Source organism: Melospiza melodia, chromosome 18 (assembly GCF_035770615.1).
Source record: "Melospiza melodia melodia isolate bMelMel2 chromosome 18, bMelMel2.pri, whole genome shotgun sequence".
Lineage (NCBI taxonomy): Eukaryota > Metazoa > Chordata > Aves > Passeriformes > Passerellidae > Melospiza > Melospiza melodia.
This window is the reverse complement of record NC_086211.1, coordinates 4920854-5042749: the sequence shown is the minus strand read 5'-3', so window position 1 is coordinate 5042749 and position 121896 is coordinate 4920854. Positions and strand designations below refer to the sequence as shown.

Here is a 121896-nt window from a genome sequence, read left to right as displayed (position 1 = left end):
CAGGTTTCAGGAATGCCAATGTTTTCATCATGTAATGTTTTAATTAATGACCTTGGTATAAAAATTAGTCTTATGCTAATGAGACGCTCTAGAGATGCAATGCTGTGAAATATCCTCAATAGAGAGGCACATAATGTCATAGCAGAAGACCTGGGTGATCTCAACATGAGTAGAAGTGATTAAATCTGAGAGTGCCAACAGTGCAAGGTCGCTCACATAAGGGCAGATGAGGAGAACTTGTGCTACCAGCTGGGAACTGAGCAGCAGCTTGGGAAAAATGCCTGAGTCACATAGTTAATGGTGGGTGACCACACTGCAGAGATGGAGCCCAGCCCCAGGAGTGGCCTGGTGTGTCCATCTCAGCATCTCAGCACAATGCGGGTGTAAGCCAAACAAAGGAAGGACATTCCCAGGTGGTGTGAGACCCCCATGGCACACAGGGGCACCAGCAGGGGCTGTGCCAGGCTCTGTGCATCCACTGGCATCACAATTCATGGTGACAGTGATGGAAGGATCTGTGTTCCCATTACTGACTGATAATTTTTCACCCATTTTCATTTTGATTCCAGGATAATTTGTATCAGTTTATGAAAAGTGGCCTTTCTTTCATTGCAGAGGAACACAAACACAACTGTGTTGTTAGATATTATTGACTTAAGGTGTATATAGGCGTGTGTTTTTATTCAATCACCTTCATTTTTCTAATTTTCCCCTTCCCATATTCTTTTTCATTTTTATTACATTGCTGACTGTTGGAGGCCCTTAAATAGAAATAAACTTTCTAGCTAATATTTCTTAATAAAACCCATCATTTATTATTGTTATTCCCTACCAGTAAACGCTCAGCTCCCTCTCTCATTTGTTATAAGTCTAGATTAAAATATTTTGTGGCAAGGCTGGAATAGATACCTGAATATGACTTCAGCAGTAGGTGTGCTAACAGAGGTCAGGTCTCAGCCACTGGCAGTGTGTCACATGTGGCAGTTCCTTGCTGCCACAGCTGGACACTGAGTATGGAAGAGATCTTGTTTCAGGCTCCTGCATTTACCCTGTAGTGCAGAGAGGTGAGAGGCTCCTGACACCAGTGCCTGATCCTGCACCACTTGTTGTCCTCCAGTCAAGGTGCTGCTCATTGAATCTCAGCTCAGATCCTTCCCCTCCTGTTTGCTTCAACAGGAAGTAGGGGTAGACATGTCTCTGGAATTCACCTGAGCTGTTGTTTACTGTATTGCCATTTCAAGGAAAATCCTTCTGAGTAAAAGACACAAAAATAACTAATGGCATTAATATAAACATGTACTTTAACTACCGTTTAAAGCTGTCACTGGGTTAAAATAATCCCTGGCGCTGCATCCCAAGTGCACAGTAATTATGTGGCAAATCTCTTTATTACAGGGTGTCAGTCAAGCAACAACGTAGCTGTGAGTGAAATCTCTTTGTGTCTGCACTGATATTCCCAGCACGGGGCTGCATGCTCCACGATGCTCCTGGAGCCCTGCGTGCCTGTGCCCAGGATGTCTCATTAAAACATGGCTGCAGGAAGGCGAACTGGGCACAGCAACTCTGCTTGGCTTTTGGGAAGGAAATGCTTCAGCAAGGTTCTGTCCAGCTCCCTGTGTCAAAGGAAAGCAAACAGAAATATTTGTTCCGGCTGTGTGCATCTCCAGGTGATGCTCACGGGGTGATGCACTGCATTCCCCAACGTGGATGGCCAGGTGGCTGGGCAGAAGCTGGTCCTGATTTTGCTGGTCCTGGCAAGCACTGAGCTGTACATGCAGCCACCCTCACCACAGCCCTGGCTGGAGCCTCAGTGCTGCTCCAGGACACTGCCTGCACCACGGGCTGGGGTGTGCAGCCTATTCCGGGATCATTCTGGGACCATCCCTTGCCATTCCTCCTGCTGGGACGAATGCATGGTGCCCAGGGACAGTGGCATGGAGCTCAAAGGCTGCCAGACCTTGAGTGCAGCTGGCCAGTGGCTCCTGGCATCCCCACACAGAGGCCAGGGCAGAGGGCAGGGCAGGCAGGTTAGTCCTGCAGCCAGGGTCTCTGGAGCCCAGCAGGTGGGGTGGATTATTTGGTTTTGGCCTGTAGGATGTTCTCAGCCGTTGGGATCTCATCTGCAACTTCTATAGAGACACAAGTCCCTGGGGAGAGACACAGCATGCATCCTGTGTCCAGCACAGCACCAGGGACTGCGCGGCTGCAATGAGTCCTTCCCTCTCCCACCCTGCCTGGCCATTGCTCATTGAGGATAAATATTCCTTTTGCTTTTCCACTTCCAGCTGCACTCCTTATCTCCTCCCACTCCCCTGCCCCTCCACCTTTCATTTCTCCCCTTTTCTTTCTAACACTGCCTTCCCCTTGTCCATGCTCTAATATTGGTGGGTCAGACAGTTTTTGAGCAGAGGTTACAGAAATAATCCCAGGTTTTGCTCTGTGAGGATCTATCCAAAAGGAGGGCAGAGAAATGCATTTCCCTGTGTTCTTGACTGAGGAGCAGGGATGGTGGCTCAGGCCTGGCAGCTGATGTGAACACAGACTGGACTGTTTAGTACACAGGTCTTTTGGGTAGGACCATAAACCCCACACCCCTGCTGGTTTGTGAGGGTCTGAGGAACCATGGATGTGGTTTTCTTGGTCCAAATTCCCCCTTCCTCTCCCCTAAAAGCAGGATGGTGACTGCTTTGCTGCTGTTGCATCCCACCAGGGCCTGTGCTTCAGCAGCTTTCAGAGGACATGGTAGCAAATCACTCTGGGGACTGTTTATGATAAAAAGTGCAATACCAACAGATAATATCATCATACTCCACTATTAACAGGCTTAAATCCCAAGGATGGGGAGAAGTTCCTGTGGAGAGCAGAGCTATCTCTCAAACACTTCTGCTGCAATTTAAAAGCACTCCCTAGTGTGGCAAGGCTAATTTCACATTTTTTTCCTCCAGGGAGTATATTTGGGGCTCTCCCTTGAGAGAGAGCTTGAGGCAGGAGCCCTCCATGCTGATTGGATTCAGACTGTGGTTTTGGTGATTGCCCTCCTTGAGTTCTGATGGAACACGATGGAGAAGAACATGTTACATGGTTGTCACCCCCAGTGAGGCCAAATCAGCTGTGAGCTGGGCAGGACATGCTTACTGAGTTGTGTCCCAGTGAATGTGCCACCTGGGGTGGGCAATGGGGACAGCTGGCCAAATTTCCTCTTTTGTTATTTCTGCCACCGTGGTCCTTGGCTGGTCTGTGTGGGATACTCTCAGAGGTGAGGCAGGAGAGTCAGTAAAAATATAATAGAAAAGAAGAGCATGAAAGGCAAAAATCCTTTTCAAAATCAGGGCAGATGGTCCACCCTTTTAGTTTGTACTGAGGGATGGAAATTGATTTTTCAGATCATTTCTTTGTCTGGAAAGATATTTTATCCAAACATTGGTGGTGTGGTTGGTGTCTTCACTGGGCCTTTTCATTTCAGTGGCCCTTCTGGAAGAGCCATGTTTTCATGCATTAAATTTGGTTTCTGCTTTGAGCAGTGACTCACTGAGCCTTAACCTGGGTCATCCCTGGTGATGCACACGAAGGCAGTGGGAATGCCAGGGATGAGGAGTGGGTGGAGGGATGTGTGACAGTGTTCACAGGGGTTTTCAGGTGAGGGAAGAGATGAGAATGTTGACTCCATGTTCGGAAGGCTTGATTTATTATTTTATGATATACATTACATTAAAACTATACTAAAAAGAATAGAAGAAAAGCTCTCATCAGAAGGCTAGGCTAAGAATAGAAAAGAAAAGAATGATAACAAGGCAGCTGCCTCAGACTCTCTGTCCACTGTGGTTGGCCATTAATTACAAACAAGCACATGAGACCAATCACAGAGGCACCTGTTGCATTCCACAGCAGCAGATAACCATTGTTTCCATTTTGTTCCTGAAGCCTCCCAGCTTCTCAGGAAGAAAAAATCCCAAGAAAAGGATTTTCATAAAAAGATGTCTGCCACAGGGATGTCCTCAACAGGAGGAAAAGGGATTGTAAAGACTGAGTTGTGCTACAGCTACAGCCCCATAGTGCCTTCAGAGAGCATCTTCAGTTCCTGCAGTCACCTCCTGCTCAGTGCACGGCTGGGCTTCAGCTCAGACGCCTCTTAGTTCTGACTGGTTTTAAATCACTGCATTTCCCTTCTCGATTTCTTTTGCACTGGGGGCTTTACCCCACTCAGCATCATTTCCCTGCTCATCTCCGGCTCAGACAAGGCAGGAAACATATTTTCAATGTATTAATTAAAATGTCTTTGCAGCAGAACATCTGCATGGAGAGCGATAGATCACCGAAGTGTGCGTGTGCCTGCGCGTTGCAGCCCTCCAGATAACGCATTGCTTTGCATAATTTATTCCAGCCAGCACAGCAATAATTTTCATAGCCTGTGATCTTCAAGTATGCGATTATCAACCTGCAACCTGGCTCCATGTGGCCCAGATTATTCCCAGATAAAGGAGAGGCAGGACATTTGGTGCTCCATCACCTCTGGCCAAATGGTTGTATGGGATAAGATCGAGCATTGCTTTGTTAGATCCCACCTTGCTGAAGCAATGGATCTTCTCAGGTATTCATCACTGTCAGCTATTTTGGGAGAGGATGGTCTTTGCCAATGATGCTATTCAATTTCCTGATTGTTCAGCTCATATCAGTTTAGCTTGAAAGATAATAAGATAGAAACCAGAGACTTCCCAGTCAATAAAAGGAAACCTCAGAGGCTTTTTCAGTCTTGCATCTGTCATACTTTGTTGATATTTTAGCTGACGAGCATTTGACAGCTGGTTGTAAAACTCTTATTTCCTCCTTTGAGAGAATTAAATGAAGAAGATTTAATTTATTCCATGGAGGTTTCCCCAAATGACCCAGTCTCTCTCTGGCAGCTGGACCAAATCTGGAGGGATTTGGAGCTTTCTTCACTCAAGGGAGAAAAAAACTGATTTCATTACCTTTGCCCTTCCTTTTTACATCATCAAACCAATTCTGTGTTTTCCAGCATTGGTCCTACTTCCCATGAGTACCACAAACCATCACTGGCATCTGTGGTGCCAGCCTGGCCCTGCCAGTGGCACCCAGCATCTCCTGAATGGAGATCTTGATGTAGAATTGCACTGGTGGAACTGGGAATGGCAACCTCCGGGCACTGGTGGAACTGGGAATGGCAACTGGGAGCATTTCTCCTGCATCAGACACACAGGTGGGCACCCAGCACCATCCCTGGGAACATCCCAGCCCCTTCAGCAGGTCAGGACTTTAATGGGCTCATGGTTAATGTCACTAATCAGTATCAGGGGAAGGCTCCCTTTGCCGTGCCAAGGGCAGGCAGCTGCTCAAAGCAGCACAATAATTATGTATAGCCTGAGTAATTATTTTTGTCACATCTTCCTGGCAGGAGAAGACCATTTGTGGGCTGGGTTTAGCTACCTTCCACAACACGCCTGTGTCTTATTTATCCAGAACAATACTCTCAGTGTGATTTTGCTGTCGTCTCTTTCCTTTTAACGTCGTTTCCAGCCCACACTGCTTTTAATTTGGTGAGGTAAATTGAGACTGGGAGGGGAAGCTGCAGAAAACCTCCAAACTCCCATTCTCTGAGCAAAACATTCCCCTGGGAGCTGACGGCACTGCTGAATAGCTGGTCCCTTCCCTTCCCAAGGGGCTTGTGAGTCTCAGTGGAGACAAATGCTATTTTGGATGGCTGTAGTCACTGCACGGCCAGGGCTCGTCGTGGGATCTGCTCACAGCTTTGGATCCTTCCCAGCTGCTCCTTCCTTACCTGGGGACCCTCTGAGTCAGCAGCCCCAGCTGCCCTATTTTGGTTGTGGTGTCAATAAAAGGGACATTAGCAGAGCTCTGCCTTCAGAGTCCTGTGCTGGGTTGGTGTGGAGGGAGGAGAATTGCTCCCCACACTCTTGTTTCAAGGATGCGCTCAGCCTGCCTGGGCCCAGCTGAAGAAGGTGATGGATGTGAAGGTCTCTGCTCCTGGAATCCTGGGGAAAGGAGATGCACCACAAGACTCATTCTGAGCCCAGTTCCATTCCCTTCCTGAAAGCACTCGTTCTCCTGGGTCTCCAGTCAGCCTTAAAATAGGAGAAGAAGCTGAGATGGTGTCATTAATCCCAGATTTGGTGGATTGAGTAGCTGGATTCCCATCTGAATTTCTAATTTGTTCACTGCTTTCAGCCATCTTAAATTTTTTTCTACTTTTCAGAGCAAAAGAGTTTAAATGTCCACAGCTGAGCCATAACCAGCCCTGTCTTGTAGCTTCACCTACACATCTCAACTATTCTCTCCTTTCTCCCCAAAATACAAATGACCCTTAAATAGTGCAGGTGGCCACGAACAGGAACGAGCAGCCAGCCTCCAATGTGACAGTCAGACAGGGTACTGCCATTTCCCCTTGTCATGGACATGTTGAAAATGCAGCCTAAAGGTCCTAACAAGGATTCCCTGTCTGGATTTTGCACCCCTCACCTGTTGTATCTGCTGTGGAGTCACACAGCTTTGAAAGGCACATTCTGTTTTGCATGGGGACAGCCTCCAAGTCTGCTTAATACATGAGTGCTCACTCAGAGGTGTCCTTTCATTTACTGCTTTCACCATCAGCAATCTACAGAAGTTTAGGGAGCCTTAGGGAATTCCTGGCTTTAGCATCTTTTGCTTGGTAACAGCACAGCTGCTCCTGGTGCAAATGGGTTTCTCCTGGCCCCCTCCCCACCACGTTGCAGCATCCCCCATCCTCTCTTTCTTGGCTTTCTCCCTCCTCCTTCCTCTTCCTCTGGGTGTACTTGCAAAGTGTCTGCTATAACTATTGAAATGGATATAGTGGCAATTTGGGGAGAAGATGCTGTTTAAAGCTCTTTAATTTAAAGGATGCTAATTCACTCCACTCCATCCTCGGGCGAGTTATCCAGCTTCGTGCAAACCTCCTTTTCTGCGGGTGTCAAATAGGAGGATGATTTTCTTCAGTCTATATTTAGAGATTTTGCTGAGCCCAGGGCCCACAGGGCATCCTGCAAGGACAGCTGGGGGAGCAGGGAGAGATGCTTTGGGAGAGAGATGCTTTGGGACACCATCCCCATGGAGCTGGGATGCTGCTGGGATGATGTTGGGATGCTGTAGCCTGTGCTGGGGTTCCCTGGGCTCTGCTTTGTCTCTCCTGCTTGGGACCACAGGAAGGGGGGAACCTGAGGCAGGCTGTGGTTGGCAGCCAGGGATCAGGGTGAAGGCAGTTGCTGGGAATAATAATCAGAAACTTGGCTACAGATCTCCATCCCAGGTCGAGCGCTCCTAGGGCTGTAGTTAACCCATGTGAAAAATTGGCTGGAGACCTCCCTGCAAACCAGGTTCTGCCTGCAAGGCAAGCTGGATAAATAGCTCTTCAAGCCATGGGGGCAGCTCCAAAGAGAAGGCACAGGGCGATTCCCTGTGTTTAAAAGACCCCTGCAGTTACCATCCCAATTGATTCCTGTCCTGGAATCCATTATCTCCCAGGCTGATCTGTGTCCCCTCACAACTGCTCTGCAATCTCCCCCCGTGTGATATTGCAGGATATTCCACTGCATTAGCAAGTTGAACATGTTTTTACTGCCCACTGTCTCTCCATGCAATATTTCACTGTCTCCCTGGCTATTATCCTGGCGGCACAAAGTCCCATTGAAATTCATGGTGCAAGTCGCCCATTTGTTTCCTTTGAGCTTTGCAGGGTTGTTCTATGCAGCTTTATGCATATCATTTTTTGCTATGCAAAGTGAGGGTAATGACTTTACCTGCTCTCTTTCAAAGCACTGAACAAAGCCTGTCCCCATGCCGTAGACTGATTTTGGAATATTTGTTCTAGGGTTTGAGAGGGATGAATCAGAGCTCTTAGGGAATGTGCAATCTGATGCTCTGTAAATAAAAAGAAAGTCTTGCTGCATCTACATGTCTCCAAGGCAGGCGTGTGCTCCCTGTCAACCTTTCTTGCTGGAATCAGCTTCAGGGATGGCTTTGGCAAAAGTGAATAGCTTCATTTTAATGACAGCCCTGAACAGCATCACTTGGTTTGGCCAATGCCACTGACAGGCCTTGAACTGGCTCTGCCTTTTGAGGAACAGATGATGCATGACAAGGTGAGACTCTTCAAGCAAAGGGTCACTGGAGGTATCCTCATGGACATCAGGAGAGTGGGAGAACCAAATGAACAGCAGCCAAGGAAGGGTTTTGCTGTGAAGGCCTTCAGGGTCAGGCTGACTTTCCTCCATCACCACCCCAAAGGAGACTGAACCTTGGGTACCCACGGTGTGGCTTTGATGTCTTGAATGAAGCCCCCAAACCAGTGACCACTTGTAAACCTGGGGTTCATGATATCTGTGCTTGGATCTGTGCAGAGACAAGGCTTCCCTCTCCACACCCTGCTGTTTGGACATGGCTAAGCGTGCAGGGTGGATTTTGGACATTGCCCTGGGATGCATGGTTTGAAATGTGTGTTTTGCTGGGCCATGATCAAATTGCCACTTGAAGGTTTGGTGACAGACTCCTTGCTTTGAAAGCATGCACAAGCTGAGAGTTAGTCTCCAAAAAGTCTTGTGAATAGCACCTAACAAGTGCACTGGAGAATTCCTCATTTTCTTCATGGACAATGTATGTGAGACAGAGAAAAAAAAAAAAAACCAAAAAAAAAAGAAGACAAATATCTTGAAAGAATTTGCTAATTTTGAATTATTTACTCTGTCTACTTTCTTGGAGTCCCCAAGAGGAAGACACTGTGCAATCTGCATTACAATAGCATGTCAAGGTATCCAGAAGGTCCAAAAGAAACCATCAACAGTGGGATGAGTCCCCTGGGGCCTCGGTAAAGGACATCCAGCCGTGCTGCACTGAACCCAGAGCTGCAGATGTAGGCTCCACAGGGATGCAAGCACAGCAGGGAGGCAGAGATCAGCACCAACAAGGACCAAATGAAACCCATTTTCAGAGTCAGTGGTCAATACAAGCAGCACACAGGACGGGGAGGTGTCTCTGCTTTGGGAGGTGGGAATGGCTCCATGGGAACTGCACCATCCTCATGGACATCTCAGCTGCCAGGCCCAGCAAGTAAAGGTAAAACCAGAGACCAAGCCAGTCCTGGATGTCCCCACCAGCTGCAGGTGCTGAGCAGAGCAGCTCAGGATGCACAATCACTCTGCACCTGGGCTGTGGGCTGGCAGGAGTCCCCTGCTCCCACTGCTGTCACCTCTCACTGACTTTCCTGGACTTCTTGGGAGTTTCAAAGTCAAAACTGAAAGAGAAGCTCAGAACAAATGGGGACCTATAAAAACACATCCAAGCTGCCAAGTCTACAGCAGATGTGATTTGCAATGGATGAGGTATTAATGCCCTGAAAAATTGGAGTAATGATGTGCAGTAATATTTGTCATCACCAAGGCTGAGTATGTTAAACAAAAATGTTTTGAAATGCAGCTTCTGCCTGCGCCTGGTAACTTTCCCAGATGTAAATATTGCAGTTGTTTTCCAAACATTCTCTAAATACCATAAGGCCTTAGTCCACTTACAGCACTAACAGCCCATAAAATGTCATTTTTTGTTTTCTAATTAATCTGATGATTTTTAGATAGGATTTGACAACAGCAGTGAAAAAGCATTTCAGGCTGAAAAAAAAAAATATCCCTTGGATGTCAAGTAACCCACAGCCAAGCTGGTGCATCCTTGGGTACTGCAGAGCAGCATCCCCTCATCCTACTGGATGGTGACTCATGGTTGGGCACCTCTACTCACCCTCCACGCCAGGGGACAGCAGCCAGTCTTGTGGGGATGCAAAGGGGGAGATCACACCCTTCCTGCAAGGATCCTCCCTTTTTCTGATAAGAGCTCCCCATTGTGGGGAAAATGTGTGTGCATATTTCAGATGGCCTCAGAAGAGAGGGGAGCTGGAGGCAGAGCCCTTGTGGGGGTCCCAGGTGGAGCAGGGCTGGTTGGATTGTCACCCTCTGTGTCAGGTGGGTCACTGCTGGTCTTACTGTGGGGCTCCAGGTGCTTGGGATTTTTAAGCCAGTTGAAGCCACTGCTTTTGGGAGGAGATGAACAGTATAACCAAGCAAGGTACACCAGACCTCCATCCCTTGGATTTGTGGCTGTCTCCCAGGCTCTGCACAGAGGCAGTCCCACAGCTGTCACATCACCACCTTTCCCTCTAAACCCCCCTGTTTTGATGAGCCCTTCCCTCCCTGCAAGGACACCAGCTTGTCACACTCTCTGTGACACGAGGAGGATCCAGAGTCAAGCCCTGCTGCTGTGGGCACTGCAGGGGAACAACTCAGTCCCTGCCCTGAGCAAGGACAGCGGAGACATCACCTACCCAAAGTCACACTTTGTTTCCTTATCTTACTCAACACCTCCCCGTTCTGCATGGGCAAATGGAGCAGTGCCCAGCCAACACTCTGTCCTTTGGCCAGCATTTCTTTCCAGGTGATTCTCAAAAAGGCAGCAGAGGAGCTCTCATTCCCATTCCCCCTCCACACCATCGTGGGAAGCAGCCAGTGTTTCATTAACCACCTCTGTCTCCTTGTTAAACTGGGTTAGGGCTGCCTGAGCCTGCTGTGTCAGACGCCTTCTGCTGGTGGAGGGGAAGGGCTCACAGGAGCTCTCCTGACCCCAGACACCTTTCTCACAGCCCTCCTCCTGCCATCCCTCATAAATAGATCAGTCATCCCAGCATGGCTACGTCTTCTTTTACTCCTTCCTGTCTTTAATAATATTATCAATGTCTGGTTTAGATTTTTACTAAATATAGGGGCCAGAGTCTGGACTGGCGTCACTTCCTCCCAGAAGAACTGGAACAGCTTGCTCAGAAGTACTTACTCCTCTTATTAATTTATCTTGGTTTGCAAAGTTGTTTGATTGCACCAAGTCTTTCCACCCCCCATTGACCTGGCAGCTGGAAGAAATGCTGCTGCTTAAAAAGCCTGTCCTTGATCCATGGGTGAGGCTTGAGGTTTTGGGGCTGCCTCTCCCAAAGCAATCCTGAGGATCAGGGACAAAGGCAGGAAATGTGCAAAGAGCCTTTGGCAAATCTTCCCTCAGTGCTGATCTCCATAGGTGAAGATCTTTAATGGTGCCAGTGGCATCCGTGTCCCCTCTGGGCAATTCTTCTTCCAGCTGCAGCTCCAGGGCTGGCCTGAGGCCTCAGTGTTTGTGGCTGGCCCAGGGTTTGTGTGGCACAGATGTGGGGGCTGCACCCCAGAACACCCTGCTCCTGGCAGAATCTGTTCCTTGGCCAGGAAATCCAGTCTGCTCCTTCTCCAGCAAAGGCAGAGGAGGGATGGGACCTCTTATCTGTCATCTCCCCAGGAGGACATTTGACCCCAGAGCCACCCTCATGGTGGCCCCTGCTATTTCATGTCATTGCCTGGGCATTTATGAGTCCAGAGCAATTTCAGTGGGAATTCCTTGCCTTTAGGGCATCCCATGGGATGTGGGGGAATGGGATATCCCTGATCCAGGGAGCAAGGGGTTTTCCATGCTTCAAGGGCATGAGCACAGGTGCTGATGGCAAAGGGGAATGGGAGAACCTCGGATCAACCTACTCACCCAGAGAGCAAGCCCCTGGGGACTGGGTCACAGCTGTGCCAGAGAGGATGCTGGATGCATTCTCCGTGCCCATCCTCTCCATCGTGCAGGGTATCTCCTGCACTCCCAGGGGCACTTCCCTGGGCTGTGTGTCTAATGCAGCTGAGTGCTGTGCCAGGTTGCCAGCTGCCATTTGGAGAGGGGCCATCGCTTGCCTGTTCCCAGGCTCTCTCCCAGATCTATTACTCCACGCTTCAGGTTTTTTGGCTGTGGTGGTGTTGGTGTTGTTGCTATTAAATTGAATGGAGTAAAATTTCTCTCCTGCACCCATCCTTTTCTCTCTCCTCTTCCACCTCCTTACAGGGCTGCAAAAGGAAATCACTGGCTGGGAGGTGGTTTCGGAGATGGTTTGAGACACCTCAAAACATCACAAAAAAATACACGGGCCAGTCCTTACCTCAAATGACAGCGCCTGGGGAGAGAGAAGAGCACTTCTGTTCCAAGGGCCAGCTCAGTGCCAGCCACACTTTAATCATCCTGATTAAAGGTGCGTTGTGTTGCTAAAACAGCATAAAAATCCTGCCCAAAATGGGGAGGCAGGATGGCAGTCTGTGGCACAGGGGAAGGGAGGTCTGAGGCAGGAGGATGCCTGGGAAGGGCTGAGCACAGGGGGCTGGGGACCCCTGGGAGCTGTGGGCAGGGGTCGTGGTCCAGCCCCAGCAGTGTCAGGGCTGGTCCTGTCACTCCAGCCCCAGTCCTCGAGCTCCCTGCATCTCCTGGTGCTGCCCAGATTTGGCCCACGGAGGTTTGGAGGTTTTGTGTGAGGGGTGGGGTGGATGTCATGCACTCATGGGGACGCACAGAGATGTCCACAGAGCTCACAGAGACACAGACCTGTGTGTGTAAATACAGACACACAGACATAGACACACAGACTCAGCCCGGACCCTGCACTCTCCCACTGCAAAGGTACACCCCAACACACGGACACACACACACCCCAACACACAGACATACACACACCCCAACACACGGACACACACCCCAACACACAGACACACACACACCCCAACACACAGACACACACACACCCCAACACACGGACACACACACACCCCAACACACGGACACACACCCCAACACACAGACATACACACCCCAACACACGGACACACACCCCAACACACAGACACACACACCCCAACACACAGACATACACACACCCCAACACACAGACATACACACACCCCAACACACGGACACACACCCCAACACACAGACACACACACACCCCAACACACACTCACACACCCCAACACGATCACCCCTGCACCCCCTCAGGGTGTCACCACTGACTCACACACACACACAAAGGCAGATGTCCCCACTCGGACACTCACACCTTCACAAGCCCTGCACACTCACAGCCCCGCTCTCACAAGGTGTCACTCGCACAGGCAGTGCCACACACACGCGAGTGACACAAATACAGTGTCGTGTACACACGGTATACCGCACAGTGTCACACACCCCGTGTCACAGTGTCACACACCCCGTGTCACACTCGCAGTGTCACCCACAGCCCCCGGTGCCAGCCCGACTCTGCCGGCCGAGCCGTTTATGGCTCCGGGCCGTCACCGAGCCCCGGAGAGCTCTCCCGAACCGATCCGTGCCGTGCCGAGCCGGAACCGAGCCCAACCGGCTGTGCTGAGCCGTACCGGACCGTGCTAGGCCGTACCGAGCCGAACCGTGCCGTGCCCCACCGCACCCCTGCCCCCGGCCCGCAGCGAGCCGAGCCGCGCCGTGCCCATCCCGTCCCATCCGAGCCGCGTCGAGCCGAGCCGAGCCGAGCCGAGCCGAGCCGAGCCGAGCCGAGCCGAGCCGAGCAGAGCCGAGCCGAGCCGAGCCGTGCCGGCGGAGCCCCCCGGGCCTGGCAGCGCTGCCCGGCGCCGCCTGCACGGGCAGGGCTCTTCGCCTGACGCAGTGAGGAGCTGCAGCCCTTCTCTTCTCGGAGGCCGGGCTCCAGCGCTGGGATTTGCTCGGCTCCGGCTGCGTTTCCCTGCCCGCCTCCTGCCCCCGGCCCGCCCGCTCGGAAGGGCGCGGGGAGCCGCAGCCGCGGGTGCGTCCGCCGCCCATCACCGCGCTTCGGGGCTGGGCGCGCCGCCGAGCGCCGGGAGCCGCCTCCGGAGCAGGTAAACGCGCCCGCGTCCCCCGCCGCAGCCCGGCCGGGCCCCCCGCGCCGCCCCCGAGCCCGAGCGGAGCCCGAGCGGAGCCCCCCGCCCCGCTCCGCTCCGGCCCCGCGCCCGCTGCCGCCCCGCGCCGCCCGCAGCCCCGCGCAGCCCCCGCCGGCCGTTCCGTGTGGCCAAACTTTTAGCGGCTGCAGCCCAGCTGGGGCTCCGGAGGGAGGGGAGCGCGGCGCCGGCGGCGGGGGGAGCGGGGCGCCCTCCCCTCCGCGGGCGGGGAGTCCCCGGTCCGGCCGGGGCTGCCCCGCTGTGCTCATCCCCAGGGCGAGCGGCAGATCGGGTGCGGAGCCGCTCCGGGGACACGGAGCCGGGAACCCCTGCGGCCGCTCGGGCCGCGCTCCCTCCCCCGCGCAGGGGGGATCCCCACTTCGGGGTCTCCCTCCGAGCCGGAGCATCCCCCGGGGCAGCCCCTGCAACTGTTGCCTGCGGGGAGCTCCGGTGCGCCGGGGGAAGAGCCGGTGCCGCGGGCAGCAGCGTCGCCTCGGGGGCAGGGGTCTTCCGCCCGGGTCGCCGCAGCGCCGCACGGAGCGCTCGGACAGGGGAGACCGCCGCCCTCACCCCAAATAACCCCGGAGGCCGCGAACCTCGGGGCGGGAGCTGTGGCAGAGCCGCTCCCCGGCTCCGCTCCCCCCGCCCCCCCAATCCCTTCTGCATTCCCACGCCGGCAGTTGGGACCTGCCTCCCCCCACACGCGCTCCCTCGGCGGCTATTTCTGTCCTCCTCGCCAAACGCGCCGCACATCGAGCTTTAATTAAAGAAAATTAGTGGAGGAGGGCGAGGGGGGGGTGTCCGTGCTCCGGAGAGGGGGACGGTCCCCGGGACCTCGCCGGGTGCGACTGCTGATGGCTCGGGGGAGGCGGGGGGCAGGCGCCCGCCTGAGAGTTTGAGCCGCTTTCGCTTGGTTGGTTGTTGTATTTTTTTTTTAGAAAAGGGTGGCGGTGGAGTGGAGGTGTGTGTGTGTATGGGGGGGTGGCACGGACACACGACGACGCGGGAACGCGTTCCTTCCCGGAGGGTGTGTTGCAGTTTTAATTATAATGACAGATGTTGCCGTAAAGTTCCGTCTCGGTTCCTGAACACAAGCAGAGCGCGAAGCGCCGGCAAACTCGCCCGTCGGACCGGGCACTCGCCCGTCGGCGCAGCGGAGTTGCCAAAGAATTTTTTGGTTGTGTTTTAAACGAGTCTGGGCCGGGTCTAGGGGTGCTCGGGGCGGTGCGTGGAACCCGGGGATGCCGGGGAGATGCGGGCAGCCTCCGCTCCTTGGGCAGGATGCCTCCAACAGCCCAAACCTCGGCGGTCCCCAGTTCTCATCCCGCTCCATGTGGAGCGTGGCTGCTCGTCCCGTGCGCGGCGGGACCCTCCGGTGCCGGGGAGATGCCGGGGTGTCCCCCCGCAGTTCTTCCCTCCTCCAGCTCTCCCTGGACGGAATCCTCCGCACCTCCGCTCATCCCTGCCTTTCCGGCTCGGGACCTGCGGTGCTGCCCACGTCCAGGCTGTGATTTGCAGCCCCGGGAAAGCCCCGCGGAGGGAGGGAGGGGACGGGGGGGACTGGCATCACCGGGCTCCCCCTGGGCAGAGCCGCCGCTCCCGCCTCCCCGGCCGGGGACTCGCCTCCTTCCTCCCGTCAGCTTCGCGCGTTCCGCCGCCGCTTCGCGCTGGATTAAATATTTAGAAGTTTGCAGCGGTGAATAAAGCGATCGTTAATAGAAATTGATGGCACCGATGCAAAGGGGGTGGCACCGGCGGCGGGAGCGGCGCGGCTCAACGGGAGCGGGCGGGGCGCTCCTGGGAAGGTTTTTAAGGGGTTTCACCCCAAGTTAAGGGTTTATCGCTCCGATGCTGTGGCAGCGCCAAAACCCGGGAGCTGCTCTTCACATTTCCGACGATGTCATTAAAAAGCATGTTTTTTTCCGCCCTGCCTGCCTGGAAAGAATAACCCTCTGCTTTCGCAGAGACGAGGCAATCCGCTCGAATTTAGCACCTAAAATCCCCCGTCAGCACGTCCCGCCGTGCTGCCTGACACCGAGCAGGGCACACACTCCTCCAGACCCTCCGGGTTTGCCATGGCAGCGGGGGTGCTGTCTATAGGGACCTGGAGCTGTCCCCAGCCCCCCGAAGTGCAGCGCTGGGCAGTGGGGGGACCAGGCTGGAGCAGGGATGAAGTTTGCCCCATGAGCTGCAGGAGCGAGCCCCCGGGTCAGGGCGGCCTCCGGGGGTGGGGTGGGAAGGACACGGAGCTGGCGGGTGCCCGGTGAGCCCCGGCCCCGCACACCCCGCTCCGAGCTGGGGCAGCGCTCCGGGCAGCGCCGGGCATGGGGCAGCGCTCGGGGAGCGGGATGCGGAGGCAGCGGGAGAGGGGAAGGAAAGACGAGCTGGAATAGGATGGAGGGGCGAGCAGAGAGGGAAAGAAAGGGCGAGGGTTGCCCGGAGAGCGGCCGGGAGTGCGGGCCCTCTCCGCAGAGCCGCTGCTCAGTGGGAGCCAGCGGCGATGGGCAGCGCTCGCCATGGGGATGGGCAGGGCGGAAAGCCGTGGGGCCGAGCTGCTCCGGGTGCCAGAGACAGTGTGTACCCAGCAGGGCGGGTCGGTGCCGTGCCCACGCCCGCCCACGCCCCTCGCCCCGGCCCGGTGCTGCCCACGCGTGTCCCAGCCCGGCCGCCGCTCCGGGCCGGGGCAGCGCCGCTCTGTGACAACAGAAAGTGGCTGGAAAGGGGCGAGGCGTCACACGGTCTGCCTCCGGGAGGCAGGGAAAGGCTGAGGGACCGATGGGAAGGCATGAATGAATGAATCTCCATAAAGAGCCCCAAGCAGCAGGGAGAGGGAGAGAGGAGGAGGAAGGAGAGGAGGAGGAAGAGCCGGAGCAGGGCAGGCAGCAGCAGACACGACGCCGGCAGGTAAGGGGGTGCCGGTGCGGCACGGCCGTGCCCGGGATGGCAGACTGGGGGGCACAGCCAAAGCGGGACAGGAGCTGCCGGGACCCTGCATGGGTTTGGGTATTATTATTTTTATTTTTTTAGGAAGCATGTTTTCCTCCCGACTCCTTGCAAAATGTGGAGTCCCTAAACTTCCTAGGACTCCTTTCCTCCCCCGGTACCTCCGCCCCGAGCCCGCCGGCTGTGGAGGGCTCCGGGCAGGGCAGCGGCTCCTCACCGGGGCAGCCCCGAGCCGGGCCAGCCTGCCCGGTGCCAGTGCCACTCGGCCGGGCGTCTGGAGTTACCTTGCCGGGGATGTGCAGCTTGTGCCGCGGCCCCTTTGCCTTCGGGGCTCAGCGGGGAGCTCCTCTCCCCCCGCTCTCCATCCCCCTTCGGCGCTCCGTCCCTGCCGCTGTTACATAAGGCAGAGGAGCCGGGAGCCAGCGCTGCCGCGGGCCGGATCACCGGGATCGCACCCAGGGATGCCCAGAGCCGAGCTCAGCCTTGTCCGGCTGCTCTCCATCCTCGCTCGCCCCTGCCCCGCTGCCCGCGCTGAGCCACCCGCCGCCTGTCCCTGCTCGCTGTGCGGCACAGGTACCCCTATACACAGACACCCTGCCCTGCCCTGCCCTGCCCTTGGCGCTCCCGCAGAGCTGCCCCGCACTAACGCCGCTGGAATGCCCGTCCCGAGGAGCAGCCTGGCTCCCGCAGACGGGCCCACGCCAGGGCGATGCACTCTGCAAGTGTTTGCACACAAACACAGCGCTGCAGGCAGCACCCGGGGCACGCTCCCGCACACACGTGGGCTGGTGCTCAACCGGGGCCGGTGATGCTCAACCGGGGCCGGTGATGTTCAACCGGGGCCGGTGATGCTCAACCGGGGCCGGTGATGTTCAACCGGGGCCGGTGATGCTCGCCTGGGGTTGGTGGTGCTCACCCGGGGCTGGTGGTGCCCGCCCGGGGTTGGTGGTGCTCGCCCGGGGCCGGAGATGCTCGCAAGGGGCTGGTTCTCCCCAGGGGCGGCTCAGGGCCGGTGGGTGCTCTCGTCGTGCCGGTTCCCAGCCCGGGCAGGCGCTGGGAGCTCTGCCGGGAGCGCTGCAGGCCTGGCAGGGCAGCCCTGGCTGGCTGCGGTGGGCAGCTCTGCTCTGCGGCTGCCCGCAGCCTCCCCCTGCCTGACCGAGGTGCTCCGAGCAGGGATCAATAATGCCTTTCTGATTGGCTTCGGCTCCCCATTCAAAGTCACCGCATTAGGGCTTGATTTTTCTCCCCTTTGACTCCTGGCCAGATTAGATTGTGAATTTGGCTGATTTCAAGCTGCTGAGGGAGGGAAGAATCATACAGCGAGCGAGAGAGAACTGAAATATCCTACAGGATCCCCTGGAGGGGAGAGAAATCAGGTCTAGATAAGAGCTTGTTCTCCCTGTCTGGCTAATGCTTCCCTGTTTGATGATCAGAAAACACAAGATCTAACCTCTCACCAGGATGCTTAGCTGTGAAAGGTCAGGCTTTTGGCTTGTTCTAGGTGCAAGGTTTGTTACTGTGAGCTGTGGATTGTGCATTCCAGTTCTCCTGTCTGTGCCAGACACAGGAGTGCACGATGCATGCAAAGAGAAGGACGTGGTCAGTGCTTGTGAGAGTTAGGAGCTGAGCTCTGGGTGTAGAGCTGAGGTTGGAGGAACTGTGATGGGGACGGGACACGAGGTCCATGCCCTGGAGAGCCCAGAGCTGTCCCATCTGTTTGTCAAGTCTCAGCCCCATCCTTTGGCAGTTTTTTCCAATACTTATTTCTCCATGAATGTGCTGGGGATAAGTGAGTGGATTGTGTCAGTGAAGCCCTGCATTCCAGAGGGACACAGAAAGCAGCACCCAGCCGTGCTGGTTGGGATGCTCTTCTCTGCTGGCTGCTCCAGGACCAGGATTTCATGCTGAAAAAGCCCCAGCAGCACAGCATCACCTGCAGCATCCCAGCTGCCAGCATGTGCTGTGAATTGGTGTTAGCTCCAGGTGAAGCAAAAGTCTGGGATTATGTGGTTTTTCAGCAAAGGGCACTGGGAAGTCTGGTGGAGCAGAGGCACTTGTGAAGGAGCTTGTCTGGGCAGGGAGGAGCCTCAGGAGGAGAGGGTGTGGGGCTGGGGGCTTGCTGCAGGTCAGCTGTGCTGTTCTGGGCAGTGGGGAGGCTGCTGTGGAGTCACCAACAAGGCTGTGAGTGCAGGGCTGAGGAGATGGGAAGCTGCTGTGGACACTCTAAAGGGGGTACGAGCAAGGAGCACAGCCCTGAGCAGTGCTTGGCATGATTTTGTGCAGCTGCTGGATTTTCTTGGTGCTGCAAACTCAGGGCTTGGGGACGGTTAGAGTGAGCCTGATATCAGGACAGCATATTCCACAGGGGTGGAATATCTGGTGTGAGGAGATGGAGATGTGATGGCCAGCAGTAAACTGGGCCCAGAGGAGGGTGATGAGGAGGAGAGGAGCTGTGTGGAGCTGGATGGGACAGTATGGAGTCATACACTGCCCAAACTGTGAGTGAGGACGGAGGCAGAGCTGTGAAAGCAGCAGGTCTGTGAGGACCTTGGGGTGAAGGGACTGGAGGCTCAGTGGGGAAAAAGAGGGCAAAGAGCATGAAATGATTTGTGTGGTGTTATTTGGCTGCTGGAGTGGGGAGTGTGCGTACCCAGCACGAGCGTTATCTCAGTCTCTGAGACATCTCTGTAATAGCAGCAAATAATAATAAATATCAAAGAGAGGAGTTGGGGGAGTCGGCTCCAGGTGAGGGGGGCCTGGAGCCTCCTTGCACCACGAGGAGCTGGGGCAGGAGGCTCTGGGGGAGGTGGCACTGAGGTGCAGGGGGTTTAGGAGCCTGGGTAAGGAAGCTGGGGAGGTGGAGATGGGGCTTGGTGTGGTTATGGCAGGAGCCTGCGAGAAAGCTGCATGTTTAAAAAACCACCTCAATAACCAAACCCAGAATGCCTATCAGTCAGGGCAGGCTCAAATCTGTTGTTTGGGCTTGGCCTGGGCACTACCTGGTCTGGTCCCCTGTGCAATGTGAGGTTCAAGGCACAGTTAAAGATGGCCCAGTGGCTGTAGAACCAGTGCTCATGAGGAAAGTCCTCAGCTGATGGAAGTGTGGACAGCTCCCTCAGGGAGCAGAGCATCCCACATCTGTGCCCTGAGAGCTCCTTGTCCTGTCTGGGCACTGATGAGGGAGAAATGGTCCCAGGGCTGTGGCCTCTGCTCCTGCCGGGTGAGTCCTGCCCCTCTTGGGGACCAAACCATCGGGGGTTTGTTCTAACACACAGAATTTGATGTGCTCAGGGCTCCCAGAAAAGCCAAATGACCACAACTCTGCTGGCTTCCCCTACCCCTCTCTCCTCTGTGCTTAGAGGGAGTCAGTGGGAAAATCTCCAAGATCTGGTTTTTTTCTTTCCTATTCCAGCATTTCTTTATGAGCTGGACAAGGGCAATCTCTGAACTCATTCGTATTTTTAAATCTGCAGGAATAAGTGTATGGAAATGTATGTGTTTTACTGTATCAGCTGCTATCAGCTTTTAACTTTATTACAGTAAGTGCAGAGTTTTCATGGGCCAAACTCATTCATTGGATTTAATGGAGTTAAACTGCAGGCAGATTTGGCTACTTGTTTGTGTATATCTTTGTAAAATGGACAGGCAGAGATCATAAAATTTTATAGTCTCCGTGGCATCTTATAGGGAAAAGTCTTCCAATATGTTTTATAAACAGCATGCATATTTTGCTACAGTGTATGCTCATACCTAACACAAGGCACTTTAGTGCTGCTTTTTTTTTTCCGTTTCGCAGAGCCATATGTACATCTGTGAACTTGGATTTGTCTGCATTATTTTTTCTTGCTCCTTTCCTTAAAAGAGTCTTTAGCAGTTTTGAACAATTTAACTGGATTTCTTTCTTTCTTTTTGGTGTGTTTGTATCTCTTCCTAGAAATGGTAATAAGAACTCTAGCCCTTGCTCTGAAGGGCTCAAAATGAGGGGATAATAATGTTTGTAAAGCCTCTTGCTAAATACCCAAAGCTCTCCTAAACCATCCCAGCTGCAAATGCATGATCTCAGGGCATTTCACAGGTGCTGCGAGACATTTGAGGGCTGACTTTCCCCCCCTTTTCCCTGAGATACTGTTTTCTTCTATTTTCACAATGTGATGATATTGGTTTCTTGACCTGTTCTGGGCTGGGTTTAGATTCTGCATGTGCAGGGCCTTTCCCAGTGTAACATGGAGCAAACTGACACTTGAAGCTGTAGAAAAAATGTATCTCTAGGAGATGGATTTATTTTCTAATGAGGTATTTGATGTTTTTCCAGGCTCTAAACAAATTAGACCCAGATCTGTGGCTGCAGGGCATTGGGAGGGGAAGTGGTTGATGAGCTGAGCTAATTAATTGCACTTACTTATGACTTATCAAATGGTGATCACCACCCCATATGGAGCACTTGAGTGTGTGGAATTGAGGAGAGAGGATATTGATATGTGGGATAAATGTAAAGCAGTGGTCAATGGCAAGGACATAAATAAATCTGGAGATTCGGGTGACATTAAAATAAATTGTGGGTAGTGAGGTATGAGAGAGACTTAATGTCAAAGGAACCCTATAATGTATTTATATTCCCACTCAGGATTTGCTGGGGTTTCTAAATAATGCATTAATTCAATTACACATTCTTAATTAGTGTTTTCTCAAATTGGAGCAACATCATTAATTTACTGCGTCATATTTTTATTTTGCTGGTGTGGTGAGTTTGATTTTCGACTCTTTCCCCTCTCTGGTTTGTGAGACTCGTAACACGCAGCTGTGATGCTCACGCACAAACTGCAGCTTCTTTGGGAATACCAGATTTCTGAATTATGATTTTTTAATTATTTTTTTTTTTTTTTACGCTGACAGGCTGCACAGCACTGACCTGACCCCGTAATAGGAGGAAGAGGGAGAAAAAGAGCCCAGATCTGAAGCAGCTCCTTTTGAATGCTGAGCAGCATCTGTTCTCCGTAGAGCAGGGCGATCTGCAGCACACTGGGGCAGGATTAGGCCCTTTGGGCTCCCCCAAATGGGATTATTTGATTTTTTTTTTCCCCTCTCTGGACACTCATGGTACTTGCAGGGATGGGTGCTCCCTGTCCCTCTGGGGTGAGTGCGACGCACAGGGCTGCTCCTCCCTGGCACTGTGTAGGGATGGGGGACAGGGAGCTGTGTGCCACTCTGTGGGGCTTGTCTGTCGCTCCACGGGGCTTGTCTGCCTGCTTCTGCGTGGGAAAGGTTGAGGGACAGCACTTTGCTGCTGTGCCTCTCAGTGCTCTGTCTGCAGGGAGGGTGTGCTCCTGAGAGCTGCTCTCGGGCGTTTGTTCTTGGGCAGCTCCTGGAAAGCGGCGCTGGGTCAGTGGCACATGGGCAGCTGGGGGCTGGTGCCAGGGCTCTGGGCCTCACCACAAGCCAGGCTTGGGGTCAGCATTATGAAACAAATGTGTTACCTGGTTTATTCGAGTTGTAGGATGGTCACTGATCAGGGAGACCAAGGCAAGCCAGGACTGCTCGCTCCAAGCGACGCCTTCCAGACCAACACTTGTCCAACTTCACACTTGGGGTTTTCCTACCTGCCACCCCATTTCTTCCTTTTAATTTTTGTTCCTGGCTTTGCTCCTGTTCCCCACCCTCTGCCCACGCTGTGCTGTGGCTCGGAGGCGAGGGAGCAGCCTCCAAAGGCCCATTCATCACCGCCTGCTCGCCAGGCACCGGCAGCCGCCGCTCCATTGATTGACTGCGGCGCGCAGTGAATTTAAAATCATTACGCTCCTGAGACAGCTTTTAAATATGAGCAAAATCAAGTCTGTGAAGAAGCCCTTGTGGAAAGGGTGTCTCCAGCCAGGGAATTCCATGTGGCACCGGGTGCTGTTTGGATCCAGAGGAGATTCTGCTGCTCTGGACCTCACGGGTGTCCTTGTGCGAGCCCGGACCACTCTGTGCCGGTGTGATGAGAGTGGGCAGGCAGCTGCTGGTGGGGAATTAAGTAGAAATATTTCACTGTAGAAAACACTATTGTGTAAAGCCATCCATCTGCTGCCTGTCTCATGCTTTGCATGAATTAATGAGCTGATTGATTAGGAGAACCTTGCAGCAGCCGGGTGAGGGAAATGATTCCTGTTCTCATGTTACAGGTGGGGGGAGCTCAGAGGTGAACAGGTTAAGATTAAGGTTTCCAAGTTAGGTTGGATTTTTTTGCCGTTAGTGAAGGCTAGAGTTGAGGCATTTGTCTGTCTTGTTTTACTGATTGATCAGTCTGAGTTTTTGGATGTGTTTTGCCTTCAGGAGCAGTTGTGAGAGCTTGCTGTGGCTGCCACTCAGCCCCGGACAGTCTCTCTCAGGATCTGCTCTTCCAGTTTGTGGCAAAACAGCAAAGTCTGCTGCAGCTCTTGGCTGTGGTGTTTGCAACCAACTGTCTCCTTTCTTTCTATTGAGAAAGATAAACTCACAATTTCTTACAGCACTGGCTGTTTAACACACTCTCCTCTTGCTCCACAGCCTTTACCAGTCACAGCTTTCTGTAAGCACCCCCCAGTTCCTCGCAGTATCTCTCCTGGCCACCTGCAGCTGGCAGAGGCAGGTAACTGATGGCTGATGCATGGAGCATCCCTCTCCTCCATGCTACAATGAGTGCAGCTTTTCAGGAATGGAGCATTGAGCAAATGTCACTCCACAGCCCCAAAAATCTATCAAAGGAAATGACAGTGGCTGTAAGCATTAATCATCCCGTATCATCAAAATAAAGTTGTTGCAATGGAGAATTGTCAAAGGATAAATGTCTTAACTTCAGCTCACTGCTGGTTCCTTTGATGCTGGTGGCTCACCAAGCAGGAGGTGGTAGTTGTGTAGCCCAGGGACTTTATTAATTAACCCTTTCCTCTCCAGGATAAACAATTGTTCAGTCTGGTTACCAGAAAAAGGCCTGGGACACTTGAGAAGTTGAAGTAGTTTCTTTTCATCATTGTGCTGAAAAATTTGTGCCTGGCCTGGAGTAAAAGCAGGGGTGTCACTTCCAGTGTTCTCCTAGGGAAAGGTGGTGCTGAACAATGAATTGCAAAGTCTGGTGTGCAGCCCAAGGAGGGTGGAGAGCTGCTGGAAATCTCTTTGTGTTTAAAATCTCGGTGTTCAAGCCAGTCTCTTGTGTTTTCTGGCACCACTGAACTTCTGTGCTGCCTGGGTCTGAGCCTCTGTCCCCAGGGGCTGCAGGGACCAGCTGTGCAGCAGAGCAGGGCACTGAGAGGGCAATGGAGAGCAGCTCTGCCTCTGCCCAGCTGTGCTGGAAATGAGGGCTGCACACAGGATGGATGGGGATTCACACCTTGCTGAGCCCCTCTGGTGCTGCTCACCTGTCCTGGCTCCTTTTTTATGTTGCCCATGGAAATGCTGAAGCCTGGGCTCAGGAATAGTGCAACTGCTTCTGGAGAACATCCACCACAGAGGAGCAAGGGGAAAACTTCAATAAATCAACACATTTCCCCCTCTGTCCCAGTTCACAAAGGAGCAGAAATGGGCCTGTGGAGTTTGTGTAACTGCTTCATGTGTAAAGGAAAAAGGAGAAGTAAGTCTGTGGGATGAGATTCTTAAAGCTTCATTAGAAACCATATATTCATTTAGGTTGGAAAATAGCCTAAAAGACAAAGTCCAGCCATAATGCTTACAAGCAAAGTGAACATCATGGCCCCATGCAAGTTCAGAGAAGTTTGTCTTATTGTTTACTGTGGGTTAATCTTGAGATTCACTGATGGACTTGATGATCTTGGAGATATTTTCCAATGTAAATAATTCTATGATTCTCCAACTGTTTTGCAGAAAAGTCCTCTTCTACATTAAAATTCTTTCCAGTTGTGGACTAGCTTGCAGGTTCTCTAATTCCACACTGGCTTTAAGCAAAAGCCCCAAACTTTCTGCATGACTTTTCCCCCTCTCTGTCAATAAAGAATGGATGATTCATGTTATGATTTTTTTTTGTCCATTCCAGTCCCAGTCTTAACAAAACAGCCATAAAACAGCATGAGCTTGTAGAGCCCTTAGGACAGCACACTCTCTTTTGCACTGGAACTCTAATTTGTGGGGGTAAACAGAATAACACACTTCATTTTAATGAGGCTGGCTTGGGAATTAGGTGTGTGTCACTTATTGATCTTGCTTTTTCTCCCCATTTATTTTGAAAAGCTGTTGTCTTTATTTTCAGCAGGTGAAATCTGAAGTGTTGTTGCAGATGCTGACTTATTCTGTGGTTTAGATTGCAAGCAGCTCCTCGGAGCCAGGGCCTGTGGGGTCCTGGGAGCTGCTGAGTTACAGGTAACCTGTCCTGCACACAGCTTGTAGAGAGCCAGGCATGGGCACCAGATGGGAAATGACCTCCTGAGCTGGTCAGGTTGCCTGTGACCATCTGAGAGCCCTTATCTCACCAGAATGATATCCAGAGAGCTGGCTGCTGCATTCAGTGGGTGAACCTGGAAGGGAAGGGACATGCCCAGGGTTATCTGGGGTGCTTTGCTGGGTCCAGGTCCTCCAACACCTGCTTCTGCACTACCCACAAGACTTCCTCGCTTTCTTTGTCCTTAGTTTTGCAGCGCAAGGAAATTTTTGTTTAATTTTAAATGTTCTCCTAAATCTCGGTGACGGCGGATTGACGTAAGCGTGTGCTGGATCAGGGCCTGTTCTCTAATGCATATGGATGTGGACACAGCTGTAAGCCTTCTCCATCTCCTTCTGCAGGGAAGGGAGACACCTTCCCTCCCTGCCCATGGGTGTGCCCCCTTGCAGGGGGATGGAATACAAGGAAATAAAGATGGTGTAGAAAGTAATCTCACCCCTAAGGAGTTGCAGCTGGGCAAATTAGCAAAGATCAGGAACAGGCCTGACTTTAACAGGCCACAGCTGTAAGCAATGAGAAGAAAAGTGCTATAAAGGGGTGGGGTGGCACCTTGAGGAGGGAACTGGGGTCAGTTGGGTGCTTTGGGAAGAGTAAAGAGTCATTGCTCTGAGGAGCTGTCCATGAGAAACAGCAAGGAGATATGAAACTTTTGTGATAAGGAGACAACAGTATGGAACCCCTGAAGTAAGTTCATAACACCCTCTCTCCCCTTGCTCCAGGGACACCTTGGAGGGTGTCCTGCCCTCCAAGGAGCATGTGGGGGTGAATCCATGTGAGAACTGAATTCACTGACTCCTCCATGTGAGGACATGGGGGTGAATTTGGGCAGAATGGCTGGTTGCTTGCTCAGCCATTGTCCATCAGGGTTCCTGGTGCAGCCTCCTGGGATGCATGGCAGCAGGGAGAAAGCCTCTGTGTTATGGTCACATCTCCCTTGCACCACACAAGCTGGGAAATTCCTCCAAGCCTGATTACTTGAAGGTTTTGGGTGGAATGTCAGCACATCAGCAGCAACACTGCACGTTGGCCATGTCTTGTCTGACAGCTTGCCCTGGGTTTTGCTCCTGCTGGTGTCACCACAGCCAAAATGCGGCTGCTCCCTTGGGAAGGGCACCACAAACAGGCTGGGTCGGATGGCAAGGCAGGTTGTGCTCATCCCAGCTGGTCACACACAGACTGGAAAGCCCAGGCTCTGCTTCTCTTCATGTGTGACACCCCCTCAGTCACACCATGGCCGTGTGCTTGCTCTAGAGAGCACAGGCTGCTTCCCCATCCCACTGCAATATCTGCAACATCCAAGGGGGCTCCATCCATTTGCCAGCATGGATTGTGCCCAGGAAGCTCCTGAATCACTCTGGATGCAGCCTGATGAAACTGCAGGGAGAATATTAAAAGAAAAAAAGGTGGAGAGAGAGAGCAAGTCAGCTCAAGTGTGTTTATGGCGATTCCATCTTATTTAAAAAGGATAGCAAAGTATAAACCATTTAAACATTTCATCTGCAGAAGAGCCCTGAATGAGTTTGTACCACGTGTGCATGAGTGGTGAATGAGTGGGGGTGGCACCAGCCCTGCTCAGGCCCATGTGCATGTGGGGGAAGTGGTGATGTTGTTTAGAGTTTTTTTACTTAAAAAGAAAATTGTTATTTTATTCTTGGTGAAAGTTATTGCTGTCCTAACAGGTTGGGTCTATCTGGAGTCAAGGGCCTTATCCTGCTCCTTGGTGCTTTCTGCCTGCTGGGTGCCTGGAGGATGCTCAAAATAGCCCCAAATCAGAGCTCTGCCTGCCCAACCTTGTGGAGAGTCACAAGGTCACTGGTGTAACTGGGAGGAGAATTTGTCCTTCTGGCTTTAAAAATAGCTGTGTTTTCTTTAATGGCATTTTCCTTGGGGCAGCCAGGAGCTTGCAGGAGTGCACAGCCCAGCTGAGGTGCCAGGACACCCCAGCTAATCCCATTTCTAAACCACATTTGTCTCTAAAAACGAACCAAACCAAGCTGGATTTCTTCTTCCTTCCAAAATTTTTTATTTGACTGGCTTCCTAGAGCCAGATTGATGATGTTTCCTCTGTGAAAAATGCTCTCTGGTATAACTAAATAGGATTGTGTAATCTCCAGCAGCTGAAGTGTTTAGTTAGGGCCCAGGGGTGGGGCTTTTTTCATCCCAGCTGTGTCTGCCCTCACCCAAGTGTGGGGTTTCTAGTGATGAGTGATTTGGGGCTTATCTCTGGGAAGTGCTGTGAATGCCAGACCCGTGCTTACACCAGGAGAGAGAAATGCATGAATTTTTCCACATCAGTAGGAGCTGGAGATTTTGCTAAAGGTGTCTCCAGCTGCAAGGAGCGAGATAGGGCTCTGCTGGAGAGCTCTGGAGAGGCAGAACTGAGTAGGAAATTTAAATGTGGATTTAATGCCTCAGAAAGCCATCTGCAAGGGAAGGTGCAGGTGCTGCTGGCCATGCAACAGGTCACTGGGGCTGGCTGCTTGTGAGGCTGCTGAGGCACAGGTGAGGTGTTTAATCTGACTTGGGAGATGTTCATTAGGGAGCCCAAGGCCAGGGATGTCCCTGTGAGTGCTCTCCATGCACTGCTTGCACGGGGTCTGGCTGCATCAGCTGCTTGTGCCCCAGTTTTTAAATGGAAAAGCTGCATTAAAGGTTGTCAGCACCTGGGATGCAGATGGACAGACTGACCACAGCCAGGGCAGGGTGGTTGGGATGCAGTTGCCTTCCAGATTCCAGCCTCTGCGTGCTGAAGGAAAAGGTAAAGCAGTGAGTGCAGTCTGTTTGTTGCCCTGTTGGATGGTGAGGCAGTGGCTGACCCTCTCAGCTGACCCTACACAGCACTTCTGTGGAGTTGCTGTGGTTAAACCCCAGCTCTGTGTGGACCCGGGGCTGAGAGCTGCACCTCCTCCTGCTGCTCATTCCATTTTGGCACAGAGGCTGTGCTGGGTGTCCAGGGCAGGTCTGTGCAGGCAAACCCACGCTGGGAGGGAGGGATGGATGATGGATGTGGATAGTCCTGTAAGCCTTTTCCATCTCCTGGCTTCTGCTGGGAAGGGAGAGAAAAGGGTGTGTCCCCTCTCCCCCTGCACCAGGGGCAGCAGCTGTGGGTGCCCTGGCCTCCAAGGGGCACGTGGGGCTGAATTTGGGCAGAATGCCTGGTTGCTGGGCTCAGCCATTGCCCACCAGGGCTCCTGGCGAGGGCTGTGTGTGTGTGTGCAGCCTCCAGGGAGGGAGCATCACCTCTGCCCTGCTCAGAGCCATCTGTGCTCACCCCACCACAGCAGGGTGGTGGTCAGGGTGCAGCACTGCCCTGTTTGGGGGTCCTGCAGCCCCCTGTGCCCCCAGCCTTGCCTTGCTGCTGCCCTGAGCATCGCGTCAGCCTTGCCCCTGGCCGTGCCCCCTCCTCACACCCGCCCTGGGGTTTTGTTGCCCAGCACTGTAGCTGATGTCAATTTGTAAAACAATACTTCAGCATTGCCCAGTGAAAACACAGACAGCATTGTACAGCTGGGAGCAACATTGATTGAAGTGATATTTAATCCAAGGAAAATACATGATACATAGTCTAGGATTCCTCGCTTATCCATCATATAATGCAGTTCATGGGGATTAAATATCCCTCCTGTAAAGTTGGTAGAGATGAGTGTTGTTATTTGTTTTGCAAATGATCCTGACAGTGATGCTGAGAGCTATTGATTATCAATGGTTCTTTAAAAATTACTATTATACTGCAAATTACAAACCTTGGGGGTATCCAGTTATATGATAATGGAAAGGCATTGGTGTGTAATGACACATGCATCATAACAAATTTGCTCTGGCTATATAATGGAGATTGAAAGGGACATGATTTATGACCAACAGGATTAGCTGTTTGCCATGATACATCTGAGGTAACATGACAACTGCCTAGTTGTTCATTGTGGCAAGGAGTTCTGATGATTAGAACACTTTAGAAATAAAAGAAGGAAAACAAATAAAAGCAAAATCTCCTCTACCTTTAGATTTTAAGTATGTAAACTGCTCTTCTAATTAATAAATAGCAAAAATCCCTCCATCACTCTCCCAGGAGCATCCACAGAGCACTGCACAGGTGCAAACCAAGGCTGGCAGTGCTGGTGGAGCTCCTGGGTTTGCCTGGAAAGCCTTCAGAACTTCTGGCCGTGGCTGTGATGGAAGGGCAAACAAGATCCCTGAGTCTGCTGGGAATTTCAATGCGTGTGTGCCCTTGAAGGCAGTGGAGGACACTCGTGTTGAGTTGTGTGCTCTCGTTCCTGATGATGAATGCCTGATAACACAACTGCTTGTCTTCCAGGCTCTCCTGGTGTTCCCCAGCTCCCTAGATGAGAATTGAATGCTTGATGTGTTTGAGTGCAGCCCGAGGGCTGCTCCAGCCTGTGGTGGCTTTAGCAGAGTCGCAGGAGCCTTTGGCAGAGCTGGGTGCTGTGACCTTGCCCTGCCACCCTGGGTGCAGTTTCACAGTTGTGGAGGAAGGTGAACCGGGAGGGGAGGACTCTGGGACTGTGCAGCTCAGTTTCTCTTTTGAAGCAGGACTTTTGCCAGTGTTGGCTTTGTCTGGACAAGTCTCAGAACTCCTCCCAGGGTGGATATGGGGGGTGGGCTGCCCGCTCAGTTCCTGCCTTCAGGGGGAGCAGAGGTATTTGGGGTGCAGCTCATGGGCCTCACCCTGTGGCTGCAGACCCAGTGTGAGATCCTCTGGCACTTCACAAAGGAGGAGGAGCGAGGACCTGAGCTGGAGAAGTTGTGGGGCGTGAGGAAAGGGCTGGGTTTGGCTGTTTGTTCCTCTGCTTTGTCACTCCCAGCTGCAGCTGGGTCAGGGCACAGAGCTGGACAGGAGATGCCCTTACCCAGAGCGTGCCTGACCCCTGCACAGATGTGCACAGACACGGATGTGCTCAGGAATGATGTTTGCCCCACCATTACCTTTGTGGATGACCTGACCTGATGTCTCTGATGCAGGCCCTCCCGGGTAGGAGGGCTCTCTTGCAGGAGCTCTTTGATTAGCAAACACTTCACAGTGGCTCAGGGGAGGCTGGAGTGGGAGGAAGAGAGCCCTTGTTCCTCTCAGCTGCTCTGGGCTGGGTGGACCTAAAAGTAGCAGGCATGAATGCAGCTGTCATTACCTTAATGCTTTGTATCACAGCTGGAGTGGGACACTGTCACACGTACGGATTCTGGGAGGTCTTTTGATCCGGCATTGTATCACATTTTGTGACAAAAATCAGTGTAAAATGGTTGAGCTGTGTCCTTCAGCCCAGTAAGTGGCTGCACAAGTCACTGAGTCTGTGCACAGCAGCAAAGCCAGGCACAGCTCAGGAGGGACCTCTGAGTGACACAGGGGACACACAGGGGCCACCCAGCTGTCACTGCACTGTGGGTGGGTTGGGAGAAGGTGAGGAGTCCCCCCTGTCCCCAGAACACTCTGGGCAGAACCTGCTGTCCTTAGAGCAGCATCACTGGGGTTGTGTTGTGTGACACACACATTGGGGCAGGATTTGCTTCTCCTTGGAAGAGTTGATCTGGAAAATGGGGATATTCAAGCATTTCTAGGTGGAGTTTCCCACCCTGGACCATTGCCTGTCCTCATGTGTGCCTCAAGCAGCCCCTTCCTGCTCTGATGGCATCTCCCTTGCTGGGACAGAGTGGGGTAAAGGGACCCTCAATGATCATGTGGCCATTTAGAGAAGTTTGTAAAGGATTTGATGACGGCTTAGGAAAACTTCCTCCCTCTCCTGTGTGCTAGTGATGCACATTTGTTTCTCTGCCATTGTAATGAAAGTCCAAGTGCTACACAACTGCAGAGATCCTGACATTGGAGCAGCCTGCGTGCACCATCTCTCTGGGGAAAAAAGGATCCATCCAAATGGTTCCTTTATGCCATGCTCTAATTTTGCTGCTGTTGGTTTATTTTTGTTTTTGGCTTCTTTTATTCACGGTATTCTTAAAACTTCCCTTTCAGGGCTTAACAGCTTAACCATTTCGAACTCATGCCAAGCGGAAATGTAGCATACGATTTTCTCACTGAGCATTGTGCTGAGCGCTCAAATGTATTCTGGATTTGTGGAAAAGCTGCAAAAAACTGGGCTGAAAGAGAGTGAGAATTAGCACTCAAATGAAGAGCCAGGTCTTTGCATGATTGGGAAAGGTCTGTGGAAGCAAGCAGAGTGCTCCTGGTTACCTTCTCGCTCTGGCATGGCTCACAGCAGGGTTGGTGGGCAGGCAGGTGGTGAAGCGCAGGTCTGCAGTCTTTAAATGTGGATCTTAGTCCTGGTTGCTGGTCCCTGATATCTGAATTATGCCCCAGGCTCTGCTACCAGATTCCTCTCTGGGCTTCAGCAGCTCCTTCAGTCTCTTGGGCCTCCCTCTCTTCTTCACAGGAAAGGGATTTTAGTGCCAAAAATAACCCATTTTCCTAGGTGGGCCTCTTTGTGACTCTCCTCTGTGAAATACGTCTTTCTCCCTGTTCCTCCAAGTGAAATACAAAGGAGATGTGATTCACCAGCAGTGCTGATGTGCGAGGCAGCAGGGAGGCTGCTGGTGTGCAAAGGATGCTTTGTCCCTGCACATGTGCCCCTCTGACACACAGAGCCCCTGCCTGGGCTGCTCCTTCCTGCTCTGCTCGTCCTGTGAGTGCCTGGAGGATCCAGGGCAGAAATGGCCCTGCTTTGGTGCTGATGGGGCACCTCTGGTGGGAGAAAATGCCACTTCTGGGAGGTGAGGTGGGGTGGGTGTTGTGTGATCTTATGGACAGTCCTGTCCTATGAGAGCTGGTTTGGGACAAAAGTCTGTTGTGACTTTTCTTTGGCTCTTGCTCCTGCAAGGAGCTGCATTTTCCCAGGGAGGAGGAGGGTAAGGGATACATTTGGATATGCAAACTTTCTTGGAACTAAATTATCACCATCTAATGACTGCTGTGATGCTGCTGAGCAAACCTGGGCTCCTGGGGTGATCACAGGGGTGCAGACTGGCACAGAGAAGTCAAATTGGTGTTGCAGAGCTGGGAGGCTTGTTTTAATCCTGCTTTTCAAATACAAGGGTAACAGAGTTATTTTTTTGCCATTTCAGATTATTTATGGTTGTTCACATTAGAAGATCTTTGAGGGTCCTCACTACTTGCAGAAAATGCCTGTGGGACCTTGAACTGCAGAGCTGGGCTGTAGACCAGAGCTTACAGATGCTCTGGTGGAGCTGGAATTTGCTCTTTCATTACAGCTCTCAAGCTTGTGAGGTGAAGTGAGGGACAGCTGATGATTATTAGTAGCTTTAAAATTAATATTGCTCTTTGGCACATTTAATCTTTCATTAACAGTGAATACAATACTCGCTGGGGTGCATGCAGACCAAGAAATGCTCAGGGTCCTGCAGTGCTACAGCTTGGGCAGATGTGGGTTCTGTGAGCAAGGGATTTTCCAGATCAGCAGAGGATGTGAGGAAGGGCTCAGTTTGATTTCCAGAAGTCTTGTCTGTGTAAATCTTGGACAGGGGATAGGCAAGACCCTGTGCCCTGCCTGTGCTGTTTGTCTTTGAACAGTTCCACATCCCTGCTTGCATCACAGACCAGGAGCTGAACGTGGCCCCTGATTTATTTATAATATTCCTGGGAGAAGGGAGGGCACATGGAGGTCTCTGGACAGAGATGAAGAGCATGGCCTAGGTACAAACCACAGTGAGAGCGCAGATTGTGGACATGAAGTGAGAACACTTGGCGAGCAACCACTGTTTGAAAAGCCCCAGGATGCAGGAGAAGGGAGTAGAGGGATCTCTGAATTCATCTCCTTGCCTCTCCCAAGTAAATCTTTTCTGGCTGATGTGGTTGGCATGTGCAGAGCATCTTGGCTTGGTGCTTCAGTGGATGGTCTCCAGTTGGGGTGACACTCAGAGCTGGGAGGGGGGAAGCATTAGGGAGCCCAGGGGGTAAAATGCATTGCCATGATCGTCAAAGAACAGGAAGGAAGAGCATTTTTTCTGTTATTGTTCATATTACAGGAAATTTCCCCACTCTCTTTTCAGTTAATAACCTCTGGGGCAAGAGCCCCATCCCTAGCTCATAGGGAGCAAATCTGAATAAACCAGTAACAGTCATGTTGTTGAAGAGTGGCTCCTCTTGACTTGTTTTTCCTCTGTTTGGATAAATAAGACAATAAGAAGAGCTGCTGAGATAGTTGGCAGAGAAATGGATCCCCCAGGAGATTGGGGCAATGTTGTTTATTCGTGGGAGCTGCCTGTGCATGAGGGGTCAGTCCTGCAGCTCTGTAGAGAGAAGGGAAACAAACATTCTCTGTTCCAGCACTGGGTTCATTGCAAGGAGAAATGCCAGGGATCATTAGTGCCACAGCCACCATGATCTTTTGCTCAGATTAGTTTTCTCTTTTTAAGGCAAAAAAAAAAAAAAAAAAAAAGAATAATGGCAGGTTCCAGTTAGATCAGATATGGACAAAATAATAGCAGTATCACAGAGATTGAGGTCTGCAAGATTAAAATGTGAGAGGGAGGAGAAATGATAGCTTTGGCCCTGCTTGCTGTTACAGCAGCCATGTGAATAAATGACTCTATGCAGATAAGCAGGGCAAAAATAAAAGGGATGCTTAGGACGAGATGGCAAAAAAAAAAAAAAAAAGGGAACTAATCAGCAGATTCAACCACTGTAATAATGCAGTAAACATGGAAAATTACATTATATTAGCTCCTCTGCTTCCCCTTGTAGACACTAGCCACAAAGTCATCGATAGGTGATTGCCTGTGAAGGTGCAGTGCAGCAGAATCCAGAGCTCCCTGCTTCTGGGGGAAGGCCTGAGTGATGCTAAAGGGGAAAGTTGACTTGTGAACTGCCTGAGGAAGAAGCGGCTCAAGTGGAGCTGTGGAAAAGCTCGCAGTTCACCAAATTAAAAACCTGCTCCCAGGAAAAGGACGGCCGGTGTGTTTGTCCTCAGTGCTCAGGCAGCTGTAGGGTTCGTGCTGAGCCACAGCTTAATTGCAGTCCTGGGATGTTCCCCTGATGCGGGAGAAATTGGTCGGCTGCAGATTTTTATATATATATATATTTCTTTTTTAACTAGTGAACTGATTTCCATTTTGTTCAATTTCTCACAAAGAATGACAAGTAGCCACTGCAGCTTTTCCCTGCGTTCAAGCAAAACCAGCATGTAACATTATTTGCAAATTAGCTTCATCCCTCTGGCTCCCAGTTAAAGCAGGAACTGCTTGGTCCAGAGTTGCTCCCAAAATATCCATTTAAACCATGTAATGATTCTGACTCTCTCATGCATAGTAGATGAAAGACGATCCGCGATTTATTTTTGAAGCTTTGAACCCCAAACATGGTCAATCACAGAAAAAAAGATTAAAAAAGGAGGAAGTCATGATAATGCAAAGCTGGGAGAAAAGCAGCCCTGCACTTCACAGTAAAATCCGTTTTCTTTGCACTTTTTTATTAACAGCTTCAACTATGATCAGTGCATAAATCTACCTGCAACACAGGATGTTGGAAAATTACCGAGAGACAGCAACGTCCTCCCTGCTGCTTGGTGAGAAAAGAAGGATGCACCTTCAGGTATGGGCTGGAAAATTGTTTCATCCTCTGTTCCCTATTTGTGTTGCACCAAGCTTGCTCATAGCATTGATTAGAGGGGGGAAATAAGGTGTTTGCAAGAGGGAAACTTCAGAAGGGATTCTCTAAACGTCTCAAGCCACAGATAAGTGTCTGCTCTGCGCCCAAGCAGTGCAAGGCTCTTCAGGCTCTACTGGGGGTTAATGGTGGTGTTTTGTCCTGTGTTTGCTGTTCTTTCCCTGTCCCTGTGGAGGGATCCTCCTTCTTAGTGAGAACCAGATCAGGTCAGCTCTGCTCTGGATGCTCTGGCAGCATTGGGAAGCTGAGCATGGGCCGTGCCATTCCCTGCTCCTGGTTCAGCTCCTCTCTGGTTCTCCTGCAGTGTTGGGAAGCTGAGCACACACTCTGCCATTCCCTGCTCCTGGTTCAGCTCCTCTCTGGTTCTCCTGCAGTGTTGGGAAGCTGAGCACAAGCCCTGCCATTCCCTTCTCCTGGTTCAGCTCCTCTCTGGTTCTCATGTAGCGTTGGGAAGCTGAGCACACACTCTGCCATTCCCTGCTCCTGGTTCAGCTCCTCTCTGGTTCTCATGCAGCGTTGGGAAGCTGAGCACACACTCTGCCATTCCCTGCTCCCGGATCACGTCAAACCGCGCATACGAAATCGCTGCTTCCCCGGCCCTTGGAAGGGATCACATGGAGGGCTGAGCAGGATGAAGCTGTGCTGGCTGGCTGCTGTTGCTGCTCAGCAGCCTTTTTAGAGCAGGAGCAGAGCTAAGTGCTCCTCCTGGGTTTTCTTAATCCAGCCTCAATCCATGCACTTCAAACAGGAGCCTTGTTTTAGGGCTGTGCTGAGCGCTCGAGTCTCCCAGAAAGCTGCTCTCGTGCCTGGAAGGGCCAGCCAGGAGCCAAAAGGCTGGTTTTACTCTCTTTTGAAGAGGATGGAAATTGCTCCCCATGAGCAGGGGAGTATGGAGGGGAGTTGTGGTTCCCAGGACAAGAAAAGGGAGGGTTGGTGGCTTTCTGAATGTGAATTTTACTGACAGTTGTCTGATGCTTTGGGCTCAACATGGACAAGCCACTGTCCCTGAAATCCAGCATAGCAACTGGATTATAGCTGTCATATCCATCCCTAGGGAGAAAAAAGGGTTTTTCTCCCTAGAGAGAAAAACAGAGGCCAGTTTAGAACATGCCAGCCTTCTCCAGCAAGCTTTCCTAAATGTATGTTTTGTAGCAAACAAGGACCCAAGGGCTGCTTAAATCTTAGTAAGTGGTCAGCACTGCGATCTTGCAGGTTGAGGTTTCTCATTTATCTGGGTGGGTTGGTTGCTTGCTTTGCCACCTGTGCAAGTGGTTTGAGGAAATAGTGGGAATGAGCTCATCTGTCATCTCAGTGTTTATAGATGCCTGTCCTGTGGGAGTCGTTGTTTCTGGTAAAGCTCTTGCTCCTCATCGTGTCCATCACTCCTGCTTGCGATTCCCTTATCACCACGTTTGCTCCCTGCAGTGACCTCTGGGGACTTCACATGGACAAATTGCTGTTGCTGAGGCTGGATTTCACCTGAGGCCTCTTAGAAGGTGGCAGTATTGTGAGCATTGGGGTCCCCAGCATGTGACATGGACTCCAGAGGAAGCCTGTGGTGGCGCCTGATGTCCCACACTCTGTTGGTGTGTGTCTGTGCTGGTGGGTAAATGGAGTGGAGCAGGATGTGCTGGGGTCAGAAAGGAGCTGCAGATTTTGGGGCTTGGGTAGGTCTGTGTTTCACTGATGTGTTTCATGGATGTGCTGGCCAACTCCAAGGTTTCCTCATGTATGGGAAGTACTGGCAGTCTTAGAGATGCAGCTTAGGTTGAGTTGTGTCTGCTGAGCGGTGTTGGGTCCTGTCTGGGTGTGGATTAGTTAACAAGTAGTTCTGTATGTATTTATGTATTTTCCAAAGGTGAGGAGACACAATAGGGGATGGGTGTTAGAAGGGGGGTGGATGAGAGCTGCCCTCGTGGTGCAGGGTCACCTTTGTGCTGAATTTTCAGCTGATTTCCAGCTTTCTGCCACTTCTGCCTTGGCTGTGGTGCCCCATCAATACTTTGCACCACACTGATCTCTCCCCAGTTTTTCCTTTAGCCTCCCCCTGCATAACACACAATGCACAAGGTGCCTGACACCACGTGCCAGGAGACACCATCAAAGTGGGGTTTGCTCCCTGCAACGTGCTGCTCCCACCCTGCATTTCTTGGGAGAGCTCTGGCATCCTGTCAGGCCATGGGGGAGATGTTTTTCACCCCTTCCCACATCCATGCATGCCTTCCTCCCTGCAGGGAAACCCAAGCTGGCACAGGACAGTGTTGGATGATGCTGCACATTCAATATGAGGATGCTCCTCTAAAGCAGGATGAAGGCTGAGAGTAACACCTTTTAATGTTCCTTCTCATAATTACCCTCTTAATTACTCAATGAAATGCCCAATAAAACAAATCACTATAATTTCTATTTTATTCCCTGCCTTTTGTGGGTTATTTAAGAGCTCAGGATACATTAAGGAGGCGCTTTCTCATGAGGGAATGCTTTCCAGTAGACGATACTTGCTAAATGGTTTTATGTCCCTGTCCTGTGTGTTTCATCCTCATTTTCCATGCCAGTTTGCTAATCACCAGAGGCACTGGGAAGCACTGCCTCCCTCGCTGCCCATCTCTGCTGTGATGAAGTCACAGCTCTGAGTTTGTGACATCCCCATGGCAACAGCCCGTGATGTCACTAGCGGGGATTACAACTTTGCAAAGCACCCAGGCACAGGCAGCCGGGCTGGAACTCTCGGGCTCTCACACGGCTTTAAATAGCAAGGAACTTAAACACAGGGAAGTCTTTAAGAAGGCTTTAGATTTCCCTTTTTTCACCCTGAAGGAGGGGAGGCTCTTGGCTGCAGCCTCCTTGTCCTGCAGCAAGCCCAGCTCCCTCATGCAAACCTGGGGATGCTCAGCCCTGCAGTGACCCTGGTGCAGAATTCTGTGGCCAAGGGCTGATGTGTTGGGCATCTCTCCAATGTCCCTGGGGGCTGCAGGTGTCCATGCAACTCCCTCTTGCTCTGTACTTCTCACTGATAAAGTGAACATAAAGCAAACCTGGGGATCATTGATCCCCACAGCCCACCCCGCCCATGCTCCACTCCCTCTAAACTGCTGGCTCCACTGGCTTTCTTCTGGGCTTTTTGTCTAATACTCCTAGTATTTGCATAATAAGACATTGTTCATGCACAGGCAGTGAGGGAGGAAGATTCTTGTGTGTGCCTCTCTAGCAACAGGAAAATCATGTAATAACCACACTTTATTTTGCACCTGGGGAGGAAATCCAGCTCACACGGCTGGTACCACAAACTGTGCGGGGTGTTTAAACACACAGCCCCAAAACTTACACAGGGCAGCCACCTGACTGATATTTATGTGCCTTGTTTAAACAGCAGAGGCAAATCAAGCAGATGGAAGAGTCAATCTCTTTATTTTAGCTTTTCTAAGGCAGGAATAAAAATGATATTTCAAAGGCCAGCGTGTCTCAGCTGAGCGGTGGTGGGGAAAAGCCGGTGCCGCAGAACATACTGTCCTGTCTCCCTCTTCCTCAGATCATAACTTCTAAGCTGGATTCAATAGAAATAAATGTTCAGTAGTTCCAGTGGTGGCCTTTGGAAATGGAGCTAATGGAACAAGACAAAAAAGTAGTTACAACGTTTTGACAAGCGCTTAAATGTTTAATGCTATGCACGGCTGTGGGGAGGTGGTGGGTGCACCTGCAGGGAGCTGTGCCCCTCGTTAGCACAACGAGTCCTCCCACAGGCACTGGAAATTAAGCAAATGCTGTTGGAGCTGTGTGGTAGTAAACAGGCCGAGGGCAGCTGTGGTTTTGGCAGCCCTGCACCGTGCAGCAGGTGAAGGGCTCGGGGGGCTGATGCTGGAGGGAGAGGAGGGTGGCCAGTTCTTGGAGAAAAGCAGTGGAGGAGAATGCATAACGTTTCCCTGAGCTGAGACAGGGGAGATGAAGAGGCTGCAGTGATTAAATTGGATCTGCTGCAATCCTTCCAAAGCAGGCTTAGGAATTAAGAGCCATCAATGTCACATTGAGGGTCACTCGCTGCAGGACACCTCCGGCCTCCCCCCTCCGTGCCTCTGTTTAGCCCCTGAGGAAACTCATCCTTTGTTTCAGAGCTCGGTTGGACATTCCCCTCTGCCACAGAACAGTGAATCCCAGCGAGGAGGGCCTCTAAGAAGCCAATTTGTTTGGAGAGGGAGGATTAGACTGTGTATGGCCAGATTTGCTTTGAATCCAGGTGTCGTCAGGGATTTAATGACAGGGGAAGGTGGTGGGGACAGGAGGCACTGAACGGGCTGGGCTGACAGGGATCTGCTGGCTGGTCCCCTGGCAGCAGCAGTGATGGAGACTCAGCCCAGGAAGTGTCAGCTGGTGTCCCCTGTGTGTCAGGGACAGCGTGGTTTGCTCACTGAGACGATTCTTACCATGCCCATGGGACCCGACCAAAGCCACCGTGCTGTGCTGCAGGCTGGTCATGCCTGCCTGTGCCTGGGGCTGGATCCAGCTCACACAGCCTCACCAGAGGAGTCACAGCCCGGAGCAATGCTCCAGCAGCACAGCTGTGCCATGGCAGCCTGCACACACCAGCTGCACCTCAGACTGGGATCATATCCCCCAACACCAGCATGGGAATTTTGGTGAGACCAGGCAGAGCCAGGAGGGAGCCCACCCATGAAACTGGCAGGCATTCCTTGCCTGGGAGTGAGCTGGATTCAGATGCTTTGGTCATGCTGACCTGCCCCAGACCAGGACCCCAGTTCATCTGCTGCCACCGGTGGTGACACATTTACACACATCCCCATCAGTTCTGTGAGGCAGGGCCACCTCTCCCAGCCTCGCACAGGCACTGAGCAGAGCCCCAGAGGGACTGTCCAGCTTGACAAACCTCTGTCTGATCTGGGACTCCCACTGAAAGGTTTTTTTATGCCCCTCCTCCGCCTTTCTCCTTATTTTCCACGGCTGGAAGGACGGGTCACAGCAGGGAGATTTTCACACATCATTAGAGCCAAGTGTCCAATTCCACACAGCCGTCAACCCCAATCAGAGCGATTTAAAAGGCAGAGCTTCCTTTAATCATCCGGGGACGCTCAGATCTGTTGGTGTGAACCGAGTGCTCCCATAGGCACGGCAGAAGCAGGGAGATGGAGCAAGGGGGAAATGACGCTGAGATGAGACTTGTGGTGTTCAAAGGCAGCGGCTCCTCACATGCAGATCAGCCCCAGGGCAGACCTGGAGGGTGAGGTCCTTCCTCCCTGTCTGTCTCCTCTGGTGTGGATGGATGATGAGGTGGCCATGGGTCTGGTCCTTCCTCCCTGTCTGTCTCCTCTGGTGTGGATGGATGATTGAGGTGGCCATGGGTCTGGTCCTTCCTCCCTGTCTGTCTCCTCTGGTTTGGATGGATGATGAGGTGGCCATGGGTCCGTGTGTGCATGAGCAGGGCTGCAGCTGAGACCTGAGCCTGGGTGATGTATCAGGATGTTCCTAAGCAGGAGAGAGCCTCAGCACCGGCATTTCTGACTCAGGAGGTGGAAACATCCTGCTGTGTGAGGCCCTGAGCACTGGAGGTGTCCTGGGGACCTGCGGGTGCTGCGTCAACCTGCGGCTCCATAGATTCCCACAGAACAAACAAATAACCCGAAATCTCAGAGCTCTGCTTCACCTCTGGCTGCTCCAGCCAGCACCCCTGACCCTGGGCCTCTGTAAAAATGTGTGCTGGGCTCTGTGAAGTGCTGCAGCTCGGCGTCTGTGCCAGCAGCAGGAGACACACAGAGCGCCTCCTTTCCAAACGGCACCCGGAGCGCGCAGAGCCGTGCGCGCTCAGCCTGCCCGGGGCACGCTGCATCTCCCTGTGTGCAGCCACACGACCTTCTCCTGGCCTTCTCACAGGCCTGCCACGGCCCCCGTGCAATGCAGGGTGCACGTGGGTAGGGGAAGGACAAACGCACGAGGAACATGCCGGTGTTAGCAGCACACCTGACTGCAGGAGGGTGAATGTCCTTCCCCAGCGCAGAGTCCCTTCCCACAGCCTCCCTGTCTCAGAGCTCTCTGTGCTCATCATTTGTCCAAGGGCAACTTTGCAAAATGTCAATGTTTTTATCAAAATTCCCTGTGACAGGCTTCAAGTTTTAATTAATGGGACTTGGGGGTGTGTGTTTGTTTGTTTCTGTGAAATTAGTGGGTTTTTTTTTCTTTTTTCCAAAGAAAGCAAATGTTTTTCCAAGGAAAAAATGACAGCCCCTGGTTTTTTTGCTACTCTGCTATGTCTTTCTGGCTAACCTGCTTTCTGAACCAACCTGTGAGCCTCTCCAGCAGGAAGCTCAGCAGCTTGGTGGTCCTGTGTCACAGGTTCCTGTGAGAGAGTAGCACTGCCACGAGTGCCCAAGGCAGCGTGTGCACACCACTGGCCAGATCCACACGTGCCAAGACACCTACAGCCCTGAAAACACAACCAGCTGATGCTGGAGATAAACCAGCGACTTGCAGACAAGGTTCTGCTTTAAAATCCCTGAGATCAGCAGCAACACAGGCAAAGGCTAGGAGAAATTTTGCCATTAGGCTCTGAAAACCCAAACATTTCTGCTAAAGAAGCAATCAGGTTGGTGTTTGTTCTGCCCTTGCTGCTGCAAATTGATTGGATTGATAGGAATGAAGGCAGTGGTGTAAGAGAGAGTCAGAGCAGCCTTCTGGACTTTGATTTGATCTCTGCCTTTCATGGTCTTCCCTTTTGTACTTGCTCATGGCTTTTTAAAGCAACTCTTTGATGAGAGGTGGCAAAATCTCACTTAGGCAGAGATTTTTTGGCAACAAACATTTGACTTTTGGAGCTGCCCTCATCTGTTGGGTAAACATGAAATGATCATCTTTGACTGGAACTGATCCTCTAGAGCCATGTTATTCCACTGGGGAGAGGTATTTGCACCGATTTTCAATGTGGATTATTTCTGTAACTGACTGTAATAGTTTCTTTGGCAGTATTAGGGCTTATTATGTCAGGATTTATTCCGGCGTGAGGTGATTCAACATGCTGTAGTCCTGTACCTTCCCTGTGCTTGCTGAAATCCAGGGATCCCTCTCCTGCTCCCACCACAGACACAATGGGGGCAACCTCTGTGCAGCTGGACCTGTCTCCCAAGGTCAGCTTTCCCCTTTGTAAATGCTGAAGGAGCAAGCTAAGAGAAGAAATTCCTTGTGAAGGACAGGTAAAATCTCACCTAGGTGAAACATCTATGCAGAAAATCCTCCTAGAAAGAGGAGGAGAGGGCAGCAGGGAGGGGATTGCAGCTTTAGAGGAGCAGTGCAAGCTCTGGAGCTCCCCAGCTTTAGCAGAGGGGTTAGCTGCAGAAACACAATTGAGGATTAAATGTGGATTATGCTGCAGCGATCCTGAAACGTCGGCAGTGCTGAGGGAACTCACAAAGGACTTTATTTCCTAAGGAGAAGAACTGCAGGGCCCAAAGCAGCTGTAGATAAAGCTCTTCAGGAGGTGCTGGTGATGAAGTGGTGGGACAGTGAGCCAAGGCAGCGTGGTTTGGTGTCTGGTACCTCCTGGAGAGTTTGGCAGAGCAAACTGGTGGATCTGCTCCCCAAAGCCCCATGTAATATCCATGGACATCACTTCACCATCAAACACGGCCCAGGCTCCACCAAGCATCAGAAGAAAAGGTTCACATAAACCCCTCCAGTGCTGTTCAGTAGAAATGAATGGGTAAGACTGGCTGTGTTGTCTCTGTCAGCATCATTAAAATCATTCAGGTCCTTGGGTTTATGGTGAAACTGTCTTGCTGGGATTTGGCTCATTGTTTTTGGTTTCCTCTCAGCTAAAACAAAGGCTTGTGTGCAGGAACTCCTCTGGGCTGTGCAGCCAGCCAGGCTTGGGGCTTCCTTTGGATCCCAGCTGAACTCCTCAGGGCAAACATCAGCTCAGTGGAACTCAGAGATGAAGAGATGGAGAGATGGATGATTGGGATGGATGGACTAGGTCATGTTGAGGTGGCAGAGGCCAGGAAATTGGGATCTCACTGGCCTGCAAACCCTGCCTTTCTCAACAAATGACATTGAGCAACACTGACCTCCTCAAGCTGGAGTTTGGATCATGCTCTGCTTGGGCAAAAGGAGGCACTTTCATCCTGCTGAGCTGACCCCTTTGGCTCCCTTCACAGGGCTGTGTGCAGGAAAGGGGATGCACCATGAGCAAGGCAGCGCTTACACCCTGTCTGCAGCCACAGGGCATTTGTAGGTCCCCTGGCATGACCCCGGGGCTGGGAGGAGCAGGGAGCCGTCTGTCTGTCCGTCCTCTCCCGCCACACGAGCTGGAGTTAGCCACAGCTCCTCTTGGCAGCCTGATTCCCTGCTCCAGCAAGTGCTGGGCTAATGGGGAGGCGGCCGCGAGAGGAACACTCTGTTCAGCAGCTGCACATTCCATTAATTTAATGAGGATTTTTTTTTTTTTTTTTTTACGAGGCAGATGGTAAAATAGCTATTTTCTGTTGTCTAATAAATACCATCAGCAAGGCAGAAAATGTGCAATCTCGCCAAGTCCTTTCTGATTCCTCGCCCTCCTGTCCCGATGCGTTTCCCCGCTCTCTGCTGGCAGCTGGCGGGGCTGGGAGGTGGGATGGGAGGGAGAGGTGGGACACCAAAGGCAAGTCCAAAATTGCTGGTGGGACCTGCAGATCGAGCTAGCAGCTCTCCCTGATTGGGCAGAGCCTGGGTGTCCTGCTGGGAGAGCTGTGCTCTGGCAGCCTCGGCCGATCCAATTCTCACTTCATCTGATTGCAGTAATAACAACTCGCACAAATTTCCTGCCTCAACCTGAAATCTTCCAGCTCTGCAATGCAAATAATATAATGTGTGATGAGGAGCCCAATGACGGGGATAATAATAATAATAGTGATGAAGCCTTTATTCAATGAATGAGTGAATCAAGCAAGCAAAAATAAATGGTATTCAGGGCTTGGAAATCAATAGGAAGAGAAATCAGGAGGAAATGCAGGGGGACTTGCATCTCTGGGGGAGCGCTGTCCTTAGGAATGGCGTGAAGGAGAGATGGGCAGAGCCCTCTGATCTGGGCACTCCTTGGCTTCTCCTGGGTTTGCTCCTCTCCTGTGCTTGTATTGCTCACTGCTGTTCCTGGTCCCAGCCTCCCTTGGTCTCCTTGGCCCCCTTGATTTACAGCTCTCCTGGGCTCTCTGAATGTGTCTAGGCAGCTGGCAGGCTACAGACCTGACCTGGGGTTGGGTAATAACTTGTCTTTTGTCCCATGCCCAGGAGGTTGGCCATAAAAAAGCTCCAGACATCAATTTTCCTCTCCACCGGGGTGGAATTGCAAAATGATGAGTTGGTCTTTGCCCTCATTTATCTCTTTTTTCCTTTCTCCTCCTCTTTTTATCTTTCTCTGTTCTTCCAACTCTACTGTTCACTGCTCTCTTCTCCAACCCCTTTCCACTATCTCCTCCATCATTTACCAGCCTGCATCCCCTCTGCACATCACTGCTTCTCCTCTCTCCCCCTTTTCTCCTCTTCTGCCTCATTTTTTTCTGTGTGTTTCCTTCCCATCTCAAAACTTTCATGATTTTTCTTGCTGTGCATAGCATTTTGATATCTATACCTGTAATAGCTTGCTAATAAAGTAATTCCACAAGAGACCCTTTAAAAACCCAAAGGCTTGGCAGGTAGTAAAACTCACCTTTCAACTTGGCTTCCTCTTTATCAGGGATTCATTTCAGATGGGATTTCTGTGTGCACAGCTCTGCCACTCTCTGTTAGTAAAAAAAAAAAAAAAAAGGATTAATTCCTGCAACAGGTGAATATGTTTCACAGCTCTGGTGAGCAGGATCTGTTCTCCACTTCCTGCAGGTACATGGGGAATTTAATAATCTAACATGATTTCTCTTTGTCCAGTGTGTGTTTAAACTGTGCTTTACCTGTACCTGTGCAGAGACCACCAGTGGGGCATTCCCATGAAACTTTGGCATTATCCAAGGGATTTTTCCACTTTCTGCTAGCAAATTCTGAGCTGACATCCTGCTCTCTCAGGTGCTATTGGCATGGGTTGGGGTTGCTGAATGCTCTGTCCCAGCCCCACCAGTGCCAAGCCCTGCCCTGGACCCACCTGTTGAGGTCTCCCATGGCTCCTGCTGTATCTCAGTGCTTGCTCAGGTGAGGGGCTGGCACAGCTCCAGCCTGGCAATGCCCCTTCTCCAACCTCTGGGAACAGAATCTTCCATAAGCCTAAAGGAAAAGGACAAGCTTGTCCTGCCCTTTTCCCCTCCAGCCTCTTTTGATGGTGTCTGCAGCTTTGTATTGTGTTTAAATCTATGCAAATGTGTTAGTGGATAAAACACGCAGAAGGCAAACCTGGGAAATTTAATCTGACTTGCAAATGCGCAAATCTCACTTGGTAAATTGAAAACAGGCTTTTATTCCTTTTGCCCCAACACCTCCAGCAGTAGGGAAATATCTGTGTCCTGACATCCATCCCCACTGTTATATGGGGTAATGAAGAAACCAAGGCATTCTGCTGTATTGTAAATATTGCAGCAGGACTGACCTCTCCTGGGCTCCCCAGTGTCGCCCAGTTTCCCTGCTGGTCCCTGGGTGTGAAAGGGCAGAATCTGGTTTCTCTGCAGTGGTGGCTGAGGTGGCGGGAGCATTGAGAGTGATGGGAGCAGGCAGTGGGCAGCCCTTGGAGTGAGAGCTGCCAGCCAGCTCCTGCTTGGGCAGTGCCAGCCCTCTCCCAGGCTGGGGAGCCCCAATTCCATCATCTCTGGTGGGTTCCTGAGCAGTGGGGCAGGAGATGGCGCTGAGCAGGGAGATGTGACTTGCAAATCTTCCTGTCAGGCTGTTTTCTGGAGAGCACAAATCTGGAATAATTCCCCTGACCAGGCTGCCAGCTTTATACACAGGAGATGAGGTAGGAGATAATACAGCATGTCTTGTGCCAGATATTCAAGAATTTCTAAGCACATTGCAAACAGGGAGCTACAGGGCAGCATTGCTCTTTCCATTTCACACGCAGGAAGGCCCTTGAAAATGGTGAGGTTTCCTGCCAAGTCACCCCAGGGACCATAATCTCTGCTTTATATTTACAAAACTTTGGAACAATGGCTCTCTGTGCTTCCCTGACAAGACAGGAGAAAGGATTAATCTTTTCTAAGATGAAAGAACCTGATCTGACGGAGGTTCCACTCTGGACTAGTCAAACATGGCATTTTTCAATAGCACAAGCTGGCTATCTCCAACCAAAATGGGATTTTTCAGCAAGCAAGGTGACCAGAGTTTGGGGAGAGGGCCTGCAGGTAGAAAGATACCAAAAAATTGTGGTGAGCCACATTTCCTTGCTAACAGAGCTGTGAGATGCCCCTCTTGCATTGCTGAGCAGAGCAGTGGCTGCCATCCATCTGCTCCTCCTTCCTCATCTCACTGACCCTCACCCAAAGAGCTGAGAGAGAGGGGCCCAGATCCTGTTGGGAGGCACAAGTGCCTGGGGAGAGCTGACCCAAGAAATCTGTGGCTTTTTTCAATCTGGTTTGACGTGCACTGCTGGTTCCCTTCACCAGCACTGTCAGACCAACATACCAGGGCATCCAGAGACTCCTCATCCTGCCAGACAGCAGGATCCAGGTTGGAAAGGCAGCGTGAAACAACTACAGCTGCTTGGGCAGAGATTGCAGAGCCAAACCCTCCCCAAGAGCAGCCTCACAGGGGGCAGAGGGCACACAGGCAGCTTGGGAGGCTCAGGCTGGGCACTGGGAAGGAGATGGGCACTGAGAGTGAGGCACAGCTCCACGACTGATGGCCAGAAAAGGCCTTGAGATCTCCATGCTTGGAGGTCTCCAGGACTCAGCCACACCAAGCTGGTCCAGGAGTGAAGATAATCTTGGAGATAACTCACAGGAGAGCTCCCTCCTGCATCCAAAGGACAGCAGGCTGTCACCTGCACGCCTGCGAGAGACTTGGCACCCCAAATTGTTGTGTACTTTGTGCTGAGAGAAGAGGCAGGCTTGAAATGTCACCTCATTAGAGCTGATAGGTGAGATTTGTTACAGGAAAGGAGAGCTATCAGTCTTCTGGCTCCTGAGGGGACCAGCTCTTCAGCCAGAATGACTGGGGGATTGTGATGGAGTTAACTGAGATTGCCACCAGGGAGCTCAGAGGCTGGCATTTAGCTGACAAGGAGAAAACATCTAGATTTCTTACAAACCCCAAGAAAACAGCATTTTCTCAAAGCAGAAGGAGGGAGATGCTGCCAGGGTGGATTCCTGCATGTTTGGGGCAGGGAGTGTGGTCAGTGAGGCTGCAGCAGGTGGATCAGCCCCTTCCTTCAGTGCAGGGTGGTTCTGTTGTCCAAAATTACAACTCTGGGTGTGCCCAGATGGGTTCCACGGAGCCAGGGCTGGCATGCAGCCATCAGCCTTCCCCTCCTGTCGCCCAGGTGTGAAATCTTTCTCCAAATCTCATCCTGCCTGCAGTGGGAAGCTGATGGAGAGGAATCCTTTACTGGGGGCAGGGGAGATTTTAGCAAACAGCTCTGAACTTGTGTGTTAAACAGCAGCACCCGGGGGGTGGTTTTGCTGCAGATGCTCCCTCCCAGCTGCAGAGGTGCCCACCTGAGCCCCAGCCCAGCCCTGGCCTGGCAGCTGCTCTGCCCTGAGGGTCCCCTCTCCAGGGGCTTTGCTTCATTAACTCCCTGATAAGTTGAGAGTTCAGCGCTGAGTCTTAAGAAATTGGCAATAACGCCAAGCCCTCATACAAGGGTAAAAATAGCCCTAATAATTTAGGCAATTAGTTAATTAGCCTCATTTACTTGAAAGCACAGAGTGGCGTGGGAAGACTTTTCTGCTGGGTTTGTTATGCTTTCCTCATTCACTTTGTTTGCTTTTCCCTTGCCATTTTCTCTGCTCCCTGACACAGATACAGGGACCCAGAGCATTCCAAAGCAGTGGGATGCCAGCAGGAGAGTGAGTGCCAGCCAGGGCAGGATGCAGGGAGGCAGGACTGCTTCTGGTACCCAGGCTTGGTGTGTCACAGGGGAAGTGGGCAGTTCTCTGTGATAGCGTCTAGTGGTCTTGGTGGTCTTTTCCAAACTTAATGATCCTGTGATTTTTTTTCATGCTGTTCCTTCCTCATGCCACCTCTGACCCCTCATTGCAGGTGGAGGCTGTGGCACATTCAAGGTGTCTCACAGCTCTTTATCAAATGCCTAAGGGCAATACCCCACTGTTCATAGCATGGCTTGTTTGTTCCCACTTAGCGAATCCCTGTCTAGAATTCCTGACTAGAACTGAAAGGAGGTGAGGTAAAACAGGCATTTACTGGGGGAACTGGGCTGCTGGAGTAGCACAAGGCTCAAGACCATGTTGGGCTGTACCTGCCAGCCCCAGAGTGCTGCAGCCCTTGGTGCTCTCTGCTCACACCCATTTCTGCAGCACCTGTGGTTGATGCCTTAAGCTTTAACTTTCATATTTCTCAGGTTCTCTGCTGCCTAGGTGTGTAGCTCTGAGCTTTATATTAAGTGTTAATAAGCTCTCTTCACAGGGTAGTTAGAATAAACAATCATTTTCCAGCTTGAGACCAAGGACAACTGTTACAACCTTCAGGACCAAAAGAATAAACAATGAAGAACTGAGGGGAGCAAACAAGGAGGATGGGACTTCATAACCCAAAGCTGTAACTGGGCAATTAACCCCAATTTGCAAATGGACCAGAACTTATAAAAGTGTGAAACTTCATGACTGGCTGTCCATTTTGTGACCATCTTGGGTGTAGCCCTGGCTGGGCTCTTGTGCTGCCCAAGGTGGATCCATTGAGGCCTTTTAATAAATCCCTGCTTTATTCTTTAGCTCTGTCCATTCTCTGTTCCAGGTTCAGCCTCTCAAGGCACCAGAGCCTTTGTCAGTGCCCCTGCACAGGCTCACCTGGTTTTGGAGAGCTCAGGCTGCTCAGGTGCCCCCTGTCCTCCTCTGACTCACACGAGTCCCATTCATTACTGACCCGGGGACCTGAATGAATCCTGCCTTGCTGAATTATTTCTGAAGACATCAGATCTTCTCAAATTGTTCATCTTCCCCAGAAATGACAGCTCGCAGGCACCTGGGAATAAATGGTGCCTTGGAACAATTTCATTGTTTCTATTCCAGGCAACAGGAATTCCTCAGATCTCGACATCAGTCCCCAAACCCTGGCGTGTTAGCATAACCTCCAGACAGCTGCGAGTTTCTTGACCCAGAAAAAGGAGAGGATTTATTATGAACCCTGGGAGCCCAGTGTCCTTGCAGCCTGTGTGCCCTAATGGTGTGCAGCATATTGTGTGCTCCTCTGGCTGGAATTTTCTTGTCCAAACAGCTCTCTGTCAGCAAATGCCACTTCCACAAAACAGGCTTATGTGTGTGAAATCGAATCAATGTTGATTAATTTTGAGTTTGGAAAAGAGGAGGGGAAAAAAAAACCCCGTTAAAAATGTCAAGATGCCTTCTCCTTTCATTCTTGCAAGAAGAGCTTCAATTCTTTATCTCTTAATGACCTTTTGTTTAAAGCCTTTGTGTTTTCTAAGAAGTATTCAGAAAAGGATGGAGCAAAATGAAGTGTTAACTATCTTTTGAAGGAAAATGTGTCTGGTTCCATAAGCTCTTTTCTGTAATTATTATTTAAAAGGAGGCAGGAATCACACTTCTTTTCTCTCTGATTTTTTGCCATTTTGTCCCAAACCAAGTACACTTCCCAAGGCTCCTTGCTCTGTCCAGGATGACACTGTGGCACAACAAATGTTTTAGCAGGGTCAGTAGTGGTGGGACAAGGGGTGATGGTTTTAAATTAAAAGAGGGTCAATTTGGATTAAATAAAGGGAAGTTTTTTAGAATGAAGGTGGTGAAACACTGAGGCTCCCCAGAGAAACTGTGGCTGTCCCATTGCTGGAAGTGCTCAAAGCCAGGTTGGATGGGGCATTGAGCAAGCTGGGATGGTGGAAGGTGTCCCTGGCAAACAGGGACTTTGGACTTGGTGACCTTTAAAGGTCCCTTCCAACCCAAACTCTTCTATGATTTTATAATTCTGTGATTTTTTTACACAGGCAGTTGTGGCAAAGCTTTTATAGAGAGCTGGTGCACATTGTTTCACCCACATTAAGGGCTTTTGTTTAGGCTAATTTTTTTTTTTAATCGTGGGAAGAAGTTTTTTTTGACCTACATAGAAAAGTTTGCTGAAAGCTCTTGCATCCTTCAAAATCACTTATAAAGCTTAAAATTTTTTTTTTTTCAAGTTATTTGAAACTCATGTAAAAAATTTCATTCTGGTTTTGTTAGTTTTCCTTTCCTCATCTCCTTTTTTTTTAAACTCTAAGTAAAAAGCAGAGTAGTGGGGGAAAAGGAGTCATTAAAGAAAACCGAACATTTCTACTTGAAAGAACAAGAGTTGAACTGGAAAATGTTCTTTCAACTTAAAGAAAAAAAAATCAGGAAAAAGTTTGTTTTTTTTTTTTTTTCTGAAGGGTAAATATAAACGTTTCCAGTGAACATGTTCTGAGGGGAGAATGGTTATTTTGGAGCATTTCTCTTCCCCTGCCCCATGGGATGCCCTTAGTTGTACACTGAAAAATCTGAGCTGCACAGATCAGAGCCTGTGGATGCTGGGCTCCTCCTTGGGACTGTGACTTTCCTGCTCTTGCTTGGGGGGACAAAGTGTCTGTGTGGGGGGATCATGGTGAGCAGGGCTTTGCTCCCACACTGAGGCACAGTTTTAACCTCTGGAGCTGGGATTTCACCCATGAACAGGGCGAAAGAGCACTCACCCTTATGCTTAATGAACCCTCTTTAAAAAAAAAACCTCTTTACTGATGCTGTGAGGGGCAGTTTCAAAGCCATGGAGGCTTTTATTCAATCTGCATCTCCTCCTGCTGCACAGAGCTGAGCTCCCTGTGTGTGCATCACTTTTCTCTTTCCTGGCACCACATCCCTCTCAGCCTCTCTGACACATATGTCTCTTGCTGGAATTTTTTTTCTGCCAGCCTCCAGCACTGAAGCAGCCCAGCAGCATTTGTGTGTCTCCAGCAAGTAGCCACTGAGCCTGAGAAATGCATTAGCTGCCTGACCTGGTTCCATCCAGGTGTGAAAAGATGCAGGGGCTCTGGCTCTGCTCCACCTTTTCTGACCATGTGAGGAGAGGCAGAAGGCTTCTCCACTCTCCACCAGTTTGCATCATTCAAGTCTATTAAAAAAAAAAATAAAAACAAACAGGATAGGAGTGGTGAGCGGATAGACAGAGCCAATCATGGGGAAACTGTGCAGGCTAAAAGGCATTTACTGGGTTTTCTGTTCTAAAAATGAAAGGAAAACCCTTCAATTAGCTGTGTGCCCGAGGAGCTGAGCAGAAAGGGATGAAAGCTGAGATGCTTTTGCAGGAGCAAAGGGAGATCACCAGCCAGGAGATGGTTTGTGGGCTCTGAGTCAGGCATCCTCGTCACAGGGGTGTTCAGCATCTCCTGCTGCAAGGTGGAGAGCCTCCCTCTGTCCAGCTTTTGTGCCTTCCCTGCTTTCTCCCACAGCTCTCCTTCTTGGCAATGTTTCTGCAATCCTCAATATTTGTGCTCAGAGCTTTGGAGCTTCACCTCCTCAAGTGCTGGTGCTCATGTCTGGAGCACTCAGCTGTCCCTGTGCCCGGGGGGGTGATGTGGGTGCTGAGCAGCAGCATTACAGCTCATGGCCTTGTCCTGATCACCCAAGGGCCTCTGTGCCCGTATATCAGCACATCCAAGCCCCCCTGGGCAGTGCTTTGGGCCACTTGTCACCATTTTGTAAAGCAAACAGGTCACCTGGGAAGGGAGGCAGCAGCTGTTCTGCTTCCTGGGGTTTCAGGCATCTGCTCCTTGCATACACACACACACAGGCACACACAGGCTGCCTTTACCTAACAAACAATTATTTAACAAAGTATGCAAATAGTATAATTACTGTTATTTGTTTAGCTGTTATAAGTGTTTGAAATGTAAATGTCAACTTTGGGATTTTTTTGCAGGGTATGTGTGTGTTGCTGGCTTTCTCTCTCTCTCTTGTGTGTGCTCTCCCTGGATTGCAATTTGATGAATTTCTCCTTGTCCTAGAAAAAAAAAAAAAAAGCTAATGTGATTTCTCTGCGATTACAGCCGAAGACGTCGGAGTGGGGATTACTCACAGTAACTCCTCTTACTTAGCAGATCTGAGTGGGAGGCAGGATTCATTACACCGGCACAGAAACAAAGAGGAAATGTCTTTCAGCTCGTGTCTGCCGAGGCAGGATCCTCACCAGGGCCAGGGCTTCCCTCCCTGGCAGCACAGGGTCAGGCAGGGCAGGGACAGCGGTGTCAGGATTGTGGCAGCAGCTCACAGGAACCTGTTCTGGCCTGCCACAGCTCCTCCCTGCACAGCAGCAGCAGCAGCAAGTCTGAACTCTGGTTTTTAAGCAACGGTTTTCCTTCTGAAGGAGACTGGAGGGATAGAATTAACATTACAGCCACCAGCATGCTCAAGGTAGAGCCCTGGCAGTCAGTAGAGTGTGACTGTGTTCACAGCATGAGGGAAGAGATGAGGATCTGACTCCATGTTTCAGAAGGCTTGATTTATTATTTTATGATATATATTATATTAAAACTATACAAAAAGAATAGAAGAAAGGATTTCATCAGAAGGCTAGCTCAGAATAGAAAAAGAAAGAATGATAACAAAGGCTTGTGTCTCGGACAGAAAGTCCAAGCTTGCTCACTGTGATTTGCCATTAATTAGAAACAATTAACATGGGCCAATCACAGATCCACCTGTTGCATTCCACAGCAGCACATAACCATTGTTTACATTTTATTCCTGAGGTCTCTCAGCTTCTCAGGAGGAAAAATCTTAAGGAAAGGATTTTTCATAAAAGATGTCTGTGACAGTAGAGTGGCATCTTCTAAGGTTGTGTCCCACTGTCACCCACCCTGTCTGACATTCAGGACAAATGGAGCTCTGAGGAGGTGGCCATCAATAGGTCACAGCCTGTAGTTCAGGCAATCCATCCAATTGTCACCATTGCCTCAGCCAGTCTGTACTCTTGTTTCTGACTGGCTTTAAGTCCAGTATCAGCAGCTGCTCCATGCTGGGAATGCTGTCATGGACAGAGCAGTGCTGTGGAGCTGAGGATCTCTCTGTATTTCACAGCATCCCAAACCTTCTGGGCACAGCCCAGCCATGCTCTGGCTTTGGAGCTTCCTCAGATGCACAGATCCAAGATGAATCCAGTTGGATTCATCAGCTGGCAGCAAGCCTGGCACCAGCTTTTCCTTCAGCTGGCTCAAAAGCCGGCGCAGGAGATGGAGTGAAAGTGGAAAGGCTGCATTGCTGCCATATCCATCCTCGCTGTGACCCCTGTTCATGCAGGGTGCTGGGGTGAGGAGCTCGTGGTTTTTATGGGAATCCCAGGGCTCTGAGAGGATTTCCAGTGTGAACCAGAGGGACTGGAAAGAATGAGGCAGTGAACACAACTAAGGGCTCGGCTCCTGGAGGAGCAGGGAGAGCTTTGTGCCCAGCTCAGCCCCAAAGGATGAGCCCCAGTGCGTGGTGCACAGCCAGGGCACTCTCTGCTCGTGGCAGAAGATCAGGATTTCTCCATGTGTAGATGCTGAACCAGCTGTGCCTGTGCCAGCAGGGATCCAGGTCTGCTGGGATCTATGGCTGAGGGTGTGTTGGGGCACAAGGCTGCCCAGGGTGGTGGTGGAGCACAAGCTGGGCTCTGTGGCATGGCAAGAAGACGCTGATCCAGGTTTTGCTGCTGCTCCAGGGTCCCCCTGCTCTCTGGTAGGCCCTGAGTTGCTGGCACAGGAGCCCTTTGGCGTGCTGGCAGAGTGCTGGGAGCTGGTGCATGGCTCTGGCACGTTCATCTCCTGGCTGGGGCTGTCTGTGCTCTCTTGTTAGTGCCCGTCAGCCAGGCTGCTGCTCCCTGGTCACTCCCACCAGACAGTGGTGCCATGGGGTGGAACCAGCAAAGCCCACTTGGGTTTTAGTTGCAAAGACAGGAATCCAGTGACCTTTGGCAGATTTCATAGCCCAGCAGGCTCGTGTAATTGAAGCTGGTGATGATTTGTCATGGCTCTGAGCTTTCCCTATCTATTTCATTCCTCACTCCCTCAGTCTCTCTTGTTGCCTCTTTCTCTTTCCTTCTTTGTGATCTCATTATCTCCATGCCTTTCTCTTTTTGTCTCTTTAACCATAGCAGCTCCCAGGATGTATTTGTCTTTGGGGGATTTAACTTCTGCCTGTCACAGTATTTTCTCCACTTCACCTCCATTATCCAAGAAAACCTCTTTCTACCCATGATCAGGAGATCTGCACCTGCCAGAACAATCCAGTCCATTCCATCATAAATAATGCATTGCTCTGGTCAGTACCCCCAAGCAGCCATGAGCTCCAAATCCCAACTTCCCTCCCCGAGTCAGGTGAAGGTTGAAGTGACATTATCACTTTTATTGAAATTCCCTGGTAGAAGGCAGGTTCAATGCTATTAACATATTTCAATTCAAGCCATTCTTATTTTAATTAGCCTTAAGTAATTAGTTCTAATTCATTGCCATTTTTTGCTCTGCATATTTTGGGTTATTTACTTCCCTTGCTAAGTAACAATTTGATGTAATTATGTGCTACTCATTCTTTCTATTTACATATGCTCACTCACTCACTCAGATTTCCTGGTTGAAATTTCAACAGATCCTTTGAATTCCCTCTTGAATTGTTTTCTGAGTTGTCAGCGGTGTGGAAATTGTGGGGTGGAGAGAGAATTGATCCTGTTCTTTGGACATCCCTGGTGCCAAAGGCAGTGAGAGCACCTGGGCTGGCAATGGGCTGCTCTTGGCAGGGAGGGTCCATTGCCAGCCTTTGTTCCTGGGAGTCTGGATTGCCATATGAAAGGAGTTTGGGGACTGTTTCCAACTCTCTCTGTCTTCCTCTTGGGTTGCTTTAGCCCAGATGCCAGAGGGACCAGCCAGTGTTGCTGCTTCCTTTCATTTTCTTTGTGCAGACAAAGAGATGCTTTGGCTTTCCAGAATGGAAAGGCTCTGGATTTCCAGAGGTGCAGTGCCTCTGTTGCTCAAAAAGCCTGCACCCTTTCAAGTCCTGCAATTTTTTTGACATTTTGAGTACTTGGAGGAATTTGTCACATTTATATATGTCAGCTTCTTATCTGGAATGCACTTATCTCAGCAACCATTTTTCTAATTCCTCTGAAGGACTATATTGTTGTCTTCTTCTTTCCTCAAGGATTGCCCTTTTCTTACACCTTCTCCATAGCTGAGATTCTCAGGGGGCTGTGGTTCATCCATCTGAGGCTGTTTGCTGTTCAGCTGCTCTGAACCCATCTTTTCCATTGCCTCAAAACTTGATTCTGAGCAGTCTTAACATCTGCCTTCCTGCAGATCCTGCAAAAACGTGGATTTCATGCTCACATGGAGTGTGTTTATACCTGGGTGTATATGCCTCACAACTTTTAAGTTCATTATCCAACTCCAGCCGAATTTGATAGAGGGTAGCAGTCTCAAAAATAGCAAGTTCCCTCAAGGTTTGAGCAGACAGGCAGAGGTAGAAGAGAGATGCCCTACTTCTACAGAGGAAAAAGCTGCCATGTTGTGCTGAGCCTTTATTTGATGCTGGTGAATCCATTTGGGAGAGAGCACAAATCTCAGCACCCCACCCACAGGAAGGACTTCAATCAGCCCATGCCCCTTCTCAGTGCCCAAGTCAATCAAGCTCAAAGAAGGCAGGAATTGGAATTCATAGTTCTGATGCTCATGGAACTACTTGGTTGGTTTTTGTTGTTTTTTTTTTTTTTTTTTTTTTTCCCAAGTATCTTTTTCACTAAAATTTTATCAGCCGTTTGAATCCATGTTCTATTAGCAAATCCTGCTTGCTTCATGAATATGCAAGTTCACAATGTGTAGCACTGGCTTAACTGCTCCCATTGAAGCTGGTAATAAAACTCCTGCTGACTTCAAAGAGAATAAAGTCAGGCCGATGCTGAGTGCTTTGGAAAATCCCACCCCTTGTTGTTATTTTATTCTTAAGACATCCACGCAGGAGCTGTGGGATGAGACTAAATACTCCAGAACGAGTAAAGAGGGAAAAAAGTTAACAAAAAGAAAAGATCAAAGAGCCAAAAGTGAAAATCCAGATTCTGAGGTAAATATTTAAGGACCTGTCTTTCAAAATGGGAAGTGAGAGCAGTTCTGCTTTTGTCTGAGGAAGGGTCACAAGCTGCAGCCTTGGGGCAGGAGAGGGGCTCACACCTCACTGAGGGCATCGTGAAAGTTCAGATCTGAATGACACAAAGTGTGGGACCTCCAAACTGTGCCAAGGCTACACATGACCATGAGCTGGAGTAGAATTTATCCTTAAATTCTCTCCTTACACTTCAGCTTTCCACATCTAGGAGGGTCCAAAGAGGTTCTGGTCACCTCTGCTGGCAAAAGGCAAAAACTCAAAGCATCCCATGGGTTATCAACATCTGCGAGTGAGCAGATCCCTCTTCAATGATCTGTTCCTCTGCTCCCCTCTTGCTGTGAATGATGCAGGGAAAAGGTGTTGCAGACCTTTACAACTCTTCACTTTGGGTTTTTTCCCCCAATTAATGAAGTTCTCAGGTCAAGTTTCCCCAATACTTGAAGCCATAGCTCCCAAACTACCATGGCAAGGGGAAGGTTCTCTACTACCACCCAATTTAGTGGAGCATTGTGCATCCAGCTAACTTCAAGAGGACGTAAACAAAAATGTCATACACAAATGATTTCCAAAATTGTCATACACAAATGATTTCCACTGGGCAGAACTCCCTTGGCATGAAGCCATTCTTACCTGTTTTGCTGAATCAGGGCACGTTCTTCTTGCAGGGACTTTGTGTTTTACTGTGGGCTATTTTGGTATTTTCCTCTCCTAAGATTATTTCTACTGGAAAAAACACAGTATTTTTCATTCCAGCAGTATTTTTGGTAACAGTTACTATTTCCTGACAATATGTCTGTATTTTAGGACAAAACCAAATTACATGTTGGAAGTGCCTTTCCCCACTGCAGTTTCTCCAGCACTACTCACAAGCCAGTTACATCAAGAACATCATCTGCAAGAGGCACAATAGAGGCTATATTAAGTTTTATACAGACTTGCCATAAAATTACATGCAATAGCTACTTGATCATGTTATATCAATCAATTTTTGCCTGGCCATTTGGAAAGCAATTGCTTTTATCTTGATGGCTTATTTTTTTAATTCAGACCTTGCAAGGATTTTACCAAGAGTTTTTGTCCAATGGCTGCAGAATTCTCCTGGTCACATGGTTTAGAACAGTATGACTGTTAGAACACTGTTGCATGATAAGGGGTTTTGGCAAAAAGAACCCTCTCACTGTAGTTAATTTTCATTGTTTTTCTGATTTTTTTTGGCTTTTACTCTCTGTTCCTTGGCGTCTATAAAAATTTTGACAGCAGCTAGAACTGGATGCTATAAAACAGGCTAGAAACTGTGACAAATATAATTTTTTTGCTCTTCTGTCTGCCACTTTGCTCCAGAAGAATGTGAATTTACCATCAAACTTCTGCAGAGTTAGAACCTCTCTTTTAAGCTTGGTTATAATAGGTAAAATGCTACTCCCTGGCTGCACCATATAATCATTATTATCTTACAAATCCTAAGTGCTTTGTGTAATCTTCAAGGCTGTGTTCCTAGTGCTGTGCTTTGGGAGAAAATAGAAGGATCATAATTGTGGAAAATTGCATTTTGTTGCATCTTTTGCCAATTGCCTGAGATCAAAACAGTTAATTTCCCCTTGCTCTGTGCCTTGTACAAACTTTGAATCAGTACAATTTACTCTGGTGAGCCAGAACAGGGCTGCAGATTTATACTGCAGGTTTTTTTTGTTGGTAGATTCCTTCAGCTTGGTCATGGAAAGACCTAAACAGGTTGAGTGTCCGGTTTTGATTAGATACAAATTATTCTTAAGTTATCTCCCAAAGATATCTTCTTCTTCTGGTCTGTTGTCTAACTTGAAGATTAATATTGGTTTTCTCTAAAAAGTGTTGTGAGATTGATTTTTAAAACTTAATAAAAATTAAGTTTTAAAAATTAAGTTCCTAAAATAAAACTTAATAAAACTCAGTAAGTTTTATTATTCATAATGGCCTGTATGGCTATTTTTTTAAAGTGCCAAAAAATCGTGGATATTTGCAGAAATAACCCTAAAAAGGAGAGGAAATGATGAAGGAAGGAGTTCATTCAAATGCTGCCTAGCTGGAACCTGTTTACTTTGTTCTACTTTGCAGTTTCATTCTGAAACTTATGCAAAAACACCGTATGGGATGAAACTTTTAGGTGTATTAAACCCATCCCCATAATGTTTATTTTTGTACATGGACAAGAGATTACAGCTTTTCCATTGAACTTTTAAAGTCATCATCAAAAGCCATCGTTACTTTGTGAGCACTTTGTAGTCTGGTGTCTGTCCTACACTAGTTAATTCATGTAAATCTAAAGAAGTGGTTGCAGGCAGGATGGCATCAGAAATATGGAAATAGAGCATCTGGGTAGAAAGGGTAGGTTTTTGCAATGTTTCCATTGAAATTATTTTTTCCTGCCAAGTGAACAGATGCAGTGGAAACAGACAGTCTTATCGGCAGCCTTTCTTTTGGGGAGAATAAATGAGTGAATGATCTATCAAAATATTTTTTTTTCCGTTTGATTAAACAGATGATATTTATAGCATTTCTAAATATAAACCCAACTGAGGTGAAAAAGAGGAAGATTCACAAAGAATGGCCACTCTACAAAGTCAGGTGCTGTTCCTGTACCCAAAAGCATTTTTAAATTCCTATTTTCTTCACCTAAGCTGAGTGAATGCAGTTCACTGCACTCTGAGGCTGTTTAGCAGACTCAGTCCTGATGCTCATTTTGGTCTGATGCTGTGGGCTGCAGGTATGTTTGCTTACAGATTTCCTTTTGTTTCACATTAGAATAACAACGAAATGCCTAAGGGTTTCAAGAGTCTGCCTTTTTCTTATGTTATAGTGCAGGTTCTGGAATAAGCACCTGGAAAGGCTGAAAAATTTAGCAATGAGATAATAGAAAAATTTGTACCTTGCAGAAAAATACAAGATTTTGACACAAGGTTGCATTATGAATAGAATATTAAGTTATTATTAAAATATACTTCAAGTTAATTTTAATGTCATTTTGATATGAGCCTATAAAGATTTTGTTATGCAATAAAAATAGAAATGGAAAATTCTCCTGAAGTCTTGCAAATGAAATATTTGATTTATGGAAACATTCCTGATTCTTTTAAAATATGATTTTGCCAGAGCTAATTCATGTCATGAGAAATTTCAGCTTTGTTGAAATGCAGCTTTCTGCTGGGAAAGTGAACTAACACCTGACCAGGGCTGCCTGGCTGCAGAGCCTCCTGGTCACATTTATTCCTTTGCCAGAAATTACGTGGTTATTAACCCTTTGACCATTGGCATGATACTGTAATGTTGGGCTTTTTTGTTTTTGCCTTTTTTCTAAACTGAGCTACATCTTCTTATTAAAATAATTTTGCATTTGTTCTGAAAAATTTCCATATTTTTGCACTTTACATAAACTCCCTTGTAATAAGGCAAAGCAAACCCTTTTATCTTGCTGCCCCTTTCATGGAAGTCTCCTTTGGCCACTTTTATTTGTGATTTTGCCTTTTCCCTTGATTATGTGTTGAGATTTCTGGTAGACTCTTTAGCATTCTGTCCTGCTTTTGGGTTACAGTGTTCATCTTTGGAGCTTGTTGTCCCTCTGTTTCTTTATCAAGGGAAGCAGCTTTTTCACAAATGCATTTTCTTTACATTATTATCAATCCCAAAAACTGTCCTGAAGTAAGAGTTTTCACTGCTTAATGCAAGATGTCATCATGAGTAATCCTGAGTCATTTAATTTCATATCTTTTAAAATGTCTTTTCTAAGATGGTCAAACTGACATTTGTGTTCTTTTTCAACATAGTATTGAGTCTAATACTGTGTGTTCCCTTCTTTCCAGTGAACAGTCTGAACCCAGAAGATATCACTATTTGAGTGTTTTTGCTCAGATATTTAAATGATGGTGTGGAAGATGATTATTGACTTTTCACTTAAATGATGTAGTCGTTTGAGAAAATCAATTTTCCTTATATATTCACCAGCTGTATTTAAGAAGTAGCATTTGGCTAGCAATTTTCACCATCTAAAATAGAAAAATCTCTCATGCGGTGGCTTTCCTTAAGAGATCTCCAACACTTCCCTGTCACATTAATCTCTTTTTAAATAAAGGAAAATTGAGGCAGAGATGTAGAAAGTCATCTGAGGAAACTCAGTGCTTGAAGCAGGAAGGAAAAGAGAAAACAAGTTGAAAAGGAGAAACCAAGCATTGGTATCTGTCCTGTTGGACTGTCATATTGTTAAGTGAACCTGTTCAATTCACAGGAGGGTAATTTATTTCAGTTAGGCTCTAAGAATCCTGTGTGTTCCATGTTTCTGGATAGACAGATGGATGCTCCCTTCACATGTCTGAGTTACTTTCGGTATCACACCGTGAACTGAAGGTCTTGCTCTGCCTTGTCTTGAACACGCTCCCATGAGCACCGCGAATAGCCTGTTAAATATGGATGATCCATCTTGATTTTCCAGATGAGTCAAGAAAAAATGCTGGGAATGTTTTTTGACAGGTGTAAGCCAATTGGTGTAGAGAGCTGAAGCCTCCAGGGCATTTCCCTGGCCCCCAAGGAACCCTTTGGCTTCCAGCCATGGGCTTTTTGTCATCAGCTGCATCCTGTTCCTGGCAGCAGCTCGCCCCAGGAAAGAGCACAAATCTCTCTCCTGGTGAATTAGCACTCACAACTCTTAATTTTATCCCCACTCTTCCTCCACATTTGTTGGCTTTGGAGAAGGGTCCTGGCATACTTTTTTGCAATTTGTGTGCCCCACTCAGAACCAGTTGCAAACATTTCCTGTATATGGATGGCAGCCTGGCTTTCCTCTGGTGACTTCTCCTGCCATTTAGGTCCCTATTTGATTTTCTCATGTTGATCTTTGAAATGGCAATATCTGGTTTTCCTGTAGAGTTCCTGAATCCTGACTTCTGGGTTTTGCACAGATAACCTGTCCCATGTTATATAGCAGGAGTGGAGTCTGGAGAGGTTTTGGCAGGATGGCTCTTAGAGGTGGCTGCAATGGCTCTAAGATCTAAAACCTGAGCTGGCACTAAGAATTTGTTCTTCTGAGAGGACTAAAACTGGCTCCCACTGAAGTAATGGAAGCTAATAATCTCATTTATTTATGGAAGACTTATAGCAAGAAGCCTCCTAGAACACAGTAGGATTATTTCTGCATTGTGAGTTATTAGCACTGGCCCTGGACTATGGCAAAACAGAGACATGAAACCTTCTGTTTCCAGATAGCTCTCAAGGTTGTAAGGAAACCCTTAAAATTGCAAGACATGGCTATTCAGGACTGGGAAGATGAGTAGAAGGATACAGGTGGTGTCTCAGAAATAAATTGGTGGTTTGGAGAAGTTTGGAATTGCTAATCTCAGGAAAACCCAAGCTCAGTAAAAGGCTTGGTCTTTTAGGAAGACTGCGCATAGCTGAGAGACCAGTCCCTGCTTTCCTCCTAGGACTGCAAAATTACACCTTTCAGGTCACACTTAAAAAGCAATTGGATGTAATCTGTACCTTGTGCATGACATAAAAGAACTAGATGAGATAATCAGGCACCAGCATGCCCTCGGGTCTTTTTTAAATACTGAGATCACCCCAGGGTATGCTTGTGATGATTTCCCCTCCTCCATCTCCTGTCTGCTGAGGGAGCTTCTTCTCTTGTGTCTGTTCAGTGAAGGCATTGGCCAAGTGCTCCCAACCTACCACCATTATTGGCTCAACTTGAGTTGTCTTTGGTGGAGCACTCCCTATTTCAGCACTAGAAAGGTGAAGTGTCTAGGCCAAGTTCATCATCCAGGCTCCACAGTCACTGGAGAAAGCTGAACACCTCCAGTGTGTAATTCATCCCATCCAAAAATAGATGTTTAAGACAGGAAGAATGAATCACTCTCTGGGGGCTGGTGCACGTCTCTCTGTTCACTGATGATAAAAGAAGTCTAGACAATTACCTTAACCTAGACATCCAGCTGTAAGACACCTTCAGCTGCGTGAGATCGAGCCGTGCTTTCAGGTCCCTAAGGACTGATTTCCACCCCCCTGTTCAAATGGGAAGTAGTTTTCTGATTTCACAGCAGCTTTCTAGCTGAAGTCACTGACAATCAGAATCTCAGTGAGCCACATATGGCAGTTTTACCATAACTGAATAGCTTTTTAATGAAAGGGTTTTTTACCCTCAGTCCCATCTGGGAGTTATCCATGAGAAGTTGATGGTGTTTTGAGGAAAATTTCTTTCTGTTACTTGCTGAACCATTGCCACCATTAAATATTGCTGCATAATTTCCTCCCAAGGAGTCTGTTGCATGTAGATAATATTCAAAATGTGGTCCCCATTGATTACTTTGATTGAACACATGATGTTCTCCATGAGCAGGAGCACAGCTCTTCAGATGGTGCTTGCAGACACTCTTATTTGTGAGTTCATTTCTCATGGTCTGAAATTCATCTCTCGTCTTTTCTCTTGCCTTCCCATGAGCTCATTTGTTAAAGTATTTGGGGAAAGGCAGACAAGGAAAAGCAATGGATGACTGCAGAAGGCAACAAAGCACCAAGATCATAAGGAGCATCCACAGAGCCCTGGAGAAGGAAACAACAGTGGAGGCAGCTGAGAGGAGGGAAAGCCTCCAGCACTGGACAACCAAAGAGCTGGAGTTGCCAGTTCCCAGTCCACCTCTGCAGTTCCTCACTGCCCACCTTGCCCCATGGGGGTGACCAGTGCAGGAGCAAAGCTGGCAGAGCAATCCAGGGTTCTGTGATATTGGCTGCCCCCCTTTCCAGCCCAGCACTTGGAGCAAAGCCACCTTCAGCTGGTGCTCCCATGGAGAGACCAGGGAGCAGGGGCCAGCACAGCCCAGCTCAGCCCTGCCTGGGTCCTTGCCCTCAGGACTGTGGTTCCTGTTGCCACTGATTGCAGAGCAGATAGCTGAGGACGATGAGGATGATGATGTCTCCAAGGGGACAAAGGGTTCCCTGGCAGAGGAGGGCAGATGTGAACTGATGGAGAGGAGACTTCAGGGTGCCAATCTGTGATCCTAAAGCTTCCATCCCAGACAGGTTAAAAGGTTTGGAAACTACACAGCTTTGGCATCTCTGCAGAGAAAAACATCTCAGCTCGCCTCGAAATATGTGAAGATTTAATTCCTTTGACTTTCACTTTTAGATTACTTTTTTCCCCTTGCTCTTTTAAAAGTTCAATTCAACATGGAAGAGCAGTCTGCAAGGAAAATACTTGGGAAACACATTGACCAATATAGTTAATGGAAAATGTTCCTTTTTTCAAGATGCGTTTTGTCTCTCTTTTGGAAGATGGGAGGAAGCTTGGATGAAGCCTGAAATGTTTGCGGTTCTTTTGTTTGTTTTGATGGTTTTGTTTTTTGTTGTTTGCATGTGTATGTGAGTTTTCTAGCTGCCAGAAGAAATAATTTGCCCAGTGACGTTCCAGGTGCCTCTTTGCTCCCCCTGCCAAGACACCTGCCCACTGCTGCCTGCAGGAGCCCAAGCCGAAGCAGGGGATGTTTCTCTCAGGGAGTTCCCTGCTTCATCCCTGCTGCGTCAGAGCTGAACACATCCTGCCAAGACTCAAGCAAAACATTCCAGAAAAGGTTGAGATATTCACCGAGCTCAAAGTTACAGTACAAGAAGTTCCCTGGAGCAAAAGCAGAGCTGCGAGACACCGTCACAGCGCGGCGCTCCCCCAGCCCGGCAGGCACCGCGCCGTACCAGACAAACTCCTCCAGATAGGATCCAGGCAGAGATGTTTGCTTAACACAGCAGCTCTTTGAAAAGGCAAATAAATGGACAGTGAAGCTGCACAGACGTGTCACTGTGCAGCGATTTCCGTTTAGCATTTGCGTTTAGTGCCAGGAAAGCCTGACTCATGAATATGAAATCAGAAGGAAAGGAAGAAAGCAGTTGTTCATTATTAGAGCTTCGAATTGGGCATGTGGTGGGAATTGGCATTGGAAAACATGCAGGTTAAAAAGAGAGGGGCTGGCTCTGGTGGTCCAGGAGGCTTGAAGAGCCTGGCTCTTCAACCAGGGGATGTGCTTTTGTGGGGGCCTCTCTGCTCTCAGGCTTTGCCCATGGGGAGTTGCTGCTGAAGAAGAGCTCAGGGTTACCAAGATGAGATTCTTGCTCATTTTGAAGAGGGGAAAAGCAAGTCCTGAATATTCTTGGAAATCCTCCCAATTTACCTTGAGGTAATGGTGAGGAGAGGCTGGAAGAAGAGCTTCTTAATTACCCGAAATAAGAGAAATAACTGAGAGGAACCTCCAAAAAAACCAGATCAACCTCAGATAGAAATCCTGAGGTCCCTAAAGGAAGCTCGCCTTTAATTGAGACTCAGTGGAGTAAAAATGAAGGAAACCACAGCACTCATGCTTCTGCAGGTGAGGTTCCTGTCTCTGCTCCTCACTTGCATTCTAGAGCTGAGAAAAGCCTCTGTGAGCCTGGGGTGAGCCTGGCTCCCTTCAACACAAGCTATCAACCTTCTTTCTGCACATATTTCACCTTGAGAGAGATGAGCTTGTTCTGCCAAGGAGACATGTGGGTCAGAATCAGAATATCCTGAGTTGGAAGGGGTCCAGAAGGGTCACTGAGTCCAGCTCCTGGCCCTACACAAGACAACCAACCCCAAGAACCACACCAGGCACCTGAGAGTCATCCAAACTTTCCTTGAACTCTGGTAGGCTTGGTGCTTCAACCACTTCCCTGGGGAGCCTGTTCCAGTGCCCAAACACCCTCTGGGTAAAGAACTTTTCCTAATGTCTCTAAGAAGAGTGATGCTATTGCAGCAAATATTTTTGATGGTGCTGGGAAGGAAGAAGCAAATAAAGACATTGCTGCAGGGTGGCAAGGGCTTGTTTTCCAAAGCAGCTCCTTGCATCAAACCCTGGGAGCAGCTCAAGGCAGCAAGGAAGTGTGTCATCCCCTCCAGTGCCTTCATCTGAAGCAGCCCAGCTGTGCTCTATAAGTGCCCCTCCTTTTCCTTGCATTTTGGTAATTCCAGTGCACTTAAAATGAGACAAGAGCTGATCTGTCAGTGTGGGGCACAGCAGCTCACAGTAATAGTAAAAGCATTTGGCTGATACCCCTGGTCTGGAGGATACAAGGTGCCAGGCAGGAGGTTGGACAATGGGGTGGGTGGGCAATGGTTGGACAATGGGCTGGGTGGGAAAGTGCCCACAGGACCAGGCAGATCTGCCAGGGTGCTCCTCACCCAAGTGTCCCCTCTGCCCTCGGTGACAGCACTGGGTCGTGGCTGTTTGCAAAGCCAGGCTTTGCCCCAAGGCCAGGCCATGGGAAGCTGCTGGCAGGGCTCGGCTCCACCCCATGCAGCCATGACAGCTTCAGAGCATCGTTAGCTTGATGTGAATAATTAAAATACCTGCTGTGCTTCTAAATAGTTCAGAGCCAGCCTCGGAGCTGCACGTGTGAGCCATGGCTGCTGTCTTTGGAGGAGGCCAGAGGAAAGAGGAGGGCTGATATCCAGCGGAAAATTCAGGGCTTGATGCTGCTTCTGGCAGGAGGAGAGATGGTGCTGGCAGCATCCAGAGGGATGCAGGCAGTCCCTGCTCCTGGGGGAGGCTGACACAGCTCTCCTTGCTGATGAACAGACATCACAGCACAGAACTCTCCAAAATCTCCTCTCTGCCAAAAATCTGAGCAGCACTGGAGCTCAGCACCCTCCATTCCAACTGCCCCAGGGCTCTCATGCTGGTTCAGCTCTCCCAACCTGTGGGATGAGGATGTGGAGCAGGGGAACAGGGACAACCCCACAGCCTTGGGGCTCCATCAGCACTGGCACCGTGGGGCTGCCCAACTGAGCTCACACAGGTGGGTTCTGGGGAGGATGCACTGCCTTTTGTAAAGATTTCCCCAAGATATCAATTAGACAGTGAAATCAAAACAGTTTCTGCATGAACAACTAACAAAGAGCTCCCTGCAGTCTCTCAGCAGCCGGACTCCTCCTGTTCCTCCCCCCAGCTGCCAGAGTTTGTATCAGAATAGCACTGAAGGGCCCTGTGCCCCAGCATGGAGGAGCTTCATTGAACGGGGGAGGATATCAAACACTGTGGCTGTGTCAGTGCTGCTGGAGCATGGAGCTGTAAATCATCTCTTCTCATGAAAAACAATGGGTTTCTGGGCAGGGGATGGAGGGAAAAATGACATTCCCCATGAGTTAATTTCAGATTGAATTAAACCATTGTTTGACCATAGAGCTATATCTTTTATATATATATGTATTTATATCTGTTTTTCTGTGGAGACCCCGGACAATTCCAATTTGGGGTCACTGTGCAGTGATTTTTTTTTTCCTCTTTTTTTTTTTTTTTTTTTTAGTTCAACCAATGAACCAAAAAATTGGTTATTTTCACAGCTTTTCCATTATTACCTCCGGGGCAGGTAAAAGCAAAGTTTTTAGAGAGAGGGAAAAAAGTCTGTTTGGGGACTGGCATGGTGAGAAACAGAGAGAGCTGTGTGCTGACAGCTTTGCAACAGTGTGTGAACATCATCCTGATGTTTGGTGCATTCCCTGGCTGCCACCTGCTCCCCTGTCCTGTGGCCCTTTGCCCATGAAAGGCCAAGGCTCCTGAGCCGAAGATCAGCAAATTAATCTTCTTCTCCCTCACTGCAGAACGTTATCCATCTAAATATTTCCTTTAATTTAGAGCCATGTAGAGTTTGAAAAGCCCTTCAAGTTCACTTGGGCTGATGAATTGGTAATTGAGTGTACCTGGATGTCAGTGCCTCTCTCTGCATTTGTATCAGTCCGTGTTTGTTTTCTCCAGCTGTAAATCACTCAGAACTTGGAGAGGCTTTTATCAAATCCTGCTAGGAGCCAGTCTCTCTCCCTTTCACAAACACATTGCTAATGCCATGTGGAACCCACTGGCTTTGCTGTTCATTTAAAAACAATGAGGATGGTATTAAATAGGAAAGAAAAAAATCCTTAGCAACGAGGGAGAAGGAGGAGGAAAAGATTTGCTCCTGTCTCTCTGGAGTTTGCTCCTTTGGACTAATGTCTGTCCCATTGATCTCCTAATATGCTCTGCTTTGAGAGCCTGAGTTATTGCTCCACACTCCCTTGTCCCCCTGGGTGTTACAGCACACTTTGTTCTCAGCTTCTTCAGCCACCAGCAGGTCGGATGCCAGCCTTGCTCCAGCCTCACCAGTGCTTCCACCTCCTGGCCTGCTCACCTGTGCCCCTTTCTCCACAGCCCTGGCCAGCACTGGGCATGGAAAAAATTTTCATCAAAAGAATAATAAAGTACTGGAATGCTCTCCCCAGGGAGGTGGTAGAATCACCATCTCTGGATGTGTTTAAAAAAAGACTGGACATGGCACTTGGTGCTGTAGTCTGGTTGAGGTGTTAGGGTATAGGTTGGACTCGATGATCTTAGAGGTCTCTTCCAACCTCATTATTTTGTGATTCTGTGATATGGAGAGTTAAGCAGGTGGTTTTAAGTGTTTAAGGGAGTCGGGTCATCATCTAAAAGTCTCCAGGTCCTCCTGTGTGTCCTTGGTGAATAGCTCTCCAATGGCTTTGACAATACCACAGCTGGCTTCCTTCCCACATTGTCCATATCCATGGCTCAGCCCAGTAAATGTGCTCCAGATTTGGCAAAAGGGGATTTCAAAGAGGAGGGGTAACAGTCCTGATTTACATTTCTTGGAGCTCCTCTGATCCCTCACCCAATGGAAGAATGGAGGAACAGCACCACGTGTCTGGCAGAACCCATCCACCCAGCCTGTGCTTGATTGCAGATTTTTCAATGAACTGTAACATTGCTGTTTGCTCAGTGGAAAAAACCAGCAAGTTATATCCATTGAAAAAGAAATGTGAGGACTTTGCAATCTGTGTGTGAATGTTTCCTGAGCATAAAATGAGGTGAAGTTTGCCAAACGATTTTTCTTTAGAAATTGTTCATTCAGCTCTAATTGCTTGGGTCTAACTGTTCTTAGAAGGACTGTGTGACATCTTTGGAACATGCAGTTAAGGTCAGAAGAGTGTTGGTAGAAATTACTTAATGTTAACTCAAGTTTTTATTTGGGTGTAACAGGGCTGTTCTCCCTTAGCTTAGAAAGAGCAGTAAATGATGTTGCCTGTTAGTAAATGATGCCAGCCCAGTTAGCTAATGGAGGGTGAGTGGTGCCTTATTGACTCCCACTTTCTCTGTGGAAGGAGTAATTAAATTCACCTGCAGAATCCCCATCTTCTCATGCGTGGCAGTGTGCAACTTCCCTGCATCTCAGCTAACTAGATTAGAGATTACTCATGCTGATGAGAAAGCACCAGCTAGAAAGGCTCTGGCCTGGCTTTCAGATCCCAGCTGTTATTTGCAGGACTTATGCTTAGGAAAAGCATCCCTTTCTTTTGTTTTGCTTCTAGCCTGACAAACTTTGTCTGGAAACCCAGGGGAATAAGCACCAGGGAGCCCCACTGTCTGTCTTCCAGCAGCATTTTTTGAAATGGAACAGCACTTTAAAGTCTCGCCAGCTCAGCCTTTCACTTCACAGAATATGTGCCTGTCTCTAAAATACCAGCTTATTTTTCCTTACCCCCATAATATTCCCATCCAGCATTCACTCTCCTGGAAATCACCAATCCAGTGTTCACCTACCTGCATTCAAACACCTGTCATTGTTCTTGTGCTACTGCTCTTCTCCTTCCAATTTAGAGATTATATTTCATAACTGACCTCCAACTACCCATTGCCTCCCCGTGACACCTCACCCTTGTCTGCCTGATTGATTAGTCTATTGTGCTCTGCACTCTTCCTGATGGCTTACAGATTGCCCAGTATCTGTCACAGGCTTCCTTTTGTTCTCTAATATTCTTGGAGTTTTGGAACACCCTCCGGCTGCCATTCTCTCTCCATAGTCCCTGGCCACCACCTGCCTCTCTTATGAATGTCTAGTTTGGAAAAAATGACAAGAAATCTTTTGCAAAATAAACCCCTACCTGCTGTGAGTTCACATATAGGGTGGTAAAACACACTTCTAAGACACTGTCATTGTCAATGGGGCTCTTTATTTCCTTTGCACAATTTGGAGGTATAAAAATGTCATTAGATCAGGCTGTGATCAGTGACATGGCTTGGAAGGCAGCTTTCCCCAGGAAATTTCCTCACCTGCATAAGTCAATGAAGTGACAGAGAATGTTGTTTTTAAAGATGTGGGGGGTAGGACGGTTCTGTGTCTGCTAGGGGAGAGGTCTGGGACGTGTCCCAGATCCATCCATCTCCCTGTGCCTGCCAGAGGTTGTCCAGCTCTCTGATATTGTTCCAGGCTTGTCCCAGCTCTGTCCATCACTCTGACATTTAATTAACTGCCCCATTCTCCTGGATCTTGCACAGGATTTGTGTTGTCTTTCTGAAACACATCTTAGGTCGTGTCTGAATATTACCAACAGGAGGAGTAACAAAATGGTTGTCACCAATATTGCTATTATTGTTACTGTGCAGATGATAATAAAACAAGACACTGAATATCACAAAGATGAGTACTGTTACCCTCAGTGTCACTTCTTCTTGCTGTGCTGGTTGTTTGGCATCATGGGCGAGCAGGAGCTGACAGCAGTGGGAAGCAGAGAGAGTCCTGGCCAGCCAGGCGTCCAAAAGTAACAGAAAAACAGTAAAGGTGTGGGAACTGACCACTGAGAGCAATAAAATCACACTTAAGATATCAAACTACATTTATGAGACCTATCTTCATGTGTAACAAGGATTAGTAAACTTACAAAGCCTGCACATGCTGGGTGGCTGGTGCTGGTGGGGGCAGTGGCTCCTCGCTCCTCCAGGAGCTCTGCATTGATGTTTTGCACCATCTGCCCTGGCCATGCCCAGAGCTATCCTTCTTCCTTGCATCTTCTTCCATCCTTGTCTGGCATTTGTCCCATTCTTTTTACTTCAGTCCCAAGTTCTCTTCCAGCATTTCTCACAGTCCCAAATCCACTGGCAAGCGGATTTCTTTTCCCTTTGAGTTACTCTGTTGAGCAGCTGCTCTCATTTGGACCACCCTGTGCTCTTCATCCCCTTCACCTCTGGTTCCTGTGTCTCTGTGTTTGATCCATGGCTTAAGCAGCTGTTCTGTCCCTGGGATGGCTTGGTATTAATCAAGCCATCAATCAGTCTTTTATCCCCTTTGTTGAAACTCCCTCTTATGCTTTCTCTTTTCTCCTTGCAGGTTAAACCCTGGGCTTGGTGACCACCCGTGGGATCCCGAATGCCGTGTCCAGCGAGCCTCCCAGCCCCTGAGGACAACAACTAGGACACATCCAGGGCTGGGGCTGGGACCTGCAGTGACACACGGGCTCAGAGGTGAGGGGTGGCATCTCTGGGGTGAGAGGAGGAGCTGCCTGTGGGAGAGAGCCAGCAGGGATGGAGCAGGTCCCTCTGGAGAGGGCTGAGTGCTGGGAAATCCTCCCAGGGGTGGATGGTGAGGGGGAGCCCGAGGCACTCATTCCCAGCAGGAAAGAGTGAGCCAGGGCTGTGTTTCTCACACTGCTGATCATGGGGTGCTTCCTGGTGGGCTCTTCTCCAAGTCTGACCTTCCTGGGGAATCCCTGAGCTGCACTCCTGAAAGCGTGGCAGCAGTGAGACTTGTCGTGGTTGCATGTTTAATTTTTATTTTTTTAAAGACTGAGTTCACATTCTTCTTTTGAGGTTTAGGGGATAAAGAAAAAGCACATTATTTCTCCCCTGCAGATGAGAAGTGCAGTGCGTGCCTCCATCCCAGCTTCTACAAAATTGTGTTTTACAAAGCAGAAAAAGAATATCAGGTTCATGTTGGAGCTGTAGCTCAGTTTTCTAAGACCAGATTTTGCCCCCTGTTCCCTGTTCAAATGACTAGCTGTGCTGGGCACTTTGAAATTTTCTCTCTCTTTCTCATCTCCACCTTGACATTATGAAAAGAGTTTTCATCAATCCATTGAAAGAAGGAGATAACTTTTGTATAAAAGTGCACGGTTGACAGGGTTGAGTTTTTTGGGTAGTGTGTAATTTTTTTTTTTTTACACTGTTATTATTTAAAAGATGCTTTCTAAGAGGACAAAAGGGAATAGCTTAATGGAAACAAATTTCTGTAGCAAAATGTGCAGCTGGATAAAAAAGATTATTTCTGTTATTGCTTGGTTAGACAGGTGAATTTTGAATTTGAGTACAAAAGGTGCTAAAAAGTGTGCCTTAACTTCTCTTCAGTGTGCTGTTGAGATTGAAAAGAATAATTTTTGGAGAAAAAACTTTTCTCTGAGCCTCTATTTCCAGCATTGTCAAATCTTTAGCAGTGGCCTTTTCCCACAGCTATTATCATGTTTTCACCTTTTCTTCTTCCACCTCATTTGTCCTTTTTTGAAGAAAATGTAGTGCTGGTGAAAGGCAGGCAGGGCTGAGGGCTGGCACTGATGTGGAAGGGAGGGACAGCAGAGCTGGAGGCTCACAGGCATGTCTGGAAGCCAGACCAGAGATGCAGTCCCAGGGAAAGATGGACAGCCTGGCCTGGGGGAAGTAATTTTGAAAGCATCTACAAGCCTACAGCCCTTAAGACCACCTTTCCAAAATGACTTTTAAGCAATTAGGAACCTAAGCATCAATGAAGATAAGCAGAGCTTAGGTGCTCAGGTCCCTTGGGGCAGACACAAATATCTCAGCAATGCAGACAGATAGATAGTTTGCCTGTCCAGATGGATCCAGACCCAGAGCCAGGCAATGAATTACAAATATAAGTGCCAAAACAGCAGGCTTGGGACACAAAGGATAAAAGACAGTTGTGTTATTTGAGCTGATAAGCTCTGCATCTTGTCTGGAAGATGCTGGCATCAAAGGCTCCAGCAGGGATTTCACAATGGAGTGTTACACCATCCAGCACTGAGTTACCTAAGATGTAAAATGGGCCTTGCAGAGAAAGCTTCATGCCTGCCACAAAGGAGCAGAATTGGAGTTTGTTTTGAGGACTATTAGGCTGAATAATTTGGGATTGATCTCCATGGATATTGTGAGATATTGCTCCCAACAGAGCAATGATTGCCATTAGTGTCTCAGCTCCCTGCCTTCTTCCTCCTTTTCTCTCCAACCTTTGCAAGGGTCAAATGCTTCCCAGGCAGCATGAACAATATTTCCTCCTTTTCTTGTAATCATTGTCCCTTCTATTCATTCCTCAGAAGCCTTTTCACAAGCAAGAGGTATTTTCAAGGGTTGTAAGCATTCATCTCAATGCACATTTTTATGCCTATTCTCCTTGGAGGAGCTGGAGGACTAGTTAACTTTATTAGACCAAATGAAAGGAGCTTATGGAGGTAGCCTTGTGCAGGAGGTCAGGGACCTGGAGAGGAGAGACCTCTGAGACAGCTGTGGAATTTCTTGCAGGAGCTAAAAAGCAGCTTTTGCTGTTTAGATTGGTGCTGTTCTTCCTTGCATTGTGCTGGCTCCTTTTCCAGCACAGAGTGCTGAGATCTTCTGCATGGTCCCATCACTGGTCCAGCCACAAGGGCTTAGGAGCAGTGACAGCTGTAAGTACCTTGGATTGGCAAGCCTGGAGGTAGCCAGGCTCACAGCACTGGGCAGGAGGTGCCCATGGGGCTCTGGTGAAGGTTCCCACCCTGGGGAGCCCCAGCCTGTGGCATTTGTATTTTCTGAAAAATCCCTTCGCCCTGGATTTTTCTCCTGAGAAAGGTGAGAAGCCTCAGAGAAAAAGGAAAACAATAATTATCTGATTTGCTTCTCCTGTGTTTTGCTTCTTTGGAACGTGTGTGGACATTGTTTACCAACAGGTGATTGTTTCATTGGATTCTAGTGTGAGTTGTTTGGACTCATTGGCCAATCAATGCCAAGCTGTGTCAGGACTCTGGAGAGAGTCACGAGTTTTCATTATTATCTTTTTAGCCTTCTGAAAGTATCCTTTCTGTATTTTTCAGTATAGTTTATATAGCATTATTTAATATAATATAGTACCATAAAATAATAAATTAGCCTTCTGAGAACATGGAATCAGATTCATCACTCCCTTCCTTCCTTCCTTCCTTCCTTCCTTCCTTCCTTCCTTCCTTCCTTCCTTCCTTCCTTCCTTCCTTCCTTCCTTCCTTCCTTCCTTCCTTCCTTCCTTCCTTCCTTCCTTCCTTCCTTCCTTCCTTCCTTCCTTCCTTCCTTCCTTCCTTCCTTCCTTCCCTCCCTCCCTCCCTCCCTCCCTCCGGGCATCTGGGGGGAGCCCAAATACAATTCCAGCCAGCCCATCCCAGGCCACACCCGACTGTGCAAACCCTTCTCCAAGCAGCTTCATGCAGTGAGGAGATGACTAAAACCTGTCTCCTGGGCAATTCACTTCATTCATCAATTAAATTGTTTGCTGTGAACGCTTTGGCCCCATCCAGCTCCAGGATTTCAGCCTTGTAATTTTGCTGGCAGAGGACAGCGGTGCCATGTCCGTGAAATCTGCCTGCCAACTGCTTCCCCTGCTAAGCATTTTCTAGGCTAACGATCCCAAAATCCTTGCCAGCAGCCCCAGCTCTGTCCCTTTCAGGGCAAGGCACTCATTTAAACGTGAGCACATCTAAATGACTCCATCTGCTAAGTGACTTTGGTAAAGAAAAGATTATAGCAGGAGTTAGTGCAGTGTCCTGGGGTTGCAACCCTGTTATAAAACGGGCTGGGAGAACAAGGGGACTGTGAGGAGCTGAGGCCCAAAACCACCTGGGTGACTGTCAGCTTGATTTATTTTCTTGCTCATTAGATAAATTAGAAAACTGGCAAAAGAAAATCATCTCCCGCTCTCAGCTGCTTGGTAACCTGCCACGTGGCACGAGATGCCAGCTGCAGGGAGATGCAGCTCCTTCCCACCCCTGTGGCCCCTCTCCCCAGGGACACAGGATGGGACTTGGGGCTGCTAGTGCCACACATCTCAGTCATCCTGCCACCCCAAACCACCTCACTGACACATCTAGCCAATGGCTGGCAACCACTGGAGTTTCATTTTTCTCTAATACCACTGGTTTTTGAATAGCAGCTATTTTCTAGGTGAAAACAGCATCACTAAATATTGCTTTTGAACACTGGCTTTGACCTCAGAACTGCTTGTTACCCTCATTTCACAAATCAGACAGGCTAAAGCAAAATAACCTGGTTTGTGCTGTATCATCAGGCAGGATCTGCTGCCCTTCAGAGATATTGTTCAACACTTTGATCTTGTGCCTTGTGCCCAGTCTGCCTTCAGCAGCTGTCCCCCTTGCTTATGAACCAGACTAATTTTTATCTGTCAGAAGGATGAAGCTTAATGGTCAAACTTGATTTAAATCCCTGGGTAAAATTCACTGTCTAGGAGGTCAGGCTCCATTTACAGCACCTTCTAACCTAAAAACTCACTGAAATATTCAGCCTACATAACCAAATGTTAAATGTGGACCATTTTAGCCATCCTCAGTCCCTTTAGCTGTGTCTGATGCACTCCTATAGTGGGAAACGAGGCCACTGTTATACACACTGTATTTACACACGAGGAAAAGCTCCAGACAGGATGAGCTATTAAGAGACTGCAATGCATTTCCAGCCAAGGTGGAGGAATCCCAGATGCTGAAAACAGGGGAGAACCAGGGCAGGAGCTCCTGGGAAGGAGACCTGGGGGTTCCAGCACTGCTGCGCCAGTGCAAGGAGGCGTGGGGGCAATACCTGCCCTGTGAATGATGGTTGGATCAGGTTTCCTCTGCTATCTGTGTCCCCTTCTTCTGCCCCTGGGGCCTCTGTGCTGCCTGCCCTGGATCCATGTCACCCTGTCCCAGGCCAGCATCCAGACACACGTGTCCAGTGGCTCAGCCCCCAGCCAGGTGTGTGCCCATGTGTGCAAACGCTGCCTGGAGGGAGGGCGGGGACACCGGGCTAATTCCTTCCTGTCATATCCAGGAATCGGCTTACAGCCCCGAGCTCTGATTACTCTTATCTTAGCCTGCATGATGCTGGCCACATCCTGAAATTACCCAGATTTTTTCAAAATCCAGGGGATGGCTTGCACTCACAGCAAACTACAGCCCTGCTTTCAACCCCAGCGGGTTTGGGGGGCTGTGAGTCAGTGCAGAAGATGGGGCATGTGGTTTGAACCTCCAAATGCTCCTGGGTGTGATGCCCAATCCACCTGAAATACCTGATGGAGTCCTATGTGGAGCAACACCAACAGCCCCTTCCCAGCCCCTGTGCAGAGCTGACTGCTCAGGCAGACTCACCTGCTGGGATGCTGGCAGATAACATGCCTCTGGAATGGCCAGCCAGGGAGAGATGCTGTCAAGCAAAACATGGAGTGAAATGTTTGTGCTGCTGGGATTAGGCTGTGAGTCCCACCTGTCTTTGTGTGACATGTGGCACTGCACCCTCCATCCACCAGCACTCCCCATTCCCCATCACTGCCTGCCAAGCCCACCCTGCTTGGAAATTCAAGTGGGGAAATCAAAGTCCTTCTCCACCCATTCCTGCTGTGCCTCTCAGGCACTGACATTAACACGGAGCTGGCTGACATTAGCTCTGAATGGGTTTTAATAACCCCCCTGTGAGCCTGAATTACCCACACAGCGTGAGGGCCACTGTGAGGGTGGGGATCTGGTGATGAGCAGGGCATCAGGGGCCAGGCCTGCACCCCAGACTGTGGACACAGGGCCATTCCTGCTCCCCAGGCTGTGGATACAGGGCCAGCCATCTCCCCAGGCTGTGGACACAGGGCCATTCCTGCTCCCCAGGCTATGGATACAGGGCCATTCCTGCTCCCCAGGCTGTGGATTCAGGGCCATTCCTGCTCCCCGGGCTGTGGATACAGGACCAGGCCTGCTCCCCAGGCTGTGGATACAGGGCCAGAGAGCTCCCCAGGCTGTGGGCACAGGGCCATTCCTGCTCCCCTCTGGACACAGGGCCATTTCTGCTCCCCAGGCTGTGGACACAGGGCCATTCCTGCTCCCCTATGGACACAGGGCCATTCCTGCTCCCCTATGGACACAGGGCCATTCCTGCTCCCCTCTGGACACAGGGCCATTCCTGCTCCCCTATGGACGCAGGGCCATTCCTGCTCCCCAGGCTGTGGATTCAGGACCATTCCTGCTCCCCAGAGCAGGCCTGCTCCCCAGGCTGTGGACACAGTGCCAGACCCACTCCAGGGGCTGCTGTGCCTTCTGCCAGGGGCAGCTGCTGGTGTGGGTCGCTGGCTGTTGCCTGGCCCTGGAGAGCTGCTGCTCTGGCTCCTGCTGCCCGCAAATGTCCTGCCACCAGCAGCTCTGCAAGGGGCTGATGAGCTCCCCAGCACTGTCTGCTCTCATCCCCCATCCCACTGGGGCTGCTGGTCCAGGTGTCTGCCTCCATGGGATGTTCTCCCCTCTGGGGTAAGGTCTGGCTGCTGAGAACCCCCAGTGCCATCAGTGAGAGCATCCCCAGCCCCTACCAGTGCATGGCATAAAATGCCAGCCCTGGTTTAGCTGCCTGTGTGCATGGGATGCTAAATGAGATCATGCCTGGCCCAGCTGGGAGTCTGGACTAGTGTATGAAAATCTAGCAAGAAGATTAAAAGGTGTCCCCAGGCAGAAGAGGGTATTTATCCCTTTCTTTGTGGCTGAGATGCACATGGTGTGGGAGGCACAGGGACAGTGACCTCCCCTGGCACGTGGGCAGGGCTGTGTCCCCACGGGGACTGCTCTGGGGGAAACACAGTGACCAGGAAAGCTCCTTCTGAGATACAGGTGGGCACATCCAATCTCCCCTGCTGCACCAGGAAAGGGCTTCCTGCCCTGCATGCTCACTGCCAGCCTTGCAGCTCCTCCACAAAGGAAAAACTCCCCATTTTCCTTGTCTTTTACAAGAGGGAGAGCTAAAAGAGATGGTCAGGTGGTTCTCACTTCTTCTGGAATGTGCATGGCCTGGAAACTTGCTCTGAAGTTACTTTTCCTCAGCTAAAGTTCACAAGATCTGAGCAAGGGATGCAGCCTTCTTGGCCAGTGACAAAGTCACCATTTGGGTGGAGAGTGATGATTTCTAGCTGCCATTGAAACCCACAGATATTTCCAGTATGGAAACAGGAACATCCCCAGGGATATGGACAGGAGATCCCAGCTGGGGGGGCCAGCAGCTTCTCCAAGTCAGGATCTACAGGGGCTGTGAAATCATCAGGCACTTGCAAGAGCTGAGTACTGATAACAACCCCTGCAAAACAGTCCATGATAATGATTGAGTTATATTTAAGAGGCTCCTTCATACTAAGTAAATGCAAATAGTTTACTCAGAAGATATTTCCCACTAAGATCTTCTCTACATAAAATGCTAACAGATTGAGATTATGACTCTAATGATTATTTTTATTGCTGGTTTACATTTAAATGGCATATATTTCCCCCTACTGTTCTCTCTTTGGGTTAAATCAATAAAACCTATTAAGAAGGTTCTTCCTCTAAGATTCCTCCCTCTCTTCTTTCTGTCTTATCTCCACTGGTGCCCTTTTTATCCACCCACCACCAGAGATTTTTCAGAGCTGCCTCCACGATATTGGTGCCAAGGATTTGAACATCCCCTTTGACAGAGTGGAGTCAATCTGGTCTTTGCTGAGATGGGGGACTACAGAGGAACTCCAGGGCTGTTCCTTTTCCTCCTCTTGGGCTGTACTGCAAGGAGATGGAGTTGGAGCCTCTTTTAACACAGAAGCTGCACCTGTCTGTACTCCTGTACCTCCTCAGCCATGGATGTTCTTGTGCTCCTTCTGTGGCTCACTGAGGAGGTGCTGGATTTCTGTTTGGAGAGGAATTATCCTGCTTTATACGCAGTGAAAACCATTAAGATGCTGACCTTTAAATTGGGCTTCTTCCTGCTCATGTAAGGAGGAGGTGGGTTGAGTGCCCAAATCTTATTCATTTTAATGACAAATCCTTCACACAGAGGCTTTGAAATACTCAGCATTAATGCAATTTTCCTCCCTCTGCTGCAGCTTGGCTTTGCTGTGCAGAGGATGTCTCTGCTTCTCTCTCACAGTGACAGACCCTACAGATTTGCTCCATAACTACCATGCCCAGGTACCATTGTGCATGGATTTGTGAGCTTAAGGCAGTGCTAACACAGGGATCTCCATGCTCCTTAATCAGCATCACTGACCTTTCTTTCCTTCATTACTCTCAGCATCACTTTTTTCCCCCCCCCAGCTTAATTTGCATAGGTCTCATGTTATCCATGTTTTTGCTTTGTGCCTGTTATCCCATTACCCTGGATAATCAAAGTTGCCTGTAATGGAAACAGCAGAAACAATTTGCTTACCCTTCTATTACAAGATATTCCCTCTACTAAGCCTGAGAATACCTGCAGTTCTGTGGTAATGCTAATTAACTGTGCATACATATAGAAAGTAAAGCAAAGGCCACCAGCATCCTTTGGGATGGTGGGGATTAAAGAAAGATGAGATATTATTCTCCTCTTCTCTGTGCTTCACTGTCCCTATCCTCAATGGAAATTGCTTTGCACTTACAGAATAAAATGTAATACATGGTGGAGGAGTCACTGACTCTGCAGAGAGATGGAGTTGGAAGGAGCAGAGTTCTCTTTGCTGTGATCCTCCCTGATGTCTTGCTTCTTTTGTATTCCCAGACTGGGATCTTTTCCCCATGCAGGTGCCCTTGCCTTGGGGTGCTGATTCCACAGCCATCCCCAGAGCAGAGCTCCAGCAAAATATGGGTGGAAAACCTCCTGCCCAGCCTCAAGGATTGGCTGGAATAGTGTCTGTAAATGAATGCCCATGGCAGAGCAGGGCACCTGCTGTTGGAAGTGGCTGTGGTGTCCATCAGGATGCTCAGGTACCCTTCATTCTTCTTGGGTGGCTGAGGCAGCAGCAGCTTCAGAGCAGGTGAAGGGCCTGGGGAGAATAAGAAAGATGGTGATGAAAACAGAAAGATCATTGGGAGAGGGGAGGCTGTCCCAGCCATTCCTCTTCATTTTGCACTGCACAGTGCCTCAGGTGAAGGCACGTGGGGCAACCTCTCCCCATTAGTGAGCAGCACCCTCTGACAGTCCCACATGAGGCTGTCCTGTGTGTCAGCTCAACCAGGAGTGACTGACACTGCCAGGCATGTGTGGAGGGCTGCTGAGCTCTCCATGCAGAAGAAATCCCACTCAAGTCCACCCACCAGCTCCTTGCTGATTTCCCCAGCTCCTGTGCCAACAGCATGGACAGACCACCTCACTGCACCCCTTGGAGCATCTCAGACTGGCCCTGGGTATGGACCTTGTGCTCCAGGAGGGTGGTTAGACAGCCCTGGCACTACTCCTGCCCATGAAATTGTGAGGGAGATGTTATTTGTGCTCTGATAACCACAGAACCTTTGATGCAATACTCATGTTCGGGATTTTACCACATCTCTCATCCTCCAGGTCTGTCAAGGAGCTTCACGCAGCCGTGACTCAGAGAGAGGCATCAGTGTAGAGAGTCTGTAGAAACAGCCAGCAGCTGTCATGTGGAGGGCTTTAATAATGGATATGCAGCCAAATATGCATGACCTACGAGCTCAGGACCCTCCCTGCCTGAGTGGCACCAACTCCTTTAAAATATCCCTGCACCAAGCCCTGGCTCTGGCCAGGCCAGAGGGCTGGGTTTGCACAAGCATCACACACATCTGTCACAGGGAAATGGGCAATAAAAGGGCTGAAAGGGGTGAGTTTTGGGCCTGCTTGAGCAATGTAGTTACTCCTTCCCTTTCACTGAAACCTTCAGTTCTCACTGCTCATTATCACCCTGTGGGTGGTTTTAGGACTGTGGGTGCAGCAGAGCCTTGCTCTGCTCACAAACCTGGTGATGTTTAAGGTGCTTTGGAACTGCCCCCATGGTATTCAGCATTTAAAGGAAGGTGCAGGTTGTTGGTACAAAGGGCTTTTAAGGTGCTTGGGTGGGGCCAAAGGGATTTTCAACCAAGTGCACACACACAGAGCCATGCTGTGCCTTTCAGGTGCATTATCCCACCAGAGAGCTCAGTCCTGAAACCCCTGAGCCTCAGCAGAGGTGAGGAGACTCAGATTTGAGTGAGTCAGTCCCAAAGTTCAGCTCAGCCATCTGAGACATTTTGGTTCTGATCAGGCAGCACAAGCCTCAAGTGGAAGAATGGGTTTAAAAATGAAAATATGATTTTGACTTGTAGAAGGGATGCTTGGGATTGGAGCTGGAGCTGTGTATCACTATGATCAGTGGGGAAAAAGTTGATTTTACATAACTGAGTCAAAGGTAAACTTCCTATTAACTTTCCTGAGTGACTCTGTAATGATTTGACCCTTAAAATTAAAGATTTGCAGTTACCAACTCCAGCATTGCTGCACTGGTGCAGTTCAAGAAGCACATGAAAACAGCCAGCAGCCTTCAACAGCAATTGCACTCAGCACTGCTCTGTCTCCTCAACTCCTGACATCATTTGGGGGAAAAAAAAGGCAAAGTTTAAATTCACAGCTTTTGTTTCTCTGCAGTTCAAAGGCTTCACGAACCTGGTTTTTAATTGGCACTGAGTTCTCCCAGCTGGTACCCAGGGCTGCCCTGGGACTGACACCCAGCCAGGCAGGGGAGCAGCAGCCAAGGAGGGGAGGCTGTTTGATGTCCTGGGTGCCTGGCGCCCAATGCAGGGACTCAGAGCTCTCCTTGCCAGATCTGGGGGCAGAGGAGCACTGCTTCATTTCTGATCATTAATGCATTGGTCTCTTCTCTGTTTTCTTCTCACTGATCTTCTCTGTGCACAGGCCAGGGAGAGCCACATACTGAGTGGAGATGACAGTGCAGAGACAACAAAGCTGTAGGTGTTTCTCACAGTGCAGCTCAGCCTGGTCTGAGCCCAGCCCAGGGCAGGAGCCTCGCCCTGCCAGGGTGGGCTGCACATCCCTGCAGAGAGAAGCAGGGAGGAGCATCTCAGGCTGTGCACAGCCTCAGCTGAGCCCCAGCACCTTGGCCAAGGGGCATTCAGCAGTGCTGCATGCAGAACCTGGGGAGTGCAGGAGCTGCTGGCATGGAGGGGGTGGCAATTCCCTAACATTGACTTTGTTAGGGAAGCCCTGGGTGCCTCAGAGAGTCACAAGCCCTCTGACAAGGGTCACAGGGGTCTGTGGCCCTGTGTGGTGACACCTGGAGTGCAGACTTACTTAAGCACATCTGGGATGGGGAGCAGTGACCTGCTTCAATAGACACTGTTATCTTCCACCCCAATGGGACTTGAAAATCCCTTGTTGACTGAGATCTTTCCAGGCCTTTTTCTCCTCTGTCCAGGAGCAGGAAGGTTCTGTGCCTTCTACAGGCAGTGCAGCTCCCACTGGTGACTTCCTTAATGCTTAGAGTGGGGTCCCACCTGCTTCTCTCTGCAGGTTCAGCATCACTCCCCCCCTTTCTGGCTGCCTGCTTTTCTTGACCTCTCCTTGGCGAGCTGGCTCATGGCTTTGCATCCTGCAGACTTCTTCACCCCTCTGTCTTTTCTGCTCATTTGTGGTTTGACCTCAGGAAAGCACCATCACAGGTGCCCTCTGCTCTGTGCTCATTGTGCTCCATGCTCATACCTGCTCTGCCCCAGGTGCCTTTATCATTTCCACCAGCACTGTGCCAGTGAATCCTGTGCAAGACAAAACCCTCAGCAAAGCTTTGTTACTCCACCTGGCCCACGCCAAGCTGGAGCTGTCAGCCCCAAAAGCTCAGTGGGGTGGATATACTTATTGCTAGAAAGCTTTATATTTACCATGGCCTTCCTGACATTACAGTAAATGCATTTCAGAGCCCAAGAAGTATAAAAATAAACTGCAAGGAAATCAAGACAGCTAATTAGCCAAAGGTTACTGCTGGGCTCTGTGACTGTCAGCCCTTTTGAAGTTCTCCTTTACACAGGCAGATGTGTGTGCAATGCTGCTGCTCCTTTGAATAAATGTCTTGGTTTTCCGAGTGGCTTCATATCTGGATGTGACTGAACACATGTGAAGGCTGTCACAGCCAGCCTGGGCAGGAGAATCAGAATCCTTTAACCCTGCACTCCTCCAGTACTGCAGAGCACCTCATCCTGGGGAGTGGCTGATCAGGGCTGTGCTGCCTCCCAGCCCTTTGTGAGCTGAGGAGAGGCCAGAGAGCTGCCTTTCTGCACAGACAGCCCTCTGTGCTGGAGATGCTCCTTCCCTCTGTGTCCCTGCCCTCTGCACTGTGGTCACAGGGAGCTGCTGAGGGCTGCTCTGCTCATCCAGGGTTTGGATGGTGCCATTGGGGAGCAGCTCTGTGGGGATGGGGCACCTGGGAAGTGCTGGGGCACATGCCACACCATCATTCCTCAGTGCCCAGTATCCTCCTGAGGATCAGCATCTTATATGGAGCTGCTGTACTCCAGATGGGACAAGAGGCAGGGAAATGGGGTCTTGGCTGAACTGAGAGCTGAGGGAGGGATGGAGTGCCACACCAGAGGAGAGAAGCTGAGCTGGTCATGACAGTGGTCCTGGTGCACTGGATACTGGCTCCAGAGGAGTGTTGTGCTCATGTTTGGGCAGGAGAGCCCTGGAGCAGTGATGGAGTTTGAGCCCAGCCATCCCCTGGCCACAAGCTGTGTGAACTTTCTCTCCCTGTGCTCTGACCTGCTCCACACAGGGACCAGAGTTTGGGCACAGTGACCTCAGGAACCACCAGCATCACCTGTGCTGTGCTCTCATTTCTCCTCTCAGGTTTTCCTCCTTTCCTTGTTCTGCTTTCTTTGGGCTCTGTTTTCCCTAGGAAAACCCTTTTTACAGCTCCCTCTCCCCTCTCTGGCAGTGTCTCCTGTCTCCAGCTCACAGCTCGTGCCGTGTCAGTGTTTGCTCAGCATTGCTCCTCCTGGAACCTTCATTTGCTGCTCATTTCCTCACAGACTTTACACCACGAGCTGGGGCTTTATGTGCATGTGTGTGTGTGATTCAATTAAACAAAACACAATAAAATCAGGGAAAACAGAGGGAGACACAGACAGACAGCAATTCCCTGCTCTCTGAGGGCTAAGCTCGTCTGCCTGTGAGCTCGGCCCCAGCGTGGCTTTCTGATGTTGCCACATGGATTTGCTTGTAGCAGCTCCCTGGATCTCATGCTTGGGGTTTCCATCCCTCTGCTGGGACCCTGGGACAGCAGCTGCTCCTTCTCTGCTGTCAGAAGTTGGGGCTGCTTCGTCACATGAGGTGAAGGAGCTGAGTGTTCCTTTTGAATAAGCCCTGAAATGCTGAGGCATCTCTTAATACTCAGCCTCCTTCATCTCTCCTTTTCTACAGCTCAGTCCCAGCAGCCCTCAGGATCCTCCAAGCCAGCAATGTCCTGCTCCAGCCCTCTGGGGTGACAGATTCCCCCTGTGCTAGCACCCAGCTTTCTCCCATATCACACCTTTCCCTTGCAGTGCAACCTCAAAAGCAGCAGCTGTGCTGTGCAGGGCTTTGGCTGGCTGTGAGCTTCCCTTCCACTGCTCTGTGCCCTCCCTGCCATGCCCTTCCCTTGCTCACCTCCTTCCTGCCTTGTTTTATTTCCCCTTTTCCCCTCTAATCCATTCATACTGTGAACAGATGCTTTCTCAGCATCCTTTGCTCCCAAGCTTCTCCCTGGCAGGTTTCTCACCTCTCCACACACCACACGGCTGTGGGTGTCTCCTGGAGAGCCTGTTCCTGCTCCCCCAGCCCTGGCTGGCTCCCTGGCTCTGCAGATTCATTCTGTGAACCCAGCCTCTTCCCCCAGTGTGCCTTTGGGTGCAAATGTGACACCCAAAGTGGGTCAGTGCAAGTGGAACGAGGTGGTCCTAGGAAGAGCAGAGAGAGAGCAGGCATGAGAGGCAGCCCCTGCCAGATTACAGGGTGGCTGGGAGAGGAGCAGATGCTCTTACAAAGTGAAGATTTCAGGTTATTCACATGGCTCCAAACCCAGATGAAAGAGTGTTAGCTCCACCAGCTCGAGCTGTGCTCCTGGCTCTGGGTTGGCAGCCACCTTTGCAGCTTGTTGATGACTTGTGTGGTACCTCAGTGTTCCCAAAGTACAGGACAGATCAGACTTGCAGGTTTTTAAAGTGCACATAAATGTGATTAACAAAATCCTGGCACTCAATGCCTTCAACTTAGGAAAAAACACAGACAGCAGAAGGGACCCCCCCCTTTTCCTGACAGTATCCCCCAGCACACATAGCCCTCCTGGGGATGTGGAAGGTCTCACTGTGCCATTGCCCCTGGGTTTAACACTCTTCTGAAGTCGTGGGAGGAGCCTTGAGCTGCTGAAAGGGGAAGATGCCAAGGAGGTCATCCCTGATCAATGCTCTAGGGCTTGTGCTTGTTCAGCAGGGTGATTGCACCTTGCCCAGACATCCCCAGCCACCCTCAGGTGGCTTTGAGCCTCTGTCCCCTCCATGGAACCTCCTTCTAGCCCCAAATCTTTATCTCTGCTTGATCCAGGGCTTCCAGGAACAGCAGGAAGAGGTGCCTCTCCCCATGCCCTGTGTCCTGGCAGTGCTGGTGGCTGTGAGGTGACACTCAGGTGTCCCTGACTCCTGTCTCTGGTGGCTGCATGCCCAGCCAGAGGCAGGAGGGATGCAATGGCACCTCTCACTCCAGCTTTGGCTCCTGTGTTCCTCAGGCTGAGGCTGTCCCATCACTTGGACTGTGTGGACCTTCCTGCTGAGCAAGCCAAAGGATGGGGCCAATGTTCCTGGTGTGCAAGAGAAGGGAAGGAGCTGCCTTGTGTAGCAGAGAGCCAAGGGATTGTCCACCTTCCTCCTCAGTTTGACCAACACCTGCACATGGGGACCCTGGTTCCTGAGCTGTTGTGCTCATGGACCACACGTGTCCCCAGCACAGAACCATTTTTAGCTGACAGCAGTACTGCAGCAGTTCCTGTGCATGCAGCCAATGCACCTGGAGCCATTCCCAGATGTCTCTCCTCATTAATGCCCCCTTAGCAATTTTCTGAGGACCAGCATCCATCTCCAGCATTAAAAACAGCTCCTTCCTCTTTGATTTATGGATATTAATCCATGCCAGCAGGCAAGAGGCATGACATGTCTACATAATATATTCATTATTAAATTGTTCCTTTCCTTTCCTTTCCTTTCTCCTCTACCTTCCAAGGCTGCACTTTTCTTATTTCTCTGTAACATTTGAACCTGCATGTTTTACAAGGGACAACTTGCAACGTGGAGCAGCCAGCATCCCTTGGTAGATCATCCTCACGAGTCTGTGCTTCCTCCCTAGTGGCCACAGCCAGGCTGCAGCAGAGAGGAGACCCACTGAGCCCTGTCCATGAGGGTGTGGCTGCTCCAGAGCTCTGCTCAGGGCAGCTGCTGCTGTGGCCAGGGCTGTGGCAGGCTCCCAGGGCCACATCACTCATGCTGATCACTGCACAGGACAGACCAACTGCATGAGCCTGCTGGCAGCTGTGCCTGACACGGTGCCCAGGCAGGGCTCTAGCCAGGGTGAGCTTCTCCTGCAGCCATTCAGATGCTGGCCCCAGATCAGTGATGGTTAATGCTGGCCAACCCTCTGATTCAGGGCCCAAAACCCAGATGAGAGAGCGTTACCTCCACCTGCCCGAGCCATGCTCCTGGCTCTGGGTGGGCAGCCACCTTGGCAGCTTGTGGATGGCTTCTGTGGTGCCTCAGTGTCCCCAAAGTTCAGGACAGATCAGACTGAGCAGCCAGCTTCTAGTGATCTCACTGTGCTGTGGCCTGGGAAGAGAGGAAAGGAAGATCTCATGACCGTAGCATGGGGCTGGTTTAATTTTTCTTTCCTGTGTTCCTCAGCCTCAGGACAGCCCTGGGGCCTGGCAGCAATGCCCTCCATCCTACTGAGAGGGACCCTGCTCCCCATGGCAGCTTCTGCAGGCCCATCTCCCTGCCCTGGTCACTTGCTCTGGTGAAGAAGGGGAAAACAGGTAGATTTAGGGAGAACAGGCAGATTTGGGGATCCCATCCCTGCAGTCCCCTCAGTGCATCCTGACCTTGCTATCAACACTGTGACAGCTGTGGTGGCAAAGTGAGGAGGTTATCTCTGTTATCCCCCTGGATAACCCAAGAAGTGCCTGCAGCTCACTCCTGCCTGCCCACCTGCCCTGGACCGTTCCTTCACCTCTCAGCAGCACCTTCACAGGGGCAGCAGCTGTGCTGTGCTTGTGAGCTCTGTGCACATAACCTCACCCTCTCTACAGAACCTCACCCTCACTATGCTCCCAGCTATCCTAGCTATCCTCTCAGCAGCCCTAGGAGGATGAATGGGACTCAACCAAACACAAATCCCAAAAATCCTAGCCTTTTCTTCCATCTCCCACCTGGGCTGAGTAGCAATCATTATCATCTACAACCCTAAACTCACCCTCCTCAACTTCTACCTATATGCTAAAATAACTGCAACTGTTTTCCTCACCCTAAACACAAAGTCCTAAAGCTATCTACCCTAATAACTGCATGGACCAAAATTCCATGTCCTTTAAAATTTGTGCTTTTTCTCTGTCCCTTAAAAGAGTGGAAATACAGCCCTGCCTGGATGGCCCCTTGAAACACAGCCTGTGCCATGCCTTCCCCTCATCTCTGCTCAGGTTTCTCCAGACCTCCTGTCTCCCTACCATAAAACAGCAGTTAGAGGAAAAAAACTGCAGCTAAAAAACTGATGGCATCTCTCTTTGCAGCCTGGCAAATCACTTCCTCTCTCTGTCTTGCCCCCACTTTGCACTGCCCACGTGTCCCTGCTGGGACTCTGCTCCCAGGGACCTCCATGAGGGGAAGGAAGCAGCAAGGCATTAACAACTTAGGGAGCTCAAGAGCAGCTTAAAAAATACTTGTGTTCTTTTGGTAAGTATGAATTTGTCCCAGTGGTAATAAGGCTGGTTTTGTTCAGCAGGCTCTTAGCAGTGATTATTGCTGTTTTTCAATTTAAAAACCAGACGGTCTATTTATAATGCATAGTATGTGGACTGAGATTTTTTTTTTTTATTATTATTATTCTCTTTAACCCAGCCTTTAAAATGTGTTGTCATTGCCACTACTACAATGCAAGGAAGCAGAGGGGCATCTGTCACCTGCAGAGCCTGTGGGTGGAATGATAAGTGAAATGTAGATAACAGAGCTAGGCTGCAGTGATGCTGTGGGGAACTGGTGAAAGGTGCCAGGAGGGAAAGGTACACCTGGGGATGTGGTTTTGGGAGGGGTTGGAGGGGCTCTGGACACAGGTGCTGAGTATTTGGACTATCTATGTCCATATTTTCTCTCTTTTCTAGAGTAGGAGTGCTCAGTGCTCACACCAGCCCCATCCCCAGCCCAGAGAGCAGGCAAAAGCCAAGCTCCAGCCTTGGCCTGGCACTGGCCCCAAAATGGCAAAGATCCCTGACAGCAGCCAGTGCCCATGGGTGCTGGGGTGATGCTGAGCAGGATGGGGGTCCCAGGGGTGCATCGAGGGGTCCAGCAGAGCTCTGCTGTGGGCTCTGGCCTGGCTGACAAGCTCCTGCAGGCATTACATGAACATCTCTACCCGCTTTGGGCACTGGCTGGGCTGGCATGGCCCCTTCCAGGCTCACAGCATGCCAGCCCTGTGTGCTGCTCAGCTGCAGGATGTGCCAATGCCAGACATTAGGAGACCTTGGACACTGAAATGCTGTGAGACATTTTGCTGTGGCAGCATTGAAGGTGTTTGTTGGATGCTCCCATACAGGAGTGGGGGCTGCTTTGGCTCCTCTGAGCCTTGCTCTCCATGCACATCCAGCACCACTGGACAGCAGGAAATTTCCCACTTGCTGTGAATGGCTGGGTCCCTCTTGGACACTGCAGCTCATCTGTTGGCCCAAGAAGCTTCTTGAGGCAGACTTTGCTGCAGACAGGTGTTCTGAAGGCCAGGTTACCTTGTGTGTGCAGCCAAGCTGGAGGCCACACTCTGCTGCCTCTGCCCTGCTGAGGCTCCTGTTTGTTCCCTTTCTCACTGCAGCTGATCTGACAGTGCTCCTCTCTCCATTTCCCCACACAGCCCCTTTTACTGCCACCATTTAGTTATTTTCTTAATTAAATATAGATTATGGCTGTGGGAATAAGGGATTATTACTTATTCATAAGCTACTTAGATTTTTAAAGCGTGTGCGGAGCAGAGCTTATCACACGTCTGTGTCTGCATCATTCCCATGCCAGGAGCCAAGGTGAGCTCCTGTGGCACCAGGGCTTCACCCACACCTTGCTCCTCCTCTCTCCTCATGACCTCTGCACCCAGAGGAGCTCTTCCTTGCTATCCTTGTTGCATTTGAGGCTTGCCAGGCTTTTCCCAAGGAAACCACCTGCACTGCCCTCTCCCAAGCTGTTCTGGCCCCTCCATCCCGCCTCTGCCATGCCCCCTCCCCAGGGCTGCTGGCAGCTCTCTGCCAATGCTTCCCCGGGCTCCCCACCGTGCCAGCAGCTGCTCCACCTGCCCTTTGCAGGAAGCAGCTCTGCAGGAGTGTGCTTTGCTGCAAAGTTTTCTAGGAAATTCCTCCTGGTACGTGGGTAATTGTTGACTGAGCTGCAGCCCTCCTGAGGGGCAGGAGGCAGAGGAAGGGGCTGTTGGCAGGCTGGTGGGAGAAGTAGAGGAAGGAGAGTGTGGTGGGAAGGTGGATGCTGCTGTATAGCCGTAATGTTTGTCCAAAGCCTTGTGCTCCTGCCGTGTGCCCAAGCAGAAGGGTTGGGAGCTGCCCCTTCCACCCCAGGACAAGCAGCAGCTTCCCAAGACTCTTTCTGTGCCTTGAAGAGTGGAGAACTCCAATCTCTGTGTAATAATACTAATAATAATAATAGTAGCAAAAATAAAACCAACTGACCTGGTTTGTGCACACCAGAGTGGACTTCTGTCTCCATCTCACTGCAGTTTTTCTGTCCCCAGACAGTGCCATTAATGCCTGGCGCTGCAGGGCTTGTCCCAGTCTGCTGGCAAGCCCTCAGGTGGGAACAGGGCAGCTCATCACACGCTGACCTGCAAGGAAAGAGGCCCCATTAAATCCCAGAGGCCATCTCCCTCCATCCCCCTGCTCCAGGGCTGTCCCCAGGGCTGCAGCAGGGTCCCAGCATCCCTCTGCAGGTATCCCTGCTCTCGCCCTTGGGGACCCATTAGCATTTCCATCTTGCTCCTTCTGTCTCCTCCTCTTGTCCTGCTCCTTGCCTGGCTGAGATGGCAGCGTGGGGCTGCTCTGTGTGAGCCAGTCTGTCACTGCCACCTGCCACTGTCCCCATGCCTCCCATGTGCTTCTTTCTGACAATTTTCAGGACTAATGCAAAGCTCTGGCTTGATAGCCCTGAGGTCTAAAGACCTTTTGTCAACAGAGCAGATATAAGACAAGCTGCTGCCAGATTCCTCTGAGCAAAATGATCTTGATAAATTGGAGAAATGGCCTGAAATCAATACACTGAAATTCAATAAAGTCGAGTGCAAAGCGTTGCACTTAGGAAGGCAATATCAAAATCACAGATATAAGATGGGGAAGGACTGGTGAGCCAGCAGGATAGCGGCTAAAGCAATGGAGCAGCCCTCAAAGTGAGCAGCAGACAATAACCTGGTGCTGGAGAAAGGGAGAGCAAAGGCACATCTTGCCCACAGATGTATTAATAGTTTCAGATAGAAGGCAGCGAGGTAATTTATTTGGCTCCATTTAGTGCCAGTGATGCATCAGCTGGAGACATATATCTCCAGGCTTTGGCATCACAACTCTGAGAAAGATTCAGACAAATTGAGTGAGTTCACAGAGTTTTGAAAACATGCTCCAGGGAAGATGGACTGAGAGAGTTGGTTTGTGCTCCAGGACCGAGACAACTGGAGGTAGGATGTGTAACATTCATCAGGGTGGAAAAAAGCAGCTAGAAAAATGATGCTGATCAATTGGTCAAGGGTTGGACAAGCTGTAATAGGCTTAAACTGCAGCCAAGAGGTCTTGGGTTAGATGCTCAGGAAAAGCCTCCTAAGGACAAGGTTGTCTGAGAGCCTGTGCAGGCTGTAAAGGGGCTGTGTGGGAGTCCTGTCCCCAGGAGAGCCTCAACAACCAACTGAGGGAGCATCTGCATGGAGGTCACCTCCACAGCAGGGATGAAGTTTCACCCCAAGCAGGATTAGCCATGTCCTTGGGATTACCAGGTTGAGACAAGCAATTTGCTTTCTCTGGTCTCATGTCCTCTTAGCAGTCATACCAGGGGTGCTTAGTAGGTATATATCTACATAAAAATTACATATAAATATAGATATAGATGACATAGATATAGATATAAATATAGATATAGATATAGATATAGATATACATATATATATACATATACATATACATATACATATACATATACATATACATATACATATACATATACATATACATATACATATACATATACATATATCTAAAAACAAATTACATTTATCCACTCCTCAGTTTGCCTTGCACCACAAACTGGGAGAGCCAATGGAAAGAACCAGAGATTGACATGGTCAATCCATGTGTCACTAAGGATGACAACAATGTCAGCTTTGCTGTCTGGACCAACCCCACTGATTTGGTGTTTGGTAATTTGGTGGCTAGCTGCCACCCTCCTCCAGATCAATCCCTCTCAGTTGCATTTTCTGATCATAATTAATGTTTGCTGTGTAGTTACATTGATTTTTAATGCGCTCTGAGAGATGAGGGGAGTTCTTGGGCAGACCAAGTGAGGGAGGAGGAGGTGTGCTGGTGATCCTGTGCTGAAGGGGAGAGCAGTGTGGGCTGATCCCAGCATGTGCAGGGGGAAATCTGCTCAAAAAGCCCACGTTACACAGGGGTGTTGCCAAGCTGCAGTGACAAGGGGCAGGACACTGAAATGTTTGCACTGCTGCTCCTTTACTCCCTGCTCAGCTGGCTCTGCTTTCCACCTGCCAGCCCTGCTTGTCTGCTGCCCTGGCAGCCCTGCTGCCATTACTGAGCTCAGCAGGGAACAGGGTTTTATTTATTTACCAAGTCACAGTGGGAAGAAGGATTTTAGGGCAGCCTGAGCTTCCCAGAGCTGTGAGCAGTGGATAAAACCTCCTCCAGCTTTGTACAGGGAGGCTCCTGCAAGGAACAAACCTCAGCCTGTGCACAGCCAGAGCTGTGTCCCTGCTGCTCCTCGCTCACTCGTGCTAGCCAGCAGCTTTGTCATGAGCATGTAGAGATGTAAGAGGCACCTGTAAGCCTCCCAGGCTGCTCTGTGCTTCCTGAGCAGCCAAGCTGTTACAGCCAGCACCTGCACAGCAAGCCCTGGGAGATGCTGTAAGGAGGCAGCTTTGGGTAGGCAGCACTCAAGGCTGTCAAAATCATGAGGATTTGGGTGGCAGCACCAGCAGTGAGCTTCAGGATCCTTCTACTTGTGATAAAAACTACCTGGGCAGTGCTGGGCCTCCAGAGCTGACAGTGAAGGAGAAGGATGCTGGGCTCTCAGCCGTCTGGGGGTGCCTGCTGCCTTCTGGGTTTCTGTGCACAGCTGGCAGGGCCAGGGCTGCAGCAGCTTCTCGTGCCCCAGCATGGGGGGGGGGGACATTTCCCAGCCACATCTGGGGTGCTGCAGATGTGCAGATGTTTGTCAGAGCAGGTGCCCACAGCAGCTGTGTAAATGGCAGAAGGGCAGTTTGTGTTCCTGCTGCCAGCAAACCCCCCGTGCTCAGCAGGTCCCAGAGCTGGCACTGCTGTGGCACAGGCTGCTGTAAGGGATGCAAGAGGAGCACCAACCTTGCCCGTGCCCACCTCAGGGAGCAGGCAGCTCCTGGGCCACAAGGTACATGCCCAGCAAGAAATGGGGTGCTGCAAACACTGCCCAAAATGCTGATGGAAAGCCAAATCCCCTCTGCCACCTCCTCTTACCATAACACCAGAGCTGGGCTGCCAACCCATCCATCCATCTGCATGCCAGCACCATTTGTTCAGGTGATCCATTGCAAACCTCCTCATGCCAAACTCCCCTTTTGAAAGGGATGTCTTTCATATTTTTTCCCTCAGCCCCTTCTTTTCCATCACATGTTAATTACACACCACCCAAGGATGGTTCTTGCCTGAGCAGTTCAGAGGAGGCCACACAGCACTGAGTCAGCATTGCCCAGATGAGAATGCTGTGACAATCACTGCTGAAAATCAGCCTTGTCTCACACAGGTGTTGGGAGGCAGCCACAGATGTTGCACAATTTTTTCAATTAAAACCCCATAAATTAAAAAAAAAAAATAACGAGACAGGCGCTATGCTCAGCAGAGACAAAGGAACAAGCTGTCAGTGGAACTGTGTGGGCCCACTCACCACTGTGGGCAGGGAATGCTTGGCTGGTCACACCGTGCACTGGCCAAACACCCGTGGGCACTTTGTGTTACACAGGTGGTGCCAGGAACATTTGATTTCTCCACTGGCAAAGGCCATCCAGCCCTGCTCTCCCCTTTTCCTGGCTGGAGCTGGGGAGAGGCAGGACCAGCCCTGGAGCTGCAGTGACCACTCCTAGCATTGAGTGGATACTGCAGGAATTGGGAATTAGCCCTTAAAGTAGGCTGAGAGCCCATTGGTAGAACAAAGGTTGTGTTTTTGGGGTTTGAGAGCCGTGGTGAATGGAGGTGGCTCTCCCTTTTGTGTTGTGTGCGTGCCCTAAATGCAATTATTTGGCTCCTACCATGTCTGATATTATTATTTTCTTGCTATCTTTGGTACTTTTATGGCCCCATCACCATAGTAACTGAGCATCTCAGAACCCTGTGAGGAGGGAATAATATTATTCCCCTTGTAGAGCTGAAGGAAGAGAACAACAGCAAGGCTCAGAGCTGGAGGCACAGGAGGACTTGAGTCCATCCAAGGCCAGGCACTTTGGTTCATATTCCTGATACTTCCAGTTTTACAGTCACACTAAGTTTCCTAGTCAGCCCCAGGCCACATTTCCATCCCATTTCTCTTCCTCCTTCCCTGAGTCAGTCCAGTACCAGCCTCCCAGCTGGAGCTGCTCCCTCCTGCTGCCCCTTCCCTGTGCACCACCAGATGATGGGCACTGCCTAATGTTGGTTTGCTCTGCTGAGGACCTTCCCTTTGCACAGACTATTTCCATCTTTAAATATTGAATGAAAACCAGAGCAAGGTCAGAGCCAGACGTGTCAGATTTTCTTCATCCCTGACCCATTCCAGACTCATTTCCACTCTGGGGGTTTGGCTGTTTTTCTTGAGAGACAGCTGACAGAGAGTCAGAAAGAGGGATTTGAAACCAAGTCCTCAGCAGAACAAACTAAAGACTCAATAGGTAAGGGCAGGCCAATGTGGTGCCCAAAAGATTGACCTGGGTTTCCACCTACCTGCTTCTGGCTGTTTTCCTCTTCCCTGGGCACCTCCTCCCACTGTGATGAGCCTGCTCCCTCCCTGGCCTCCCCTGCCACCAGTTCATGGCTTGTGGTGCTGCCATCACACTCCCCAACACATCATCTCCTTACTGCCTTCCCTGCCTCAGGTTGTTCTGGAATAAAACAATCTTCAATTATTGATCTCCTTTTTTCCCCTCCTTTTGTGCAATATATCATTTTTTAATTAAAAAGATGCCTTGTGGAAGTGAAAGGGGCTATTAAGTGTTTTGGTCCATAATTAACATCAAACCCTTGACTTAAAATCTTTATGGATTGAGTGATCTTCCTTAGCTGTTGCACGGATAACACTGCACAAATTTTGGTGGCCCAGGGGCTTCAAATCACCCATATTTCTGTCTGACAGAAGAGACACAGCAAATTTGAAGCATATTTCCACCCACACTCTAAAGGTGGCAATAACACTGGCATTGAAGAACTGGTCTTTGATCCTGCTGGATTTTATGGATGACCAGCTCTTGTTAGAGCTGATGAATGCAGCTGCCACCTTGCCAATTTATGGTATTATTCTTCCTGGGCACCTCCACTGGCACATTCGTTATGGCCATTGGACACTAAGTGACAAGTTCCATATTCTTGGCTTTCTGCATGAGGCTGGAGTGAGCAGATATTGGTGCTCTCATTAGGTCTCTGCTGTGTACTCATCTATTAGCCTGCTCTTGCTAAGCAGCTCTGGACTGTCTTTCAGGCTTTGCTTGTACATGAAATGAGCTGTCAATTGAAAACCCCTTGGCTGTGTTTCATAGCCTGGCTGTCACTCAGGCACCTCATAACAGTGAGGACATCAGAAGCAGGCATTCTCCAAGGTATGAGAAGATGGTCGACTTTCAGCACTTTTATATTTTTCTCTTGAGCCTAAAATGAATTTTTCCTTAAAGGAATCTCGGTTCACGGCCCCAGCAACATCAACAAGTGAGGTGTGCTGCCATTATGGACAGAAGTCAGATTTCTGTGATGTGACTGTGCCACAGGCACAGGCAAGGATCCACAGCCTGGCAAAAGAAAGGCAGAAGCAGACTTGGCTGCATGAGCTTTGTTAAAATGACTCCCAGCCCCAGTTTGCTGCTGTTGTAATGTGGGAAAGAACTGGCACCATGTTCCCCATGTCAGGGCTTGTCTATACCTGGGGGGAACTAGAGAGATATTTTAATAATCTAAGTATTAGTTGCATCCCTAGTACCCTCTTTGAGGCTGATGCTGGGCAGCGAGGCTGAAAATTAATTGCAGGGTTTTCATTTTTTCATGATTTCTTCTTTTTTCTTCCTTTTTGTTTTTTGATTCTCATCTCAACTGTATTAAACTTTAAATCCATAGAATATGGGATATGCAGCAGGGATTCTGCCAGCTCTCTTCTGCTCTCTTCCACTTCAGTCCCAGCCCTGTGGGTCAGCAGCAACATTTGCTGCCCATAGCCAAGAGCCTGTGGAGAAAACAAAGCTGGGAAGAGTCCATTTTCTGCTGCTTTGTTTCCAATCCTGCCCAGGAATGGAATAAACTCAAACAGGCACTCTTTCAATCAAGTTAGCTTCTGCTGAGTCAGCTCCATTTAAAACTTGGCCTTTCCAAAAACCCTGCAACTCTCAGAAACCCCGGCCAAGATTCTATGGGTAAATATAAAATGAATTAGGAGGCAGGTTTTTAAAATAAAGGATTGCTCTTGGAACCCAGGGGTAATAATAATTCCTCAGGAGAACACAGAATCTCTTAATCAGTAGCCCTGAGGTGCAGGCTCAGCAGCACAGTGGAGATGGGAGTGGATGGAGCTGCTCTTGGACACCCTGGTGGATCCCCCATCCTGGCTGCTGCTCAGTGGGGCACAGCTGGGTTGGAAGGGGCTCTGGTTTTGTTCTCTTTTCGTCTCTCTGGTAGCAACAATCTGGCTGAAAAACCTCTCCAGGCAAGTCTGTGCACTCAGAACTGGTGATTCAACCCCACTCCGGCTGTCTGGAGGAGAGAGATTGGTTTCATTGCTGTTTTCAGCAAGGACATTATCAAACAGGTTTCGTTTGGATGGTGTCATTTCAGCCTGGCTGCGTGGCGTGGCTGGGATGCTCCGCTTCGTTTGTGTTACAATCGAGTGACTGAAAGAGATGAGAGGGAAAAGGAAAATCAATTTTGAAGTATTTCTTTACTGCAAGAAAAATAACCCAAAACGTTGACTTGTGCCCCCAGCCTGCTACCAAATCAAGTTTTGCTATCTTGAATCTTCTCACAAGCCAAAATGTCTGGGATTTGTCCAGCCAGCTGAAGTGATTGCTGCGGGATAATCTCACTTTGAGCTCCAGACTCATGCTGGAGGCACCACAGGGGCATGGAGAGGGTGCAGCCCCCTCTCCCCATGGATGTCTGCCAGCCTGTCCCCAAACAGCATTTGTGTTTTCCCAGGTAGCCACTGCCTTGCTCCAGGAGCCTTTTTTTGTCCCCAAGTCTAACCTGATTTCTCTTGCTGTAATTTAAGCTGATTATTTCTTGTCCTGTCCACCATGGACATAAAGAACAGATTATTCTCTTCCCCTTAGCAGCAGCCTTTTAAGCACTTGAAAACTGTTATCACATCTCTTCTTCCATCATCTCTTTTAGGCAAAATAACCCAGTTCTTTCAATCTTTCTTTGTAGGTCATGTCTCGTAGACCTCTGATCATCCTGCTAGCTCTGTGCTGCCTACAGCAGCGCCACCTCCTTTCTGATATGAGCTGCCAATACCAGAATCCACTCCAGTGCAGACCTCACGAGGCCTGAGCAGATCAGAGAGATGATTTTGTGAGGCTCCTGGGCCACACTGCAGCTGGTGCATCCCAGGGCTCTGTCTGCCTCTTGATGTGGCAGGGATACCTCATGTTCAGCTTGTGACCCATGATAATTCACTGACCTTTTTCTGGGGAGCTATTGCTTGTGGGCTTGGTGTTTCCCATGGGGTTCTGAGGTGAATAGCAAAAGGCAGGAATGAAGCATCTCTAAAGAATGTTGTGTTCTCTTGTGTTTGTCAGTGTCTTGCTGGTGCTGATTTTGGTGTGCTCATGCATTCAAAGCACACTTTTGGTCAGACTGTGTGGTACCTGGGTTAGATGTAACTCTGTCCATGCTGAAGAAGTTTTATTGATGATCCTTTCAGTTGCTGACTCCCATTACCTCATAATTTCTAATGTTTTATCTCTTTTGTTCATGTCCTTTTACTGTCTAAAATGTGCTGGTGTTTAGCAGTCGTTAATCAGCATTTTATGCAAAAGAGATGAGATTTTCAATTTTCTGCAGCCAACAGAGCATTGAAAAGCCTGTCTCCATCCCTCAGGAGCTGTTTTTAGAGTGAGCTGAGCCTTTTTCCATGACTTTTTTTTTGCTTAGAAACTGGAGGTTTCTGTCCAGAAGGACTCCATAGTGGGAAGCTGAAGGTTGGTCCCTGGGGCTCAAACATAAAGGGGCTCAGTGCAGGGACTCCAAATGATCCTAGGAGAAATGCTCCCCCCACCCAGCCACACAGTCAGCCCACTGAATATTTAAATTGTTTATGCCACGTGGAAAAGCCCATTTCTCAGAGATGGGGCAGCACTGATGCTGCTGCTCAGGGAGGCAAGGGGTGAAGGAGCCCCCTGTGCTCAGGTGAGCCTGGACCAGAGCCTGAGTGCCTGTCCTGGTCCCCAGGGGCTATCACAGCATCAGCTCTGCCCAGTGCTGGCAATCCCAGCCATGCCAAAGGTCCCAGGGGGAGGGAAATGCAGGTGACTGCTGGGACAGACATTCCAGGCAGGGGAGCTGTGCCAAGGTACTTGGGTATGATAGTAATTCATGTGGACATTGCTGGTAATGGCAGAGCTGGTGCTGCAAGTGAGTGCACAGAGGCAGGAAATGAACCCCATCAATTTTTAAGGTGTCAGCTGTTTGATGGGGCAGCTGCAGAGATGGGGATGGCTGGAGCTGGTTTGTTAGGCAGGTCCTGCCCACAGTCCTGGCAGCTGGATGCAAACACACAGGTTCCTGCCCACAGGTCCTGGCAGCTGGATGCAAACACGCCCCTGCCCTGCCATGGGGTGGGGCTGCCTTGCTGCCTGCAGGGAGATGGCCCTGGGAAGCTGGAAATGGTCCCAGTTCAGTCCCAGTTCAGTGAGAGTGTGAGCAAGGCTGTGGATATTCAGGCATTCAACCAGAGGTGTGTTTGAGGGTGATGATTTAGGTGAGGGGCTCTCTGGTGCTGTCTGCAGCTATTCAGCCCATGCTTCCAATGGGTCCCAATTCAGCAAAGCATGTCTGGCTGCAGGTGAGGGCATTTCCACTCCAAACCCTTCTCTTGCAGTGGAATAAACCCTTTCTGTCCAGGACCTGAGTGGTATTTGTAACATTTGGGAAACCACCCTGTTCCCACTGAAAACCAGGGGTCTCTTGTCCCCAGCTCCCACAGAATCAGTACAGATTGTCACAGAGTAGGTGTTTTTATGGACTGGCTGCTCTCTGCCTTCACAGTTCTAATTAAGTTGTATATTTTGGGAGTAAAAATGTCCTTTTTGATGATATTGGTCAGGAAAGCTCTCCAGCATCTCCAATAAAGGGCAGGGAAGAGGCAAGTGATCTAAGGCAGGCTGTAATGAGGTACCAGAGGCAAGCCCAAGGTCAGTGGGGGCAAAGGGCCCCTGTCACACTGGCTGGTGGTGCTCAGCTGGTTCCCTGCTCCTGCACACTCCCATCCCCATCGCTGTGGTTGAGGATTTGGGTCTGCACTCCCTAAACACACTCTGGTGTGGAGAGAAGCCCCTGCCACGTGGGCAACACGCTTTAAATCCACATAGTGAGAGGAGGGATGATCACCTCACTTTAGGGAGGGGACAGACACATGCCAACACCCTTCTCCCCACAGGGGTGAGAGTATCCAGCTGCTCTGGAAGAGCTGGAAGCGCTGCAGGAATCATCTGCAGGGAGAGACACCAAGTTGGCAGCAGGCAGAGATCTGGGGCACTGATGAGAGGAAATCTAGGGCATCAAAGAGCAGAGATTGGGATAATCAAGGAGAAGAGATCTAGGGCATGGAGGAGCAGAGATGTAGGTAATCAAGGAGCTGAGATCTGGGGCATCAAAGAGCAGAGATGTGGATAATCAAGGAGCAGTGATCTAGGGCAGGGAGGAGAAGGGGTCTAGGTAATCAGGGAGTGACAATCTAAGGCACCAAGGGGAGTTGCTGTGGGGCATCAAGGAGTGGGATCTGTAGCACTAAGGAGGGACATGCAAGAAGGTGGAGGCAGGGCTAATGTCCAGCTCTGACCAGTGTCACAGACATCTTTTATGAAAAATCCTTTCCTCCTGAGAAGCTGAGAAGCCTCAGCAACAAATTGTAAACAATGGTTATCTGCTGCTGTGGAATGCAACAGGTGCATCTGGGATTGGCCCATGTTGGATGTTTGTAATTAATGGCAAATAACAATGAGCTAGCTCGGACAGAGAGTCCGAGCCACAAACCTTTGTAATCATTCTTTCTTTTTCTATTCTTAGCTAGCCTTCTGATGAAATCCTTTCTTCTATTCTTTTAGTATAGTTTTAATATAATACATATCATAAAATAATAAATCAAGCCTTCTGAAATATGGAGTCAGATCCTCGTCTCTTCCCTCATCCTCAGCCCCCTGTGAACACCGTCACAGACCAGCATTTCATAGTCCAGGCTAGAGGGGAACAAACTTCCCCAGGAAACTCTGCAGCTCCCAGGGCTGTCCAGGACAGCTGAGCCTCCCCTGGCAGCTCCAGGCTCCTCCAAGGGGGAACCCTGGGGTTGCTTCAGCCAGCAGGAGGGAGCCTGCCTCCCCATCAGCAAACATGATGTGTCTGAAAAATAGAGCCACGCTAACAGTTATTGATCTATAACTTTTTAACCAATTTCTTTTTTACAATATTGGATTGCGTGCTAATATTAGCTTTTTATGGTCGGCGCTAGGCAAACTCCACTCCATCAGCGAAAAACAGCTCCTGTGGGCCAATCTGCACCTCCCATTGAGCTGAATGATAGAGGACTGGAACAATATTTTTTGACAGATCAGTTCCTGTTCAGGGTAGTGGTGGCCATTATGCAAATCGAGCTATAAGAAGTTTAAAAGTCTGGAACCATTATATTTCTTTATTTCATTAACATCAATGCAAGCGGGCAAGTTAATACAACAGGGTGATCCCATTCCAGGGCTTGCACAGCATAGTGCCCCCATCATTTAACAGGACTGGTGATTTCCTCTAGAGGTGCTCCCAGCATCTGTACTGAGGCATTTTTTGCATCGTGCAGCTGGGAGAGGGGTGGGTGACAAATGTCTGAGGGCAGATTAGAGCACAGGAATCCTCTGCCTGAGCTGGCAGATGGCTGGGAGGGCCCTGCCCCTGGCAGACATCCAGGAGGATGGGGCACAAGGAGGGGATCCATTACAAGGGCCTGATTTCCCACTGGGCCGTGGGGATCTGCTCCCCACCTCGGAGCACCTGCACAAAATCTCTTCTGTGGTTTGCCCAGCCCTGATTCTCTGCATGGGCCATGAGAAGCTGCTTGGGCAGAGCTGCCCTGGAGTCACAGAGTGCACAGAGGCATAAACACTCAGGATCCAGGTTTACAGGGCAAGGCAGCATGGTGTTAAGCCCATTTCCTCCAGCCCTGGTGCTGGACACACATTTTCCCAGCACAACAGCAATACAAGGAGCTAAGCACTGATATAACACAGTGCTTATATGATATGATGCTATATAATATGATTCTATATGATATGATGCTATATAATATGATGCTCTATGATATGATGCTTATATAATATGATGCTATAAAGAGTAAAGATTTGTGCCCCAGGCCATGCCCTGACCATGGTGGTGGCCACCTTCCTCCTCCTCCTCCTCCATCATATCAGCACCACCACAGACACAGACCTTCCCAGCCCTCCCCATCCTCCCTCATGCCCCTCTCCTGCACCCCAGCAGGGCACAGGGGCACTCACTAAAGCAGCTTTGCAAAGAACACCCATCCCTCTTTATGCCCCCATCAGCTGAGGGTACCAGCCCCTCTTTGCAATCAGAAAATCAATACACAGTGCAAGGAAATTATGGGGTTCTGGGGCTCAGCCCTTGCATTAGTGCTTTAAGGAAGGGAGTGGGGGATTCCTGGTCACCCACAAAAGGCAGCAACCCTGTGAGAAGCTGATTCTTTCCCACACCCAACACATCCATGTGCACACTCACACTCACCTATTTGCATAAATGTGGAAAATAAAGATCACAGCCTGCCACACCAATGGATCCCAGCACTACCATAGCTCCATTATAAATGGCAATGTCTTGGAGAATTACTGCTAAAGACTCTACCTTTTAGTGTTGAAACTTTTAATTGATTTTAAAATACACAATCAATCACAGTTAATCAAGGAATCATGAAGAAGCTATTGTACACAAATACACAGAGACAGCATATAAACTACAATTAATGACCACTTAAACAATGGGGGGAATGAAAATAGGATTATTTATTAGTGTTTATGGACAGTAATGGATGAACTAATGAAGCAGCAGCACGGTGGTGTGTTAGAAGCCAAAGTTGGTGATACTTAACACCAAGTGGCCATAAGTGACTCTTCAGTGGATGGGTCAATGGCACAGTTTGGAGAAATCTTTTCCAAGGGAGGAGATGCCTTTCCCCCTAGTCTAAACATTACATGGCCTTGCAGCTGCTGGTGGAGGTCAGGATGCAAAAAGTGATTCCTGGGTTCTCATCACAAATCCTAGGGCCAGTCAAACCTGTCAGGCACAGCTTTGCTCTGGCAGGGGGTCCTGTAGCCCCCCAAAAAACACTTCTGGGCTGCCTTCAGCCAAATCCCTGCCAGGGAGCTGCCTAGTGCAGCTAGTGCTCTGGCATTAGTGCTGGGGGAGAGGTTAAAAACCCATCTGAGTGCCCTGTCCCATCCCTGGAGAGCCCATTCTTTGTGTCTCAGGGTGGCAAGTAGCCTGATGGGCCACAGAAGGGTGAGCACAGCAAGGGCTGGGGGTTATTAAAGCCTGAGCCAAGGACAGTGAGCTTGGACAGGGCAAAGGAGGTGAATTCCATGGAGGCATCTTGAGGCCTCTGAGCTCTGTCCTTGTCCACAGCTCCAGGTGGTCTGTCCAGGATTTAGCACAAAAGACTATTTTGTCTAAGCTGGCTTTATTCCCACCCACGTAGGCAGAGCCTCGCAAGCCCAGAGCCAGGTGCTGCTGAGACACACACTGACACAATCCCACCTGTGCTGCCTGCAGACCCATTTGCCTTTGCTGTGCTGGACCAGGACCTTCCTGTGCCTCCAAGCAGAGCCTGCTGTCCCCAGGGACACTCAGAGGCACACGGGGGTGTGCCATTCACACAGGGAGCAGCCTTTGCCTTCCAGATTGGCAGTTTGCAGCTTTCTATCCACAGCTATTTGGCTCTCTAAATTAATGAGCAGCACCCAGATCGCCTGGCACATGGAGGCAGTGATGAAACAACTCCTGGTGAGGAGAAGGGGAGAGTCCAGAGGGAAGTTTGTGCTGTTGCACCATTCAGTGCCACCTAATTCCAAAAGACACCACCAGCACAATCCACGTGCTGGTGTCCCTGTAGAAAGGTGGGGACTGTCCCTCCTTCCCTCCTGGGGCAGGGGTGTGGGGATATTCTTGTTTCTGTGGTGAGATGAAGCCTCATGCTTGAAGGAGGCTGCTTTTAGCACTGGACTTAAACTGCTATTAGTCATCTCAGATCGGTGAGAGGGAGCTGACAGCAGGTCAGCCCCCATAACCACACCTCCCCTGGGGCTCTGAGGAGGCTGCAGCCCCTCTCTGCCGGCCCTGCCTGCCAGCAGCCTCCTCCCCACGGCGCCTGTGCTCGCCCGCATGGATCAATGTCTTCCTCTCCTCCACTCTCTCTTTTATTGCCTTGCAAGTTGGCCCCAGGATGTTTTATCACACCACAGCACATAATACAAATGAAAAACAAAGGGGAAAAGTTTGAATCATTTTTTAATATATTCATCCCTGTGCTGGGGAACAATGATCCGTCTGATTAAATCCGCATGCCAGAGTTTATTAAAGCAGGTTGGCCTCTCGCTTTCTCTCTCCTTTAGGCAGGGACAGGCTCATTAAAATGAGCATACTCTGCTCCCTCCCCAGTGCAGCCCTGCCTCACACAGTCCCTGTGCTGCTGCTATCTCACAGGCATCACCAGGAGCTGATGGATGGGGCTCTGCAGCTCACTTTTCCCTGGCAGCAGCTCAGCAGCCAGGCTGTGGCTTTTGGCAAAGGGCAGGAGGAGCCTTCAGCCTCACAGCTGATGGGAGCACACATCCAAGGAAAAGCACCTTAAAATGGGAGGGAGCCTGCCTCAGTGGCCCTGCCCCAGTACCTGGTAGGTCATTTAGCTCCTCCTGGGCTCTGTTTCCCATCTGTGAAATGGGTTTCACGGGCACTGCTTCCCCATTAGGATAATTAATGGCTATAAAGCACTTTGGATTCTGCACTAAGAATAAACCCATCAGCAATGACAAGGTGACAAGTGGGCATCTGAGACACTCTCTGCCTGGGACCAGGTCCCTGTGTGGGCTCCTCGGTGTCCCTTCAGCTGCTGTGCCTGCAGCTCCAAATCCCCTTGGGCTAATCAGGAGGGTCCCCAGCCCACCCAGTCACCCTCACCAGGGGGCATTTCCAGCGTGCTGGTATTTGCTGCAGCTCCTCTTCTTCCTCAGGAGCCCTTCAGAGGCAACCTAAGTCTGTTCCACCCCAGCAATAACAGTGGCTTAGGCCCTGTAATCCCTCCTTTACTTGACTTTGGGTTATTTTGAGCAGGAGATTAAAGGCGATTATCTGCATCACCTGAGATGCTGCACTTTCTATCTCTACCCCCTTTCCTCCATCCCCAGGAGCTCGCCCAGGCCCAGGCAAACAAACCCCTCCCTCCTTGCCATGTCCTCTGCCAGGCTCTGGTCTCAGGACAGCTGTCTGTCCGCAGGGTGCTGCCATGTGGTGGTCCATCAGCAGCCTTGCTTACTAGATCCAGCTTCCCACCTGGCCACCCTTGTGTCCTGCCCTCTGAGCCAAGTGCAGAGATGCTCCACAGGAGGGGAAGACAAAGGAGGGCACCCCAGCACACCGTGGCACTCATTGGGATTAGTTCTGTGGGCTCCTTGAGGAGGAGCTGGTAGCAGAGAGGATAAACAAAGTCCTCCTTTGGGCACTGCAGTCTTGGCAGGGTGTGCTGGGTTCAGCATCAGATATTTACTACCACAGCTGGAGGATGGAGAATGGTTGTTTGTTTGGGGAATCCCACACTATAAAAAAACAAAAAAAAAATCCAAATAACACAGGAAAAGCACTGAAAAATGTCTGTTTCATGCCCAAGGAGGAATCCCCATCACCTGGCAGCATCCAGCTCCTTTCCATGTTCTGGGGACCACGTGCTGCTCTCCAGCTCACTTCACTTGGATTTAGCCAAGCACTTGGTGCTGGTTTGAATCCCTCCCGAACCCTTGCTGAAATCAGCAGCTTTATTAAACGAAGGTCTGAACAAGCAGAGCTACAAGCAGTGACCAGAAATGTTAATTTACCTTCCTTTATGGCTGAGGGATGCTCAAACATCCCAGTGGGGAGGAGCAGGAAGCAATTGTTCCCCTGGGAAGCAAACTCCCACACATGGCATCACAGCACACAGCAGTGTGTGTGACCTGTGCACACATTCATGGCAAGCTCACACCTTCACGGGCTGTTTTTCCTCATTTCAGACTACACCAGCCCAGAATCCATCTGCCACCCTGGAAATTAATAGCAATCATTAAACAAAAAGAGCTGGCAAAAAGAAGCCTGAGGTGAAAAGCAGCTATTTCTGCCAGAAAAAAAATTAAAACTATTTAGACATACAGAAAGTCATTTATTACTGTGAAGTCCTCCCTCCACCTGGGATTTAAATCTCATTACAGTTTGTCCAAAACAGATGTTACCCTTTAGCAGTAGATTATTAACAATAAACTCCAATCCTCCAAAGAGGGTAGGTGTTTTGGGTTCACTTGCTTTTTCAGCTTGGGTAACCTCCACAGGAGATGTTTGGGGAAAGGACGGGCAATCCAAACTCTGGCACAGCTCCCTGCTTCTGTTCCCTTGGACTCCAAAGCTTCATTGCACTCTCCATATCTTCTGGACAAGCAGGGAAGCACAGAGGCTCAAGAGTGGCCACAGACCTGGCTGAGGGGCAGCCAGGATGCTGAGCAGGGGCTTTGTGTGCTGACACACAGCAGCTCCTACTGCTGCTTTCCACCATCGGTTGGGCATGTGCCTCAACAAAAACCAGTTTCTTTTGTAGTCTAGCATGTGCACAACCCATTTTTACAATCTTCTCTGCATCTGGCCACACACTTTTAGCTAGAAGGCTGTTTGGTTGAGCTTTAGGCATGCTGGAAAAAGGAAACCCAGTGGTCCCTCATGCCTGTAGATGAGTATCCTCTGTGGGCAAAGATGGGTTTTTCTTGTTCCCACCAGTGCATGGGCATGCTCCAGAGGGAAATCAGGTTTCTCCTGAGAGAAACACTGCCTGGCACCATGTTTAACCAGCCAAGCCCACAGTGGGCTATCTGTGTTCTGTTTAGATTTAGCATAATAAAAATACCTGCTCAGGAGTCTAGGAGCCTTTTAATCATGCTGTAAACATAATCAAATGAGACATTAATATCAGCTCCAAACACTTGTGGTCATCTGGCTGTCCAGCCCTCTCCCTGACCATCTCAGGTAGCAGGAGGCACATTCCCAGTGTGTGCTAAATAAATGTTCTCACAGGGCCTCCCAGCAGTGAGAATCAGCTATTTTGGGACTGTTGGTGGTGAATCCAGTACCAGCATCTCAGGGCTGCCTCAGAAAACCCTTTTTTCTCTCTGTACAATTTTTCCTGCACCCCAAGGGAAGCATCAAGAGCTCTCCTGGGCCATGTATGTCTGTGAGTACTTATTGCTGAATAGAATATTTCCCTTAGCACAGCACGTCTCAGGCCTTGAGGCTTCACAGTTTATACCCAATCCCTTCATGGAACCCTGAGGAGAGCCCCAAGAAATCAGTGTCCTCACCTCCCTGCAGGTGCAAGGTATCCTTGGGATGGATCTGTTGCACATCCTTTCACATCCTGTCAAAGGCACGATGGAATAACTGCAGGGGCTGTGCTGGTGGGAAGAAAAAGCTGTAATTCATGGCTGAAATTAAATCCTTAAAGAGCAGCTGAGGTGAATGAATGCACACAGCCATATTGTGGACTCTGCCCTCTGCCAGAGGGTGCAGCCACTGCTGTCTCACATCCCTGTGCCTCCTCATGTGCTGATCTGCACCAGCCCCTCATCCTCTCACTTCCATCCAGGCCACAACATCCCACCACCAGGCTGGGACCACTGACCCACCTCCAAAATGTCCAAATAAATGGATATTTGTTTGTAGCCTGGCTGCCTGATCCAAGAGGAGTGTCCTATTAAAAAAAAAAAAAAAAATAAAAAGGTGGGTGCGTATTTCCACTGCTGAAACATCAGACCCACAGCCTGGTAAACTGTTTTTCTGTAGAAACACAGCAGCTGTTTGGGTTAGGAGGGCAGGGTTGGAAATGTTGATGAGGACCTAGGGAAGGGTCTCCTCCAAGAGGGGACACAGGTGAGCTGCTCCAGCAGAGCCACCTGCAGGAGCAGGGCTGTGATGGGGAAGCTCTGCGTGCAAGGTGGTCATGCTTGGTTTCCTCTGCAATGCTGTTATCCTGAATAAACATTAGATTGGTTTTGGAGGGCTGCCCAGATGATCATTAACCTTCTCCTGGCCCATGACAAGAAGCCAGCCTGCAGCACTGAGCTAAAATTAGGCTTGTAGGGCACTGGGGCTTGCCAGATATAGCAAAATCTGGGCAGAACCCCCTTCAGAAAGTGCATAGCCAGAGGGCCCAGAGTTAAGCTGGGCTTCTCAGCTCCAGGGGACCATTGAAATCACAGGATAACCTGGATTTGAAGAGACATCTGAAAGTCTCCAACCAGAAAAGCAGGACCAGCTTCCAAGGTGAGTGAGTCAGTGAGAGGTTAGCAGAGGTGTTTGCTCACAGCACAGACATAACAATTCCTGTGTGCAGGACACGTGCTGATGGAATGGAAGGGTGAATTCTGTTCTGCCCACCCAGAGATCACAGGTCATGAAGCCCTTCATGAGCTTTGTGTTTCCTTGTCCATCTCTCAGCACTCAGCATTACAGCCTGCCTGGAAACTGAGATGTTGCACAGAGTCCCCGTCACAGGGGAAGGGCAGGACAGAGGGGGAATTGTTCTGCAAATGCAACCATAAAAATATCAGAATGAAAAAGGCACTTCCACCTCTAAAAATAATTCCTAACAACTCACCATTTCACACATCCATCGCCAGATTTCCCCCTGTGTAAAAGTGGGGAGGCAAAGGGTTATGCAGGCTTCCTGCAAAAATAAATTAATGAATGGAAGCAGTAAAGCCCTTTTCCAAACAGCAGCAAGGATCTGAGTGAGGATGACAATGCAGGGGAGACAAGGCTCAGCTCAGATTGTCTCTGCTGAGGAGCACCAGCAGCTCCATTTCCAGTGTGGGGCAGCCTCCCTCCATGGCATGGGGCTGGAAAAGCATCCTTTGATCTTCAGCACTATTTACAGGGAAAAGGAGACTCTTGCTTCCACACCAGACCTCTGCTTTTCCCCAGCCTACCATCAGCATAACCATCCCATAATGAAGCTGTGATTCAGACTGATTATTTCTAAGGAAAAACCCCATCAAGAAAGTACTAGAGAGGCTTTCTCCCATGGAAACACATCTTCCTTACTGCTAGAGTGGTGCCTGATCAGAGCTCTTACTCCTCTACATTCCCTAAAATGTTTTTCCTCTTCACCTTCCCCTAACTCTGTCTCTCTCATCACATTTCTCAGCTCCTTGAGGGCTCAGCTGCTCTGTCAGGGGCTGGAGCTGATGTTCCACTGCAGCTCGTGCTGATGTTTTGGAAGGCTGGTTTAATGCACAGGTACCCCAGCTGGGCTTAAGAGGTTGCTCACCAAGAAGATCATTTATGCATTTACTTAAACTCAGCAGAGGCTTCTGCTCAGCAGCCCACAGCAGCATGAGATAGGGTTGTCATCTCAACAGACCCTGGAAACCAAGCAGCATGAGATGGATGTAAATGATTTCAGACTGCAGCTGAGTAACAGCAGAATAGTCTTATTTTCTGAAATCCCAACAGTTTGTCTTGAAAATGTTGTCATTTTAAACCAGAATTTATCTTGCCATAGAAAAAAAGGTTCTTAAAAATGTTTGTGGAAAGAAAGTCTGTTCTGGCCATTGCTAGACTGCAGCTCTGGCCTCATCCTGGCTTTTGTAGGGAGGCACAGTGCCTTTGAACTAAGGCTCCCCTCAGACACAAAATTCGCTGCTAAATTAAATGGGATTGACTATCAGCTTCCAGTAAAAATCATAACTTTTTCAATCAAGGTTAAAATAGGAATAAGCCAAGGAGAGACTGGCCCCAACGCCATACAGAGTGTTGACATACTGGTAATATTAATGTCCCTGTATAGAGACCAAGCATTTATTTCTCTTTGTTTCTCCCAGTGTCTCCCAGAAAAGTTACCTCTTTGCCATCCCTCCCACCTGGATACTTGTCATACATTCTGTGACCTCCCAGAGTCCCAGTAAAACTATCCTGGATGCAATGCTGGGCACTTCTCTCTCAGCCTCCCCTTCACCTCTGTGCTTCGTTCCTTCTTAATCTCTCCTCAAACCTCAGTAGAAAATATATCTCTTCTCTCCTGCCTGTTTTTCTTAATTAATAAATAATAGCAGGAGAGAGAGTAGAATTGACTGGAGAACTCTATTATCTGACACTGTGAGGCATTTGGGAATAAGGTTGGGATGCACACAATGCTGCCTAAACCCTGTTAGTGAAGGGACCAGGATGTCTGGATATAAAATTAACTTGAATTTTACAGGCCTGAGCATTCTTGTGATCCAGGGAGGTTTTGATTCTGACCAACATCACCCAGCAGGAGTCATGGAGCAAAGACCAGGAGTATGAATAAGGTAAAATCTGCCTGGAAGCCTCCTTTCCCCACCTGACATATACAGGATGGACATTAACTATTTACAAGTGATTTCATCACTATTAAAGGTTTCATCTGCCATCTTGGAGCTCTCCAGATTATCTTACACATAATGAAGAGACAAGGTTCACTTTAAAATCTGGTTTCTGTTAGCCAAATTTCCCTCCCCTTCTGTTTGGGTGACCAAACACTCATGTTTGTAGTGTACCACTTCCATTTTCCTCTGGCTCTCTTTGTAGTGGGGATAAATTTTTGATAAAACAGCACAAGTGGCTGTGAAAGGGGATCTAAGAGGAGCTGGAGATGGAACAGCTAGTGAAGAGGAAGTTGTGGAGATGCAGAAATGCCAAGGAGAGGAGCCCTGCTGTGTGTATACACACGCACACGCATGCGTAATCTTGTGTTCCCTCAGTAAATGTAATCCACAGTTTGAAATAACTCATTCAGTAGAATAACAAAATTAGGAACCGAGTGCCAGCTCTCTTCCCAGCCTCCACAGCTGCTTTGTTTGCTTCCTTGCAGCTGCTGCTCTGGTTTGATTTTCCAAGATGCCATTAGTTGGGAAATGGAAGCAAAAACTTCCCATTCAGCTTGCGCTGGTTTTTGAAGCTCCAGCTTTTCCTTTTTCTTTCCACCTCCCTTGCTGTGGGTTTGGAGCCAGGATAAGGATGCTGCTGCTCATGAGGGCAGGCTGCAGCCTCAAAATTCCAGCAATCCCTCTTTGCTGCTGGGCTGCTGACAGGGAGCAGGGCTGGAGAAGCAGAGATGGGTAGGAGGGGAGATATCACAGTGAATATTGAGGATTAGCAGGGAGAAGCAGAGATACTGGATATCAGAGGCAATGTGCAGGAGGAGCAAGGAGTGAGGGAGTGGTCATTGCCCCTTTGCTGGCCTCTGTTAGGCACAAAAACCCCAGCATCACCTCAGCTGGTCAAACCATTCTGCCTCCTGAGAGTGGAAGGAAAGGGAATTACAGCAGAGTCTGCAGGGCCCAGGAAACTGCAGGAATGGCACAGGAATTTCCTGGGTGGCTGCCATGGCCTTGTCATGGATGTGGCTGTTGTCATTGTCACCATGGTGCCACACTTCAAGCCTTTCTGACTGAGATTAAACCCATCATTCCAAAACATTTCTATTGTTATTCCACACTCTCTTCATTCCTACCTTTTGCTTCGTTCTCCAGCAGCAAAAGAAACCCACAAATTGCCACTTTCCTGTTTTTTCTTCATGTGAGAGTTTTGCTGGTTTATTCCCAGTTTTTCTCAGCTCTGTGGGGGTTCAGAGGACTGGAAAAAGCCATGTGCAATTGTGTTAGCGGGAGAATGAACTCAGGACAACTGGGCAAAGATGAATCAGGCAGGCAGGAGGGTTAAACCACTGGATCCTTGCAGGATGCTTGGTGCTGGTGTTGCTTGGGCACACACCCACCAAGGCTGGGATGGAGGCTCTCAGGAGCCAGCAAGATGAACAATTATGCCTTTTGTGCAAAGCAACAAGACCCACTTCTCCACTCACCAGTCATGTCCCGAGAATCTAATAAAAAGGGAGATTAGCCCCTCTTTCCTCTCTCACATCTCCTTAATGCTGTCATTTTATTCACACTTTGTAAAGCAAATAAACCAGCAAATTGCTTGCTTTAATGAGCTGAAATTAAACTCGGGCTGCTGATAAAATGCCATTTCTCCTTTCTGTTGTTGGGAAGGACCTGGCTGATAGGCAATGTATGGGAAATAAGAGAAAACATACAGTGGGAGCCTTACTGAACGTGTTTGAGTCATTTAGTGCTGCTCTTTTTCATGTCCAACACCTCCAATTAGATGGGGGAAGCACAAGGATGCTGTTGGGGAAGGCTTTAGGGGATCAACCTGGCAGGATCTGTGGGGAGTTTGTCTCTGCTCCTTCCTCGTGAATGGTCCCACTGCACAAATTTTCTCTGTGAGGAAAAGGCTGGTTTGGCTCTGCAGAGCCTTCCCAAACACAGGTTTGCCCAGACAGAGTGATTGGGTCACTGTGGGAGACAGAGGGGACAGAATAAATGTTTGCTGAAGAGAATATGCCAAGCTCATCCCTTCCTGCTGCCTGTGCTGGGTTTGGCAGGACTTCCCTTGCCACAAGTCCTTGGAGGAGAACAGGGAGATGCTGGAACAGGGAAATGCCACACCAGAGGGACAATATAAGCCATTGCTGATGGCTCTGCAGGCCAGCAATACCCTCACCCCACACCCTTAGGGGCAATGCACATCCCCACAGGGTGCAGGAGGAGCTGGACACCCCTGTGGCAGAGGAGAGCTGGCACACCTAGAGAGAAAGTCTCCACAACACAATGTGTGTGCTGGGATTTTCACCCCAACAAGAGGAGCTCAGGGCACTTTGCTTCAGTCTCCCACCACCCCATGAAGTGCTATCATTATCTCACAGCACCAGAGAGGAGGCTGGAGTGCAGAGAGGTTAATTGAGTTGTCTAACACCAGAGGGATGCAGCAGCAGACGTGTTTCAGTCTGGCACTGCAGCCTGTGTCTCTGTGGGGGTGGCAAGGGGGGGCACTCACCTGCAATCTGCCAGGGAGCACAGTCCCACCTCCCTTGCTGGCTCTGAGCACTCAGCTGTGTTAAAATGGACTTGCAGGTATTGCCAGAGCATCTCAGGGCAGTGACAGCACATGGAGGAAAAGGTGGCTGGAAAGAAATTCTCTTGTGCAGAGAGCTGATGTGAGAGAAGGTCTTGTCATTCATCTAATGGAAACACAACTGTGACCAGGGAACAGACTCACTGGTCACAATCCAACCAAATAAACTGTTTCACTGCTTATTATTACTGGCCTGTTTACCAAGTATAAACTGAATGGTGGACAGGGGTCTCTACAGTGAAATATACTCTCCTTTCCTTCTGGTATTGTGCTGGAAAAGAACCTGGTTTCTTAGGGACAAGGGTCAGAGTATACATCTGCCTCTAAACAATCAGCCCCACACAATTTTCAGGTGTGTAGCACCAAGAACAGTCCAGCCTGGGCACTGTAAAATGGTCTGGAAAACTGTTTCTGGATTTATACTATTTTTCAGATTTAATGAAAGAAAATTTGGATGTAAGATGTGGCCCTATCTCCTTCACAACTTCCCAAGAAACCTGCAGTTCTTACCAGCCATGTTTCCAACAGTTTCCATGTTTCCAATGGAAACTGTTCCAAGTTCTTCTTATGGCACTGAATGTTTGCTGGTTTTCCACACCTCTGCATCATTTCACCTGGGAGGGAGAGCCTTGGAGAAAGGCAACAAACCCCCAACAAGCAGGGACAAGGATGCTGGGTGGTTCACAGTCACAGCAGTGGGTTTTACAAAGGTTCCCAGGAACAGGACAAGTGTTTGATGCTGGGCTGTATCCCAGATGCCACATGGCAGTGCGGGCAGAGAGACACAGTGTCCTCAACCAGCGCCCCTTGTGTGGGCACTGCTGCTGCACACACCAGCACATGAGACAGTCAGGATTCCCCTCAGCAAAACGCTGCAGCATCAAATCTACATCAGAGCCAGTTGTCTAGACTTCATCTGCTCTCAGCAGAGAGGAACAGACACTTCTGGGGCATCACTCCTCTCCTCCTCAGGTAGACACCTAAATAGGTCAGACAAACGGTGCGCTGGATGTGTGTTGGTCTCTCAACTGCCAAAAAAGTGATGCTGGACAAGGGCTCAGAGGGTGACCTCAATGGTCAGTGACCACCTCTCCTTGTGCTGCCAAACAGTGCCAGTGGCAACCAAATAAACCAAAGGTGGTTTATTTGAAAGGTGGTTGCCAGGATGAGAAGGCGAGTGCCTAACTAAGAGGGGAGCTGGATGGATCTCCAACACCTCTGACTGCTGACTGTCTTTCCTTTGTGCTGAGCTTGTGCTTGTGTTTTGTTTTGAGCAGGTGAGCCAGGGGACCCAGTGGGGACAGCCAAACACACGGAGGCACAGGGAGATGGGGACCAGCGCCACGATGTGCAGCAGAAAGAAAACGAGGAGAAGTACTATAAAAAATGAGAGGAAGGCTTGTCTCTAAGCCTGAACAACTCCTCTGCACAGGCGCTTAACTTCATGACTCCCTCCTCGAGATGCCAGAGGCTTGGTGATGTGGGACCAGCCTCAGCCACCCAGGCCTTGGTAGCAGCCCCTGGCTGCTGGCTGCCGAGCACCGTGGGCACCGAGCTCCGCTTTCTCCACGGACGCTTCCCTCCCGTCTCTGAGCCATGAGGAGAAGGGAGAGGCAAGCAAAGCTGCCCAAGGAGCACTAGCCCTCACCTTCCCAGCCCCTGTCCTGTTCCCCGCTTCCAGCAGACCAGGAGCCCCTCTCTGTGCTGCCCTTCCAGATGGCAGGTCGCCGGTGGGCCGCGACGTCAGCCCTCTGCATGTGCGTGGCGGCCGTGTCCCTCCTGCACGCCGGCGGGGTGCGGGCGGACTGCTGGCTCATCGAGGGGGACAAGGGCTTCGTCTGGTTGGCCATCTGCAGCCAAAACCAGCCCCCCTACGAGTCCATCCCCCAGCAGATCAACAGCACCATCGTGGACTTGCGGCTGAACGACAACAAGATCAAGAGCGTGCAGTACGCCTCGCTCAGCCGCTTCGGCAACCTGACATACCTCAACCTGACGAAGAACGAGATCTCCTACATCGAGGACGGTGCCTTTTCAGGACAGTTCAACCTCCAGGTGCTGCAGCTGGGTTACAACCGACTGAGGAACCTCACCGAGGGCATCCTCCGGGGCCTGGGGAAGCTGGAGTACCTCTATCTCCAGGCCAACCTCATCGAGACCGTCACCCCCAATGCCTTCTGGGAGTGCCCCAACATAGTGAACATTGACCTGTCCATGAACAGGATCCAGAGACTGGACAGCAACACTTTCCGGGGCCTAAACAAGCTCTCTGTCTGTGAACTCTACAGTAACCCCTTCTACTGCTCCTGCGAGCTCCTGGGCTTCCTGCAATGGCTGGAGGCTTTCACCAACATGACACGCACCTACGACCGGATGCAGTGTGACTCCCCGCCCGACTACATGGGCTACTACTTGTTAGGCCAAGGCCGGACTGGCTACCGCAATGCTCTGAGCATGCTCTCTTCCCTTTGCACCGGTGGCTCCTACACTGTGATCCCTCGTTTTATCCCCCCCAGGTACCAGGTGACCACGGTGCCCTCCGAAAGCCCCTGCTCCGACGAGGAGTGCTCCTCCGGCGACGGCACGACGCCACAGTTCTCCCTGTTCACGCCCATCGGTGAGACCGAGGTGCGCCCCAACATCCAGGTGAAGCACCTCAACCACAACTCGGCCGTCCTCACCGTGCAGATCCCCTACCCCTTCAGCAAGATGTACATCCTCTCCCAGTTCGAAAACGGCTTCTCCTCCATGATCACCAAGCTCAGGAAGAAGGAGGAGAACATCACCGTGAGCAACCTAGTAGCACAAAGAGATTACACCTACTGTGTAGTCTCTGTTCACCAGTACTCCAAGTACAACCACACCTGCGTCACCATCACCCCCACCAGACCCAACCGCAAGGAGCCGGTGCCCACCCCTTCTACTGCCACCCATTACATCATGACAATCCTGGGCTGTCTCTTTGGCATGGTGATTGTCCTGGGCGTGGTGTATTACTGCCTCCGCAAGAGGCGCCAGCAGGAGGAGAAGCACAAAAAGGCTGCCGGCAGCATGAAGAAGACCATCATCGAGCTGAAGTATGGGCCAGAAATGGAGACCACCAGCATCACCCAGCTGTCCCAGGGGCAGATACTGGGTGGGGAGACAGTGACCCGCATCCCCTACCTACCTTCTGCTGGCGAGGTTGAGCAGTACAAGCTGATTGAGAGCAGTGAGACCCCCAAGGCCACCAAGGGCAACTACATGGAGGTGAGGACGGGTGAGCAGCCTGAGAGGAGAGACTGTGAGCTGTCCCTGCCGCCAGACACGCAGGGCTCTGTGGCTGAGATCTCCACCATCGCCAAGGAGGTGGACAAGGTGAACCAGATCATCAACAACTGCATCGATGCCTTGAAATCCGAGTCCACCTCCTTCCAAGGGGTGAAGTCGGGGGCTGTCTCCACGGTGGAGCCTCAGCTGGTGCTCTTGTCAGAGCAGATCCCCAGCAAGCACGGATTCCTCTCCCCCGTCTACAAGGAAAGCTACAACCACCCTCTCCAGCGACACCACAGCATGGAGGCGGCCCCCAAACGCTCCAGCACCTCTTCCAGCGGCTCCATACGGAGCCCCAGGTCCTACCGCTCCGAGGGATCGGGCCACAAATCCGAAGCCAAATACATCGAGAAGACTTCCCCCACCACCGACACCATCCTCACTGTGACGCCGGCCGCGGCCATCCTGCGGGCAGAGGCGGAGAAGATCCGCCAGTACAGCGAGCACCGGCACTCGTACCCCAGCTCGCACCCGGGGGAGCAGCACGACAGCATGGGCGGGCGCAAGCCCTCCATCCTGGAGCCGCTGACCCGCCCTCGCCCCAGAGACCTGGCCTACTCCCAGCTCTCGCCTCAGTACCACAACCTGAGCTACACCTCCAGCCCAGAGTACACCTGCAAACCCTCGCACAGCATCTGGGAGCGCTTCAAACTCAACCGCAAGCGGCACAAAGACGAGGAGGAGTACATGGCAGCCGGCCACGCCCTACGCAAAAAGGTCCAGTTTGCCAAAGACGAGGATCTCCACGACATCTTAGACTACTGGAAGGGCGTCTCTGCCCAGCAAAAGTCCTGAGTCCTCACACAACTCGTGACTTAACACACTAACTGGACCAAAAAGAAATCCGCAGCAGCTATTTTTATTCAGACTGTCTTTGAAACAAAATAAAAATTAAAAAAAAAAAAAAAAGAGAGAGAGTCAATAAAAAAGAGTAAAAGAGAGAACAAATAATGAAAAAAATCTATAAATATTCTATATAATATATACAGTGAGATATTAAAATGTCCTCACGTTGGTGAGACATGCACCAAATTTAAACACAAACTTTGCAAACAAACAAACTGTGCAGTTGGGAAAAAAACAAAAAAAAAGTTTTGTTTCATTTTGATTTTTTAAAAAAATGTAAGAAAAAAGAAAAAATTGAATATAAAATGAAAATGAAAGAGCGAGCAGAGAGCTGAGGTCTGGCGTTTTCCAATATTGCATTGCATGAGTCCCTATTCCGTGATTTTGTGGATTCTTTGTGAACAGTTTGTGTTCTTCCTTCCTTCCTTCCCTTCCAAAATCAACAGCGACAAAAACAGCAACAAAAACCAAAAAAGAGACCAGAAGGAGCTCCATCTTTTGGGCTGTTTTTGCAAACGGAGTCTTCCAGTTTAGACTTTCACCCGGTTGAAGGCCCGTTCACATTTTCACTCACTAAGAGGTTTTACCACACATTGCATTGTAAACCGAAGTCGTTAATTGTACAGAGAAAATTTCTATATTTGCAATGTTTGCTGTATAATGAGAGAGAGAGAGGAGAAAAAAAACAATACTACATCTACTAAAAAATATATATATATATATCTCTATATTCACCTGTTTGTACCAGGTTTTAATCATGGATTTTAGAGAAAGAGATGGAGTTTTATTTGAAGGACTTTTTTGTTTGTTGGTTGGTTGGTTGATGGGATATCTTTTGGAGGGGGGAGTGTTTGGATTTCTAAATGTTTTGTTTTGATTTCTTCCACCAATTGCCTGTGTCCAAGTGCTCATCACTTCCAAGTGCATTGAAGAAAAAAGGCTCATACCCAGGAAAATAGAATCCCTCACCTTATTCCAGGTGGGAGGAACTGGGGAGGGGATGAGAGGTGAAGGGCTCTTGGCTGAGCAGGTGCCACCATGCAGTGGGATTTCTCCTGAAAATCAGAAGTTATTGGTTTCTGCTCCTAAACAGATGTGTCTGGGCAGTGGTGGCCCTTGGGAGCAGCCTCTGAGGGGTGGATTATCCCCCCATTTTCAGGGTGGGGAGCTAGTGATGGGTTAGAGCACAAAGCCTCTTGCTGCTCTGTGGAGAAGGAGAGAATGGAGGGGGGGATTTTGCTTTTGAGGTAAAGACACTCAGCATTTACAGCCTGTCCCACACTGAGACACCCTGGGTAGGCCCTGACCAGCCCCTGGCACTCTGAGACTGGAGGGGAGCAGATGGCTCTGTGTCCATGGGTCCACCCAGGCATCCACGTGCCCCTCAACCATTGGTGCCCAACACTGTTCCAAGACTCCACAGCTTTTTGCCCCATCTCTAAAATACTCACCTGAGGTGAGAAGGGAGGTGGTGAGGCCATGAAGCCACTTCCAGGCCACACTGGTGGCCAAAGGACACTGGTTTGTCCTGATCAGCTCTAGCTGAATCACACCCACCCATGACCAACAAAAAGTGAGGGTCTGAGAGCTGCCCTGCTCCCAGGTGGGTGTGTGGGAGCCCATCACAGTGAGGTGAGGTGCTAAGCTCCCCAAATGCAGCCCTCTGAGGCCCTGCTGCTCGCCAGGGTTTTATTCCCTTGCATCCTGCTCACAAGTCGCTTTGGATGGACATCCTGAGTCCTGATGGATGAGCACTAGGGCCCAGGAGCAAACCATATCCCATCCTGTTATTTCAATGTTTCAAAGCGATTTTGACAGGTATTCTTGCAAAAGGTTATGTTTGTTCAGAAAGGAGCTGAGCCAGGAAGACACAGAGCAGGCTGGGAAGTGCACGAGTTCATTCCCCGTGGTTATTTGTGTAGACAACAAACCATTAGCAGGATTTCATAATAAAAGGCAGGTAATTTCTGCAGGAATGCATTCGCTCTTCCTCCAGCTTCTCTAGGTGCCCCAGATCCTTCCCAGGGTTGTGTCCTGCTCACCAGGCAGTGAACAGGACCTGAGGGGATTTGGGGGTCACCCCTCTGTGGTTGAGTACCTCATGGCAGATCCCTCCCCACATCTCAGCTCCAGCACCTGGACCAAACAAACCTTTCAGCTGGAACAGCCTTTCTTTGCAAACCCTGAGTGCCTCCTCATAGGACTACAGAATGGTTTGGGTTGGAAGGGATCTTAAAAAAAAAAAAAATAAAAGACCTTGGAAAAGACCTTAAAATGATCTAGGATTATAAAATAAAAAGTCATCATCATTTAGTTCCAGCTTCCCAGCCATGGGTGGGGATGCCACCCACTAAATCATGTTGCTTAAGGTCCCAGCCAGGAGAAATAAAAGTTGTTCAGCAAGGATGGATGCTGGAAACAGTAGTGGGTCCTCCTGACACTGTTTCATGGTCCCACAGGATTCCTTATCAAGAGGCTGGGGTGCTCCAAAGTGATGGCAGCTCATGAGTTCATTTGGGCTCAGATGCTCCAGTGTTGACAGTCACTGATAGACACCCAAAGAACCCTCTCAGCTGATCTCTGCATTGAGACCATTCCCACACCAGTTTGGAAAAGGCACCAGGACCATCTCCATGGGACTGGGAGCAATGGCCCAGCCAGTGCAGGGTGAGGCATCACTGTGGAGGCAGCAGCCAGCTCAGCTCTTAGCTGGGGCCAATAATTTTGCTTGTCTGCCTCTGTTTCCTCCTCTGGAAATGCTTCCTTGTGGCACTGAGGGCACAGGCTGGCTGGGGAGGCTCAATTAATTAATTGGCTGTCTGTGAAGCCCATTTAGCTCCTAGAATAAAAGCTGCTATCGAAATGCAAAGCTGTTAGTGGTGTAAAACAGCAGGGGCAGATGAAATCAAAGCCTGATTCTGTTTTCACACCAGGATTTCACTGGTGATAAACCAACAGAGACCGACAGGAATGTGATACAGCAGCGCTGGCCTTTCTAAATTAAACACTTCCCACATGCAAACGGTCTGCTACTGGAAAGAAGGAGAATTAGAAAAAGTCCAGGCCTCTCTATCTCTAAGGCATCTCTAAGGCATCACCAGTACCCCATTGTTGGTGGGTCCTCCCCACAGTTCTCAGGTGGCTCCTGGGCTGCTGAGCACCTTGCAGCCCCTTGCTCTCCCTCCAAAGCAAGGTGCAGTCCTGCCAGCCATGCTCCACAGCCCTTGGCAGGAGATGCCATAAAATGAGCTGTGAAAAAAGCCAGACAAGCGAAGGGAAGAGGTCCCCAGGGCCACCACCCCATGGATGAGCCCAGGGCTGGCTCTGCACAGGGCCTGGAGAGCTCTGTCCACAGCAGCTTCCATCCCTCCAAGGCAGCTTCTTTACAGACCCACCTGGGGACAGAGCAGGGATTTCATCACCTGTGACCTGCTGGCTGTTTCTGTTCTTTGTTCTGTCTCCTGTTCAACCACCAAAGCTCTCAAGCTGCTTCTGCAAAGAGAGGTGATCCCTTGTGCAGCCAGGCTGCTCCTGCTGCCCCAAACTCATCCAAAGGAAGAGGGCTCCCCACCAAGCTGAAAGGAGAGGGCACAGGAAAGGCATGTTGGAGTGAAGAGGAGGGGAGGCTAGGGGAACAAAAATTCACAGTTCCCTGCAGTACAGCCATAGCCCTGGGCTATGTGGACATGCATTCTGTCCACAGAATTGCTGCTGTCTCAACAACCTGAATTCAAGGGCAAAACCAAGACAGCACTAAAGATCCTTCCTCTGATCCCTCCCCCAGCACCCCAGCAAGGACAGCTCTGGTTGGAGTAAATCCAAGCCCACATTACCCATGGCTCAGTCCTCACTCTGGCCCAAAGGACCCTGCCATGTGTTACAAAGCCTGTGTGGCATCTAGAGCCTGGATATTATTTAAAAACCTGTAAATTAGCACAGAAACATCCCATTATATAGACATGCACCATTTAAGGCCAGGATTCCCGAGGGCACCTGCCAGCCCTGGTGTGCACATGGGGTGTCCATCTGCTCCACAGCATGGCCTGTGGGACAGGCCATGTTCACAGACACAACGTGGAGCAGCACAGGGGGGCAGGCAGTGCTGCCCAGCTCCCTCCCTGATGCAGCAAAGCTTGGGAGGGGAGCTGGGGGCTGCCCCAGAGCTGGTGGGTGTTGGGGGTGTGAACTGCCCCCTCCCTGCCCAGCATTTGAGCCTCCTGATGGATTCAGCTAAGTAAGCCAGGCACAGATTCCCATAGGAAGGGTCTGTGCAAAGGGGCCCTAAGAAGGGAAGGTGCTCCATGCACACCCTGACCAGACAACAGCCAGAATTCATTGACTCTGCTCAAATCAAGCCTCCAGTGACCTGCAGTGTTTCCTGGGGCTGCCAGGGAGCCATCCTTCTCCCAGCCCCACCCGTGCTTATGGATCTGCCCATGCATCAACACCTGGGTGATGCCCAGGCTGCATCAGAGCAGAGCTCAGCCACCTCCAGCATGTCCCTCACTCCCAGCAAGCTCTGCCCATCCTTGAGGTCAGTCCTTCCCTCAATCAGGGCTGGGTTTGGTGAACCGAGAGCCCCAAACTCCTCCTGGTGGCTCTGCAGAGATCGGGAGCTGCACTCAGCCCCGGGCAGACACCACTGCAGCCGAGTGTGCAGCAATAAATCACTTTGCTGGCAGGTGAGGGGTCAGCAGGGGTGGAGGACACTGTGCTGCAGGTGGCCTTGTGCTGTGACCGTGTTCACAGGGGTCTCAGGTTGAGGGAAGAGACAAGGATTTGACTCCATGTTTCAGAAGGCTTGATTAATTATTTTATGATATATATTACATTAAAATTATACTAAAAGAACAGAAGAAAGGATTTCCTCAGAAGGCTAGCTAAGGATAGAATAATAAGGAATGATAACAAAGTCTCTGTCTTGGACTCTCTGTCCGAGCCAGCTGACTGTGATTGGCCATTAATTAGAAACATCCAATATGGGCCAATCCCAGATGCACCTGTTGCATTCCACAGCAGCAGATAATCAATGTTTACATTTTGTTCCTGAGGCTTCTCAGCTTCTCAGGAGGAAAAATCCTAAGGAAAGGATTTTCCATAAAAGATGTCAGCGACATTGTGCTTTGGGCAAGGAGGGGGCCAGGGATGCAGCGGAGGGATGGGATGGGATGGGATGGGATGGGATGGGATGGGATGGGATGGGTTGGTTTGGGATGGGATGGGATGGGATGGATGTGGAGAGGCTGGACCAAACCCAGGAGAGCGGATCAATGGGTGATTGAAGCCAGCACACACTGCGTTAGGATATTTATAGCACAGCCAGCAGAGCAGGAATTTGGGAGCCCAAGTCAGAATTTATTTGCATCTATGAGTTGTCGTCAGGGGGAGGACCAACACCAGCACCCAGCAGTGCCTTGCTGAGTGTTTTGGGACCTGCTCACCTTGGCTTTGGCTCCTCTGGGTGCACAGCGTGTCCCTCTCCTCTGCAGGGCCCTTTGGGGACAGTGACACTCCCCAAAGCTTGGAGCTGTGAGCACGTGGATGCACACAGGCACAGGATGGGCACAGAGCAGAGAGGAGAGGGGATGGACTTGAGGGGATGAAGGGTTTATTTGGGAAAAGCACTGATCCTGCCTTAAATGGCCAGGTCTTGTAGCATGGCTGCAGCACTGCCATGGCCAGGCAGGTGTGGGCTTCAGAGGTGCCCCAGCCTCTCCTCCAGCTCCTCTCTCCCATTTTCCTCACACCAGGCTTTCCACCATGGACCCTGGGGCATTTTTTTCTCTGAGATTAGATTGTTCTCCAGAGAGAGGAATAGAGCACATTTCATTTCCTTCACCTCCGACCCCTGATGCCAGCAGTGCCCAAGGCACTGAAGATGGTGAAGATGCTGGTGGGCATGGCCAGTGCTGCTGCAGAAACCAACCCAGCTCCTTGGCTTGGAGCAGTGACTTTGGCTTCACCTGAATTTACTTAGGCTCCAATTTTTCCTATCTCCTCTGTGTCACAGCTTCTGTTTTACCCCTCTCAGCCAGCTCACCAGCACCACCAGAAGGGTGGCAGAGAACATACAAATGCTGCCTTGGGAGTTTTGCTCATTTCCCACTTTTCCCCCAACCCTGCCCAGAACTTAATGGAGGGAAACAATTTGATCCAGAGTGAAGGCATTTTTCTGGACTCAGTTTCTTCTGTGCAAGGGATAAGAAGACACACAAGTACCAGGGATGTGGATTTTCATCACGTGGGGAGTAGCCAAGCAGGATGTCAGTTTTCACTTTAGTTTTGCTGCCCTTTCCTTTGGTTCAAATTGGATGTGAACATGGCTGTATCCACCCCCCTGCAACCTCCCTGTCCCTGCAGAGCAACCAGAGGAGCCTGCCAAGTCTCTGAGTTTGTGTGTGTGCCTTTTCAATAATTCAGTGGGGATGTTAATCACAGGCTTGTGCTGTTGTTCCTGTACGAGCTCGATCACTTCTCACATCCCACCAACATCTGTTTTTTCACACTCAGCTCAGCTGTCTGGCAATAGCCATTTGCTGCTCACCTTTACTTGCCTTGCCATTAAAGAGCTCATTAATGCACTCCATCCTTGCTTTCTTTGGGACAAAAAGATTTCCATTTCTGTCTTTTATCAGCTTTCACATGGCTTACATCCTGTCCTCCCTTCACCATGCAGTGCCCTTTTCTAATGAGCTCTTCTCTCCTGCTCTGTCTCATCCATTAAGATCTGCGAGTGTTGTCCCCTGAATTGTCTTGCTCATCTCCTGGGCTCTG

At 49.9% G+C, this 121896-nt stretch overlaps 1 protein-coding gene across 3 annotated transcripts; it reads left to right on the top strand.

Annotated features, from left to right (window-relative positions):
* The first annotated feature begins 13681 nt into the window (after positions 1-13681).
* ELFN1 (extracellular leucine rich repeat and fibronectin type III domain containing 1) lies at positions 13682-115915 on the top strand. Of its 3 annotated transcripts, none has more exons than XM_063171767.1 (4): positions 13682-13757; positions 34602-34714; positions 70165-70298; positions 112242-115915. In XM_063171767.1, the coding sequence occupies exon 4, from the start codon at positions 112681-112683 to the stop codon at positions 115069-115071; it is 2391 nt and encodes a 796-aa protein (XP_063027837.1). In that variant the 5' UTR covers positions 13682-13757; positions 34602-34714; positions 70165-70298; positions 112242-112680; the 3' UTR covers positions 115072-115915. The 3 variants fall into 3 exon arrangements, with proteins under 3 accessions (XP_063027837.1, XP_063027836.1, XP_063027838.1); XM_063171766.1 differs by lacking the exon at positions 13682-13757 and adding an exon at positions 16499-16700; XM_063171768.1 differs by lacking the exon at positions 13682-13757 and adding an exon at positions 21763-21872.
* Positions 115916-121896: the final 5981 nt, after the last annotated feature.

What these genes read in the sequence shown, in the direction of transcription:
- ELFN1 (XM_063171767.1), top strand. Translation starts at nt 112,681, where the DNA reads ATGGCAGGTCGCCGGTGGGCCGCGACGTCAGCCCTCTGCATGTGCGTG.